This window comes from Dendrobates tinctorius, unplaced genomic scaffold (genome assembly GCF_039654945.1).
Source record: "Dendrobates tinctorius isolate UK_male_01 unplaced genomic scaffold, ASM3965494v1 ptg000259l, whole genome shotgun sequence".
Lineage (NCBI taxonomy): Eukaryota > Metazoa > Chordata > Amphibia > Anura > Dendrobatidae > Dendrobates > Dendrobates tinctorius.
In genome coordinates, this window is record NW_027361926.1 from 743,305 (window position 1) to 887,483 (window position 144,179).

Sequence of the window (144,179 nt, forward strand, 5' to 3'; positions counted from 1 at the left end):
CGGTAGGGCATCATCTCTAACGAGATTAGTTTGGCAAACCCAGTGTACGCGGATGAGAGGATGAGTACTTTCTTGTCCTACTCAGTCTCTGGTAGGGTGAGCTGGACTTGAGAGCTGCATATGGTGGAACTAGCGGTGGACATGGCGGACTGAGAGAGGGTTGATGATGGTGATGGAGCTGGTGTTCTTTCTGATGGCCTAGATTCAGCCTTTCATTGCAATAATATTTTGATTCCCTGACTGCTTTGGCCATGCGACGACACCTCAACATTTGCTGCTGGTGGTGTGCTAACTGGTGGGCTTACAGTGGGGGAAACAATGTAGCATTGCTGACTACCTTCTTTGGGAGCAGTTGCACATGTGGTACGTGAGTTTTGGTAGTCCGTCCACGCTTGCAAGTGCATAGTGGTTAAATGTCTAAGCATGCAACTGGTATTCAAATTTCTCAGATTTTTCCCTCGGCTAAAGGTCTTTGCGCACTTCTTACAGATAATCTTTGCCTGATCATTAGGATTTTGTTCAAAAAAGTGCCACACTGCACTCTTCCTACTATGGAAGACATTTTGAGGCCTTGCACGCTGTGCTATTTTGACCATCTGGCCAAGCTGTCCTGCAACTCTTTTGTTTTTTGGATCCCGTTTTTGGACTGCTCCAGGCCTGCCAGATAACAGCTGCTGCGATGTCGATGCCTGCTGCGGATGCTCCTCCTCTTCTGAGCTATTGGCAGTGGCACCCTCTTCCCCCAATGGATGCCAATCTGGGTCAACAACTGGGTCATCCATCACCTCCTCTTCAATGTCCTGTGCACCTTCCTCTGTGTCACAGTGTATGGTGGTATAGTATGCGGGAAGGGGCACCTGAGTTTCATCAGGGTCAGATTCTGGCTCAGTACACTGCAAGGACAATGTAGTGCTCTGAGTGAATGTACCAGCAGAAAAATCTAGCAGTGGCTGTGCATCAGTGCACTCCATGTCAGATTCATCTTGGCCTGGGTAATTCACAATTTGACTTGATAACCCAGGCATGGTATGAGAAAAGAGCTCCATGGAGTAATCTGTAGTGTGGACTGCCGCATCCTTCACTTTTGGTAGGGGTGAAGGACACAAGGAAAGGTGTTGTTCCTGACCAGGAGCCTCCACTGACGACGCAGTGCTTTTATTTTTTGAAACTTCAGAAGAGGAGGTGATAGAGCTGGAGGCTGTGTCAGCAATGTAAGCCAAAACTTGTTCCTGAAGCTCCGGCTTTAAAAGCGGTTAACCTACTCCCAGAAAAGGGAGCCTACGAGGCCTTGTGGAGCCAGACAATGATGCAGGCTCACCACCTCCTGCCTTAGGTGCTATTGTGCTTTTGCCACTACCAGCAGAAGCACCACCACCAACACCACAATCAAGACCAGCTGGCAACCCCCGCCCTCTTCCACGGCCTCTTCCACGATACTTCCTCATTTTTTTGAAAAAGTACCCAAAATAACAACAGCTATATGGTACTGTAAAACAAGGTAGAGGGTGTATAGAGTATTGGTGAGAATTTGAAGCTCACTGTAGATTGGAGGAGGCTGAACTATTGTCTCAAGCCCAGGAGAGATTACACCGCAATGTAACAGGCTGAAATTGGATGCTGTATGACAAGCTGGATGGTGTATAGAGTATTGGTGAGAATTTGAATCTCACTGTAGATTGGAGGAGGCTGAACTCTTGTCTCAGGCCCAGGAGAGATTACAGCGCAATGTAACATGCTGAAATTGGATGCTGTATGACAAGGTGGACGGTGTATAGAGTATTGGTGAGAATTTGAAGCTCACTGTAGATTGGAGGACGCTGAACTATTGTCTCAGGCCCAGGAGAGATTACAGCGCAATGTAACAAGCTGAAATTGGATGCTGTATGACACGGTGGACGGTGTATAGAGTATTGGTGAGAATTTGAAGCTCACTGTAGATTGGAGGTTGCTGAACTATTGTCTCAAGGACCAGGAGAGATTACACCGCAATGTAACAGGCAGAAATTGCCTAGTGTATGACAAACTACAAGGTGTATATAGAATTGGGCAGAATTGGATTCTCCCTAGAGTGTAGGTCTGTAAGAACGGACAAACTTCTCAGTTTTTTCTTACAGTCACACCCAGATAGCTTCAATTTGGCCGTGATACCAGCCGGTACACGGTACTGTGTGAGGAGCGTACACCGCTGTACGGTGTGTGTATGTAAAATTGTCAAGCTCCGTGTTTTTGTATACGGACCGACATGCTGTCTCTGTCTAGTTTTGAATGTAATCAAACAGCAGATATATGAAACTGTTTGAAAAACGGACAAAACTCTAAGGTGTAGGTCTGTAAGAATGGACAAACTCCTCGGCTTTTTCTTACAGAGTCACACCCAGATAGCTTCAATTTGGCCGTGATAACAGCCGGTACACGGTACTGTGTGAGGACCGTACACGTACACCGCTGTACAGTGTGTGTATGTAAAATTGTCAAGCCCCGTGTTTTTGTATACGGACTGACACACGCTGTCTCTCTCTAGTTTTGAATGTAATCAAACAGCAGATATATGAAACTGTTTGAAAAACGGACAAAACTCTAAGGTGTAGGTGTGTAAGAACGGACAAACTCCTCAGCTTTTTCTTACAGAGTCACACACAGATAGCTTCAATTTGGCCGTGATAACAGCCAGTACACGGTACTGTGTGAGGAGCGAACACCGCTGTACGGTGTGTGAAAAAATGAACCCTCAGTAACTTACCAGGACAAAACAATAACATTTGGATTGCTTTGAAAAAAGCAGTTTGAACACCAGTGTGCACACAGCAATGCAGCTAGCCTTAAAAGGCAGCCTAATCACCACCAGCGCTGCTGCACAAAAGCAAAAATCATCACCTTTCACTGCACACTAACTACAGTGAAAAGCGCTATCAGCAGAAGCAGTTTTTTTTTTCTTTTGGCCTTCCTAACGCTCTCCCTACAGAATCAGCAGCAGCTCTCCCTATTCTAAGATCAGCATAAGTAAGATGGCGTTCGGCGTGCACGCCCTTTTACACCCCCTGTGATGCCACGCAAAGCAAGCCAATCACTTGCATGCCCTTCTCAAAGATGGTGGTGACCGCTGCCTATGTCATCACGCTGCCCGCTGCCTATGTCATCACGCTGCCCACAGTGTCCGTTCTTCCTGATTGGCTGAAAAAGGGCGCTAAAGCATCTTTTGAAACGCGACTTTGGTGCGATGGTCGCCGACCTCGTTGCCGACCTCATGCTATGGTCGGGTTTCGTTTCATGAAACCCGACTTTGGCGAAAGTCGGCGACTTTTGAATTTGTTCGACCCATTTCGCTCAACTCTTCTGATCTGTCATGTTGGGGGTTGTAGTATTCTATTTATGAATATTATTATTATTTATTTTTAGAGCAGCACTGATTCCATGGTGCTGTATGGTTAACAAACCAATAGTGACAGACTGGTACAAACGGAACAGGATCCTGCTCTCTGAGGCTTACACACTACAAGATAATGGGGAAGGAAACAGCAGGTTGGGGGTTGTGGCAGAAATGGTGGTGGTGAGGTAGCGGCCCTACTGCTGGGTTTTTGCCTTCCTATGGCCCCCTCCATGTCTTCTGGTATCTGCTCCATGCTTTGGACACTGTGCTGACAAACACAGCTTCCCTTCTTCCCACAGCTCCCATTGATGTGCCATCCTAGATGAGCTGCATTACCTGAGCAACTTGTGTGGGTTGTAGACACCGCCTCATGCTACTGTACAGTACCTCTAGGGGCGAGAGCAAATACAAAATGCAAAAGTGACCAAAACAGCCAAAAAGGAAGAGAACAGAGAAATGGTCTGTGGGTTGTCTTGCTATTTGTCTATCATTTCTACCTGTTGTCTGTTCCATTTGCAGAACAGCAGGAGAAATTCAAAATGTGACTGACTTGGAGTTAAACAACACAATGCAAGTGTTGCCTTTATTTTTTAAGCAGTGTAGGATTAGTAGGGGGAATGGGAGACAATGAAGGGATTTGCAGAGGGGAGAAGCAAAGAAGTATCGAGTAGAGAGTTGGATTAGTCAGGCAGCAGAGTTAAGGATGGAATTGCGAGGTGTCAGAGTGTTAGCAGGGAGGTCACAGAGGAGGATGCTGCAGCCTCTGGAGATGATTCAGGGTTGAGGAAAGGATGCATTCTGGAAATATTTTTGAGTTGGAGGCGGCAGGAGGTGGCGAGAGGGTTACTCTGAGGCAGTGGACTTGTGTTATAGATGAAAGCATGATGTAATTTATTATGATAGATTAGGTAGGGGATTAGGTGAGATGCAGGAAAGATGATAAGTTCTGTTTTGTCCACAATGAGACTTAGGTAGTGAGAGAAGAAGGAGGATATGGCTGATGGATGCTCTGGCTGATGGATGCTCTGGGATTCTGGACAGCAGAGAGGTGATGTCTGGGCCGGAGAAGTAGCTCTGAGTGTCATCAGTGTAAAGATGGTACTGGAAGCAGGGTCGGACACCTGCTGGCATACTGGCCAGCATCTGCCTATGGCCCCCATTGCTCAAGGGGCCCCCCAGCCAGTGACGTGTCGCTAGTAGAAGCAGACCCAGCTGCTATGGGGCCCCTGAGTAAGGGGGTCCCTCCTGGTGCCAGCAGAGTAGCAGCTGGAGACAAGAGCCTGTCCCCGCTGCTAAAGATAAATTAATATTCACGTTTCTCCAAACCCCCATGGGCGTGGAGAGGAGTGAATACCATTTCACTTTTATAGCGGGCAGTGTTAGCCGCAGGCTGAGGCTATCACTGCCCGCAGGAGCGGACATACCGCATGTGATATACCCCGGAGGTGGACCACTGCAGAGCGGCTAACCTTGAGGACAATGGCTGGGCAGGGAGTGATCCCTTCAGCTAGGCAGCAGAGTGGAGCTGCAGGGATCCGATGCCATCCTGCTTCCTGCCTGACACTTCCTGTCTGACACAGCGCAGCTGAATGACGTCATCATTCAGAGCAGCTGTTTAAGAGAGAAAGCTGCCGGGATGTGCTGCGGCTGCAGGGAATGTGTGGAGAGGTGAGTGGTGCTGTGTGCGTGTCTATCTGGCTGCGTGCAGTGCGGTGCTTTGTGTCTGTGTGTGTGAGAGTGGTGTGCTGCTGTGTGTGTGGTGCTGTGTGTGTGAGAGAGTTGCTGAACGTGTGTATTGGAGATTGGCAATGATGTGGGTGATGGAAAGAGCAGTAATGGGGTGGTGGGGGAGAAGGCAATGTTGGTGATGGAAAGGATGATAGGGTCGTTGGGGAGGAAGCAATAATGGAGGTGGTAGAATGGGCAATGATGGGGTGATGGGAAGAAGTCAATGATGGTTGTGGTGGAAAGGACAACAATGGTGGTGGGGGGGAGCCAATGATGAGGTGTTGGAATGGGAAATGATTGGAGTGGTGAGGGAGATAGCAATGATGGTTGTGGTGGAAAGGACAATGGTGGTGGGGAAGGAGGCAATGATGGAGATGGTAGAATGAGCAATGATGGAGGTAGTGGAAAAGGCAATGATAGGGGGGAGGGTGAGAAAGCAACGATGGAGGTGGTGATGAGGACAATGATGGGGTGGAAGGGGAGAACAATTATGGAGGTGGAGGGGGACTGCATTATACCCTATGAGGAGGGCTGCATTATACCCTATGAGGGGGCTGTGTTAAACTTTATGAGGGGGCTACATTATATTTTGTGGGGGGCTGCATTATATTCTGTATGGGGGCTGCATTATTCTCTCAGTGGGCTACATATTATATGAAGTAGGCTGCATTATGCCATATGAGAGGGCTACAGTATATTCTATGGGGGGCAACCTTATGAGGGGGTTGAATTATACTCTGAGGGGGCTACATTACACTCTGTGAAGTGGCTGTATTATACCCTATGAGGGTGCTACATTATATTCCATGGGGGCTACATTATACATTATGAGGGGTTTTCATTATATTTTGTGGGATGCTGCATTATACCCCATGAGGGGGGCTGCATTATATTCTATGAGGGGGGGCTGCATTATTTTCAATGAGGGAGGCAACATTACATTCTATGAAGAGACTACCCCAACCCCTGCTATATAATTAAGACATGATATTAGTGCGTTTTAGCACACAATTGGTGGTCAGGTATTTATTTCTATGTAGATACATAGTGGGCCCCAAAAATGCTTTTCTCTGGTGGGCCAAAGGTGCTCCAGTCCAACGCTGACTGAAAGCCATGGAAGTTTTTAAGTGGTCCCAGGCCAAAGGTATAGATGAGGAAGAGTAGGGGGCTCATGACATAACCTGGAAAGGACAACCATAAAGGAAGCATGGGATGGGGTAGTAGTGTGGAAGTAGGAGACGTTAAATGTGAGATATGAGGAGATCCAGAAGAAGGCAATGTCTTTGATGCCAAGGGAAGAGAGGATCTGCAGTAGCAGGGAGTGGTCGACTGTGTCGAAGGCAGAGGAGGGGTCTAAAAAAGCATAAATTGTTTGCTAGCTTTGGCAGTTAGTTAGTAATTTGGGTCAGGGCAGTTTAAGTGGGGCAGAAGCCGGATTGTGGGTTGTCAAATAGTGAGTTAAATGAAAGGTGGGAGGAAAGTTCAGCATGGAAACTGTCATGGGTTTACCACAACAGAGAGAAGCCAGAAGACCACAGTGTCTGATTTCTCCTACTCCTCAACTGATTAGAAGCACTTCACCTTCATATGAAATGGTGTAAATTTATTTTAGCAGTGCAAAGGTTAATCTGCTCAGCTGAGAGCTCCTGAAAACTTTCCTGCATTAAGGCTCTCAACTGTGCACTACTAGCCACTCCCATCTCCTATATAATCTGGGTCAGGCTAGCACACATTGTCAGGGATAGCTTATGCTGTATGGCTGGTGGTTGCTGGTGGTTATTACTGAAGAAGGCATTTGGTGGATTTATCTGTTACTGTTGCTCGGTTTTGAGTGTGTGATAATTCCCTTTCTTCTACTTTGACTTAATCCCATCAACCACTCCCCGTTGCATTCTTCTGTTATATAGTACACACACATGCAAAAATATAAATTTTATACAAGAAATATAATGGCCCATATATGAGCTTACACTCTACAGGGGAGAGAGAGGACCCCACTGATCATAAGAGCTTACCCTCTACAGGAGAGAGAGGACCCCAATGACCATAAGAGCTTACATGGCACCAGAATCATCACTGGCAAATAACTATGTCACTAGAGCCACTATCAGTACATGAATACAGCACAATAACCAGCATCAGGAGATAAATGCATCACCAGAATCATCATCAGTACATGAATACATCACGAGAACCACAGCCAGTAAATAAATACACCATCAGCATCATCATCAATATATGTGTACACCACCAAAACTAACCACCATCAGTACTGTTGGGGTGATCTCGTAATGTGAGATCTTAATGACTGCCTGCCTCTGACCTGATAAATATGAGCCGAATGCATGCATAGAAGAAGGACATCAGACACAAGGTCAGGTGTGCTCCTCTCTTGGCCAGTGCTGTCACAGAACTGACTTTATTAGTATAAACAAAAGACCATTGCTCAGCTTCTCCGGAGCCATTGTTCCAGTCTGTATAAGGTCCGTGCTAAGTCTATTCCACATATGGTCTTCAGTGTATCCTCATCACATTCCAAGGATTCCAGGGCATAGTTCCAGCAAATAGACGCCATCTTGCCACACCACGTCTGAACTAGCTTATGTTAGGTTAATAATTGATTTCATTAGCCATTCTCTCCTTCACAGTACAGCAATAAGTTGTATTGTCAAGTCAGGCCCATATACATTTGCATCTCATGAACCAACAACTCCCAGTATGTATCAAACAATGATAAGGAGATGCTGGGAGTGGTTGTTATCAGTCATTATCAGACTGCGGACCATGCAGGAACCACAATACTGATGAAACGCAGGCATATGTAAATGTTTACACCCAGGTACCTAATAGGGGACATCTTCTCTGATTGAGTGGTTTCTTCTTATTTCCATCTTGACCAGATGCCATGATGACTTTTCACATCCACAGCTGTTCTCTGCAGACTTCTCTCTTCTCCAATCTTCTGGAGCACATCCCCTCATGGTGACCTTAAAAGTCAGTGTTACTAGATTGCCTTCTGCACAAAAAATATCTGTCCATACTATGCCCTAAATAAGCCTCCTATGGTGTATGGCCTCTACACTGTCTGCCTTACTAATCCACAACCACATTACTGTGTGCCATTATCAGCTATAACTGCTACAATGTCATTTTTTCTTCTCCAGCAAGATGGCGTCGCCGCCACCTGCGCAACAGCAGCTATTGGATCTCTATACAAACCGATATCTGCTGCTGTGCAGGCTCCCCGGCGCCATTCTCAAAATGACTTTCTTTTTTTTCCCTCGCTCAAGTAAATCTGCAAAAGGGCATTCAGTGCACAGTAACCATGCGATTATGATGAAGCGCATTTATCATGCAAACTGCGGGGCAGGGCAGTGAGAGATCAGTGGGGGGTCAGTAGTCTGCATTATGAATATCTCATCGGAGCACCACATACATGAACCCCGTCCTAGGGCACGAGAATCTCATTAATATCAAACTGAAAATAAAGATTTAGAAACAGCCACAAGACGGCTTTCATCAACCAAGGCATCATTTTATTCAGTATAACAGCACCGACCTGACATTGTGTGTAGGTCACTATGCACAATCCTGCTGACAGGTTCCCTTTAAGTAGGCGGCTTTATATCACAAGAGTGGATTTCGTTAGGAAATGGATAAGGCAAAAATGGAGCATTACAGAACAGAAGAAATTACTAAAGAGAGTTATAAAATATGACGGTGTGGTTTTGCTCCTCTCAGAATTTTGAAAATTGTGTGAACAATTGGAAAAAAAATGTGGAGAGCATTAAACCTCGGGGGAGAGATAATCAACAGCTTAAACATCAGTGAGTTTTTTATTTTTAAATATTTGCTTATGTGGGTTTTTCATTATTATTTTTTTCTGAACAATTAGAAAAAGGTTGTGAGTGAAGGAATTAGGCCGGGGTCTCACTCGCGAGTGCAATGCAAGAAAAGTGTGCGAGTCTCTCGCCTCAATCCCCGGCACTGCCACCGGTGGCTCGGAGCAGAGCGTTCAGCTGCAAAGAAATACATGCAGCCGCACACTCCGGTCCCGAGTGCCAGCGGTAGTGCCAAGTATTGAGGCCAGAGACTCTCGTGAGTTTCTCGCATTGCACTCGCAAGTGTGACCCCGGCCTTAGGAAGATTGTTGTTTTTATCGGATTTCCTCTTTTTGTATCTCTACAGTATGTTTTGTACAATAAAGTTGTAAAATTCAAAAAATGAGCAATCAATTGCAGCATTCTAATGATGTCACAATGGGCTGGAGGCTATAGAATGCCCCGTCACCCAGGGTTCCGTTGAGGGTTTTAGTAGGCGTTTGTGGAGAGAGGAGTGTTGTGAGCGACTTGTGCAAATATGATGCCAAGAAAGCGATTTAAGAGTATTATAGTTCTCTGTGATACCGAGGACAGCAGCGATGATGACGATTTACATCAGGTGAGTATCATTTTATATTCTTAAATAAATAAAAAATATTTGGGATAAAAGTTCAAGAAAAGATGGTGGGACAGAAAATAGCGCTCCAAGTAGATGAGGCGATAACTCGGATCATGATTGCAGAGTAAAGACTGTGTCACTTGTAATATTTGTGACAATATGTCCATGTACTGGATACATAACATTGCATGAAGACACATAAATGTCACCACCGCCCCTATCCATAGCCTAACCATAAGTGTCCCATACCCCCGCTATACTCTGTACGTGGAATAAGCACAGTGGAGACCACACTCATATCGCTGCCCACCTGTAATCAGTGGAATATGGGGTAAGATTATAGATTGGAGATGTTCATGGTTATAGATTCTATCTGACATGTTTGCCATTTTTTCAGTCTCATCGAAGAAAGAGGCCAATACCGAGGTCTCCAGGCCAAGATAACACCACTGGCTTCAATTTGAGCCCGACTCCGAGTTTACCAGGTACTGTAACCCTAATCTAGTGAAGTCTCTGATGTATTAATAAGCCATTGTAGTCACCGGGTGCAGATCACGTGCACATTGTGGTCAGGGCTTGGATTTATCGTTATTAGTCGTCTATGGTAGAGTTTATAGCAAACATTTCTGTTCAGCATTTGGTCAGGAATATTCATGCAGGCGTTATAAAGTCAGGCAGAAATGGGATTTGGGGATTGCTTCTCATGGTGGCCATGTACAGGGCAGATTACTGTAGCTGAAGGTGATTGTTTTGCCCCATGTACCTATAGGGAAACACTGGATAATTTATTAGGATTTATTTCTTTTGATATTGAGCCTCGGTCGTTGCTATTACAATATTCTAATAAGAGAGTTATATTGTGTTTCCCCCACAGATCTGAGTTTACCACCAACAGATCATGGTCCGGACAGTACCACCTGGTAAGACACGTTTCCACCATTACTAAGTACAAGATGGGGATTAATGATTAATGGTGGCTCATTACCTGTTACATTTATTCCACAGCTCCGATGACATCATTATTGATGATGATGACGATTCCAATAGAGCAGCAACTTCCATGTATAATAGTAAGTTATCATTTCTAGACACAATCCAGGTTTATGTTATTGTAGAGGTAACAATTACTTTTCTGTACTGTCACAGGTCAGTTTCCAAATCTAACAATTACAAGGGCGCTGATCAGGAGTTGGAACAGCGAGCCACCTGGGAAATGTGCTGTAAATTCCAGTGTCAGAGAATGACAGCAGCATTTAACAGGTTAACAGAAGCAGGCAGAGCTCCAATCCACTCTCGGCTGTCAGAGGCAGATGATGGCTGAATGACACAACCATCATCTGCCATGAAAGAGGCGGGCTCAACTCCTTAGCCCTCTCCATTCATTCTCTACTGATGAGCGTCGTACATGGTTGTTAAGGGGTTAAATTACAGATACCTTACAGAGGTAATTCTATTTTACACATGCTTGATTGGTGTGGATCCAGTGTCTCGGATATTTCCATATTGGGAGAGCAAGTCACCGCCATGTTGACTTATGGCCATTGTTATCCTTAGAGAATTTATTACAGATGTGCAGTACATTTACTTGTGTCTTTTTGGAAACCCAATAGACATCAATGGAGAAATCCCTGCACCAAGGAATCCCACATCTCCATTAAAACCATGGAGGCTACCATGAATCAGCAAATGAGGTGAAAATGGACCCCTACCATTTGAGGGTCCACCCTCCGGCCATTGAGGACATGTTCACTTCTGATCTTGTACTGAGCACATGCAACATTACTAAGGATATATTACCTGAGTAACAGGTGGGATAGACATCTGAGAAAGTTTATGGACCCTGATGTTGCTGAACCCCATTATTATATCAGATCCTGATCTGAAGGGAAGATCCTGTGGATTTCTGGTGGTCTGGTCAGCTACGTGTTCTGCTCTGGTCGGATCCCATATTCATAGTCTTATTAGTCCTCTACACTGTATATTTATAGACCCCTCTCTAGTACGGGCTGCATACTAACATGTCTGATTTGAGCCTTATAAAAAGTATTTTCACTCTTCCATATTTCTGTACAGATCATTTACCATCTGACAGCGAGGAGAGCTCCGCTACAGAGGAGAGGTAAGTTAGATCCATCTACCTCTATATAAAGCCATGAACTAGGCGAGATGTTTCCTGTGGATTTATATATGATTCTTATCTTTGCCAGGACACCACGATGTAACATCCCCGGCTGTTTCCTGGAAGAAATTATTTCTCCTACTTCCATCTATGTTACCCACTTCCAGGAAAATAAGGAGGAGCTGGTGGAGCGACTGTACAACTTGTACAACCGGACAGTCTTCGATAATAAGGTATCACATCTTGTCATGAGTTTCTGGGTGATACATGACTTCTCTATTATCTCCCCCTTTAGACAATCAATTCCAAGAAAAATGGCTCTAACTTTCTGAAAGGCAGATTCCTAACCCCATTGTCATGTTTCTGTAATATAGTTATTGAATATCTCAGGTAAATCTCACTTAGTTTGGTGAATGCCGTCATCCTCTTCCTATCTGTGGGATGAGAGGAAACCTTAGATGATCCACCATGCAGAGACAAAAAGATTAGCATTTTTTAGCTTGAAGTTCAAAGGATTTTTACATTTATTTATAAGAAACATTTAGTTGATATTTGGACATTTTAGAATAAGGTTATTTTTATTTTTGTTCTCACATCTTGGACTTCTCGGTAGATCCCGCGCCCCATACAAGTAGACCAGTGCTGTAAATCACATATGAGAGTTGGGGATTTTGCAAGATTGGGGGTCAAAGAGTTTACAGATGTAATGGAATTTGTTTTCTTTATTTTAGCTCCCTTTGAAAATGGACATTTTGTGGAGCAAGAGGCTGACAGCATCCGCCGGCCAATGCTGTAATAGGCTGCAGAACAACCGCCGCTTCTCATATATTGAGCTTTCCGAAAAAGTCTGCGATTCTGCCGGTAGGTTTCACATCACATCCATCCTACAGCTTCATAAGACAACCTGTATACAGGGCAAAAAAACTGCTACTTGTTATGCAGAACATCTTAGAAACTCATTGTACACACTGTCATAAGAAAAACTAAGTACACCCTCTTTGAATTCTAGTATTTTACATATCAGGAGAAAATAAAAAAAAAGTATCAGCTCCATAGAAAGTCCTAAAAGTAGGGAAATACAATCTCAAAAACCAACGTGAAAAAAAAATATATTGCATCATTATTTATTTAGCAAAAAGTAGGCCAAAAGGCAACAACGGTGTGTGATAAAGTACACCGTCGATGCAACTTCAAGTTACTGCTGCTAAAGATGATTCTAAAAGCTATTGATTGATGGGGTGTACTTATTTTTCACTCTCTGCTTCTGCATTTTGAAGTAGGTTTCGGTAAATAAATAACGGCATGGTTGACTTGTCATGTGTTGTTCATCTCATGATGTATTTTGTATTTTGTCCTGCTATGTAAAACCAAATAGTTCAATCAGGGTGTACTCAGACTTTGTCATAACTGTATAACCTCTTGTTTTAGAGCGAGTACGATCCACACTTGCGCATGAGATGTGCCATGCCGCCTCTTGGATAATCAACGGTGAACGCAAAGACCACCATGGCTTGTTATGGCAGGCTTTCACAAGAAGGGTAAACCTTATCCATCCCGAGCTGCCAAAAGTGACGGAATATCACAATTATACCATCAACTACACCTACAAGTACAAATGCCACCGGTGTGATAAAGAGTAAGTGGATTTTATGACCCATCTCCTCCGGACACACAATCACTGCGGAGAGACGTCCGTGCGGTTCTGTTGGTGGAATGCTTTCATACTTTACTACTATCAGAGCGGACTGACGTCTGGGGGGCTGTAGGGTTTAGGATGCTACGTGTTATATTTTCTGTGCTGGGCCAGTTCTTAATATATTGATTTCAATTTGTTCTTTTTAATATAATCCATGGTGTTAATGAACGTTCATTCCAGTCCAGTAACCAATATTCCTCTTATCTTTGCAGAATTGGGCGATTTAGACCAATACCTGGCAATAAACGTAAATGCCGCCGGTGCGGAGGACGAATGCGACAACTACCCAGCAGCTAAACATGTAACTATTCTTCAGAATATTTAGTCTCTAATTTGATTTCTTTAAAATGTAAAGTTGAGACACTTTTATATATTTTCCCCTGAGTAGCGAGACAATGAATATCTGTGTTCATCACCAGCAATTAGCGGTAAAGATCCAGAATCCGTCCTCATAGGTTCCAGATAAGCCCCGGTTACATTTCCCATAACTTGCTGGCTATGGAATGATTGACCATTCCCAGCAATTATCTACAATGCTCTGGAAAACCTTCTATGAGTTTACGCTTTGTTGGATGTAATTATTTTCTTTCTATTTTCAGGTTCATTATTGGAACAGTGAGATTCCTCTAAATATTGTCATCTCATCCACCTGTGATGGAGGTAAGAACGAATCTTCCATTATTGTCAGCAATCAATAATAAAAGTGAATTTTACAATATTGAGAATCTGGAGTCTCTAATTTAGTCTTTTATTGAGTTTTATCATTTAAAGATTAAATACTTTTATATATTTTGCCTTTTTCCACCACCGTGTAGGGAGACAATCAGTTTACGTCTTCATCACAAGCAGCGAACAGCAAACATTCAGAATCCACCTCTTCTGATGGACACAAAGCTTCTGACGGGCGTTTTCCAGGTAAATATTTCGGTGGTTTTCCTCCAATCATTCTTGTTTTCAAGAAGTGCAACAGCGAGGACAGTGTAAGCAAGGTGTCATAACAGAAGAAATGCAATATCGGTTTTATTACTGCATTTATTTCTTCTAATTATTATTTTTTCTTGCTGCACAATTTTTAAATTCTGTCTGAGAAAGAAAGTTATCAGCCTACTGCTGCGGAGGAATCTCCAACACACAGTCTGACGGGCGAGATGAGCCCCTCTGACATGGCATGCCGTATGGATCTATTGTGAGTGCTCTCACCATAGCCGTATGGCTCATGTCGCATTTATCTCACATTACACTATTATTGGCAGCTTCCTATTTCCAATCTCCACATTGGCCTTCTTTGTAGACAATATATAATGCAATATTTCAGGTCTATTTCACCTTCAGCTGATGACCAGGAATACAATGCTGAAGTTCCTTCTCGGAGTTTGTTTCTTTTGATCACCAGTACCTTTTGTCAAGTTTTTTATAAACATCTTTTAATTGTTTTCAGGTTAATGAGAAAGGCGACTTATCGCTTCTACACAGGCATGACACATCGTGGAAGAAAACGGTGAATTCCGGCACCGACCTGCGCTGAGAACAGTTTCCAAGACCTGGAGAATCTCTACAAGTGCTTTATAATCAGAGCTGCCCAGCAATGGATATGGCGCTGGACATTTGAACTTCAATAGTCATCAATTGCTTTTTTTTTCTAATTTTTCTGAGTTAGATATAAATACCATTAAAAAATGAATATATTAATTCTTTCTAGTTTGGGATTTTTGTTCTGCAAAACGATGGCTGTTGATAAACATATTACAATCAATGTTGTCTACTTGTGATATTCAGCCATAATCCGCCTCGCACAATCGAGAGGAGCGGAGCTTTGTCTGCTGCTGTTAAACTGATAAATGCAGCTGTCAATCTGTGAGAGTTGCATTTCACCCCTTAACGTCTAATGACGGACACAGTCCATCATGGCTGGGTGTCAGTTTCCGCACCAGGACGGACAGTGTCCGTCATGCATGTAAAGTGTCACTAAAACTTGCAGACACCCAGTGATAGTTCACCGCCGGCACATGTGTATGACAGCTGAGAGGCACGGAAAGAGGTGCAGACACCACTAGCGTAGTTACGAGGGGGGCAGAGGGTGTTGTTGCCTCGGGCCCCTTGCTTTGAGGGGGCCCACCCAGAGCTACTGCCACTGAGTATACCACCTGAGTTGTAATCAGGGTTACCGGTTAGGGGCCCACTCAGATTTTCCCCCCCCCGAGCTGAACCCCTAGCTCCGCCTCTGGCAGGGACCCATGCTGTCAGTCCCCGCACCCAGATCGCTGTAATCGGGCAGTCAATCTGACTGACCGCTCACAGCATGACTGCGCAGGAGATGCTGAAATATCAGCCCTTCCTGCCCGATCAGAGGAGAAGCTCGGTGCTGACAGTTACTGAAAGGGCAGCAGCCACGGGACAAATGGAGGAGTACGAGGAAGAAGAGTTAATGGGCATGCAACAGTCAGGAGATGAAGTGGATAATGATCCTCTCTCGGTTGTCTGTAATTTGGGGAAGGGGACTGAGGAAGCAAGCTTGAGTGTTAACTCGCCACCCACACAGCATGGATATGGACCTCATGGAAGAACCTGACACAGGAGCGCCTTCTTGCTGTACTATCTGCATCATCATGCCCTTATATTTAGGATTAGAAGTAGCACTGACTACTGGGTTGTCATTCTGTCAGATTCACAGTACAAGAGTAAATTTTGCCAGAGGCGTTCCCCCCTTGTAAGGGATGCGCGCATGCTGGAGTATTATATAAATACGCTTGTAGACAATCTTAAGAGTGGTTTTTCCCAAGACAGCAGTGAGGTACACAGTGTGCATCGCACTTATAGACTTCCAACCCCGGGAATGTTGAGTTGTCAAATAGGAAACAAAATAAAACAAAAGACAAGAAAACAGCTAATTACAAAAAGTACACACCTACTCCAGAAAAGGGGCAAAATTTAAATTTTCGTTCAACCCATGAGGATGCACAGTTTTAAGTGTCCAGATCGATCTGGACTCGAGGCACGCCAATCTGGAGGACATTTTTTGCCCCTTTTCTGGAGTAGGTGTGTACTTTTTGTAATTAGCTGTTTTCTTGTCTTTTGTTTTTAACCTTCCTTTTGTTTTATCTTTTTTAGTATATACAGTGCTTAATATTGTGGATTCCGAAAGGTTTTTGTGGATACATGATGAAGTGGACCATATTCCATCATTTGGATCTTCACATTGAATAACGCCATGTGACGAATTTTACACTATGGACAATGGAGTTGGGGTTGTTATTATATGAATCCTACCGCTCATACGTCTTGGTATATTGTAGATATACCGTGAGACATGATGTTTACTAAAGTGTATTTCAACTCTATCTGGGCAATCTAATGTTCTGTATATACAGTTATACTTATATATCCATACTTATGATGGCATAAATTTTTATGTTATATTTTCTATGATTGCTCCAGGTATACCTTTGGTATTTGGATGTATATTAGGGTTATATGTGCGGGTTTGGCTTTGAGGGCATCTCTTATTTCTATTTAGCAATAACACTGGTGCTGCGGGCAAAAAATAGGAAGAGGTTATTTATTTTTATATATTTTTTATATATATATGGTTACATCAATATGCTCATTATATTTGGCTTTTGCTATTTATTTACCTTTTCCATTGCATGCAGCACCAGTGTTTTATCTATTATCTATTATTTTTTACTATTCTTGATAATATACTGGCGATCTCATCCCTCAGACCGGCTATTGCTGCCTTTTGGATATGCTGGATCTTTTGCCCCTAACTAATATGGCGCCTATCCATACATGTTTGTTATGCGCATGCCCAATCTACATTGTGTGACTTGTTGGTCCCTCCTCCCGGCCGGCGCATGGCGGCTTTGGGCGTCCGGTCATGTGGGGCCCCACGTCATCCGGACGTCACAGCTGTCCATCTACCGAGCGTGGGGGCGGGTCCACGGTTACCCGGGTAGCGCTGAATGACTTCCGTCCAATACATGGACTGGCCCTTCCGGTCTCTGCACTATAAGAAGCACTGAGGTTCATTGTCTTATAGCGCCCCCTGACGAAGACTCCCGAAACGCGCGTCGGGGCGGGTACCTGGTCCTTTCACTTGTCGCTGTGCACGGGCACTTGAACTGGTAATGTAGGACAGATTTATATTTCCTTGTCATGACCCTGTGTAATCCACTTTGAGGTTATTATTGTTATATATAGTGGGCCATCTTCCCACACTACTCTTTGTGTGTTATGACCGTGTGCCATATTACATGATGATATCACTGCTACACTGAGTGGGGTTTGTTCCCACTTCACACTTTGAGTGGTTGTTATAACATCTCTGTGTTTCTTCCTTTTGTCCTTTCCATTTGGGTTATGTTTGATTGACATGTGAGGACTTCTGGTACCTTTTTTATGACAAGTTACCAACTGTTGCAATTTTTAATGGTATAGTCCCTTGCCCTGTATCCTAAATAAAGCAATTTTATTTATTGACCTGTTTGTTGTCAGGAAGTTTGTTCCTTTCTTCCTTCCCCTTGTAACTTTCATCAAGAAGAACAAGTCATGGATTTCCAATGACTTTTGCATTCCAGTCGCAGACATGGCAGACTAGGCATGGTGTCATTTTTAGTGTCATGCATTGATTTTGCTCTATTGCAGTCTGTGACACGTTTATTGTGGCTTCTGTGCCTACTGTTCCTACTGCTGCAGATGTTACAAACATTTTTTTTAAATGTGGAGACTCCAAGTTTGGTCTCCATATGGTGTGTTGCCTGTAGTGGAAGGGGTGTCACAGCACAATTATACTATTTCCACTCTGGGGAAATTGATGCCACTTTAGTGGTGTGTGACAATAATTTTTTGAAATGTGGAGACACTAAGTTGGGTCTTTATCTGGTGGGTTGCCTGTAGTGAAAGGGAGTCAGGGCCCATTATACTGTTTCTACTCTGGGAAATATAATGCAACTTTAGTGGTGTCAGAGGCGCATTATACTATTTCTAATATGGGGAAACTGATGCCATTTTAGTGGTGTGTGAGAATATTTTTTATAAATGTGGAGACTCCAAGCTGGGTCTCCCTCTGGCGTGTTGCCTGTAGTGGAATAGTTGTCAGAAGCCCATTGTACTGGTTCTACTCTGGGGAAATTGATGCCACTTTATTCGTGTGTGACAATAATTTCTTGAATGTTTGCACTCAAAGTTGGGTCTCCATCTCGTGGGTTACTTGTAGTGGAAAGGCTGTCAGAGGCCCATTGCTCTATTTCTATTTTGGGGAAATTGATACCACTTTATTGGTGTGTAGCAATTTTTTTTAAATGTTTGCACTACAAGTTGGAATTAGAGATGGTCTATTTCACCATGGATGGAAGACACCCCTTGTCAGAAAAGGAAAAGAGAAAACTAACAAAGGACACAGGCAGAGGCGCACATGAATGACAGTGGTTAGAGAGGTGTTAGTATTTTGATATTCAGGCTAAATATTGGTGAATAAACGTGAATTGTCAGCTCTGCTCATGGACCTTAAGGAAGAAGTTGTTCTTCATTTGCATTGGATCCTCAGTGAAATGTAACAAATGTTTACAGATCTCTGAAGTCAACACTTACTTTCTGACCAGAATGGTTTTCTACATTTGCATAACATGAAGCTCACGGACCCACCATTTAAAAGCTCCAATGGGGTTCTATACCAGGGACAGGAAATTATTCATTTGAGGAAAGCGTTTGCAAATATCCAATTAGGAGAAGGAGCCACCACTCCTTCTGGGCATGAAATTCCACAAAGGCTTAGAACACGGTGGAGCAGGAGTTCCTATGTAGGGTAATGAAGTAGTTTGGGTTTGGTGAGAATTTTACTAGGTGGATCCAAGGCCGGAACAAGGTATTTTGGTGCCGTAGGCAGATGAAGCCGATGGTGCCCCCCCTCGATGAACTTTCAGTCCCTAAGTAAAGGAATGGGTCAGAGACTAAAGCGACAGGTCCCCTAACGCCCCTCTCCTTTCCTTCTGATGGGTTAAGTAGCAAGCTGTTAAGACTACTATCAATAGAATTTCTACCTTTTTCACTCAAAAATACCAGCAAAAGTATAAAGAGTGATGTGATGTACTTTAGAGAAGTGGCTCAACAGGGAGTATTTTTTTTAAAGATAGGTATAGAATCATTCATTGTTTAAGGACCATTAAGAGAATACAAATCGCTCTATTCATCCCTGACAGACTATATTGTAAATCTCAGACCCAGTGATGGTCATGGAAACTAATATAGCTTAACTATAATGGGGGCTGTTTGGTTTCAGTTAAGATGTCCAGCATTTGGAAGATATCATAATAGAAACTAAACAGACCCTATTATAGATATAGGGATACATATGATGATTTTACTCCCATCAGGGTAGTTCTGGTGCCGTATTTCTGTATTGATGGTGCTTCTGCTGATGTATTCATGTATGGATGGTGGTTCTAACAATGTATTTATGTAGTAATGAATGTTCTGGTGACTGATTCATAACCAGGACCATCATCAATATAAAACCAAAATCATCCTCACTACATAAATTGAACACCAGAGCTATCACTAGTACATACATACGGCACCAGAACCATCATTAGTAAATAACTATGTCATTAGAACTTCCATCAGTATATGAAAATGGCACCAGAACCACCATCAGTAGATAAATGCATCACTAGAAAGCTCATCAGTACAGGACTACATCACCAGAACCACTATCAGTACATTAATGTGTCACCAGAACCACAGCCAGTGAAATAAGTACATCAGCACCATTATCTACATAATTACGGCACCAGAACTGTAAGGAAAACACACGAGAGGAGAGATGGGGGATACGGAGCTTACACAGCCACAGCTCTCTGGCGCCCCCTTACCCTCAGGTCAGTCAGGGAACTCCACCTAGGTTATGGAGTCGCCGGAGAGGCTGCCCTGTCATTTACTGGTTATCAGGGCACTCTGCAGTGATTGCTGTATATATATCAACAGTCCCAGTCCGGGAATATATATATACAGTATATATAAAAACCTCCGGTCAGTCACTGCCAGCATCCCCCAATAACATCAGAACAGTATGCTGCCACCAGTTCCTCATTAGATATAAGCCCAGTCCGTTTAAAAGCTTATATAGGGTCAGAAACCAAACCCAGGAAGCGTATAAGTACTAGCCGAACTCACGGATGTGGGAAATCGGGTTTCCAGATAAAAGAGCAGCCCAGGATTAATTGATAGTTTAATTGCCGAAATACAGAGTAATATACAGATATTACAGCCAAAAGTACAGATAAAAGTAGGGTACAGGTATGGGGAGTGCAGTCAGCTGTATGTGTCACGTTCCTTACCACTTGTGGATAAGGGAAGTTCTGTTATCCACAGGCACCTTGTTAGCTCCTAGTCCGTCTCCACACGTGACGTGACGTGGCTTCCATGGCAGAACCAAGACAAAGGCTAAATGTGTGCAGCTAGCTTTTTAACCCCTAGCTCGCCCCTCCAATATTTGCCATTGTCCCTCTGGGTTGGACTGAATTCTGCTCCCTTGAACTCTAGCTAAAATAAATCCCAAAATCTAGGCTGAGTCATAACTTCCTAGCGGGAGGTTCAAATCAACGACTGCCATCTCAGTGCGTTCGTTGGGTCTGGAAAGATATTGAGAGTCCAAACTTGGGTGGGCTAAGTGGTTCTGGAGAGCCAGTCTCGATGCTTAGTATCTGGGGCAACTAGAAATATATGAGACAATGGTACTCTCATAATTCATCTCTAGGTGTCGGTGACGCTCAGTCTAGATCTTCCTTTGGTGTTGGCCACCTTGCACAAAAGATAGCAGGCGGTTCTAGCTCTTGCCGTCATTAACACGTGGCCTCTAATTCTCTGACCAAATGGTGAAGTTCTGTTCTTTTGGGGATTTGTGTACTTATCCCAAGAGTGGGGGGCCACTTCAGAAGTGGAGGAAGATCTCTGGACAATATATTGGGCCTGAATAGTACATCCAAAATGGAGTCTCCCTCATCCCTCACTTGGGGCTGTTTGGTTTCAGTTAATATGTCCAGCATTTGGAAGACATCATAATAGAAGCTAAACAGACCCTATTATAGATATAGGGATACATATGATGATTTTACTCCCATCATGTTAGTTCTGGTGCCATATACCTTGTGAGAATCAGGGAGGAATAGTGGATGAGGGCAGGTATATCTCGCCCAGATACCTTTCCTATATGGCCTGGTCCGGTCAGTATCTCACCTGGTGACTAATGAATAATGGGAAGCAGATATAAAAGGAGGCCAGGTGGTGTGTTAGTAGCTCAGCCTGGGGAACACAGAGAGCCTGTCTGTGTGAGCGACACTTGTGAGTGAAAGCTGTGCTTACGGTAACGCTGGTTTGGGTGGCTGGGAGAAGCCCTCCAGTTGGTAGTTAGTACGGACCCTGTTTAGTTAGTGCCGGACAGGCAAGGAATTGTTTTATGTTTATTTTCCTGTATGTTTTGCTTTCACCTGAAATAATCCTGACCCAGCGTCAGTTATGTCCAAAACCCGGCTGTGCACCTGAGTTTCATGCTAAACCCACGTGACCTTTGACCCCAGCAAAGGTGATCCCGGAGTGTTTTATCACACCCTGTATTGATGGTGCCTCTGGTGATATATTCATGTATGGATGAAGGTTCGTATAATGTAGTGATGAATGTTCTGGAGATTGATTCGTAACCAGAACCATCATCAATATGAAACCAAAATCATCATAAGTACATAAATTGAACACTAGAGCTTTCACTAGTACATACATACGGCACCAGAACCATCATTAGTAAATAACTATGTCACTACAGCTTCTATCAGTATATGAATATGGCACCAGAAGCACCATCAGTAGATAAATGTATCACCAGAAAGATCATCAGTACAGGACTACATCACCAGAACCACTATCAGTACATTAATGCGTCACCAGAACCACAGCCAGTAAATAAATACACCAGCATCATTATCTACATAAATACGGCACCAGAATCATCACTGGTAAATAACTATGTCACTAGAGCCACTATCAGTACATGAATACAGCCCAATAGCCAGCATCAGGAGATAAAGGCATCACCAGAAACATCATCAGTACATGAATACATCACGAGAACCACAGCCAGTAAATAAATACAACATCATCATCATCATCAGTGTATGTGGACACCACCAAAACTATCACTAGTACATGAATACATCACCAGAACCACCATCAGTACTGTTGGGGTGATCTCGTAATGTGAGATCTTAGTGACTGCCTGCCCCTGACCTGATAAATATGAGCCGAATGCATGCATAGAAGACGGACATCAGACACAAGGTCAGGTGTGCTCCTCTCTTGGCCAGTGCTGTCACAGAACTGACTTTATTAGTATAAACAAAAGACCATGTAATAGGCAGGAAAAGGGCGTTGCTCAGCTTCTCCGGAGCCATTGTACCAGTCTGTATAAGGTCCGTGCTAAGTCTATTCCACATATGGTCTTCAGTGTATCCTCATCACATTCCAAGGATTCCAGGGCATAGTTCCAGCATATAGACACCACCTTGCCACACCACGTCTGAACTAGCTTATGTTAGATTAATAATTGATTTCATTAGCCGTTCTCTCCTTCACAGTACAGCAATAGGTTGTATTGTCAAGTCAGGCCCATATACCTTATATACTCGCGTATAAGCCGAGATTTTCAGACCATTTTTTTGGCTGAAAGTCCCCCTCTCGGCTTATACGCGAGTCATATATGTCAGGGGGTCGTGGGGTGGGGCGGGGGTGTCAGATCACACTGAGCCCCTCTGGCACGGTCTCTGCAGCCCCCTGCTTGTCCCACTGTCTCAGGCTCCTTCCTTCAGCGGTCATGTGGTACTGCTCATTAAAGTCATGAATATGCGCATATTTATGACTTTAATGAGCGGTACCACGTGACCGCTGAAGGAAGGAAAGGAAACCTTCAGAGAATGGGGCAGCAGAGACCACGCCAGGAGGGGGTAAGTATACCAGATATTCACCTGTCCCCATTCCAACGCTGCTCACCGCTGTCTGCCGCGTCCTCTGTTAGTGACATTCAGGCAGCAGAGGGCGTGATGACATGGTTACTGCGCGCTGTGCCCTCTGCTGCCTGAACATCACTGACGGAGGACACGGCAGACACCGGCACCTGTTCCTCAGTGAAGGAGAGGTGAGTATGTCTTTTTTTTATTTGCAGCAGCATATGGGGTATAATCTATGGAGCAGCATATGGGGGCATAATCTGGGGGCATAATCTATGGAGAATTTTATGTAGCAGCATATGGGGCATAATCTATGGAGCACCTTATGGGGCAGCATATGGGGGCATAACCTATGGAGCATCTTATGGGGCAGCATATGGCGGCATAATCTTTGGAGCAGCATATGGGGCCTATTCTATGGAGCAACTTATAGGGCAGCATATGGGGGCATAATCTATGGAGCATCTTATGGGGGCATAATCTATGGAGCATCTTATGGGGCCTATTCTATGGAGCATCTTATGGGGCCATTCTTAACCTTTGTGCAGCATTATATGGGGTGTATTTTGTATGGAGCATTTTATGGGGCCATCATAAACTGTATGGATCATTATATGGGGCTCCTGATTCAATATGGATGTTCAAAAACATTTAATCTACTGATGTCTCAATTACAGTAATTTTACTTTTATTGGTATCTATGTTTATTTTTGAAATTTACCAGTAGCTGCTGCATTTTCCACCCTAGGCTTATACACGAGTCAATAAGTTTTCCCAGTTTTTTGTGGAAAGAATAGGGGGGTCAGCTTATACACGGGTCGGCTTATACACAAGTATATACGGTGCATTTGGTATTCAATTAAATTAAATGATTATTAAGAAAAAATCAAGACAATTAATGCAGGGGTGAGAATAAATTACCAAAAAGAAGGGGCAACACAAGCAGTCTATTGCACAGATATTATGCACTTCAATGTACTATGGCTACATAGGATGTAATATGGTTGTAAAAAGAATTAATAAGCCACAAAAAATAAGAAAATTGATATACTGATATTATACATAATCATAAAGTGCAAATAGTGAAAAAATAATTCATAAAAAGCACAAATCTGTAAAGACCAATCTATATATAAAAAGTGCAATGTCCAGAAATTCATAGACAGTGGGCTTAGGCACAAGTTTGTAAAGACCAATACATATATAGAGTGCAATATGCACGAATTCATAGACAGTGGGCTTAGGCCCACAACCGCATAAATGTATATCACTAATTCAACAAATGACTAGTGTAGATAGCCATGTGGGCAGAGATAAATATATGTCACAACAGATATCCATTTAAATAAAAATGCTCAGTGGCAGGTTCTAAATAGAGGTGCCAATGACAATTAGTCATATATGCGGCTGCAAGTAAACTGTATTGAAAAGAACATATACATGTGCCAAAAAATTGCACTCAATCAATATCTTATGCCAATGTGCAATAGATCCCCAGGATGCGCCAGTCCCCGACGCGCGTTTCGGAGTCTGTCTTCGTCAGTTTTTTTTTCGTTGTGATATGATTTGATATCCGATTTGTCCTTATTTGTCTTATATTGTCCATTTGTGCTTTGATAAGGCTAATTATATAATTTTTAACACCATTTATAATTTTCCTTAAACATACAACTTTGACCTTGGTATTTTGTTGAACCATATACATTTGGATCTCATGAACCAACAACTCCCAATATGTATTAAACAATGATAAGGAGATGCTGGGAGTGGTTGTTATCAGTCATTATCAGACTGCGGACCATGCAGGAACCACAATACTGATGAAACGCAGGCATATGTAAATGTTTACATCCAGGTACCTAATAGGTGACATCTTCTCTGATTGAGTGGTTTCTTCTTATTTCCATCTTGACCAGATGCCATGATGACTTTTCACATCCACAGCTGTTCTCTGCAGACTTCTCTCTTCTCCAATCTTCTGGAGCACATCCCCACATGGTGACCTTAAAAGTCAAAGTGTTACTAGATTGCCTTCTGCACAAAGATATCTGTCCATACTATGCCCTAAATAAGCCTCCTATGGTGTATGGCCTCTACACTGTCTGCCTTACTAATCCACTACCACTTTACTGTGTGCCATTATCAGCTATAACTGCTACAATGTCATTTTTTCTTCTCCAGCCAGATGGCGTCGCCGTCAGGATATGTGCACACGATGCATATTTGCTGCGGATCCGCCGCGGATTTTTCCGCGCAGAAACGCTGGAGATCCGCACTGTGATTGACAGTACAATGTAAATCAATGGGGAAAAAAAATTCTGTGCAGATGGTGCAGAAAAATCAGTGCGAATTTGCATGTCACTTCTTTTCTGCGGTTTTGCTGCAGTTTTCCACCTGCTCCATTCTACAAAACCGCAGGTGGAAAACCGCAGTGGAAAACCGCGCAAAAACCGCAAAAAAAAGGAAGAAATCCGCAGGAAAAATGCAGGTCATTAAATCCGCGGGAGGATCCGCACCGTGTGCACATGGCCTCACCTGCACAACAGCAGCTATTGGATCTCTATACAAACCGATATCTGCTGCTGTGCAGGCTCCCCGGCGCCATTCTCAAAATGACTTTCTTTTTTTTCCCTCGCTCAAGTAAATCTGCAAAAGGCATTCAGTGCACAGTAACCATGCGACTATGATGAAGCGCATTTATCATGCAAACTGCAGGGCAGGGCAGTGATAGATCAGTGGGGGGTCAGTAGTCTGCATTATGAATATCTCATCGGAGCACCACATACATGAACCCCGTCCTAGGGCACGAGAATCTCATTAATATGAAGCTGAAAATAAAGATTAAGAAACAGCCACAAGACGGCTTTCATCAACCAAGGCATCATTTTATTCAGTATAACAGCACCGACCTGACATTGTGTGTAGGTCACTATGCACAATCCTGCTGACAGGTTCCCTTTAAGTAGGCGGCTTTATATCACAAGAGTGGATTTCGTTAGGAAATGGATAAGGCAAAAATGGAGCATTACAGAACAGAAGAAATTACTAGAGTGATAAAATATGACGGTGTGGTTTTGCTCCTCTCAGAATTTTGAAAATTGTGTGAACAATTGGAAAAAAAATGTGGAGAGCATTAAACCTCGGGGGAGAGATAATCAACAGCTTAAACATCAGTGAGTTTTTTATTTTTATATATTTGCTTATGTGGGTTTTTTTATTATTTTTTTCTGGACAATTAGAAAAAGGTTGGGAGTGAAGGAATTAGGCCGGGGTCTCACTCGCGAGTGCAATGCAAGAAAAGTGTGCGAGTCTCTCGCCTCAATCCCCGGCACTGCCACCGGTGGCTCGGAGCAGAGCGTTCAACTGCAAAGAAATACATGCAGCCGCACACTCCGGTCCCGAGTGCCAGCGGTAGTGCCAAGTATTGAGGCCAGAGACTCTCGTGAGTTTCTCGCATTGCACTCACAAGTGTGACCCGGCCTTAGGAAGATTGTTGTTTTTATCTGATTTCCTCTTTTTGTATCTGTACAGTATGTTTTGTACAATAAAGTTGTAAAATTCAAAAAAATGAGCAAACAATTGCAGGGTTCTAATGATGTCACAATGGGCTGGAGGCTATAGAATGCCCCGTCACCCAGGGTTCCATTGAGGGTTTTAGTAGGCGTTTGTGGAGAGAGGAGTGTTGTGAGCGACTTGTGCAAATATGATGCCAAGAAAGCGATTTAAGAGTATTATAGTTCTCTGTGATACCGAGGACAGCAGCGATGATGACGATTTACATCAGGTGAGTATCATTTTATATTCTTAAATAAAAAATATTTGGGATAAAAGTTCAAGAAAAGATGGTGGGACAGAAAATAGCGCTCCAAGTAGATGAGGCGATAACTCGGATCATGATTGCATAGTAAAGACTGTGTCACTTGTAATATTTGTGACAATATGTCCATGTACTGGATACATAACATTGCATGAAGACACATAAATGTCACCACCGCCCCTATCCATAGCCTAACCATAAGTGTCCCATACCCCCGCTATACTCTGTACGTGGAATAAGCACAGTGGAGACCACACTCATATCGCTGCCCACCTGTAATCAGTGGAATATGGGGTAAGATTATAGATTGGAGATGTTCATGGTTATAGATTCTATCTGACATGTTTGCCATTTTTTCAGTCTCATCGAAGAAAGAGGCCAATACCGAGGTCTCCAGGCCAAGATAACACCACTGGCTTCAATTCGGGCCCGACTCCGAGTTTACCAGGTACTGTAACCCTAATCTAGTGAAGTCTCTGATGTATTAATAAGCCATTGTAGTCACCGGGTGCAGATCACCTGCACATTGTGGTCAGGGCTTGGATTTATCGTTATTAGTCGTATATGGTAGAGTTTATAGCAAACATTTCTGTTCAGCATTTGGTCAGGAATATTCATGCAGGCGTTATAAAGTCAGGCAGAAATGGGATTTGGGGATTGCTTCTCATGGTGGCCATGTACAGGGCAGATTACTGGAGCTGAAGGTAATTGTTTTGCCCCATGTACCTCTAGGGAAACACTGGATAATTTATTAGGATTTATTTCTTTTGATATTGAGCCTCGGTCGTTGCTATTACAATATTCTAATAAGAGAGTTATATTGTGTTTCCCCCACAGATCTGAGTTTACCACCAACAGATCATGGTCCGGACAGTACCACCTGGTGAGACACGTTTCCTCCATTACTAAGTACAAGATGGGGATTAATGATTAATGGTGGCTCATTAACTGTTACATTTATTCCACAGCTCCGATGACATCATTATTGATGATGATGATGATTCCAATAGAGCAGCAACTTCCATGTATAATAGTAAGTTATCATTTCTAGACACAATCCAGGGTTATGTTATTGTAGAGGTAACAATTACTTTTCTGTACTGTCACAGGTCAGTTTCCAAATCTAACAATTACAAGGGCGCTGATCAGGAGTTGGAACAGCGAGCCACCTGGGAAATGTGTTGTAAATGCCAGTGTCAGAGAATGACAGCAGCATTTAACAGGTTAACAGAAGCAGTCAGAGCTCCAATCCACTCTTGGCTGTCAGAGGCAGATGATGGTTGAATGACACAACCATCATCTGCCATGAAAGAGGCGGGCTCAACTCCTTAGCCCTCTCCATTCATTCTCTACTGATGAGCGTCGTACATGGTTGTTAAGGGGTTAAATTACAGATACCTTACAGAGGTAATCCTATTTTACGCATGCTTGATTGGTATGGATCCTGTGTCTCGGATATTTCCATATTGGGAGAGCAAGTCCCTGCCATGTTGACTTATGGCCATTGTTATCCTTAGAGAATTTATTACAGATGTGCAGTACATTTACTTGTGTCTTTTTGGAAACCCAATAGACATCAATGGAGAAATCCCTGCACCAAGGAATCCCACATCTCCATTAAAACCATGGAGGCTACCATGAATCAGCAAATGAGGTGAAAATGGGCCCCTACCATTTGAGGGTCCACCCTCCGGCCATTGAGGACATGTTCACTTCTGATCTTGTACTGAGCACATACAACATTACTAAGGATATATTACCTGAGTAACAGGTGGGATAGACATCTGAGAAAGTTTATGGGCCCTGATGTTGCTGAACCCCATTATAATTTCAGATCCTGATCTGAAGGGAAGATCCTGTGGATTTCTGGTGGTCTGGTCAGCTACGTGTTCTGCTCTGGTCGGATCCCATATTCATAGTCTTATTAGTCCTCTACACTCTATATTTATAGACCCCTCTCTAGTACGGGCCTGCATACTAACATGTCTGATTTGAGCCTTATAAAAAGTATTTTCACTCTTCCATATTTCTGTACAGATCATTTACCATCTGACAGCGAGGAGAGCTCCGCTACAGAGGAGAGGTAAGTTAGGCCAGATCCATCTACCTCTATATAAAGCCATGAACTAGGCGAGATGTTTCCTGTGGATTTATATATGATTATCTTTGCCAGGACACCACGATGTAACATCCCCGGCTGTTTCCTGGAAGAAATTATTTCTCCTACTTCCATCTATGTTACCCACTTCCAGGAAAATAAGGAGGAGCTGGTGGAGCGACTGTACAACTTGTACAACCGGACAGTCTTCGATAATAAGGTATCACATCTTGTCATGGGTTTCTGGGTGATACATAACTTCTCTATTATCTCCCCATTTAAACAATCAATTCCAAGAAAAATGGCTCTAACTTTCTGAAAGGCAGATTCCTAACCACATTGTCATGTTTCTGTAATATAGTTATTGAATATCTCAGGTAAATCTCACTTAGTTTGGTGAATGCCGTCACCCTCTTCCTATCTGTGGGACGAGAGGAAACCTTAGATGATCCACCATGCAGAGACAAAAAGATTAGTATTTTTTGGCTTGAAGTTCAAAGGATTTTTACATTTATTTATAAAAAACATTTAGTTGATATTTGGACATTTTAGAATAAGGTTATTTTTATTTTTGTTCTCACATCTTGGACTTCTCGGTAGACCCCGCGCCCCATACAAGTAGACCAGTGCTGTAAATGACATATGAGAGTTGGGGACTTTGTAAGATTGGGGGTCAAAGAGTTTACAGATGTAATGGAATTTGTTTTCTTTATTTTAGCTCCCTTTGAAAATGGACATTTTGTGGAGCAAGAGGCTGACAGCATCCGCCGGCCAATGCTGTAATAGGCTGCAGAACAACCGCCGCTTCTCATATATTGAGCTTTCTGAAAAAGTCTGCGATTCTGCCGGTAGGTTTCACATCACATCCATCCTACAGCTTCATAAGACAACCTGTATACAGGGCAAAAAAACTGCTACTTGTTATGCAGAACATCTTAGAAACTCATTTTACATACTGTCATAAGAAAAACTAAGTACACCCTCTTTGAATTCTAGTATTTTACATATCAGGAGAAAATAAAAAAAGTATTAGCTCCATAGAAAGTCCTAAAAGTAGGGAAATACAATCTCAGAAAACAACGTGAAAAAAAATATATTGCATCATTATTTATTTAGCAAAAAGTAGGCCAAAAGGCAACAACGGCGTATGATAAAGTACACCGTCGATGCAACTTCAAGTTATTGCTGCTAAAGATGATTCTAAAAGCTATTGATTGATGGGGTGTACTCATTTTTCACTCTCTGCTTCTGCATTTTGAAGTAGGTTTTGGTAAATAAATAACGGCACGGTTGACTTGTCACGTGTTGTTCATCTCATGATGTATTTTGTATTTTGTCCTGCTATGTAAAACCAAATAGTTCAATCAGGGTGTACTCAGACTTTGTCATAACTGTATAACCTCTTGTTTTAGAGCGAGTACGATCCACACTTGCGCATGAGATGTGCCATGCCGCCACTTGGATAATCAACGGTGAACGCAAAGACCACCATGGCTTGATATGGCAGGCTTTCACAAGAAGGGTAAACCTTATCCATCCCGAGCTGCCAAAAGTGACGGAATATCACAATTATACCATCAACTACACCTACAAGTACAAATGCCACCGGTGTGATAAAGAGTAAGTGGATTTTATGACCCATCTCCTCCGGACACACAATCACTGCGGAGAGACGTCCGTGCGGTTCTGTTGGTGGAATGCTTTCATACTTTACTACTATCAGAGCGGACTGACGTCTGGGGGGCTGTAGGGTTTAGGATGCTACGTGTTATATTTTCTGTGCTGGGCCAGTTCTTAATATATTGATTTCAATTTGTTCTTTTGAATATAATCCATGGTATTAATGAACGTTCATTCCAGTCCAGTAACCAATATTCCTCTTATCTTTGCAGAATTGGACGATTTAGACCAATACCTGGCAATAAACGTAAATGCCGCCGGTGCGGAGGACGAATGCGACAACTACCCAGCAGCTAAACATGTAACTATTCTTCAGAATATTTAGTCTCTAATTTGGTTTCTTTAAAATGTAAAGTTGAGACACTTTTATATATTTTCCCCTGAGTAGCGAGACAATGAATATCTGTGTTCATCACCAGCAATTAGCGGTAAAGATCCAGAATCCGTCCTCATAGGTTCCAGATAAACCCCGGTTACATTTCCCATAACTTGCTGGCTATGGAATGATTGACCATTCCCAGCAATTATCTACAAAGCTCTGGAAAACCTTCTATGAGTTTACGCTTTGTTGGATGTAATTATTTTCTTTCTATTTTCAGGTTCATTATTGGAACAGTGAGATTCCTCTAAATATTGTCATCTCATCCACCTGTGATGGAGGTAAGAACGAATCTTCCATTATTGTCAGCAATCAATAATAAAAGTGAATTTTACAATATTGAGAATCTGGAGTCTCTAATTTAGTCTTTTATTGAGTTTTATCATTTAAAGATTAAATACTTTTATATATTTTTCCTTTTTCCACCACCGTGTAGGGAGACAATCAGTTTACGTCTTCATCACAAGCAGCGAACAGCAAACATTCAGAATCCACCTCTTCTGATGGACACAAAGCTTCTGACGGGCGTTTTCCAGGTAAATATTTCGGTGCTTTTCCTCCAATCATTCTTGTTTTCAAGAAGTGCAACAGCGAGGACAGTGTGAGCAAGGTGTCATAACAGAAGAAATGCAATATCGGTTTTATTACTGCATTATTTGTTCTAATTATTATTTTTTCTTGCTGCACAATTTTTAAATTCTGTCTGAGAAAGGAAGGAAATGATGAAAGTTATCAGCCTACTGCTGCGGAGGAATCTCCAACACCCAGTCTGACGGGCGAGATGAGCCCCTCTGACATGACATGCCGTATAGATCTATTGTGAGTGCTCTCACCACAGCCGTATGGCTCATGTCGCATTTATCTCACATTACACTATTATTGGCAGCTTCCTATTTCCAATCTCCACATTGGCCTTCTTTGTAGACAATATATAATGCAATATTTCAGGTCTATTTCAGCTTCAGCTGATGACCAGGAATACAATGCTGAAGTTCCTTCTCTGAGTTTGATTCTTTTGATCACCAGTACCTTTTGTCAAGTTTTTTAAAAACATCTTTTAATTGTTTTCAGGTTAATGAGAAAGGCGACTTATCGCTTCTACACAGGCATGACACATCGTGGAAGAAAACGGTGAATTCCGGCACCGACCTGCGCTGAGAACAGTTTCCAAGACCTGGAGAATCTCTACAAGTGCTTTATAATCAGAGCTGCCCAGCAATGGATATGGCGCTGGACATTTGAACTTCAATAGTCATCAATTGCTTTTTTTTTCTAATTTTTCTGAGTTAGATATAAATACCATTAAAAAATGAATATATTAATTCTTTCTAGTTTGGGATTTTTGTTCTGCAAAACGATGGCTGTTGATAAACATATTACAATCAATGTTGTCTACTTGTGATATTCAGCCATAATCCGCCTCGCACAATCGAGAGGAGCGGAGCTTTGTCTGCTGCTGTTAAACTGTTAAATGCAGCTGTCAATCTGTGAGAGTTGCATTTCACCCCTTAACGTCTAATGACGGACACAGTCCATCATGGCTGGGTGTCAGTTTCCGCACCAGGACGGACAGTGTCCATCATGCATGTAAAGTGTCACTAAAACTTGCAAACACCCAGTGATAGTTCAGCGCCGGCAGATGTGTATGACAGCTGAGAGGCACGGAAAGAGGTGCAGACACCAGTAGCGTAGTTACCAGGGGGGCAGAGGGTGTTGTTGCCTCGGGCCCCTTCCTTTGAGGGGGCCCACCCAGAGCTACTGCCACTGAGTATACCACCTGAGTTGTAATCAGGGTTACCGGTTAGGGGCCCACTCAGATTTTTCTCCCACCCCCGAGTTGAACCCCTAGGTACGCCTCTGGCAGGGACCCATGCTGTCGGTCCCCACACCCAGATCGCTGTAATCGGGCAGTCAATCTGACAGACCGCTCACAGCATGACTGCGCAGGAGATGCTGAAATATCAGCCCTTCCTGCCCGATCAGAGGAGAAGCTCGGCGCTGACAGTGCCAGAGCTGCTGCTGTTAGAAACTTGTGTGAAATCTAGAATCAATTTTTATCCCACTCCCAGTGGCACCCCAGTCTTCCTGTCCGTCCTCCCATCTCCTCTGTTATATATATATATATGAAAGAGATTGAGATGGCTGCACATTTCTCTTCGGCAGATGAGGCTTACGCCATGATCTGTTCGGATACAGACAGTGCCAGTGAAATGGCCGAGCAGTTTTTGCTGATGTCGTCCTCGCCCACACTCAGATCATAGTGGTCAACTGATGTCCTGTACGACACCCCTATGTTCAAAGAGGTAATGGCCTGGCGACGATTTGAGAGCATTCTTCAATTTCTACATTTTGCAGAAAACGCAAATTGCCCCCCTTCCAATGACCCCAGCTCTTTACAAAATCAGGCCCCTAATAAAATATTTTAACAATAAATTTTCTCAGACATTTACCACAGAAAAAATATTTCTGTGTGGACGAGTCCCTGGTCTTTTTCAAGGGCAGGCTGCATTTCAAGCAGTACTTGCCGAATTAAAGGTCCAGATTCGGACTGAAAATATATAAGTTGCGTGAAGGCGACTCTGGCTACATACATAAATTCCGGGTCAGGGCCGGCTCCAGGTTTTCATGGGCCCCGGGCGAAAGAGTCTCAGTGGGCCCCTTTAACACATACCACAATTCATGATGCACAGATACGGCAGAGAAATATAGGTATCGTACAATGCCAAAGATTTCACTTCTTACATTACATGACTGATATCTATTGTAGCTCAGAAACCAGACAGTATAGTCCTCCATACAGTATTATGGGCACCACATAGTGCTCTGTACAGAATAATGAGCCACATATACTGCTCCATACAGAATAATGGACCCCATATAATGCTTAATACAGTATAATGAACCTCATATATTGCTCCATAGAGAATAATGAGCCCCATATATTGCTTCATACAATATAATGAGCCTCATATAATGCTCCAAACAGTATAATGAGCCCACATATTGCTTCAAACAGAACAGTGGGCCCCATATATTGTACTATACATAATGGGCCCCATATAATGCTCCATACAGTATATTATGGGCACCATATAATGCTCCATACAATATATGATGGGTCACACATATAATGCTCCATACAGTATATAACGAGCCCAATGTATTACTCCATATTTGATGGGCCCAATATAATGCTTCAATATATGATGGGCCACATATATTACTCCATATATAATGGGTGCACACTAGTCATCACGTCCTCTGATCTGAAACATCACAGTCAGAAGACACGGAAGTCGCTGCAGAGGAGGAACGGGGAGAGGTAAGTATTGCAAGTATCATGGCCCTGAGCAAGCGACGGGGGCTCACTTGTGGGGGCTGGCACTTGACCTTAATAGCTCGCCGGTGTCCCCGACAGCGAATGAGCCCCCCGACCTGCTCAAGCACTTGCCCAGGTGCTGATACCGTCCCTGATTACGACTATTTTTATATCTATATCTATATACACTGCTCAAAAAAATAAAAGGAACACTTAAACAACAACTTAAATAACTCCAAGTCAATCACACTTCTGTGAAATCAAACTGTCTACTTAGGAAGCAACACTGATTGACAATTTCACATGCTGTTGTGCAAATGGAATAGACAACAGATGGAAATTATTGGCAATTATCAAGACACCCTCAATAAAGGAGTGATTCTGCAGGTGGGGACCACAGACCACATCTCAGTACCAATGCTTTCTGGCTGATGTTTTGGTCACTTTTGAATGTTGGTTGTGCTTTCACACTCATGGGAGCATGAGACAGACTCTACAACCCACACAAGTGGCTCAGGGAGTACAGCTCATCCAGGATGGCTCATCAATGCGAGCTGTGGCAAGGTTTGCTGAGTCTGTCAGCGTAGTGTCCAGAGGCTGGAGGGGCTACCAGGAGACATGGAGGGGGCCGTAGGAGAGCAACAACCCAGCAGCACGACCGCTACCTCTGCCTTTGTGCAAGGAGGAACAGGAGGAGCACTGCCAGAGTTCTGCAAAATGACTCCCAGCAAGCCAAAAATGTGCATGTGTCTGCAAAAATGGTTAGAAACTGACTCCATGAGGATGGTCTGAGTGCTCGACGTCCACAGATGGAGGTTGTGCTCACAGCCCAACACCCTGCGGCCCTCCAAAGAAATGCCACCCCACACCATTACTGACCCACTATCAAACCGGTCATGCAGAAGGATGTTGCAGGCAGAAGATCGCTCTCCACAGCGTCTCCAGACTCTGTCACGTCTGTCACATTTGCTCAGTGAGGGTGGAGGGTGGACTTATGCAGTTTTGAAATGGCCACTTTTCTGGTTATCTACATGCTGGAGCACACTTTGAATAGACAACGAGAGGAGGTGGTGGTCCCATAGGATGAGGTGGAAGCAGAAGATCATAATAATAATAATTTTATTTATATAGTGCCAACATATTCTGTAGCACTTTACATTTTAGAGGGGACTTCTACAGACAATAGATTTTACAGAATACCAAGAGGAATGAGGGCCCTGCTCGCAAGCTTACAATCTATGAGGAAATAGGGGAGACACGAAAGGTGGATGGTAACAATTGCTTTCATTGTTCTGACCAGACATAATGTAAGAAATCAGGTGTTCATTTAACGCTGCATGAACCAGATATCAGTCAGAATATGTAAAAGGACAGAGGGCTATTAAATTCATAAAGTGTGTGAGAACATGATGAGAGGAACCTGGTTATGAAGAAAACTTTGAATGGGCAACACAGGGATAGTTAAATAAATGTTTTGAGGCGGTAGGCCAGTCTGAAGAAATGCGTTTTAGGGCATGCTTTAAACTGTGGGTATTGGAGATTAATCAAATTTCTAGGTAGTGCATTCCAAAGAATTGGTGCAGTACATTAGAAGTCTTGGAGAGGTTCTGATTATTGAGGATGTTATCTTCACATCATTATGAGAATAGAGGGCACAGATAGGGTGGTAGACTGAGAAGAGGGAGGAGATGTAGTGTGGTGCTGAACCGTGGAGTGCTTTGTGGGTGAGAGTGATAAGTTTATATTGAACTCTGGAGTGGATGGGTAACCAGTGTAATGACTGGCTCAAGGTAGAGGCATCGGTGTCACAGTTGGTGAAGTCAAGGGATAACAATATCTCTAGGATCCGGACAGTCATTACACAGGCAGGTGCCATGGAAGGGGTTCATGGTTCCATACAAACTGTTACTGAACGGGCAGCAGCCACGGGACAAATGGAGGAGTATGAGGAAGAAGAGTTAATGGGCATGCAACAGTCAGGAGATGAAGTGGATAATAATCCCCTCTGTGTTGTCTCTAATTTGAGGAAGGGGACGGAGGAAGCAAGCTTGAGTGTTAACTCGCCACCAACACAGCATGGACCTCATGGAAGAACCTGACACAGGAGCGCCTTCTTGCTGTACTATCTGCATCATCATGCCCTTATATTTAGGATTAGAAGTAGTACTGACTACTGGGTTGTCATTCTGTCAGATCCACAGTACAAGAGTAAATTTTGCCAGAGGCGTTCCCCCCTTGTAAGGGATGCGCGCATGCTGGAGTATTATATAAACACGCTTGTAGACAATCTTAAGAGTGGTTTTTCCCAAGACAGCAGTGAGGTACACAGTGTGCATTGCAGTTATAGACTTCCAACCCCGGGAATGTTGAGTAGTCAAAGGAAAAATATTAGCAGCTTCAGTGTACGTGGCATAAGCAAATTCTGTGTGTCATTTCACATATTTTTTAGACCAGCTCATGCACCAGCAGAAGAGAATACAGGTCTGACATGATGTAAACGACTAACGGAGAGGAAGGTGCAGGAGTATCTCGAGCTCAATATCAAGTCCATCAGGTGGAATTTGGACCCATTTGCATTTTGGTAGTCAAAAATGGAAGAGTGGCCTGAGCTCGCCTGTCATGCCTTGGAGGTTTTGTCATGCTTGGTAGCCAGCATTCTCTCAAAACGTGTCTTCAGTGCTGCTGGTGGTCTCCTGAAATTGTAGACTTCCTAACTTTCATCAAGAAGAACAAGTCATGGATTTCCAATGACTTTTGCATTCCAGTCGCAGACATGGCAGACTAGGCATGGTGTCATTTTTAGTGTCATGCATTGATTTTGCGCTATTGCAGTCTGTGACACGTTTATTGTGGCTTCTGTGCCTACTGTTGCTACTGCTGCTGATGTTACAAACATTTTTTTTTTAATGTGGAGACTCCAAGTTTGGTCTCCATATGGTGTGTTGCCTGTAGTGGAAGGGGTGTCACAGCACAATTATACTATTTCTACTCTGGGAAAATTGATGCCACTTTAGTGGTGTGTGACAATAATTTTTTGAAATGTGGAGACACCAAGTTGGGACTCCATCTGGTGGGTTGCCTGTAGTGGAAGGGATGTCAGAGGCCCATTATACTGTTTCTACTCTGGAAAATATAATGTAACTTTAGTGGTGTGTGACAACAATTTTTTGAAATGTTTGTACTCCAAGTTGGGTCTTTATCTGTTGGGTTGACTGTAGTGGCACGGGCATCAGAGGGTCGTTATACTATTTCTACTCTGGGGAAATTGATGCCACTTTAGTCGTGTAGGACAATTATTTTGTGAAATGTGGAGATTCCAAGTAACGTCTCCATCTGGTGGGTTGCCTGTAGTGGAAGTGGTGTCAGAGGCGCATTATACTATTTCTAATATGGGGAAACTGATGCCATTTTAGTGGTGTGTGAGAATATTTTTTATAAATGTGCAGACTCCAAGCTGGGTCTCCCTCTGGCGTGTTGCCTGTAGTGGAATAGTTGTCAGAAGCCCATTGTACTGGTTCTACTCTGGGGAAATTGATGCCACTTTATTCGTGTGCGACAAAATTTTTTTGAATGTTTGCACTCAAAGTTGGGTCTCCATCTCGTGGGTTACTTGTAGTGGAAAGGCTGTCAGAGGCCCATTGCTCTATTTCTATTTTGGGGAAATTGATACCACTTTATTGGTGTGTAGCAATTTTTTAAAAATGTTTGCACTACAAGTTGGAATTAGAGATGGTGTATTTCACCATGGATGGAAGACACCCCTTGTCAGAAAGGAAAAGAGAAGACTAACAAAGGACACAGGCAGAGGCGCACATGAATGACAGTGGTTAGAGAGGTGTTAGTATTTTGATATTCAGGCTAAATATTGGTGAATAAATGTGAATTGTCAGCTCTGCTCATGGACCTTAAGGAAGAAGTTGTTCTTCATTTGCATTGGATCCTCAGTGAAATGTAACAAATGTTTACAGATCTCTGAAGTCAACACTTACTTTCTGACCAGAATGGTTTTCTACATTTGCATAACTTGAAGCTCACGGACCCACCATTTAAAAGCTCCAATGGGGTTCTATACCAGGGACAGGAAATTATTCATTTGAGGAAAGCGTTTGCAAATATCCAATTAGGAGAAGGAGCCACCACTCCTTCTGGGCATGAAATTCCACAAAGGCTTAGAACACGGTGGAGCAGGAGTTCCTATGTAGGGTAATGAAGTAGTTTGGGCTTGGTGAGAATTTTACTAGGTGGATCCAAGGCCGGAACAAGGTATTTTTGTGCCGTAGGCAGATGAAGCCGATGGTGCCCCCCCTCCGCTGAACTTTCAGTCCCTAAGTAAAGGAATGGGTCAGAGACTAAAGCGACAGGTCCCCTAACGCCCCTGTCCTTTCCTTCTGATGGGTTAAGTAATAAGCTGTTAAGACTACTGTCAATAGAATTGCTACCTTTTTTACTCAAAAATACCAGCAAAAGTAAAAAGAGTGATGTGATGTACTTTAGAGAAGTGGCTCAACAGGGAGTATTTTTTTTAAGATAGATATAGAATCATTCATTGTTTAAGAACCATTAAGAGAATACAAATCGCTCTATTCATCCCTGACAGCCTATATTTCAAATCTCAGACCTAGTGATGGTCATGGAAACTAATATAGCTTAACTATAATGGGGGCTGTTTGGTTTCAGTTAAGATGTCCAGCATTTGGAAGACATCATAATAGAAACTAAACAGACCCTATTATAGATATAGGGATACATATGATGATTTTACTCCCATCAGGGTAGTTCTGGTGCCGTATTTCTGTATTGATGGTGCTTCTGCTGATGTATTCATGTATGGATGGTGGTTCTAACAATGTATTTATGTAGTAATGAATGTTCTGGTGACTGATTCATAACCAGAACCATCATCAATATAAAACCAAAATCATCCTCACTACATAAATTGAACACCAGAGCTATCACTAGTACATACATACGGCACCAGAACCATCATTAGTAAATAACTATGTCGTTAGAACTTCCATCAGTATATGAAAATGGCACCAGAACCACCATCAGTAGATAAATGCATCACCAGAAAGCTCATCAGTACAGGACTACATCACCAGAACCACTATCAGTACATTAATGTGTCACCAGAACCACAGCCAGTGAAATAAGTACAACATCAGCACCATTATCTACATAATTACGGCACCAGAACTGTAAGGAAAACACACGAGCGGAGAGATGGGGGATACGGAGCTTACACAGCCACAGCTCTCTGGCGCCCCCTTACCCTCAGGTCAGTCAGGGAACTCCACCTAGGTTATGGAGTCGCCGGAGAGGCTGCCCTGTCATTTACTGGTTATCAGGGCACTCTGCAGTGATTGCTGTATATATATCACCAGTCCCAGTCCGGGAATATATATATACAGTATATATAAAAACTTCCGGTCAGTCACTGCCAGCATCCCCCAATAACATCAGAACAGTATGCTGCCACCAGTTCCTCATTAGATATAAGCCCAGTCCGTTTAAAAGCTTATATCGGGTCAGAAACCAAACCCAGGAAGCGTATAAGTACTAGCCGAACTCACGGATGTGGGAAATCGGGTTTCCAGATAAAAGAGCAGCCCAGGATTAATTGATAGTTTAATTGCCGAAAGGCTCATTAGATAATACAATTATATACAGAGTAATATACAGATATTACAGCCAAAAGTACAGATAAAAGTAGGGTACAGGTATGGGGAGTGCAGTCAGCTGTATGTGCCACGTTTCTTACCACTTGTGGATAAGGGAAGTTCTGGTATCCACAGGCACCTTGTTAGCTCCTGGTCCGTCTCCACACGTGACGTGACGTGGCTTCCATGGCAGAACCAAGACAAAGGCTAAATGTGTGCAGCTAGCTTTTTAACCCCTAGCTCGCCCCTCCAATATTTGCCATTGTCCCTCTGGGTTGGACTGAATTCTGCTCCCTTGAACTCTAGCTAAAATAAATCCCAATATTTAGGCTGAGTCATAACTTCCTAGCGGGAGGTTCAAATCAACGACTGCCATCTCAGTGCGTTCGTTGGGTCTGGAAAGATATTGAGAGTCCAAACTTGGGTCGGCTAAGTGGTTCTGGAGAGCCAGTCTCGATGCTTAGTATCTGGGGCAACTAGAAATATATGAGACAATGGTACTCTCATAATTCATCTCTAGGTGTCGGTGACGCTCAGTCTAGATCTTCCTTTGGTGTTGGCCACCTTGCACAAAAGATAGCAGGCGGTTCTAGCTCTTGCCGTCATTAACACGTGGCCTCTAATTCTCTGACCAAATGGTGAAGTTCTGTTCTTTTGGGGATTTGTGTACTTATCCCAAGAGTGGGGGGCCACTTCAGGAGTGGAGGAAGATCTCTGGACAATATATTGGGCCTGAATAGTACATCCAAAATGGAGTCTCCCTCATCCCTCACTTGGGGCTGTTTGGTTTCAGTTAATATGTCCAGCATTTGGAAGACATCATAATAGAAGCTAAACAGACCCTATTATAGATATAGGGATACATATGATGATTTTACTCCCATCATGTTAGTTCTGGTGCCATATACCTTGTGAGAATCAGGGAGGAATAGTGGATGAGGGCAGGTATATCTCGCCCAGATACCTTTCCTATGTGGCCTGGTCCGGTCAGTATCTCACCTGGTGACTAATGAATAATGGGAAGCGGATATAAAAGGAGGCCAGGTGGTGTGTTAGTAGCTCAGCCTGGGGAACACAGAGAGCCTGTCTGTGTGAGCGACACTTGTGAGTGAAAGCTGTGCTTACGGTAACGCTGGTTTGGGTGGCTGGGAGAAGCCCTCCAGTTGGTAGTTAGTACGGACCCTGTTTAGTTAGTGCCGGACAGGCAAGGAATTGTTTTATGTTTATTTTCCTGTATGTTTTGCTTTCACCTGAAATAATCCTGACCCAGCGTCAGTTATGTCCAAAACCCGGCTGTGCACCTGAGTTTCATGCTAAACCCACGTGACCTTTGACCCCAGCAAAGGTGATCCCGGAGTGTTTTATCACACCCTGTATTGATGGTGCCTCTGGTGATATATTCATGTATGGATGAAGGTTCGTATAATGTAGTGATGAATGTTCTGGAGATTGATTCGTAACCAGAACCATCATCAATATGAAACCAAAATAATCATAAGTACATAAATTGAACACTAGAGCTTTCACTAGTACATACATACGGCACCAGAACCATCATTAGTAAATAACTATGTCACTACAGCCTCTATCAGTATATGAATATGGCACCAGAAGCACCATCAGTAGATAAATGTATCACCAGAAAGCTCATCAGTACAGGACTACATCACCAGAACCACTATCAGTACATTAATGCGTCACCAGAACCACAGCCAGTAAATAAATACACCAGCATCATTATCTACATAAATACGGCACCAGGATCATCACTGGTAAATAACTATGTCACTAGAGCCACTATCAGTACATGAATACAGCCCAATAGCCAGCATCAGGAGATAAAGGCATCACCAGAATCATCATCAGTACATGAATACATCACGAGAACCACAGCCAGTAAATAAATACAACATCATCATCAGTGTATGTGGACACCACCAAAACTATCACTAGTACATGAATACATCACCAGAACCACCATCAGTACTGTTGGGGTGACCTCGTAATGTGAGATCTTAGTGACTGCCTGCCCCTGACCTGATAAATATGAGCCGAATGCATGCATAGAAGACGGACATCAGACACAAGGTCAGGTGTGCTCCTCTCTTGGCCAGTGCTGTCACAGAACTGACTTTATTTGTATAAACGAAAGACCATGTAATAGGCAGGAAAAGGGCATTGCTCAGCTTCTCCGGAGCCATTGTACCAGTCTGTATAAGGTCCGTGCTAAGTCTATTCCACATATGGTCTTCAGTGTATCCTCATCACATTCCAAGGATTCTAGGGCATAGTTCCAGCATATAGACACCACCTTGCCACACCACGTCTGAACTAGCTTATGTTAGATTAATAATTGATTTCATTAGCCGTTCTCTCCTTCACAGTACAGCAATAAGTTGTATTGTCAAGTCAGGCCCATATACCGTATATAATCGCGTATAAGCCGAAATTTTCAGCCCATTTTTTTGGCTGAAAGTCCCCCCTCTCGGCTTATACGCGAGTCATATATGCCAGGGGGTCGTGGGGTGGGGCGGGGGTGTCAGATCACACTGAGCCCCTCTGGCACGGTCTCTGCAGCCCCCTGCTTGTCCCACTGTCTCAGGCTCCTTCCTTCAGCGGTTATGTGGTACTGCTCATTAAAGTCATGAATATGCGCATATTTATGACTTTAATGAGCGGTACCACGTGACCGCTGAAGGAAGGGAAACCTTCGGAGAATGGGGCTGCAGAGACCACACCAGGAGGGGGTAAGTATACCCGATATTCACCTGTCCCCATTCCAACGCTGCTCTCCGCTGTCTGCCGCGTCCTCTGTTAGTGACATTCAGGCAGCAGAGGGCGCGATGACATGGTTACTGCGCGCTGTTCCCTCTGCTGCCTGAACATCACTGACGGAGGACACGGCAGACACCGGCACCTGTTCCCCAGTGAAGGAGAGGTATGTCTTTTTTTTATTTGCAGCAGCATATGGGGTATAATCTATGGAGCAGCATATGGGGGCATAATCTGGGGGCAGCATATGGGGCATAATCTATGGAGAATTTTATGTAGCAGCATATGGGGCATAATCTATGGAGCACCTTATGGGGCAGCATATGGGGGCATAATCTATGGAGCATCTTATGGGGCAGCATATGGCGGCATAATCTTTGGAGCAGCATATGGGGCCTATTCTATGGAGCAACTTATGGGGCAGCATATGGGGGCATAATCTATGGAGCATCTTATGGGGGCATAATCTATGGAGCATCTTATGGGTCCTATTCTATGGAGCATCTTATGGGGCCATTATTAACCTTTGTGCAGCATTATATGGTGTGTATTTTGTATGGAGCATTATATGGGGCTCCTGATTCAATATGGATGTTCAAAAACATTTAATCTACTGATGTCTCAATTACAGTAATTTTACTTTTATTGGTATCTATTTTTATTTTTGAATTTTACCAGTAGCTGCTGCATTTTCCACCCTAGGCTTATACGCGAGTCAATAAGTTTTCCCAGTTTTTTGTGGAAAGAGTAGGGGGGTCAGCTTATACACAAGTATATACGGTACATTTGGTATTCAATTAAATTAAATGATTATTAAGAAAAAATCAAGACAATTAATGCAGGGGTGAGAATAAATTACCAAAAAGAAGGGGCTGTTACACCGCTCCACCATACTCACCCGGCCTCCGCTCCCACGCCGCAGTCGCCCTCCACTCCCACGCCACAGCCTCTCTCCACCCGACGGCCGCGGCGGTCACCTGAGACAGGCCCGCGACCGATGCCTTCCCTGCATGCTATGCACATGCGCCATAAGCCGCGCCTCCTTCCTGCTTCTTATGCTCCGGCTGTGCCCTGACCCGGAAGCACCTTTGGACCAATGGCTGACCAGACGGAGCCATATCAGGCCGCTTCCCCCTGAGGGAGGCGCCTGATCGTTGTGTTTCCTGACACTCTGGCCTCGCTCCATCGTGCACACTCTGCTCCTGCAGTTCCTGTCTCGGCTGCTCTTCACAGCAGCTTCTCAGTCCTGCTACCCGTGTTCCTGGTGTTCCCCTTCCGACGCCCCACCTCGTTTCACCGGGGATCCCAAGCTCTGTAGGGGGTTCTTAAATAAGTGTAGTCTCCACTTTGAATGGCTGCCGCAGCAATATCCCTCGGACCGGGCCAAAGTGGCCTTCATCATGTCCCATCTGGAGGGAGAGGCCCTGTCTTGGGTAAACCCGCCCTGGGAACGTGACGACCCGGTCGTTTCGAATCTCCCGGTTTTCCTGGATACATTTCGTAAGGTTTTCGATGAGCCGGGCCGGTTAGCCTCTCTCACTGAGTCACTCTTTAACTTACACCAGGGTTCTCTCACGGTCGGACAGTACGCTATTCGCTTTCGCACTATTTCCTCCGAGCTCGGCTGGAATAACGCAGCTTTGGTGGGGGCATTCTGGCGCGGTCTTTCTAGTAAAATAAAGGATGAACTCTCAGGTCGAGATACCACGTCCACCTTAGAGGACCTTATCTCGCTGTCTACCCGCATTGACCTGCGCTTCCTGGAGCGCGCTCGGGAGTCAGCGAGAGACAGGCGCTCCTCCAGGTCAGTTTCTCCTTTCACTTAGTCTGCCAGCTCCCGTTCAGTCAAATCTTCTTCCCTCTCTTTGGGTGAGCCCATGCAGATAGATCATCTCAGGTTGGCCGAGTTACGTCAGAGAGAGAGACGGGCACAGGGTCTGTGCCTCTATTGCGGTCATTTGTCACACTATATCCGCACCTGTCCTAAGAGACAGGGAAACTGTTAGGCATCGGATTCCTGGCACTGCACAGCGGGAATCCAGAGCCAGACATCGTGCGGTCTCCCATTACTCTCCGACCGCTCGGACTCCTGCTCAGCAATCTCGGCTGGCCAGGTATCTCCCTCTGACTCGTTCTGTGAGCCTGGATGTTGCTACCACCTCTGGTGCAGCAATGGTGACGCAACCTGCTTTGCAGGGAACTGCTCCCGAGGCTAAGTCCTCATGCCGTGCTACTAGGCATGCCCACAACTTGTCCTCTCAGTGGAGAGCAGGGGTCACATGTGCAGGTCCTATGTCGGATCTGATTGGTCCTTCCTATAGTACTGGAAGGTCCCGGAAGCGCATGGCTATAAAAAGCCCGCATGGCGGCTCGGCCATGCGCTAGTGTAGCATATTATGCTGTGTGTGTATGGTGATGGATGCATGGACTGGTGACTGACTCATTTGAAACCCCTTCCCTCGGTTATTACGAATGGTGACAGATTGTTGGGTCGTCAGCTCCAGGTTGTGGCCAGCTACACGCCACTGTGCCTCCTGCACGACACACTAGCGTCCGACGGTGCTCGGTCGTTTCGGCGCCGTCGCTCAGCAGCGATAGTTATTGCCGCGCTGCGGTTGCAGTGTTCTTGGCGTCTGCGGTTGCAGCGTCATTCGCTGGGTATCCTGTGAAGTAAACAGGGCCAGCGTCCTCATACAACTCTGTTGTCTTAGCGACTCTGTGTGTGAACAGAGCCGTACTTAGCGTTCGGGTGATGTTAACCCGAGCGCAGTACCTCACCTTTCGGTGCATACGCCATTACTTAGCAGCGGTCTTGTTACCTACCGCACGGTGGACCCCGGGAGGCGAACGCACCTCCTATTATTTATATCTGGTGCGTTCCGCCGACCCTAACATTACACTAGCGCCAGGGTCTGGCTAGTAATGGCGGATGAACAGCGACTGCTGCAGCACATCCGGCAGCTGCAGGGCAGGTTGGCGGCTCTCGAGCGTTCAGCCTCAGCTGCGGATGTTACTGCAGTCGCTGTTCAGGCAGCCACAGAGGCTGTTTCCCGTGTGACCACTGCCATCCCTGTCCCGACTTTGTCCCACCTCCCGCTGCCCGAAAAGTTCTCGGGTGATAGTGCAGCTTGTAGGGGTTTCGTAAGCCAGTGCTCTATACAGCTGGAGCTGCTGGCCGCCCGATTCCCCTCCGAGCGGGCTAAAGTGGGATTTATTATTTCCCTTCTGTCGGGCAGGGCTTTGGAGTGGGCCACACCGCTGTGGGATCGTGGTGATCATGTGGTGCAGGGTGCTTTGCGGTTCTTAGACACTCTGAAACAGGTCTTCCTGGGACCACGAGTCACCCATGACACCGCGCTCCGGCTGCTGGCACTGTCACAGGGCTCGTCCATGGTCAGTCACTTCGCCATCCAGTTCCGGACGCTGGCCTCAGAATTAGAGTGGCCAGATAAGGTCCTCATTCCGGCGTTCTGGAGAGGTTTGGCTGGCCATGTGAGGGACGCTCTGGCCACCAGGGAGATTCCCGCTACACTGGAGGAGCTTATCTCTGTCTCCACCCGAATTGATCTTCGCTTCATCGAGCGAAGGTTGGAACGGGACCAGTGTAGGCAGAGGTTTAGGTTGGCACCTTGTTTTTCTACACCTCTGGAATCCCCCGATCGGGCGTCCGAGCGTCAGGGGGCTTCCCGTGAGGGATCTAGACTCCGGTCCGCTCGAGCTCCTGTGAGCTGTCATATTTGTAGGCAGGCCAGTCACCTCGCCAACCGGTGCCCACAGCAGCAGGGAGAACGCTCGCGCCTAGTGGCCGTAGGAGGCGGCGCACTAAAGCCAGCGACGTTTTCCTCCAAGCTGTCCTTTAAGGGGACTCTTGGGTTTAATTCTTCCACTCTGGCGGTGGAGGTTTGCGTGGATTCCGGGGCGGAGGGCAATTTTATGTCGTCAGCCTTCGCCCAACGGTACGCTATACCTCTGGTTATGATGTCTACACCAGTCACCGTCAGAGTGGTAAACGGCACCACTCTACCCTCGCAGATAACTCACCAGACCGTCCCCTTGGTACTCTCTGTGGCTCCGTCTCATCAGGAGACGATATCCCTCCTCGTCATGCCCGAGGGTATTGACCAGGTACTTCTAGGGGTTCCCTGGCTGCGGTATCACTCCCCCCCATATAGAGTGGTCCTCAGGGAGGATTATTGGGTGGAGTAAGTCATGTGAGGGTAGAGGTCTGAGGGAGTGCGTTCAGGTTGCCTCCATCGAGGTTCCCGCTGATCTCTCCTCGCTCCCCAAACACTATCGGCAGTATGCAGACGTGTTCTCCAAAAAGGCGGCGGAGACCCTTCCACCGCATCGCCCCTATGACTGTCCTATTGACCTCTTGCCTGGTGCTGAGCCTCCCCGGGGTCGAGTCTATCCCCTATCTCTCCCGGAGACTGAGGTCATGTCTCAGTACATCAGGGAGAATCTGGCAAGAGGATTCATTAGGAAGTCAGTGTCACCAGCGGGGGCGGGATTCTTCTTCGTCCAGAAGAAGAGTGGGGAATTACGTCCTTGCATTGATTACACGGGTCTTAACACCAACACCGTTAAGAATAAATATCCACTGCCCCTGATATCAGAACTGTTTGATAGGCTACGAGGAGCGAGGGTATTTTCCAAACTTGATCTGCGGGGGGGCTTACAACCTGATTCGCATCCGTGATGGGGATGAATGGAAGACGGCATTTAACACCAGGGACGGGCACTATGAATACCTGGTGATGCCCTTCGGGCTCTGTAATGCCCCGGCCGTCTTCCAGGACTTTGTGAACGATATCTTCCGGGATATGCTTACCACCTCGGTTGTAGTCTATCTGGATGATATCCTCATCTACTCTCCAGATATTGACTAACACCGGAGAGAAGTTTGCAAAGTTTTCGATCGCCTGCGGGCGAACTCCCTCTATGCCAAGTTGGAGAAGTGTGTGTTTGAGCAGGAGTCCTTGCCTTTCCTGGACTATATATATCAGCCCAGGGATTGGCCATGGATCCTGCCAAGCTACAGGCGGTGATGGATTGGCAGGAACCTCATTCTCTCAAAGCGGTGCAGCGCTTTATGGGGTTCATAAATTATTATCGCCAATTCATCCCCCACTTCTCGACTTTGGTAGCACCCTTGGTAGCCCTCACCAAGAAGGGTGCAAATCCCAAGTTGTGGTCGGAACCGGTCTCCAAGGCCTTCTCCACCATTAAGTCCCATTTCGCTAGCGCTCCCATTCTACATCGCCCCGATGTAGACAAGCCCTTCATTCTGGAAGTGGATGCCTCTTCCGTCGGTGCTGGAGCAGTCCTGTTCCAGAAGGACACGCAAGGTCGGAAGCATCCATGCTTCTTTTTCTCCAAGACCTTCACACCGGCGGAGAGGAATTATGCCATCGGGGACAGGGAGTTGCTAGCGATGAAGTTGGCCTTCTCGGAGTGGAGACACCTCCTGGAGGGGGCTCGTCACCCTTTCCAGGTGTTCACCGACCACAAAAACTTGGTGTATTTACAAACAGCCCAGCGGCTAAACTCTCGCCAGGCTAGATGATCCTTGTTCTTTTCCCGGTTCCATTTCACCCTCCACTTTCTCTCCGGGGAGAAGAACGTCCGGGCCGATGCTCTCTCCCGCTCCGTGGTGTCATCGGAGGAAGAGGAGGAGGAGCCTCGGCTGATCGTCCCATCCGAAAGCCTGAGGACTGTGGCTCCGGTTGCCCTTGAGTCTGTGCCTCCGGGCAAGACATTTGTCCCTGCACGTCTGCGACCGGAGGTCCTCTCTTGGGCTCACTCGTCCAGAGTGGGTGGACATTTTGGGACAAAACGGACCTCCGACCTTTTGGCGAGGACGTACTGGTGGCCACATATGGAACGTGACGTCAAGGACTATATTGAGGCATGCGTCTCTTGCGCCCGGAATAGGTCCTCTCGGCAGCGGCCCGCTGGGCTTCTTTTCCCTCTGCCGATAGCAGACAGGCCCTGGGAGATGGTCGGTATGGACTTTGTGGTGGGGCTACCCAGGTCCAGCGGCAGCACGGTCATTTTGGTTGTCACCGACCATTTCTCTAAGATGGTGCACCTGGTACCTCTCTCCCGGTTACCATCAGCGCGGGGCCTGGCAGTCTTGTTCATCAAGCACGTTTTCCGCCTGCACGGCATGCCGGACAAGATTGTCAGTGACCGAGGTCCTCAGTTTGCGTCCCGGTTTTGGAGAGAGCTCTGTTCTCTACTCAGCATTGAGCTGAATCTCTCCTCGGCCTATCATCCCGAGACGAATGGGTTGATAGAGAGAGCCAACCAGACCTTGATAACATATCTTTGACATTTTGTCTCAGACAGGCAGGACGACTGGGCATCCTTGCTGCCGTGGGCAGAGTTCGCGTTGAACAATGCTGTGGCCGACTCTACCGGTCAAACCCCATTCCTCCTAAATTACGGTCAGCATCCGCGCTTTCCTGTGCCCATGCCCGCACACCGGCGTCCTGCTCCAAGCTTCTCCCCTGGCGACATGGTATGGCTCTCTACCCGAAACATTAAACTGCGGGTTGAGTCGCCCAAGTTCGCGCCACGATACATTGGCCCATTCAAGGTCCTTGACCGACTTAGCTCGGTGGTCTACCGTCTGGCTCTTCCTCCACATTTGGCCATCTCGGACGTGTTCCATGTGTCCCTCCTCAAACCAGTTCACATGGCCCAGTTTTCCGAGCCATCTGCCGGGTCATCAGACTTATCGTCTGACGAGTTTGAGGTTAATGCCATCGTGGGGCGCAAGTTTGTCCGTGGCAAAAAATTTTATTTGGTAAACTGGAAGGGTCATGGTCCCGAGGCTCGTACCTGGGAGCCGGTGGAAAACATTCACGCACCGCTCCTGATCACGGCTTTTGAGCGCAGTGAGGCTCAGAGGGGAGGGGGCCCTAGGGGGGGGGGTAATGTTAGGCGTCGGATTCCTGGCACTGCACAGCGGGAGTCCAGAGCCAGACATCCTGCAGTCTCCCATTCCTCTCCGACCGCTCGGACTCCTGCTCAGCAATCTCGGCTGGCCAGGTATCTCCCTCTGACTCGTTCTGTGAGCCTGGATGTTGCTGCCACCTCTGGTGCAGCAATGGTGACGCAACCTGCTTTGCAGGGAACTGCTCCCGAGGCTAAGTCCTCATGCCGTGCTACTAGGCATGCCCACAACTTGTCCTCTCAGTGGAGAGCAGGGGTCACATGTGCAGGTCCTATTTCGAATCTGATTGGTCCTTCCTATAGTACTGGAAGGTCCCGGAAGCGCATGGCTATAAAAAGCCCGCATGGCGGCTCGGCCATGCGCTAGTGTAGCATATTATGCTGTGTGTGTATGGTGATGGATGCATGGACTGGTGACTGACTCATTTGAAACCCCTTCCCTCGGTTATTACGAATGGTGACAGATTGTTGGGTCGTCAGCTCCAGGTTGTGGCCAGCTACACGCCACTGTGCCTCCTGCACGACACACTAGCGTCCGACGGTGCTCGGTCGTTCCGGCGCCGTCGCTCAGCAGCGATAGTTATTGCCGCACTGCGGTTGCAGCGTTCTTGGCGTCTGCGGTTGCAGCGTCATTCGCTGGGTATCCTGTGAAGTAAACAGGGCCAGCGTCCTCATACAACTCTGTTGTCTTATCGACTATGTGTGTGAACAGAGCCGTACTTAGCGTTCGGGTGACGTTAACCCGAGCGCAGTACCTCACCTTTCGGTGCATCCGCCATTACTTAGCAGCGGTCTTGTCACCTACCGCACGGTGGACCCCGGGCGGCGAACGCACCTCCTATTATTTATATCTGGTGCGTTCCGCCGACCCTAACAGAAACGACTCCACCTAGGTCAGGCAAGAGAGGCCTTCCTAGGTGATGATGATTCCTCTCAACCCCTTACGATTTCTGTGCTTTTGGTTTCAGGGGGGAGGCGTGGTTCCGAGGTGGCCTACGTGGATTCGGGCTCAGCGGGTAACTTCATTCGGCCGGAAGAGGTAGACAAATACCAAATTCCTGTGGTCACTCTATCTAACCCAATTCAGATTGCCACCGTGGATGGCAAACCGCTACAGGTTTGGAGTTGCAAATCAGAGCCTTACATCGAGAGAAAATAGCCTTTTACGTTTTACCTAAGCTCTCTCACGTCATTCTACTCGGTCTTCCATGGTTAAGGACTCATCAGCCTGTTCTCGACTGGTCTTCTGGGGAGATACTCCGCTGGGGGCACCCGTGCCAAGCTCTCTGTCTGACTCCTGTCCGCCTGGCGGCCGCTCCACGGTCGCCTCCAGGCCTCCCGGGTCTTCCTCCAGCTTACAGCTCCTACGCCGATGTTTTTGATAAGAAGGAAGCGGAGGTCCTCCCTCCACACCGGCCGTTTGACTGCCCAATTGAACTTGTTTCCGGTTCAACCCCCCCAAGGGGCAGAATCTACCCTCTGTCTCCCGCAGAGACCACCGCCATGCCCGAGTACGTCCGAGAGAACCTCGCCAAAGGCTTTATACGGAAATCCTCTTCGCCCGCGGGAGCCGGGTTCTTCTTCGTCAAAAAGAAGGACGGAACTCTACGGCCATGCATTGACTATAGGGGCTTGAATGAGATTACCATCAAGAACAGGTACCCTCTTCCACTCATTCCGGAACTGTTTGACCGTCTCAGAGGGGCTCGGGTCTTTACCAAGCTGGACCTCAGAGGAGCCTACAATCTGGTCCGTATCCGTGCAGGTGACGAGTGGAAGACCGCTTTCAACACTCGAGATGGCCATTACGAGTACCTGGTCATGCCCTTCGGTCTTTGCAATGCTCCTGCAGTCTTTCAAGAGTTCGTCAATGAGATCTTCCGGGATCTCTTGTACTCCTGTGTGGTCGTGTACTTAGACGACATCCTCGTCTTCTCGCCGGACCTCTCCTCCCACAGAAAGTGTGTCCGCCTGGTGCTTCAGCGCCTTCGGGAGAACCGTCTGTATGCGAAGATCGAGAAATGTCTCTTCGAACAGACCTCTCTGCCATTCCTGGGTTACATTATCTCCGACGCTGGTCTAAGGATGGATCCCGAGAAGTTGTCTGCTATCCTCAAATGGCCTCGCCCCGTCGGATTGAAGGCGATGCAACGATTCCTCGGGTTCGCCAACTATTACCGGCAATTTGTCTCCCACTTCTCCGCGATCACAAGACCCATTTTCTGTGCTCACCCGTAAAGGATCTACTTCCAAGGATTGGTCTCCTGAGGCAGAGGAGGCCTTTCTGAACCTAAAACGGGCTTTCTCCACGGCTCCGGTCCTTCATCGCCCTGAGAGCGATCGACCTTTTGTACTCGAGGTGGACGCTTCCTCGACTGGTGCCGGGGCGGTGCTGTCCCAGAGAACCGCCTCCGGTCGCCTGCATCCTTGTGGCTTCTTCTCGAAGGCCTTTTCTCCATCCGAGTGCAACTGCTCGATCGGTGACCGGGAAATTTTGGCCATCAAGTTGGCCTTGGAGGAATGGCGCCACCTCCTGGAAGGAGCCGTCCATCCTTTTGTCATCTTCTCGGACCACAAGAATCTGGCCTATCTCCAGTCTGCCCAGAGACTAAACCCTCGCCAGGCCAGATGGTCTTTATTTTTTGCCCGATTTGATTTCGAGCTCCGATTCCGTCCTGGCAACAAGAATTCCAAAGCCGACGCCCTGTCCAGGGTCTTCCAACCACACGAATCCACGGAGGAACTGTCGCATATCATTGATCCCACTAGAATCATCACCGTGGCTCCAGTGAACTGGCTTACTCCTCCACCTGGCAGGACGCTTGTGCCAGAGAATCTCAAGCAAAAGGTTCTTCTATGGGGGCACTCCTCCAAACTGGCCGGCCATGCTGGAACTAAGAAGACCCTTGACCTTATCAAACGTCACTACTGGTGGCCCTCACTTCGCCAAGATGTACTCGACTTTGTGGCTTCTTGTCCATCCTGTGCAAAAAACAAGGTGCCACGGAGATCTCCGTCCGGCTTGTTGCTTCCGTTGCCTGTCCCTACGGTTCCTTGGGAGAACATTGCCATGGATTTCATCACCGACCTACCCTGCTCTGTGGGCTGCTCAGTCATTCTGGTGGTGGTGGATCGTTTTTCCAAGATGGCTCACTTCATCCCTCTGCCCGGTCTTCCCTCAGCGCCAGAGCTGGCCGAAATCTTCATTCATCAAGTCTTCAGGCTTCATGGACTACCTCGACGCATTCTGTCTGACCGAGGGGTTCAGTTTACCTCCAAGTTCTGGCGTTCGCTTTGTAAGCTCATGAACGCTTCCCTCGACTTCTCCTCGGCCTACCATCCACAGTCCAACGGACAAGTAGAGCGTACCAACCAGACGCTTACTGGATACTTACGTCACTTCTCTAACGCCCACCAGAACGATTGGGTCAACTTATTCCCCGGGGCAGAGTTCGCTTATAACAACCATGCTGGTGAGTCTTCGTTTTTCATTGTTTTTGGCAGACATCCCGATGTTACTGTCGTCCTACTCCAGTCCTGCCTTGTGTTCCTGCTGTCCTACTCCAGTCCTGCCTTCGGTGTTCCTGTTGTCCTACTCCAGTCCTGCCTTGTGTTCCTGCCGTCCTACTCCAGTCCTGCCTTCAGTGTTCCTGCCGTCCTACTCCAGTCCTGCCTTCAGTGTTCCTGCCGTCCTACTCCAGTCCTGCCTTCAGTGCTCCTGCCGTCCTACTCCAGTCCTGCCTTCAGTGCTCCTGCCGTCCTACTCCAGTCTCAGTCTTACTCCGGTCCATCCAGAGCCGCCCCTCTCGGTACCGGCTACCGTGGTACTCGAACCCCTGGGCCTGCTCCTAACGGTCCCTGTATAGGGGTCGGTTCCACCTGGCAGCTCGCCCGGGGTCCCTCGGTGCCACGGTCCAGAGGGTCCACTCTCGGAGTTTCCCGCTCCAGACCACCCGCGCTAACAGGGGCAACACAAGGAGTCTATTGCACAGATATTATGCACTTCAATGTACTATGGCTATATAGGATGCAATATGGTTGTAAAAAGAATTAATAAGCCACAAAAAATAAGAAAATTGATATACTGATATTATACATAATCATAAAGTGCAAATAGTGAAAAAATCATTCATAAAAAGCACAAATTTGTAAAGACCAATCTATATATGAAAAGTGCAATGTCCAGAAATTCACAGACAGTGGGCTTAGGCACAAGTTTGTAAAGACCAATACATATATAGAGTGCAATATGCACGAATTCATAGACAGTGGGCTTAGGCCCACAACCGCATAAATGTATATCACTAATTCAACAAATGACTAGTGTAGATAGCCATGTGGGCAGAGATAAATATATGTCACAACAGATATCCATTTAAATAAAAATGCTCAGTGGCAGGTTCTAAATAGAGGTGCCAATGACAATTAGTCATATATGCGGCTGCAAGTAAACTGTTTTGAAAAGAACATATACATGTGCCAAAAAATTGCACTCAATCAATATCTTATGCCAATGTGCGATAGATCCCCAGGATGCGCCCGTCCCCGACGCGCGTTTCGACGTCTGCCTTCGTCAGTTTTTTTTTCGTTGTGATGATTTGATATCCGATTTTTCCTTATTTGTCTTATATTGTCCATTTGTGCTTTGATAAGGCTTATTATATAATTTTTAACACCATTTATAATTTTCCTTAAACATGCAACTTTGACCTTGGTATTTTGTTGAACCATATACATTTGGATCTCATGAACCAACAACTCCCAATATGTATTAAACAATGATAAGGAGATGCTGGGAGTGGTTGTTATCAGTCATTATCAGACTGCGGACCATGCAAGAACCACAATACTGATGAAACGCAGGCATATGTAAATGTTTACATCCAGGTACCTAATAGGTGACATCTTCTCTGATTGAGTGGTTTCCTTCTTCTTATTTCCATCTTGACCAGATGCCATGATGACTTTTCACATCCACAGCTGTTCTCTGCAGACTTCTCTCTTCTCCAATCTTCTGGAGCACATCCCCACATGGTGACGTTAAAAGTCAAAGTGTTACTAGATTGCCTTCTGCACAAAGATATCTGTCCATACTATGCCCTAAATAAGCCTCCTATGGTGTATGGCCTCTACACTGTCTGCCTTACTAATCCACAACCACATTACTGTGTGCCATTTTCAGCTATAACTGCTACAATGTCATTTTTTCTTCTCCAGCCAGATGGCGTCGCCGTCAGGATATGTGCACACGATGCATATTTGCTGCGGATCCGCCGCGGATTTTTCCGCGTAGAAACGCTGCAGATCCGCACTGTGATTTACAGTACAATGTAAATCAATGGGGAAAAAAAATCCTGTGCAGAAAAATCAGTGCGAATTTGCTGCGGGTTTAAAAGAAGTGCATGTCACTTCTTTTCTGCGGTTTTGCTGCAGTTTTCCACTTGCTCCATTCTACAAAAGCGCAGGTGGAAAACCGCAGTGGAAAACCGCACAAAAACCGCAAAAAAAAGGAAGAAATCCACAGGAAAAATGCAGGTCATTAAATCCGCGGGAGGATCCGCACCGTGTGCACATGGCCTCACCTGCACAACAGCAGCTATTGGATCTCTATACAAACCGATATCTGCTGCTGCGCAGGCTCCCCGGCGCCATTCTCAAAATGACTTTCTTTTTTTTCCCTCGCTCAAGTAAATCTGCAAAAGGCATTCAGTGCACAGTAACCATGCGATTATGATGAAGCGCATTTATCATGCAAACTGCGGGGCAGGCAGTCAGCGATCAGTGGGGGGGTCAGTAGTCTGCATTATGAATATCTCATCGGAGCACCACATACATGAACCCCGTCCTAGGGCACGAGAATCTCATTAATATGAAACTGAAAATAAAGATTAAGAAACAGCCACAAGACGGCTTTCATCAACCAAGGCATCATTTTATTCAGTATAACAGCACCGACCTGACATTGTGTGTAGGTCACTATGCACAATCCTGCTGACAGGTTCCCTTTAAGTAGGCGGCTTTATATCACAAGAGTGGATTTCGTTAGGAAATGGATAAGGCAAAAATGGAGCATTACAGAACAGAAGAAATTAGTAAAGAGAGTTATAAAATATGACGGTGTGGTTTTGCTCCTCTCAGAATTTTGAAAATTGTGTGAACAATTGGAAAAAAAATGTGGAGAGCATTAAACCTCGGGGGAGAGATAATCAACAGCTTAAACATCAGTGAGTTTTTTATTTTTATATATTTGCTTATGTGGGTTTTTCATTATTATTTTTTTCTGAACAATTAGAAAAAGGTTGTGAGTGAAGGAATTAGGCCGGGGTCTCACTCACGAGTGCAATGCAAGAAAAGTGTGCGAGTCTCTCGCCTCAATCCCCGGCACTGCCACCGGTGGCTCGGAGCAGAGCGTTCAACTGCAAAGAAATACATGCAGCCGCACACTCCGGTCCCGAGTGCCAGCGGTAGCGCCAAGTATTGAGGCCAGAGACTCTCGTGAGTGTCTCGCATTGCACTCACAAGTGTGACCCGGCCTTAGGAAGATTGTTGTTTTTATCGGATTTCCTCTTTTTGTATCTGTACAGTATGTTTTGTACAATAAAGTTGTAAAATTCAAAAAATGAGCAAACAATTGCAGGGTTCTAATGATGTCACAATGGGCTGGAGGCTATAGAATGCCCCGTCACCCAGGGTTCCGTTGAGGGTTTTAGTAGGCGTTTGTGGAGAGAGGAGTGTTGTGAGCGACTTGTGCAAATATGATGCCAAGAAAGCGATTTAAGAGTATTATAGTTCTCTGTGATACCGAGGACAGCAGCGATGATGACGATTTACATCAGGTGAGTATCATTTTATATTCTTAAATAAATAAAAAATATTTGGGATAAAAGTTCAAGAAAAGATGGTGGGACAGAAAATAGCGCTCCAAGTAGATGAGGCGATAACTCGGATCATGATTGCAGAGTAAAGACTGCGTCACTTGTAATATTTGTGACAATATGTCCATGTACTGGATACATAACATTGCATGAAGACACATAAATGTCACCACCGCCCCTATCCATAGCCTAACCATAAGTGTCCCATACCCCCGCTATACTCTGTACGTGGAATAAGCACAGTGGAGACCACACTCATATCGCTGCCCACCTGTAATCAGTGGAATATGGGGTAAGATTATAGATTGGAGATGTTCATGGTTATAGATTCTATCTGACATGTTTGCCATTTTTTCAGTCTCATCGAAGAAAGAGGCCAATACCGAGGTCTCCAGGCCAAGATAACACCACTGACTTCAATTCGGGCCCGACTCCGAGTTTACCAGGTACTGTAACCCTAATCTAGTGAAGTCTCTGATGTATTAATAAGCCATTGTAGTCACCGGGTGCAGATCACGTGCACATTGTGGTCAGGGCTTGGATTTATCGTTATTAGTCGTCTATGGTAGAGTTTATAGCAAACATTTCTGTTCAGCATTTGGTCAGGAATATTCATGCAGGCGTTATAAAGTCAGGCAGAAATGGGATTTGTGGATTGCTTCTCATGGTGGCCATGTACAGGGCGGATTACTGGAGCTGAAGGTGATTGTTCTGCCCCATGTACTTATAGGGAAACACTGGATAATTTATTAGGATTTATTTCTTTTGATATTGAGCCTCGGTCGTTGCTATTACAATATTCTAATAAGAGAGTTATATTGTGTTTCCCCCACAGATCTGAGTTTACCACCAACAGATCATGGTCCGGACAGTACCACCTGGTGAGACACGTTTCCTCCATTACTAAGTACAAGATGGGGATTAATGATTAATGATGGCTCATTACCTGTTACATTTATTCCACAGCTCCGATGACATCATTATTGATGATGATGATGATTCCAATAGAGCAGCAACTTCCATGTATAATAGTAAGTTATCATTTCTAGACACAATCCAGGGTTATGTTATTGTAGAGGTAACAATGACTTTTCTGTACTGTCACAGGTCAGTTTCCAAATCTAACAATTACAAGGGCGCTGATCAGGAGTTGGAACAGCGAGCCACCTGGGAAATGTGTTGTAAATGCCAGTGTCAGAGAATGACAGCAGCATTTAACAGGTTAACAGAAGCAGTCAGAGCTCCAATCCACTCTCGGCTGTCAGAGGCAGATGATGGCTGAATGACACAACCATCATCTGCCATGAAAGAGGCGGGCTCAACTCCTTAGCCCTCTCCATTCATTCTCTACTGATGAGCGTCGTACATGGTTGTTAAGGGGTTAAATTACAGATACCTTACAGAGGTAATCCTATTTTACGCATGCTTGATTGGTGTGGATCCTGTGTCTCGGATATTTCCATATTGGGAGAGCAAGTCACCGCCATGTTGACTTATGGCCATTGTTATCCTTAGAGAATTTATTACAGATGTGCAGTACATTTACTTGTGTCTTTTTGGAAACCCAATAGACATCAATGGAGAAATCCCTGCACCAAGGAATCCCACATCTCCATTAAAACCATGGAGGCTACCATGAATCAGCAAATGAGGTGAAAATGGACCCCTACCATTTGAGGGTCCACCCTCCGGCCATTGAGGACATGTTCACTTCTGATCTTGTACTGAGCACATACAACATTACTAAGGATATATTACCTGAGTAACAGGTGGGATAGACATCTGAGAAAGTTTATGGACCCTGATGTTGCTGAACCCCATTATAATGTCAGATCCTGATCTGAAGGGAAGATCCTGTGGATTTCTGGTGGTCTGGTCAGCTATGTGTTCTGCTCTGGTCGGATCCCATATTCATAGTCTTATTAGTCCTCTACACTCTATATTTATAGACCCCTCTCTAGTACGGGCTGCATACTAACATGTCTGATTTGAGCCTTATAAAAAGTATTTTCACTCTTCCATATTTCTGTACAGATCATTTACCATCTGACAGCGAGGAGAGCTCCGCTACAGAGGAGAGGTAAGTTAGATCCATCTACCTCTATATAAAGCCATGAACTAGGCGAGATGTTTCCTGTGGATTTATATATGATTCTTATCTTTGCCAGGACACCACGATGTAACATCCCCGGCTGTTTCCTGGAAGAAATTATTTCTCCTACTTCCATCTATGTTACCCACTTCCAGGAAAATAAGGAGGAGCTGGTGGAGCGACTGTACAACTTGTACAACCGGACAGTCTTCGATAATAAGGTATCACATCTTGTCATGGGTTTCTGGGTGATACATAACTTCTCTATTATCTCCCCATTTAAACAATCAATTCCAAGAAAAATGGCTCTAACTTTCTGAAAGGCAGATTCCTAACCCCATTGTCATGTTTCTGTAATATAGTTATTGAATATCTCAGGTAAATCTCACTTAGTTTGGTGAATGCCGTCACCCTCTTCCTATCTGTGGGACGAGAGGAAACCTTAGATGATCCACCATGCAGAGACAAAAAGATTAGTATTTTTTGGCTTGACGTTCAAAGGATTTTTACATTTATTTATAAGAAACATTTAGTTGATATTTGGACATTTTAGAATAAGGTCATTTTTATTTTTGTTCTCACATCTTGGACTTCTCGGTAGACCCCGCGCCCCATACAAGTAGACCAGTGCTGTAAATGACATATGAGAGTTGGGGACTTTGCAAGATTGGGGGTCAAAGAGTTTACAGATGTAATGGAATTTGTTTTCTTTATTTTAGCTCCCTTTGAAAATGGACATTTTGTGGAGCAAGAGGCTGAGAGCAGCAGCCGGCCAATGCTGTAATAGGCTGCAGAACAACCGCCGCTTCTCATATATTGAGCTTTCCGAAAAAGTCTGCGATTCTTCCGGTAGGTTTCACATCACATCCATCCTACAGCTTCATAAGACAACCTGTATACAGGGCAAAAAAACTGCTACTTGTTATGCAGAACATCTTAGAAACTCATTGTACACACTGTCATAAGAAAAACTAAGTACACCCTCTTTGAATTCTAGTATTTTACATATCAGGAGAAAATAAAAAAAAGTATCAGCTCCATAGAAAGTCCTAAAAGTAGGGAAATACAATCTCAAAAACCAACGTGAAAAAAATATATTGCATCATTATTTAACAAAAAGTAGGCCAAAAGGCAACAACGGTGTGTGATAAAGTACACCGTCGATGCAACTTCAAGTTATTGCTGCTAAAGATGATTCTAAAAGCTATTGATTGATGGGGTGTACTTATTTTTCACTCTCTGCTTCTGCATTTTGAAGTAGGTTTCGGTAAATAAATAACGGCACGGTTGACTTGTCACGTGTTGTTCATCTCATGATGTATTTTGTATTTTGTCCTGCTATGTAAAACCAAATAGTTCAATCAGGGTGTACTCAGATTTTTGTCATAACTGTATAACCTCTTGTTTTAGAGCGAGTACGATCCACACTTGCGCATGAGATGTGCCATGCCGCCACTTGGATAATCAACGGTGAACGCAAAGACCACCATGGCTTGTTATGGCAGGCTTTCACAAGAAGGGTAAACCTTATCCATCCCGAGCTGCCAAAAGTGACGGAATATCACAATTATACCATCAACTACACCTACAAGTACAAATGCCACCGGTGTGATAAAGAGTAAGTGGATTTTATGACCCATCTCCTCCGGACACACAATCACTGCGGAGAGACGTCCGTGCGGTTCTGTTGGTGGAATGCTTTCATACTTTACTACTATCAGAGCGGACTGACGTCTGGGGGGCGGTAGGGTTTAGGATGCTACGTGTTATATTTTCTGTGCTGGGCCAGTTCTTAATATATTGATTTCAATTTGTTCTTTTGAATATAATCCATGGTATTAATGAGCGTTCATTCCAGTCCAGTAACCAATATTCCTCTTATCTTTGCAGAATTGGACGATTTAGACCAATACCTGGCAATAAACGTAAATGCCGCCGGTGCGGAGGACGAATGCGACAACTACCCAGCAGCTAAACATGTAACTATTCTTCAGAATATTTAGTCTCTAATTTGGTTTCTTTAAAATGTAAAGTTGAGACACTTTTATATATTTTCCCCTGAGTAGCGAGACAATGAATATCTGTGTTCATCACCAGCAATTAGCGGTAAAGATCCAGAATCCGTCCTCATAGGTTCCAGATAAGCCCCGGTTACATTTCCCATAACTTGCTGGCTATGGAATGATTGACCATTCCCAGCAATTATCTACAATGCTCTGGAAAACCTTCTATGAGTTTACGCTTTGTTGGATGTAATTATTTTCTTTCTATTTTCAGGTTCATTATTGGAACAGTGAGATTCCTCTAAATATTGTCATCTCATCCACCTGTGATGGAAGTAAGAACGAATCTTCCATTATTGTCAGCAATCAATAATAAAAGTGAATTTTACAATATTGAGAATCTGGAGTCTCTAATTTAGTCTTTTATTGAGTTTTATCATTTAAAGATTAAATACTTTTATATATTTTGCCTTTTTCCACCACCGTGTAGGGAGACAATCAGTTTACGTCTTCATCACAAGCAGCGAACAGCAAACATTCAGAATCCACCTCTTCTGATGGACACAAAGCTTCTGACGGGCGTTTTCCAGGTAAATATTTCGGTGCTTTTCCTCCAATCATTCTTGTTTTCAAGAAGTGCAACAGCGAGGACAGTGTAAGCAAGGTGTCATAACAGAAGAAATGCAAAATCGGTTTTATTACTGCATTTATTTGTTCTAATTATTATTTTTTCTTGCTGCACAATTTTTAAATTCTGTCTGAGAAAGGAAGGAAATGATGAAAGTTATCAGCCTACTGCTGCGGAGGAATCTCCAACACCCAGTCTGACGGGCGAGATGAGCCCCTCTGACATGGCATGCCGTATAGATCTATTGTGAGTGCTCTCACCATAGCCGTATGGCTCATGTCGCATTTATCTCACATTACACTATTATTGGCAGCTTCCTATTTCCAATCTCCACATTGGCCTTCTTTGTAGACAATATATAATGCAATATTTCAGGTCTATTTCACCCTCAGCTGATGACCAGAAATACAATGCTGAAGTTCCTTCTCGGAGTTTGTTTCTTTTGATCACCAGTACCTTTTGTCAAGATTTTTATAAACATCTTTTAATTGTTTTCAGGTTAATGAGAAAGGCGACTTATCGCTTCTACACAGGCATGACACATCATGGAAGAAAACGGTGAATTCCGGCTCCGACCTGCGCTGAGAACAGTTTCCAAGACCTGGAGAATCTCTACAAGTGCTTTATAATCAGAGCTGCCCAGCAATGGATATGGCGCTGGACATTTGAACTTCAATAGTCATCAATTGCTTTTTTTTTCTAATTTTTCTGAGTTAGATATAAATACCATTAAAAAATGAATATATTAATTCTTTCTAGTTTGGGATTTTTGTTCTGCAAAACGATGGCTGTTGATAAACATATTACAATCAATGTTGTCTACTTGTGATATTCAGCCATAATCTGCCTCGAACAATCGAGAGGAGCGGAGCTTTGTCTGCTGCTGTTAAACTGTTAAATGCAGCTGTCAATCTGTGAGAGTTGCATTTCACCCCTTAACGTCTAATGACGGACACAGTCCATCATGGCTGGGTGTCAGTTTCCGCACCAGGACGGACAGTGTCCATCATGCATGTAAAGTGTCACTAAAACTTGCAAACACCCAGTGATAGTTCAGCGCCGGCAGATGTGTATGACAGCTGAGAGGTACAGAAAGAGGTGCAGACACCAGTAGTGTAGTTACCAGGGGGGCAGAGGGTGTTGTTGCCTCGAGCCCCTTGCTTTGAGGGGGCCCACCCAGAGCTACTGCCACTGAGTATACCAACTGAGTTGTAATCAGGGTTACCGGTTAGAGGCCCACTCAGATTTTTCTCCCACCCCCGAGTTGAACCCCTAGGTACGCCTCTGCCAGGGACCCATGCTGTCGGTCCCCACACCCAGATCGCTGTAATCGGGCAGTCAATCTGACTGACCGCTCACAGCATGACTGCGCAGGAGATGCTGAAATATCAGCCCTTCCTGCCCGATCAGAGGAGAAGCTCGGTGCTGACAGTTACTGAAAGGGCAGCAGCCACGGGACAAATGGAGGAGTACGAGGAAGAAGAGTTAATGGGCATGCAACAGTCAGGAGATGAAGTGGATAATGATCCTCTCTCGGTTGTCTGTAATTTGGGGAAGGGGACTGAGGAAGCAAGCTTGAGTGTTAACTCGCCACCCACACAGCATGGATATGGACCTCATGGAAGAACCTGACACAGGAGCGCCTTCTTGCTGTACTATCTGCATCATCATGCCCTTATATTTAGGATTAGAAGTAGCACTGACTACTGGGTTGTCATTCTGTCAGATCCACAGTACAAGAGTAAATTTTGCCAGAGGCGTTCCCCCCTTGTAAGGGATGCGCGCATGCTGGAGTATTATATAAACACGCTTGTAGACAATCTTAAGAGTGGTTTTTCCCAAGACAGCAGTGAGGTACACAGTGTGCATCGCAGTTATAGACTTCCAACCCCGGGAATGTTGAGTAGTCAAAGGAAAAATATTAGCAGCTTCAGTGTACGTGGCATAAGCAAATTCTGTGTGTCATTTCACATATTTTTTAGACCAGCTCATGCACCAGCAGAAGAGAATACAGGTCTGACATGATGTAAACGACTAACGGAGAGGAAGGTGCAGGAGTATCTCGAGCTCAATATCAAGGCCATCAGGTGGAATTTGGACCCATTTGCATTTTGGTAGTCAAAAATGGAAGAGTGGCCTGAGCTCGCCTGTCATGCCTTGGAGTTTTTGTCATGCTTGGTAGCCAGCATTCTCTCAAAACGTGTCTTCAGTGCTGCTGGTGGTCTCCTGAAATTGTAGACTTCCTAACTTTCATCAAGAAAGGTTTTTTTTTTTTTTAGTTTGGCGGGACGTTCTTATTGATACCATTTTGGCGCGGATACCATGTTTTGATCACCTCTTATTTCATTTCACTGCAATGTTGCGGCGACCAAAAAATACGTAATTATGGCATTTCAATTTTTTCTCTCATTAAGGCCTGTTTCACACTTCAGTTGTTTGTCGTCAGTTGCAAACCGCCAAAGTGTGAAAAAACTGATCCGTTTTCCGTTTTGCAACAAACGTATGCCACCGGATCCGTTTCTTGGACGGATCCGCTGCAGCCGCTAAGTGCATGAAATTTAAAGGAACCGATCGAGAGAGACAGAAAAAAACGTTACATTGTCCGTCTACTCCAGCCGGCGGATGCTAAAATTCAAACGGATCCGTCAAAAAAACGGATGTGACGGACGACCATCAGTCAAAATCCACCACTAATGCAAGTCTATGGGGAAAAAATGGCAGATCCGTTTTTTTATAAAACTAGATCTAGCAGGCTAAAAGACCAGGTCCTTCTGCCAACATGGATTTAGCCGGCTCTCTGTGAGAAAGCTAAATCCCAATCGGCTAAAGGTCCAGGTCATTCTGCCAACTTGGATTTAGCCTGCTCTCTGTGAGAAAGCTAAGTGCCAGTCGGCTAAAGCAGGGGTCCCCAACCGCCGGTCCGCGGCCCAGCACCGGGCCGCTGCAGTGCCCTTGCCGGTCCGCGGACACAAGGGGAGCCAGGGGCGGTCAGTGGCGTAGCGGGGGCTGGGGCGGCGCGCAGCAGTTCTAGCGGCGGCCAGGGAGCGATCCAAGCAGCTCCGCTGCCTGCAAGGGCTAATAGCAGGAGCGGAGCTGCAAGGACCCGTCCAGCTTCCTGCCCGCCGCCCGCGCTTCCTGTCTCTGACTGACACAGAGAGGAGTGCGGCCGCTGTGTCAGAGCGAGGAAGCGCGGGCGGCGGGCAGGTGAGAGGAGAGAGGTGGTGTCTGTGTGTATGTATAATGTGTGTGTGTGTGTTGTGTATGTCTGTCTGCGTGTATGTATGTGTGTGTTGGTCTGTGTTTGTGTAGCCTGGCCCTGGAGGAGATGGGGACATGAGGAGAAGACCATGAGGGGAGTGATGGAGAGACAGCAGTGATGGGGAGAGGGGAGTGATGGGGTGAAGGCAATGATGGAGAGATGGCAGTGATGGGTTGAAGGGAGTGATGGGGTGAAGGCAATGATGGGGAGAGGGAAGTGATGGGGTGAAGGCAATGATGGGGAGAAGGGAGTGATGGGGTGAAGGCAATGATGGAGAGATGGCAGTGATGGGGTGAAGGCAATGATGGGGAGAAGGGAGTGATGGGGTGAAGGCAATGATGGGGAGAAGGGAGTGATGGGGTGAAGGCAATGATGGAGAGATGGCAGTGATGGGGTGAAGGCAATGATGGGGAGAAGGGAGTGATGGGGTGAAGGCAATGATGGGGAGAAGGGAGTGATGGGGTGAAGGAAATGATGGGGAGAAGGGAGTGATGGGGTGAAGGCAATGATGGGGAGAGGGGAGTGATGGGGTGAAGGCAATGATGGGGAGAAGGGAGTGATGGGGTGAAGGCAATGATGGAGAGAAGGGAGTGATGTGGTGAAGGCAATGATGGAGAGAAGGGAGTGATGTGGTGAAGGCAATGATGGGGAGAGGGGAGTGATGGGGTGAAGGCAATGATGGGGAGAAGGGAGTGATGGGGTGAAGGCAATGATGGAGAGATGGCAGTGATGGGGAGAAGGGAGTGATGGGGTGAAGGCAATGATGGGGAGAAGGGGGTGAAGGCAATGATGGAGAGATGGCAGTGATGGGGTGAAGGCAATGATGGGGAGAAGGGAGTGATGGGGTGAAGGCGATGATGGGGAGAAGGGAGTGATGGGGTGAAGGCAATGATGGGGAGAAGGGAGTGATGGGGTGAAGGCAATGATGGGGAGAAGGCAGTGATGGGGTGAAGGCAATGATGGGGAGAAGGGAGTGATGGGGTCAAGGCAATGATGGGGAGAAGGGAGTGATGGGGTCAAGGCAATGATGGGGAGAAGGGAGGGATGGGGTGAAGGCAATGATGGGGAGAAGGGAGTGATGGGGTGAAGGCAATGATGGGGAGAAGGGAGTGATGGGGTGAAGGGAGTGATGGGGAGAAGGGAGTGATGGGGAGAAGGGAGTGATGGGGAGAAGGGAGTGATGGGGAGAAGGGAGTGATGGGGAGAAGGGAGTGATGGGGTGAAGGCAATGATGGGGAGAAGGGGGTGATGGAGCACTTATTCAAAACCTATGGTGAGTTGAGTCACATTATAAATGTTATTTAATTATAAGTATGCACTGCTACACTACAACCGTGTCCATAGCCCCGCCCCCTTATGACCAAAGCCCCGCCCCTGCCACACCTCCATCCCCGCCCTGCCGGGCCATGGAAGAATGGTCTTGCTTGAAACCGGTCCCTGGTGCAAAAAAGGTTGGGGACCACTGGGCTAAAGGACCAGATCCCTGTGGTTGTTTTAGTACTAGACCTAGCAGGCTAAAGAACCAGGTCATTCTGCCAACTTGGATTTAGCCTGCTCTCTGTGAGAAAGCTAAGTGCCAGCCTGTAATACTATTGTAGGAACTCGAGGATTCTGATAGCGTGGGGCAATGATCAGACAGAAGCGGGTTACTTTAGTGCAAATAGTGTATTTTTATAACAGCAGTGACACCCAAAAACAATATGCTGATAACCTGAAATGAGACAAGTCCTAAAGCTATATAGCAATTCAGTAAAGTTCCTAAGACAGAGTCCTCATAAAAATGTGATCCAAAGTTGAGTGTAACACTCAGGTGACGTGGCACAGTTCACAACGTAGTGATGCAGAGAGAGTCCAATCCCGGTATGTAGCAAGCACAGGGAAGTCCAGAACAAGTCTATAGGTAAATCCCAGACGAGCAAAAGCACAGGACAGTCCAAAAGCTGATTTACAAGTTGATCCCAGGAGCGGCGTGAACACAGGTGAGTCCAGGAACAGGTTCACATTAAAGCATACGGTTGGTGACAGTTCCGACTGCTCTCATTGGGGAGAGTGAAGGGTTAAGAACAACACATAGTTCAGGAACACAGTTCTTAACAGATAAAGTGAACCAAGGGTTAAGTTCCAAAGATGAGTACAGCTTTCCTACAGAGAACAGGGAATGTCCAGAGCCACAGCAGAAGCACACTAAGAAACAAGCAGCACAGCTGAAGGAAGCAGAATACTCCAGCAAGGAAGGCAGCACCTGAGCCGGGTTTTATACAAATGAACAGGAAGTAGAGCACACAAGAACAGCAACCTCCATCTTGACAAAGGGCAAATTCATTCACAAGGTGATTTAGAAAACCCGGAATACTGACACAGTCGGCTAAAGGACCCAGATCCCTGTGATTGTTTTAGTATTAGACCTAGCAGGCTAAAGGTCCAGGTCCTTCTGCTAACTTTGATTTAGCCTGCTCTCTGTGAGAAAGCTACGTGCAAGTCAGCTAAAGGACCCAGATCCCTGTGATTGTTTTAGTACTAGACCTAGCAGGCTAAAGGTCCAGGTCCTTCTGCTAACTTTGATTTAGCCTGCTCTCTGTGAGAAAGCTAAATCACAGTTGGCTAAAGGAACAAGTCCCTGTGAGGGTTTTAATACTAGATCAAGCAGGCTAAAGGACTAAGTCCCTGTGAGTGTTTAATACTAGATCTAGCAGGCTAAAGGACCAGGTCCTTCTGCCAACTTGGATTTAGCCGTCTCTCTGTGAGAAAGTTAAATCCCAGTTGGCTAAAGGAACAAGTCCCTGTGAGTGTTTTAATACTAGATCAAGCAGGCTAAATTTTCACACTGATTTCAGGGTGTAGAATACATTGCACCCGTTACATCCATGACCAGCTCCTTCTGTCAACTTAGATTTAGCCTGCTCTTTGTGAGAAATCTAAATCCCAGTTGGCTAAAGGACCAGGTCTCTGAGTGTTTTAATACTAGATCTAGCAGGCTAAATAACCGTGGTAAAACAAACCTTGAGGCGGTCAAAGGCTTCCTGGGCTTGCGAAGACCATACAAACTTCTTCCCCTTCTTAGTAAGGAGAGTGATGGGACGGACAATTTCCGAAAAATTCCGGATAAAACGTCTATAAAAATTAGCAAAACCAATAAATCGTTGTACCTCTTTGATGTTTCCTGGTACCGGCCAGTCTATGATCGCCTGGATCTTGCTGGATCCCATGTTCAATCCCTGGGGAGAAATAATATAGCCCAGAAATTGAATTTCGGAGCAATGAAACTTACATTTTTCGAGTTTAATGTATAAATGATTATCTCTTAAGCGTCTGAGCACGGTCTTGACATGTTCCTGTAGAGAATCAGAGAAAATTAAGATGTCATCAAGGTAAATTACCACATAATGGTCCAATAAATCCCTGAAGATATCATTGGCTAAGTGTTGAAAAGCAGCAGGAGCGTTACAGAGTCCGAATGGCATCACTAAATATTCAAAATGTCCATACCGGCATCTAAAAGCTGTCTTCCATTCGTCTCCGGGACGTATATGGAGTAAATTATATGCCCCACGAAGGTCTAATTTCGTAAACACCTTGGCTTGACGAACTCTTTCCAACATTTCAGGAATTAGCGGCAACGGGTACCTGTTACGAATGGTTACCTTATTTAGCTCCCGGTAGTCAATGCAAGGTCTTAGAGTCCAATCTTTCTTCTTTACAAAGAATATGGGGGCTCCCACTGGTGAAGAGGATGGTCGGATAAACCACTTGGCTAGGTTCTCATCTATATACTCTCGTAATGTTTTTAGTTCTGGAGCTGCCTGCGGGTAAACATGGCCGAAAGGGATCGCTGCCCCTGGAAGCAATTCTATGGGGCAGTCATATGGTCTATGTGGTGGGAGTTGGTCTGCCTTCTTTTTGTCACAAACATCCACGAATTCCTGGAAAACCAGAGGGAGAGTAGGTACCTGTATTGCCTCTTCCACGTCCCGGGTAACTGGAACCGTGACCGTTGGACAGATGGTAGGACTACCCTTCGAGGGGAAGGATATCTCCTTGGTTTCCCAATTGATGTTTGGATTTTGCGACCGTAGCCAGGGAATTCCTAAAATTATAGGAAAATGAGGAGGATATTAGCATAAATGAAAGGGTTTCCTGATTGTCTGGTTCCATCTCACACTCCAGGAGCACCGTTTCCCGGTCTACTGGTCCAGAAGTTAATGGGGAACCATCCACCGATTCCATGGTGACTGGCAAAGCTCTGTTTTGATCTCAGTGCAGACTTTTACCTGCACACCTGGGACTTATTATGGTGGCCTCTCATTGGTTCTGGGAAAGCTTCTTATAGCCTCAGGAAGCTCCCATCCCTGTCAGTTATACTTTCGCCCTTGGCATAGTGTGGTGACCCCTGAGTGTGTTTGTGCTGTGTTCTGGTTGCTTGATACTCTGTGTACGACTCGGTCTGTTCTCTGGATATTGCTTGTTGGCTTCTGCTTGGTACCTTCTTTGTCTGTTTGGTTTTGACCCCTGCTTGGCCCCGACTCTCCGTTCTGTCTCATCCCTGGTACTTTACTGCTATCTCTGTGTATGACCTCGGTTTTGCCTGACTGAGTATTTCTGTTTAGTGTCCTGCCATCTCTGGAAGCAGGACGCTAAGCCCTGCCCCTTGCAGTCACATGACCGTAGGTCCTTCACTGCTTGCTTAACTTCAGCGTCCCCAGGTCCTGTTTGTACTTTCCAGCTGTACCTGACCCCAGGCCCCCCTACAGTGCGGGTGAGTCCCTGCTCAGCGGAGGCTGCACGCCGGTGCTGACATGACCCTGACATTATAACTGACCATTAAGTTTTTTGGGGGGTTTTTATGCAGAGTTATGGATCCCATACAGTCTCTGGCTGACCAGATGAAAAGTCTGAGTCAGATGTTTCAGGGTTTATCTCTGGAGCAGCAAGCTCTGGCTCGTTCTCAGCAGCAGGTTTCTGAGACAGTGCGAGAGGCTTTATCTTCTGGGTCTCCGGGGTCTGGGGCGAGGGATGTTGTTCTGGTGTCCCCGGAACCACCTGTTAAACTGCCTGACTTCTTTACTGAGAACAAAAAGGAGTTCAGGATCTTCATTTAGGGTTGCAAAACTTCTTTTTAGTTTGAGGCCACGCTCCTCTGGGGACGAAAGTCAGAAGGTTGGGGTCATTATGTCCTTATTAACAGGGTCCCCACAAGGTTGGGCTTTCTCCCTTCCTCCCACTGCCCCTGAGAGTGTCTGTGAATGCATTCTTTGAGGCCCTCGGGCACATTTATGATGAGCCTGACCGAGTGCGATTGGCATAGGACATGGTGATGAGCGTCTGTCAGGGGAAACACTTGGCTGAGTGGTTTTGTACTGAATTCCGCCGCTGGGCTGCAGAGATCTCTTGGGGCGACGCTGCGCTTCGAGGTCTCTTTCGCAGAGGCTTGTCCGAGCGGCTGCAGGATGCCTTGGCGTTACATCCCCCACCTAACTCTCTCGAGGACGCCATGACCCAGGCCGTCCGGATGGACCTCAGGCTGTGGGCAAGAGGGGTGATGCAGGTGGAGACTCCATTGTTCCCCAGTGGAAAAGAGACTGCCCCTGAGCTCATGGATGTAGGCGTCCTCTCCCTGAAGGATACGGAGAGGAAACGCCGGAAGGACAAGCAGTTATGCTTTTACTGCGGTAAAACGGGACATTGGAAAAGGGAGTGTCCTGATTGCCCGTCTTCGACCCAGTCGGCGGGAAATGACTAGGTCTGGGTAGTCAGCGGGGAGACTACTCAGACCCTCAGGTACCCTTTTCCTCGTTTTCTAAGGTTTTACTTCATGTGGAACGGTTTGTGGATGGTAGTTCTTTTCCCTCTACAGCCTTTGTGGACTGCGGATCATCGATTAATCTCATTGACTCCCAATGGGTCACACGCTGCAAGATAGGGACAGTTAGGCTCAAGGTTCCGATCAAGGTGGTGGCCATTGACTCCTCTCCCCTCACTAAGGAGGGAATTCTCTTTGTGTCTGACTTGTTTTCGCTCAGAGTGGGCGCTACTCATGGGGAAAACCTAAGTTGTTTGGTTCTGGACAATCTACCTGCAGGGTTGGTATTGGGCATGCCCTGGTTACAACGCCATAACCCAGTTATTAACTGGAAAACGGGGGAGATTGTTCAATGGGGGTTTAATGATTTTAAGTTGTGTGATAAATCTGCACTACTGGTTGAACCTGTTAAATCTGTGTCTGTATCATCTGTCGAGCTGGAAGGTATTCCGGAATGCCTGAAGGACTTCGAAGATGTATTCTCTGAAAGCGAGGCCGAGACATTACTGCCACATAGACCCTTTGACTGCGCTATCGAGCTGGTCCTGGGGGCTAAATTACCTAAAGCCCGTCTGTTTAATTTATCCGGTCCTGAGCGCTTGGCTATGAAGGACTACATTGCTGAAAGTCTGTGCAAGGGACACATACATCCTTCAGTCTCACCTGTGGCGGCAGGTTTCTTTTTTGTAAAGAAAAAAGATGGCGGGTTATGTCCCTGTCTCGATTTTCGGGAGCTTAATCAGATTACTGTACTGAATACGTACCCCCTTCCGTTGATTCCCGACTTGTGCAACCAACTATCAGGGGCAAAATGGTTCTCCAAACTGGATCTTCGGGGGCCATATAATTTGATAAGGGTCCGAGAGGGGGATGAATGGAAAACTGCGCTCCTCACGTCCGAGGGACTGTTAGAAAATTTAGTCATGCCGTTTGGTCTTACCAATGCCCCTGCCATATTTCAGAATTTCATCAACATGGAATTCTCAGATCTCACTGGTCGTTTTGTTGTTATCTACTTAGATGATATTTTGATATACTCCTCTGACAGGCAGTCTCATCTGGAACGAACTGTTCTCCAAAGACTGAGAGAAAATCATCTGTTTGCCAAAATGGAGAAATGTGTATTTTGTGTTCAAGAATTGTCTTTTTTGGGATTAATTGTATCCTCTGAGGGTTTTCGCATGGACCCCAAGAAGGTGCAGGCCATTGCGGATTGGGTGCAACCCAGAGATCTTAAGGGTCTTCAGTGCTTCTTGGGGTTCGCCAATTATTACCGCAAATTTATCCGGGGGTTTTCGCAGGTGGTCAAACCACTCACGGACCTAACATGCAAAGGTGCGGATGTGAGAAATTGGTCCTCGCTCGCAAAAGAGGCCTTTGCGACTCTGAAAAAATGTTTTATGTCTGCTCCTGTGTTGGTACAGCCAGATCCGTCCAAACCATTTGAGGTGGAGGTGGATGCCTCCGAGGTGGGGGCAGTGTTGTCCCAAGGGCCTGCCACTCTTACCAACCTCAGGCCATGTGCTTTCTTTTCCAGGAAGTTCTCTGCTGCTGAAAGAAATTATGATGTAGGCAATAGAGAGCTTCTTGCGGTCAAGTTGGCGTTTGAGGAGTGGAGGCACTTTTTGGAGGGGGCCAGTCACCCGGTTACTGTGATCACTGATCACAAAAATTTGTCATGCATTGAGTCTGCTAAAAAACTAACGCCCAGACAGGCCCGTTGGTCGCTTTTTTTTTTTCTTGTTTCCAGTTTACTATTACATTCCGTCCATGGTCAAAGAAAGTCAAGGCTGACGCCTTATCTCGCAGTTTTCATCCTGTGTCTGCCCCTGAGCCACCGTCCTCCATTCTGCACCCTGGGGTGGTGTTAGCAGGGATCTCGTCTGAATTGGAACGGGAAATTGAGGGGGCCCAGTCGCTGGCTCCTGCGGCCAAGCCAGGGGGCAAGTTGTTTGTCCCAGAGCAACTTCGCCTTAAACTCTTACAAGAGTTCCATGAATCCAAGCTGTGTGCTCACCCTGGCATATCAGCCACACGACTGGCGGTGGCTAGGATCTTCTGGTGGCCTACCCTTGGTTCTGATATAAAGAAATTCATTTCTGGTTGTGGGGTCTGCGCTCGTTCTAAATGCTCTCATAGCCGTCCGGCTGGAGAGCTGATGCCCTTGGCAGTTCCCGAAAGACCATGGACCCACCTGTCCATGGATTTTATTACCAATCTTCCCTCTTCCAGGGGTAATGCGGTGGTATGGGTAGTGGTGGACAGATTTTCAAAGCAGGCTCATTTTGTACCCCTGTCCGCATTACCTTCTGCTGAGACCTTATCCAGGTTGTTTGTGCAGCATGTGGTCCGCTTGCATGGGGTACCCCTGAATGTGGTGTCTGATCGTGGTGTGCAGTTTGTGGCTAAGTTTTGGCGTGCTTTCTGCAAAAAATTAGGGATATCTCTGTCCTTTTCGTCTGCGTATCATCCCGAGAGTAATGGTCAGACGGAACGCACTAATCGGTCTCTGGAACAGATCTTCAGATGTCTGACTTCTGCTAGACAGAATCACTGGTGTGATATACTGCCATTGGCTGAATTTGCCTTCAATAGTCGGGTGAGTCAATCCACTGGTATGTCCCCTTTCTTGATCAACTATGGGTTCAGTCCTCATTTTGGTGAGTTTTCTCGTCTAGATTTGGGGTGTTTCCAGCAGAAGTCCAGCGGCGTATATCTAGGTCTCAAGGCAGGTATAAGTTTTTCGCGGACAGGAAATGATTACCTGGTCCCATGTTTCAGGTTGGAGAGAAAGTTTGGCTCTCCATGCGAAACATTAAGTTAAAGATTCCGTCAGCCAAGTTGGGCCCCAAATTCATTGGCCCGTACAAGATTGTAGAAAAAAAATCAACCCAGTAGCGTACAGGCTGTGCCTTCCACCCTCTTTCAAGATCCCTATCGTCTTCCATAGATCTCTACTGAAACCTTTTGAAGCAGTCCAGGGAGAATCCGAGTCCGCTGCTCCTCCGGTTTCGGTTGAGGGACATGTGGAATATGAGATTGGTCACATCATAGATTCCAGGTTGGTACAGCGGTCAGTACAGTACCTAGTTCATTGGAAGGGGTATGGGGCCGGAGGACAGGTCCTGGGTGCTGGCCCGGTTGATGCATGCGGATTGCCTGGTTCAGGCTTTCCATGCTAGGTACCCGGGCAAGCCTGGTGGTCCAGAGGCCCCCCATTGAGAGGGAGGTACTGTCATGATACCAGTGCTGGTGGACCTGCACTTCTGGGGTTAATGTTTTGGACTTATTATGGTGGCCTCTCATTGGTTGTGGGAAAGCTTCTTATAGCGTCACGAAGCTCCCATCCCTGTCAGTTATACTTTCGCCCTTGGCATAGTGTGGTGATCCCTGAGTGTGTTTGTGCTGTGTTCTGGTTGCTTGATACTCTGTGTACGACTCGGTCTGTTCTCTGGATATTGCTAGTTGGATTCTGCTTGGTACCTTCTTTGTCTGTTTGGTTTTGACCCCTGCTTGGCCCCAACTCTGTGTTCTGTCTCATCCCTGGTACTTTACTGCTATCTCTGTGTATGACCTCCGTTTTGCCTGACTGAGTATTTCTGTTTAGTGTCCTGCCAGCTCTGGAAGCAGGACGCTAAGCCCTGCCCCTTGCAGTCACATGACCGTAGGTCCTTCACTTCTTGCTAAACTTCAGCGTCCCCAGGTCCTGATTGTACTTTCCGGCTGTACCTGACAACGGGCCCCCTACAGTGCGGGCGAGTCCCTGCTCAGCGGAGGCTGCACGCCGGCGCTGACAGGACCCTGACATTTTTTACTTACAGTATTCATTGGGGTGTTTCATAGACACCTCTATTACTAACCCTGATGTCAGCCGTGATTTTTTACAAACAACAGATTACCCCAATTGCCACTGCACAAAAGCAATCAGGAAGAGCTGAGGCAAAGTGCAAGAATCAGCACACCTAATAGATGCTGGTGAGAGCTTACAATCTACAATGAGGTGGGGGAGACAGAGTACAGGGGTGTATTTACAATGGTGTATTTACAATGAAGGTCCAGCCATCTTGAAGGAGTGAGGGATGGATGGAGATAGTGAATGGGCTACACACACACACACTTACACATAGAATGACTGATTAGTGAACGTGATAGGCAGCTCTGAACAAATGTGTTTTGAGGGAGCACCTGAAACTATGCAAATTGTGGATAGTCCTGATTTCTTGGGGTAGAGCATTCCAGAGGCTTGGCGCTGCGCGGGAGAAGTCTTGGAGTCGGGAGTGAGAGGTACGGATTAGTGCAGAGGTTAGTCGAAAGTCGTCTGCAGAGCGCAGCAGTCGGTTAGGCCGATAGAAATGAGGGAGGAGATGTAGGGGGTGCCGCACGGTGGAGAGCTTTGTGGGTGAGAACAAGTACTTTGAATTGGATCCTATAATGAATGGGCAGCCAATGGAAGGACTGGTGAAGAGCGGACGCGTCCGAGTACCGATTAGTCAGATAGATGACCCTGGCTGCTGCATTAAGTATGGACTGGAGAGGGGATAGTCGAGTGACGGGGAGGCCAATTAATAGAGTGTTGCAGTAATCCAGGCGCGAGTGGATCAATGCTACAGTGAGGGTTTTTTTTTTTTCCATCGTGAGAAAAGGGCAGATTCTAGAGATATTATTTAGGTGTAAGCGACAAGAGCGGGCAAGAGATTGTATATGGGATGTGAAGGAGAGATTGGTGTCAAACATAACACCCAGACAGTGTGCCTGCTGCCGGGGTATTATTGTGGTACCACCCATGGAGAGGGAAATGCCAGATTTAGGGAGGTTAGGAGACGGCGGGAGCAGAAAAAGTGCAGTTTTGGAGAGGTTGAGTTTCAGATAGAGAACGGACAAGATGTTGGAGACTGCGGACAGTCACTGGCGTTCTGTAGTACAGCGGGGGTAAGGTCAGGGGAAGACGTATATAGTCTCGTGTCATCAGCATAAAGATGGTACCGAAAGCCAAATCTGCTGATGGTCTGTCCAATTGGGGCTGTGTAGAGAGAGAAGAGGAGGGGGCCAAGGAGTGAGCCCTGAGGTACCCCGACTGCAAGAGGAAGAGAAGATGACGTGGAGCCAGAGAACAAAACACTGAAGGAGTGGTCAGAGAGATAGGAAGAGAACCAGGAGAGAGGAGTGTTCTTAATGCCTAGTGACTGGAGCCTAGAGAGTAGAAGGTGGTGGTCAACAGTATCGAAAGCTGCAGATACGTCAAGAAGAATGAGCGGAGAGTGGTCACCGTTAAGTTTTGCTGTCAGAAGGTCATTGGTCACTTTGATGAGTGCAGTTTCAGTCGAATGTAAGGGGCGGAAGCCGGACTGTGAAGGGTCTAGAAGGGAGTGAGTGGAGAGGAAACGGGTAAGGGGGGAGTAAACTAGGCGCTCCAAAAGTTTAGAGATGAAGGGGAGATTGGAGACTGGTCTGTAGTTGTTTGTGCAGGATGGGTCGAGATAGGGTTTCTTTAGTAATCGTGAAACGATGGCGTGTTTGAAGGAGGATGGGAAAATGCCCGAGGAGAGGTAGAGATTAAAGATTGTAGTTAGGTGGGTTGTGACGACTGGAGGAGATGTGAGGGAATGGGGTCGGTAGTGCATGTAGTCAGACGAGAGGAGTCTGAAGACTTCTTCTTCTGTGATGGGATCAAATGTGGAAAGTGAGCCAGGGGAGATGCAGGAAGGGATGGGAGTCACAGGACTTGGTGGTTGGGAGCAGATTTCCTTACGGATATTATCTATTTTTTCTGTAAAGTGGGAGGCCAGGTCATCAGCACACATGTCTGTGATAGGGGCTTGTGCTTTTGGCCTGAGGAGGGAGTGAAAAGTGTCAAAAAGTTTTTTGGGGTTGTTGGCTAGTGAGGAGATCAGTGTGGTGAAGTAGGTCTGTTTGGCGAGGTGAAGGGCAGCGTTATAGGTTCTTAACATAAATTTGAAGTGAATGAAGTCTTCTGGTGTGCGGGTTTTTCTCCATAGGCGTTCAGCACTCCTAGAGCATCGCTGGAGAAGTTGAGTTTGCGATGTGAGCCAGGGCTGTTTTACTCTGTGCTTGGAGGTTCTGAGGGTGAGGAGAGCTTGTTATGAATGAGTCACCGTAGGAGGCAAAAGCAGAAATACAAGCTAAGTCCAGAAAACCAGAGAAGTTGGCAACTATCAGATTGCAGACCCCTGAACCTATCAACACAACTAGCAGTAGCCATGGGGGGTTCTTACGATGCCCTAGACCCCTCGATCACAGCCGGAGAAATACATAGGCCTAAAGAAAGAAAGGGGAAATCTAAACTGCCCCAGAGCAGACCCCAAAGCAATAGGCAGCCCCCAACATATAATGACGGTGAAGCAAGATGAAAATACTAACACAGACAGAAAGATAGACTGAGCAAAGACGGGGCCCCAAAACTACCTAGACAGGAAAGGACAGGAAGGCTGCTGTCTGCAATCTGCCAAAACCCTATCAAAGACATAAGCCAACCAACTGATATGAAAAAGGCCCTGAAGCAGCTAGGCTTCAAAAACTGAATCAGCACTCAGGTATTTTCAGAAGACAGAGCTAAATGAATTCAGCACACCCCAGCAGGGAATGGCAGAAATCCAGAAAAACAAAGCAAAAATAAAGTCAACGCACAAAAGCAAAAGGCCGAGCAGCAAACTTAGCTTTGGAGGAGCAGGAATTCAGACTGGTCTCCAAGGATCCCACAGAGAAATCACCCGCAGGGCAGAAGGGCGTCGGCAGCATTATATCCAGTCCGTAACTCCACTCAGCCAGTCACAATCATCAGCCTCGGTGTTTGACAATCAGGCTCACTACCTTTCTTTACCAGAAGAGGGAGTTCCTCGGGCCTCAGTAATGAAGGGGAAAATGAACTCGCAACAGTACCTCCCCCTTGAGGAGGGGTCACCGAACCCTCAACTCTGCCACCAGGGCGATCAGGGTGAGCCCGATGAAAGGCACGCACCAATCGTTTGGCATGAATATCAGAGGCGGAGACCCAGGAATTATCCTCCTGACCATAACCCTTCCACTTAACCAAATACTGGAGTCTCCGTCTAGCCAGACGGGAATCCAGTACTTTCTCTACCTCATACTCCATGTTACCTTCAACCAATACAGGGTCTGGAGGTGCCACCCCCGGAACAACAGGTTCAACAAACCTCTTCAACAAAGATTTATGGAACACATTATGGATTTTAAATGTGACAGGAAGAGCCAAACGAAAAGAGACCGGATTAATAATCTCCACAATCTTGTAAGGTCCAATAAATCTAGGCTTAAACTTAGGAGAAGCCACCTTCATAGCAATATTTTTTGATGATAACCACACCATATCACCAACCTTAAACTGGAGACCAATGGTCCTATGTCGGTTGGAAAACCGCTGGGCCTTCTCCTGGGAGAGAGATAACTTATCCACCACTTGGTCCCAGATCTGGTGCATTCTCTCCACCACAGTGTCAACACCTGGGCAGGCAGAGGGCTCCACCTGCCCTGAAGAAAATCGAGGATGAAACCCAAAGTTACAAAAAAAAGGTGACATCAAAGTGGCAGAACTAGCTCTATTATTCAAAGCAAATTTGGCCAAGGGCAAAAATGAAACCCAATCATCCTGATCAGCAGAAATAAAACATCTCAAATATGACTCCAAGGTCTGGTTTGTTCTCTCTGTCTGCCCATTGGTCTGAGGGTGAAAAGCAGAGGAGAAGGACAACTGAATTCCCAGCCTGGAACAGAAAGTTCTCCAAAATCTAGACACAAACTGCACTCCTCTGTCTGATACAATGTTCTCAGGAATCCCGTGCAAACGAACCACCTGTTGTAAAAACAGGGGCACCAACTCAGAGGAAGACGGCAACTTAGGGAGTGGTACAAGATGAACCATCTTAGAGAACCTATCACAAATCACCCAAATAACAGTCATCCTCTGAGAGACAGGCATATCAGAGATGAAATCCATTGAAATATGGGTCCATGGCCTCTTGGGGACAGGCAAAGGCATCAACAACCCACTAGAGCGAGAACACGATTTAGACCGGGAGCACGTCCCACAGGACTGCACAAAATTCCTGACATCACGAGACAAGGAGGGCCACCAAAAAAACCGACTCACCAGATCTCTAGTACCAAAAATACCTGGATGACCAGCCAAAGCAGAGCAATGAACTTCAGACATCACTCTCTTCTTCCACTGGTCAGGAACATACAACTTTCCACTGGGACAACGCTCAGGTTTGTCCTCCTGGAACTCTTCCAGAGCACGTCTCAAATCGGGCGAGATGGCAGAAAGAACTACCCCTTCGCCTAAGATGGTAGCAGGCTTGGTCACCACAGGAGAATCAGCAAAGAAACTCCTAGAGAGGGCGTCTGCCTTGACATTCTTTGTTCCAGGAAGAAAAGAAACCACAAAATCAAAACGTGTCAAAAACAAGGCCCACCTAGCCTGTCTAGGGTTCAAGCGCTTAGCCGACTCTAGGTAAATCAAATTCTTGTGGTCAGTGAGGACCACGACTTGATGCTTAGCTCCCTCCAACCAATGTCTCCACTCCTCAAATGCCCATTTCATGACCAACAGTTCCCTATTCCCCACATCATAGTTACGTTCAGATGGAGAGAACTTTCGGGAAAAGAAAGCACAGGGATTCATTTTAGATGTTACAGGATCCTTTTGGGACAAAACAGCTCCTGCACCAATCTCAGAAGCATTCACCTCTACCTGGAATGGAAGTGAGACATCAGGTTGCCGCAAAACCAGGGCGGAGGTGAATCTTCGCTTCAACTCCTGAAAGGAAGAAACAGCCTCCGGAGACCAATTTAACACATCAGCACCCTTTTTAGTCAAATCAGTCAATGGCTTGGCAATACTAGAAAATTTTGCTATAAATTTCCGATAAAAATTAGCAAAACCCAAAAACTTCTGGAGGGCCTTCAAAGAAGTGGGCTGAACCCAATCGTGAATGGCTTGTAGCTTGGCAGGGTCCATTTCAATAGTTCACGGGGACAAAATAAATCCCAAAAAAGAAATCCTCTGTACTCCAAAAAGGCATTTAGATCCCTTGACATACAGGGAATTCTCCCTCAAGATCCGGAACACAGTCCGAATATGTTCCACATGAGAATCCCAATCCTTGGAGAAGATCAAAATATCATCCAGATAGATAATCAAAAATTTATCGACAAAATCTCGGAAAATATCGTTCATGAAGCACTGGAAGACAGAAGGGGCATTAGTGAGCCCAAAAGGCATCACCAGGTATTCAAAATGTCCCTCCGGAGTATTAAACGCTGTCTTCCATTCATCCCCATGCTTAATGCGAATAAGATTATACGCCCCCCTGAGGTCAAGCTTGGTAAACCAGCAAGCTCCTTTAACTCTGGAGAATAGATCAGAAATCAGGGGTAACGGATACTGATATTTAACAGTAATTTTGTTGAGGGCACGATAATCAATGATCCATCCTTTTTGGCTACAAAAAAAAAACCCGGCACCCAAGGGTGACGAGGATGGTCTAATATGACCCTTCTCTAACGCCTCCTTAATATAGGATCGCATAGCCTCGTGCTCGGGTACAGATAAATTGAAGAGCCGACCCTTGGGAAATTTACACCCCGGGCTCAGTTCAATTGCACAGTCATAACTCCTATGAGGAGGCAGAGACTCAGACTCATTCTCACTAAATACATCATAAAAGTCCGCCAAATAATCAGGAACATCATGCGACTGAGGAGAGGTGGAAAACACCGGAGCCTCACTAAAGGCACACCGACAACCCCAACTCACCACAGACACAGATTTCCAATCCAAAACTGGATTATGACTCTGTAACCAGGGAAACCCCAGAACAACAGTATCATGCAGATTATGCAACACCAGAAATCTGCAATTTTCTTGATGGTCTGGGGCGACCCGCATTACCACCTGGGTCCAAAACTGGGGTTTATTTTTAGCCAAAGGAGTAGCATCAATTCCCCTCAAAGGGATAGGCGTCTGCAGAGGTGTCATCGGAAATCCACAACGTTTAGCAAAATCCAAGTCCATTAGGTTTAGGGCTGCTCCCGAATCCACAAACGCCTTGGCGGAAAATGTGGACAGGGAGCAGATCAGAGTAATAGCCAGAAGAAACTTAGGTTGAACACCCCCAACAGAAAACGTGTGTGCAAAGCGTTTCTCTCGTTTGGGACAGACAGAAATAATATGCGAGGCATCTCCACAGAAAAAACACAACTTATTACGCCTTCTGAACTCCTGACGCTGCTCTCTGGAAAAAACTATCACATTGCATAGGTTCAGACATTTGTTCAACAGGTGGCAACACCTCTCGTGCTGCTTTGCGTTCGCGCAAACGCCGATCAACCTGAATGGCTAATGACATAGAATCGTCAAGACCAGAGGGAACAGGAAATCCCACCATAGTATCTTTTACGGCTTCTGACAACCCCTTCTGAAAGAGAGCAGCCAATGCATTATCATCCAGGTAGTAAGTACTGCCCACTTTCGGAATTTTTGACAGTACAATTCTGCAGAATCACGACCCTGGCTCAATGCCAGCAGGGTCTTTTCAGCCTGATCAATAGCATTAGGTTCGTCATACAACAACCCCAAAGCTTGAAAGAATGCGATCACATTAGTCAGAATAGGATCATCTGGTTTCAAAGAAAACGCCCAATCCTGGGGATCGCCACGCAGCAAAGAGATGACAATTTTAACCTGCTGCGCGGAGCTCCCTAACGAGTTAGGCTTCAAGGCAAAAAATAATTTACAATTATTTTTGAAATTCAAAAATTTAGACCGATCCCCAAAAAATACATCAGGTGTAGGAATCTTTGGTTCAGCAGCATGTGAATGAGCAAAGTAGGCGGAAATTCCCCGCACTTCCGCAGCGAGCTGCTCCACACGATCAGACAATTGCTACGGCCTCACAGATATAGAGGAAAAAATATACACACTTTCTTTTTTTTTTTACAATTCTTTCCTGCTATTGAGTACCCTAGAATCTGCGGTATGGTGGGTGATTCTGTTATGAATGAGTCACCGTAGGAGGCAAAAGCAGAAATAAAAGCTAAGTCCAGAAAACCAGAGAAGTTGGCAACTATCAGATTGCAGACCCCTGAACCTATCAACACAACTAGCAGTAGCCGTGGGGGGTTCCTACGATGCCCTAGACCCCTCGATCACAGCCGGAGAAATACATAGGCCTAAAGAAAGAAAGGGGAAATCTAAACTGCCCCAGAGCAGACCCCAAAGCAATAGGCAGCCCCCAACATATGACGGTGAAGCAAGATGAAAATACTAACACAGACAGAAAGATAGACTGAGCAAAGACTGGGCCCCAAAACTACCTAGATAGGAAAGGACAGGAAGGCTGCTGACTGCAATCTGCCAAAACCCTATCAAAGACATAAGCCAACCAGCTGATATGAAAAAGGCCCTGAAGCAGCTAGGCTTCAAAAACTGAATCAGCACTCAGGTATTTTCAGAAGACAGAGCTAAATGAATTCAGCACACCCCAGCAGGGAATGGCAGAAATCCAGAAAAACAAAGCAAAAACAAAGTCAAAGCACAAAAGCAAAAGGCCGAGCAGCAAACTTAGCTTTGGAGGAGCAGGAATTCAGACTGGTCTCCAAGGATCCCACAGAGAAATCACCCGCAGGGCAGAAGGGCGTCGGCAGCATTATATCCAGTCCGTAACTCCACTCAGCCAGTCACAATCATCAGCCTCAGGTGTTTGACAATCAGGCTCACTACCTTTCTTTACCAGAAGAGGGAGTTCCTCGGGCCTCAGTAATGAAGGGGAAAATGAACTCACAACAGGAGCTACTTGGTCAAGGGTGCTTCTAACAGTGTCGTTGTAGTGATGAACAGCCAGATTAGGAGAGGAAAAAGAGGAGATTGGGGACAGTGATGAGTGTAGGGAATCTGAAAAAGTGTCCGAGGGTTAATGGCTTGTAGATTTCTGAATGTGTGGTAGGTAGGAGTGGGCTGGGGTGGGTGAGGATTTGTGAGCGTGAAGGAGAGAATGTTGTGGTCAGAGAGTGGAAGCGGTGAGTTATTTAGGTGGGAGATTGAACAGAGCCGGACGAAGACCAGATCAAGGGTGTTACCGTCCTTGTGTGTCTCAGAGGTTGAAAGCTGTGAAAGGCCTAGAGAGGTGGCTAGTGATAGAAGCTGGGATGCAGATGTGGAAATAGGGTTATTAATGGGGATGTTGAAGTCTCCCAGGATAAGGGTTGGAAGTTCTGAGGACATCATGAAGTGCGGCAGCCAGGCTGAAAAGTGGTCAAGGAAGTGGGTGGGTGAGTGAGCCTGGGGGCCGGTATATGACCGCTACTCTGAAGGAGAGGGGACGGAACAACCTGATGGTGTGGACCTCAAAAGAAGGGAATGAGAGTGATGGAACTGGGGGAATGACCTGGAAAGTGCATTGTGGGGACAGGAGTATGCCGACTCCACCACCATGTCTGTTTGTGGGTCTCGGGGAATGAGAGAATTGTAAGCCACCATAGGAAATGGCAGCAGGAGAGACAGTGTCAGAATCCTGAATCCAGGATTCAGTGAGGCCAACAGATTGAGAGTTGTTCAGAAAGCAGTTGTGTAGGAAAAATGATAATTACTTAGCGGTAATTTGATTTTCCAGAGCCATGACAGCACCGCACATGAGAAGGTACCCGCCCCCAGGAAACCTGTAGCAGAGACATAAGAAGGGGGGCGGCACCTCTCCCCTCAGTTTGTTTCAGAGTATGCAAGGTAACCGCCTTATTAGTTTACATACATTTTATATGACAGCGCTACTAATATTCCCCTTTCCCTTTAAATACATGTCTATATATACACATATATTTACACATCCAGATATAATTTTTAAAAACCTCTGGTGCACCACACAACCATCACCAAGATTGTTCCCGCCCTATGCGGTGCTGTCATGGCTCTGGAAAATCAAATTACCGGTAAGTAATTATCATTTTTTCCCTTCCTCATGACAGCACCGCACATGAGAGGAAAGATAGAATAGACTCCTAGGGTGGGACAACAGCAGACAACACTTTTCTCCCAAAGGCCAGATTTGAGGGCCCTAGGTCTAGTCTATAGTGTCGGAAGAAAGTGGATGGTGATGACCATACTGCTGCCTTACAGATCTGCTCAACTGAAGCATTTGCCCTTGCAGCCCAGGACGTGGCTATGGCTCTTGTAGAGTGAGCCGTTACACCCAGTGGGGGAGTCTGGTTTGAAGAAGAGTAAGCTAGTGCAATACCCATACGAAGCCATCGTGCAATCGTTGACTTTGAAGCTTTTTTACCCCTGTTTGTCCCCTGAAAGGAGACAAAAAGGGCTGAAGACTGTCGCCATGGTTTTGAGGCTTCTATATATTGAAGCAGGCAACGTCTGACATCTAAACAATGGAAGGTTTCCTCTTCCTGGGATTTGGGTTTCGAACAAAACGAGGGCAAAATTATCTCCTGCTCCCTGTGGAATTTGGAATTTACCTTTGGTAGGAAGGCTGGATCAGTTTTTATGATCACTATCATCCAAAAAGGTGGTATATGGTGGATTTACAGATATCGCCTGCAGCTCGCAAACACGACGAGCTGAGGTTAGGGCCACCAGGAGTACTGTGTTAAGTGTCAGCGCCTTTATTGGGATGGAAGCAATCGGTTCGAATGGAGATGCTGTTAGTGCCCTTAATACTAAATTTAGATCCCAGGGAGCTACCTTAGGTGTTAATTTTGTGGGCCTGGATGTGAAGGAGGCCCGAATGAATCTATAGATCCATGGGTGATCTGCCAGTTTTTGATCAAACAATGCACCCAGGGCCGATACCTGCACTTTTAAGGTGCTTGTGGATAGTCCTTTTTCCAGCCCTTTCTGGAGGAACTCCAGGATCTCCTTTATTGGTATTTTCTGGGCTGTTCTAGTCAATTGTCGGCCCGTGAACTGTAAGAATTTTTCCCAAATTATTTGGTATTTTCATGAAGTTACCTCCTTCCTGCTAGCGAGCAGGCTGGTTACTAACGGGACTGAGAACCCTTTTGCTAGAAGGAGTCCCCTCTCAAGTTCCACGCAGTGAGGTGCAGCCCGTGAACCCTGGGTTGTTCCACTTGGCCCTGGTATAGCGGATTCGGGGTATCTAGGAGGATCCATAGGTCCGAGATAGACATGCGTCTGAGCCATGTGAACCATGCCCTTTTTGGCCAGAAGGGCGCAATCAGGATTATTCGAGCTTTTTCCTGCCGGATCTTTTTTAAGACTACTGGAATCAATGCCAACGGGGGGGGAACGCATATGCCAGGTGAAATTTCCACCGGTGTAGTAGCGAATCCACCCCCTCTGGCCGCTCTCTTGGATTTAGGGAGTAGAACCTGTCCACTTTCCGATTTTCCCTGGTGGCAAACAAGTCTACTTCTGGTGTGCCCCAGGCAGCGCAGATTTCCCAATATTTTTTGACTTACGGACCATTCTCCCTGGTGTAGTACATGACGGCTTAAATAATCGGCCAGATAATTGTCTGCCCCCTTTAAATGTGTACCCGATAAGGATAGAATATTGTTTTCTGCCCAAGCGAGTAATTCCCTGGCCTCTGCCATAAGGGTTGCCGACCTTGTACCCCCTTGTCTGTTTATGTATGCTATGACCGTGCTGTTGTCGGATAATATGGTGACATGTTTCACTTGTACTTTTTGCTTTATTCTTGTGACTGTACGGGAGTTAATTTGGATTTTTTCAGATTGATCATCCAGCCTAACCTGGTTAATATCTCCAGGACCCTTGTAACTGCATCTTCGCAATTTTCCCTGCTGTTTGCTATAACCAGGAAATCATCTAGATAAGGTACTGACAGGATATTTTCCCTTCTTATAAAGGACGCTACTTCCCCGATGATTTTCGTAAATATACGCGGGGCTACTGATACCCCGAAGGGTAGGCACCGGTACTGTAGATAAGTGGGGATTTGAGCAATCTCTACTTCCAGTCTCAGATATTGTTGGTGTTCTTCCCATATTGGGACATGGTAATAGGCATCGGTAAGATCTATTACTGCCATGTAGCAACCTGGGTCGAGTAGCTTTACTGCTGACCCCAAGGTCTCCATTTTGAATTTTTCTGTTCTGATATATTGGTTCAGGGCTTTGAGATTGAATATTGTTCTTAGTGACCCATCTGGTTTTGGCGTGAGGAACAGAGTACTGTAAAACCCTTTCCCTTTCTGATGACATGGTACTTTTATAAGTACCTCTTTTTGAATGAGGAGCTGGATCTCCTTTTCTAATGTAGCCTGATTCTTCTTGGCTACCCGGGTCACTTTTAGTCTTTGAGGAGGAAGGGTTAGAAAACTGAGTCGTAGGCCCTCGGCCAACAGGTTGGTTACCCACTTTGAGGTGGGCAATGCTACCCACTGATGGACAAAGAATCGAAGCCTTCCCCCAACCGCCCTGGCGTCATTGCTTGGTATCGGGTCTCGGGGTGGTTCTACTAAAGAGGAAACCTCTCTTCTTCCCCTCCAGGGCCTACCCCGCGAGGTTCTATCGTCTGGCCGTCCTCGGCTCCCTCTATTCCCTGTTCCACGAAAGGACGAGTGAGCCTCAGTCCACCGACGCCCAGGGAAGGGGGTTGGAAACCGTTTTTTCTTATCTGATGCTTTTTCCAAAATTTCGTCCAGTGCTTTTCCAAATAAGTATTGGCCCTCACAGGGGACGGCACAGAGTTTAACCTTTGACTGGAAATCTGCCGACCAGTTTTTTAACCAAAGTGCTCTGCGGCCTGAATTAGAAAGGGCGCATGCACGGGCGGCACCTCGGACGGAATCTACTGCGGCGTCAGCCAGGAATCCTGCTGCTTTCTGTAGGAAAGGTATTGCCTCCAGCAGTGTCTCCCTTGGGCATTTATTCTTAATTTGGTCACCTAATTCGTCTAACCACCTGACCATAGCACGTGCCGTAAAAGTGGCAGCCACCCCTGGTTTAAACGACCAAGCTGATGCTTCCCAAGCAGCTTTTAGAAAAGCGTCTGCTTTCTTGTCAAGGGGGTCTTTTAGGGCGCCCATATCTTCAAATGGCAATGCTATCCCTTTGGATGTACTAGCAATGGCGGCATCTAGTCTGGGTGCCTTTTCCCATTTATCGCATACCTCCTCATCAAACGGGTATTTTCGTTTGAGCGCCTGCGGTATGGACATTTTTTTGTTGGGTTTTTTCCACTCTCTCTTGATTAAATTTAGCAGGTTATCATGGAAGGGAAAAACCCTTCGCTTTTCCCCCTCAAGATTGCTAAACATAGCATCTTGAATTGATTTAGGCTCTTTTGGTGTCTCAAGTCCCATTGTGGACCTTACAAGTTTTAGCAATTTCCCAATGCCCTCTGATAGAAAATATGGACGCCCCTTTTCCTCGTCCGAGGAGTCTAGGTCTGAATCCGAGGCCCCTATCTCCCCTTGCTCTTCCTCAGACTCAACATCAGTAGTTATCTCTGTGGGAGGCAGTGGGGGCGGGGGTGAGGCAGGCGTTATATCGGTGCTATGTGTGGCCTGCTCTTTTATTTCCTCTTTCCCCGTTGACTTTACTTGATCCCGGATCATAGCTTTAATGCTTTGGAGCAGGGATGGTGACTCTTCGGCCACTGTCTTTTTAATGCACGAGCGACAGAGTCGCTTGTCATACGTTTTATCTAGGGCCTTTTTACATAACGCACATTCTTTGTTCTTTTGTTTGGATGTGGCCTTTCCCTACAGAAAACATACACAGGGCCTTTGTTAATATATTGTGCTGCCTTACAAAGGCACTCACCCGGCCCTCTGGGTACCCCGGCAGCTGGTGGCTTTTCCTCCTGGACTTGCTCTCCAACTTCAGGATCCATTCCGTTCTGCTGCTGGCTATACGTGGAGCCTGTGTGCAGCCTCTCTGGGACCAGTGACATCTGCCACGACTCCCTTCTTATGGAGGAGCGGTGCGCGCCTCTGGGACTGCTCCCGCCCGGAAGTGCCCAGTACACCTCTCCCCCGGCGTGCGACGTCACTTCCGGTGCGACCCCGGAAGCCGTCGCCACTCAATCGGCGCCAGCGTCATGGTGGCCACGCCTCCCCCGGCCCTGCCTCCCACTGGAGCGGCCGCCGGGGAGTCACAGGAGGAGGACGCCATTTGCAGCGCCCACAAGCTGAGCTGACAGGCGCGCGCGACCACGCCCCCTGACGCTCTCTCCCCCCGGACCTCGGCCTCCCGACCGGATCATCAGAGAGGGATACCTCCAAGGTACCACTCTGCCCCAGGCACCCGCCTACAAGAAACAGGAAACCAAACTGAGGGGAGAGGTGCCGCCCCCCTTCTTATGTCTCTGCTACAGGTTTCCTGTTTCCTGGGGGCGGGTACCTTCTCTCATCTGCGGTGCTGTCATGGGGAAGGGAAAAGGAAGCTTGTTACAAACAGACCATGGATTCCAGAGGGCACAATTAAAAGATGGAGATGAGGGAGTGCAAGTAATATTAATTAATTATTATGGTTTCGATACGAGGTAGGGTAGGGGTTGGGGGATGGTGGACCAGGGTTGGGGGGAGATGTCCCCTGAAATCAGTTGGAGTAGGAAGATAAAGAGCAAATAGTTGTTGGAATTGTAAGTAGTTTATTTCTGCGATGTGTTTGGGCAAGATGGGATGAGGTTTCTCAGGAAGTTGAGGAGTGCATACACATCAGACTCATACACATCAGCCCCTCTATACTTCCCTCTCCCATGTACAGATCTGTACATGGGAGAGGGAAGTATAGAGGGGCTGGTGTGTATGAGTCGTGATGGAGGGGGGATGGGGTGGTGAATGTGGATGGCAAGGGAACACAGGAGGATAGAAATAAAGCACATGGTTAAAGGGGAAAGCAAAGTGTGAGTTACCTGATTCCTGCCCTGATTAACTGCCATGGATAACTGCTGTTTTCTTGATGCTTTGCTTATGGGATGCTTGCGTGCTGCACCCCACACTGCATGCTTCCCCTTAGGAACTACTACATATATAGGCCACACTGCAGGGTCAGGAGAGAGGGATTGTGGGAGCTGGTTGGGTATAATTTGGCAGCTGGGGCAAGCACACTAGGGGGTGGTTAGATGATCAAAGGCACTAGACCAGGCTGTGTCATATGCTATAGCACCTTCCACCTGATAAGCTCTAGAGAGGCCCCAGTCATGGATCTAAAGCAGTAAGTATTACATACATACACCAAACAGATCAAGGAAGCATAATGCCATAAAATACAAATTGCTTTATTGAAATACATACAGCAGACATGAACATACTAAAAAGAGATAGATATATCGATGGATATCACAAATACAAGTGTGCTAATCGTGTAAAAGTATACACAAAAAATGATACACCAAAAATGAAATATAGTATATTATTATAGGCAGCATATTTATAAATACTTAGTATTTTGGCCATACTATATGTTACGCTTCTTGACTATGCATGTTTGTTTAGCGTTACTGGTATGATAATGGGTCAAAATATATACCTCTTTAAGACTTGGTTTCTTGTCTAAGCTATTATAGCAGTGTCGTGCATTGAATTTGACCATATCCTACATTATCTGCTGAGGGCTTTCCTCCTCATGTAGGGCATACATTTTGGTAATGTCTATCACATTGTCATGTAATATTGGATGCTTTCAGTATTTTTGCCTGTTAGTATCACTATTGCAGTAGACCACAGTCTATCTGCTTATGAATGTACATGTTTTGCATACCCCTTATGACTTATACTGATGCACTTTGTTGTGATTTTTTGATATTTCATTTTGGTGTATCATTTTTTGTGTATACTTTTACACGATTAGCACACTTGTATTTGTGATATCCATCGATATATCTATCTCTTTTTAGTATGTTCATGTCTGCTGTATGTATTTCAATAAAGCAATTTGTATTTTATGGCATTATGCTTCCTTGATCTGTTTGGTGTATACATTAGTTGGGAAGTGCCATGTTTTTTCAGGCCCTAGTTGTGGAAATAAGTATTACATACAGTGCAACAAATGAATTATAGCAAAGCTTTAGCAAGCACATTAAAATATGCAGCAAAATGGTAAAGCAGCAGAAGACAGACAGCAAGCAGAAGTATGGAGTTGTACCATTTGGATATATTGCATCAGAAAATAGAGGCAGCAGAGGTGGGAAGTTGTACCATTCAGGCTGCTTGCTAGCAGTGAATGGAGTAAATACATGCAGGGTGGATCAGTTGATGAACATTTGGATATATTGCTAACATTTCCCATATATTTACTTTACATCAGCACAATTTTGGAACCAAATTTTTTTTTTCTTAAGAAGTTATAAGGGTTAAAAGTTGACCAGCGATTTCTCATTTTTACAATACCATTTTATTTTTAGGGACCACATCACATTTGAAGTCACTTTGAGGGGTCATATGATAGAAAATACCCAAAAGTGACACCATTCTAAAAACTGCACCCCTCAAGGTACTCAAAACCACATTCAAGAAGTTTATTAACCCTTCAGGTGCTTCACAGGAATTTTTTGAATGTTTACAAAAAAAAAAAAAAAAAAAATGAACAAATTTTTTTCCCCAAAAAATTTAATTCAGGTCCAATTTTTTTTACCAAGGGTAACAGGAGAAATTGGACTACAAAAGGTATTTTGCAATTTGTCCTGAGTACGCTGATATCTGATATGTGTGGGGGGGACCACTGTTTGGGCACATGGCAGAGCTCGGAAGGGAATGAGCGCCGTTTGACTTTTTCAACGCAAAATTGGCTGGAATTGAGATCGGGCGCCATGTCACATTTGGAGAGCCCCTGATGTGCCTAAACAGTGGAAACCCCCCCATAAGTGACACTATTTTGGAAACTAGACCCCCTAAGGAACTTATCTAGATGTGTGGTGAGCACTTTGAACGCCCAGGGCTTCACAGAAGTTTATAACGCCCAGTCGTGAAAATAAAAAGAAAAAATCATTTTTTCCACAAACATGACCTTTTAGCTCCCAATTTTTTTATTTTCCCAAGGGTAACAGGATAAATTGGACCCCAAGAGATGTTCTCCAATTTGTCCTCAGTACGCCGATACCCCATATGTGGGAGAAAACTACTGTATGGGCACACGTTTGGGCTCAGAACGGAAGTAGTGACATTTTGGAATGCAGACTTTGATGGAATGATCTGCGGGTGACATGTCGCATTTGGAGAGTCCCTGATGTGCCTAAACTGTGGAAACCCCACACAAATGACCCCATTTTGGAAATCAGTTGTTGTCCAATTTGTCCTGAGTACGCTGGTACCCCATATGTGGGGGGGGGGGACCACTGTTTGGGCGCATGGCAGAGCTTGGAAGGGAAGGAGCACTGTTTGACTTTTTCAGCACAGAATTGGCTGGAATTGAGATCAGACGCCATGTTGCATTTGGAGAGCCCCTGATGTGCCCAAACAGTGGAAACCCCCAATTCTAACACCAACCCTAACGCCAACACACCCCTAACCCTAATCTCAGCCATAGCCCTAACCCTAATGGGAAAATGGAAATAAATACATTTTTTTAATTTTATTATTTTTCCCTAACTAAGGGGGTGATAACGGGGGGTTTGATTTACTATGTATGGCGGTTTTTATGTTTGGCGGCTGTCATACGCTAAAAGACGCTTTTTAATGTAAAAATAGTTTTTGCAGCACCACATTTTGAGAGCTATAATTTTTCCATATTTTAGCCCACAGAGTCATGTGAGGTCTTATTTTTGCGGGATGAGTTGACGTTTTTATTGGTACCATTTTCGGGCATGTGACATTTTTTGATCGCTTTTTATTCCGATTTTTGGGACGCAGAATGAACAAAAACCAGCGTTTCATGAATTTCTTTTGGGGGGTGCGTTTACACCGTTCCATGTGCGGAAAAATTGATAAAGCACCTTTATTCTTCGGGTCAGTACGGTTACAGCGATACCTCATTTATGTCGTTTTTTTATGTTTTGGCGCTTCTATGCAATAAAAACAATTTTATATAAAAAATAATTATTTTTGCATCGCTTTATTCTGCGAGCTATAACTTTTAAGTTTTTTCGTTGATGATGCTGTGTGGCGGCTCGTTTTTTTGCCGGACAAGATGATGTTTTCAGCGGTTCCATGTTTATTCATATCTGTTTTTTTTATCGCGCATTATTGCACTTTTTGTTCGGTGGTATGATGATAAAACATTGTTTTTTTGCTTTGTTTTTTTATTTTTTTTTAATGGGTTCACTAAAGGGGTTAACTAGAGGAACAGTTTTATAGGGCGGGTCGTTACGGACGTGCTCATACTAAATATGTGTACTTTTATTTTTTTTTTCCAAAAAATGAAATTATCAGGCAATATTTTTTTTTTTAATTTAGCGATTTTTTAAATATATTTTACACTTTTTCTTTTTTTAACTTTATTACATTGTCCCAGGGGGGGACATCACTGTCATGTGTCAGATCGCTGATCTAATAGGTTGCACAACACTCTGACAGATCAGCGACCTGACAGGCGCTGCTGCAGGCTTCATCCGTGACTGCACTCTGCAGGCACTGAGGAAGCCACCTCCCTGAAGGCCCCCACGGCCATATCGGATCCGGGGGCCTGCAGGGAGGAGGACCCTCGGAGCGACGCAGCACATCGCGTCGCTCCGGGGGTCTCAGGGAAGCACGGAGGGAGGCCGCTCCCTACACATTTCTCTCCTATGCCCCATGTTTGATCGCAGTGTGCCAGGGGTTAATGTGCCGGGGGTGGTCCGTGACCGCCCCGACACATAGTGCCGGGTGTCAGCTGTGATAATCAGCTGACACCCGGCCACGATCAGCGGCGCTCCCCCCGTGAGTGCCGCTGATCGTGTTAGATGTACTACTCCGTCCTTGGGACTTAGGTCCCAGGTCACATGGACGGGATAGTACGTCTAATGTAGGAAAGGGGTTAAGGCACATTAGAGATTAATGACAAAATAAAATAACACACATTTTGTACCAAAGTCCCCTGTTCTTTAGCTGCACAAACTGTATTGCGGTACTTAACACAAGATTCATTTCTCATTGAATCCACTATAGGACACAAGCGTGGGTAAAGGGAAGGAGACCTAGGTGGGCCCTGCGCCACAGATAACACGTCCCAGGGTGACCCAAAAAACAAAGCCCCGAAAAAAAGACAGAGAGAAGCATGACAGTACAGATAGTATGTAAGGCAAATACGGTAAAGGTGAGAAATATTGGACAAAGGAAATGAAAAGGTGGCAGACCCCCACAGGACCCACCCTAGCAAGCCATGAGAAGTGGAGAGAGGGGAATATCGGAGATCTTAGACTCATCTGACATCGGAGGGGCGCTGGGTCACAGCTATCTTGGCAGAACACGGATGGTGGAGGCTCCAACACTCCACTTGGCGGAAAGAGGACACATGATGAATTGGCATCCAATGAGGGCACTACTGAAAAGATGGAGGAAACCCACATCACCTAGAAGAAAACAAAGACATTTATTAAAGAAAAATCCTGCCTAAGTTGTACAAAAAGCCACGGCCGCCCCTCCCAATATTCACACCGTGATCAAATGCCCATCAGCAACAATGTACAAACAGAACATGAGGCTATTACTTTACATTCTGATCAGACTATGAAGCCCACTACCACATCACAGTGACAAAACCGGGGGTCCCTGGCCTTAAAGGGAATCTGTCACCCCATTTTTGGCCTATAAGCTGCGGCCACCGCCATCAGGGGCTTATCTACAGCATTCTGCAATGCATTCTGTAATGCTGTAGATAAGCCCCCGATGTAACATGAAAGAGAAGAGAAATGAGTCAGATTATACTCACCCTGGGATCCGGTCCAATGGGTGTTGCGGTCCGGCGCCTCCCATCTCCATACGATGCCATCCGCCTTCTTACTTCTGCAGTGGCTCCTGCGCAGGCGCACTGCTCTGCCCTGTTGACAGCAGAGTAAAGTACTGCAGCACGCAGTCCCATGTGTGCAACATCACCCTCTTCTCCCCAGGCAGACTCCCAGCACGCAGTCCCATGCAAGCAACATCACCCCTTCTCCCCAGGCACACCCTCCCTCCAGCATGCACATGCAGCCCCATGCAAGCAACATCACCCCCTTCTCCCCAGGCAGACCCCCTTCCAGCATGCAGATGCAACCCCATGCAAGCAACATCACCCTCTTCTCCCCAGGCAGACTCCCAGCACGCAGTCCCATGCAAGCAACATCACCCATGTCTGACAGGATATCAGGACTCTTCAGACCTACAGATTCCCATCCCATTTCTGCTACTACATGTGGGGACAAATGACACCGCAAGAAACGACCTGGAAACCATCTGCAGAGACTTTGAAGACTTAGGCAAGAAAGTGAAAGAACTGGGAGCGCAGGTGGTCTTCTCTTCCATCCTCCCAGTGGGTGGCCATGGAACAAGGAGGTGGAATAAGATTCTGCAGGTGAACAACTGGCTACGTCGATGGTGCCGTCAGCAACGATTTGGATTTCTGGATCACGGAGTGAATTACTTATACGATGGACTGCTTGCTAGAGATGGGATGCACCTTACGAAGACTGGAAAGCATGTATTTGGAAGTCGCCTTGCTACACTTGTAAGGAGAGCTTTAAAATAGAACAACATGGGAAGGGAAGCAAAAGACCAGAAAAAGCCATACACCTGACAAATGCTACTGAGAACTCTGCTATTAGAAGTGGAAAGGAAGAACAAAGACGAAAGAATCTAATTAATAAAAATATTGGAGAAAGAGAAACCAATCACAAACTAAAATGTTTCTATACTAATGCACAAAGCATGGGCAACAAACAAGGAGAATTGGAACTACTAACACAGGAAAAGAAATATGATGTCATTGGAATCACTGAAACTTGGTGGGACAATACACATGATTGGAATACAAGACTAGAAGGATACAACTTATTTACAAGAAACAGACTTGATAAACGAGGAGGAGGTGTCGCATTGTATGTTAGAAACGCGTATATCTGCACAGAGATTGAAGCTTCAGAGACTGGGAGTTCTGTGGAAACTGTTTGGGTAAGAATACAAGGACAGAACAATGGAAAGGACACCATTGTAGGCATTTACTACAGGCCGCCTGTGCAAGCTGAAGATATGGATGAATTCTTTATGCATCAAATGGCCAAGTTCTCCAAAAAATATGACATAGTTGTCATGGGGGATTTCAACTATCCAGACATTTGTTGGGAATCTCTCTCAGGCAAAACTAACAGGTCAAGGAAATTCTTATCCTCTCTTGCTGACAACTTTATCTTCCAAAAGGTAAGGGAGAAAACAAGGGGAACTGCTACCTTAGATCTAATCCTTATAAACAGGGAGGAAATGGTTGAGGAGGTAAAAGTGGCTGGGACCCTAGGAGGTAGCGACCATGCTATTTTAGAATTTTGGATAACTAGAGGAGGAAGACCTGTGAAGACTCAGACGTCAAGGTTAGATTTCAGAAAGGCAGATTTTAAGGGATTCAGAAAGAGAATTGGAGGGATCCAATGGCTGGATATCCTTAAAGACAAAAATGTCCAGGAAGGATGGGAAATCTTGAAAAATGAAATTCTCAAAGCACAATTGTTAACAATTCCAAAAAGAGGGAAGAATAGGAAGCATTTAAGGAAGCCAGGATGGATGAACACAGAACTTAAGCACATGCTAAAAAGGAAGACAAAAATGTTTATAAAATGGAAAGAGGGAGGCATATCTAAAGACGAATATAATTCTGTCTGCAGAACCTGCAGGGCACAAATCAGATTAGCTAAAGCTGACAATGAATTGAGGTTTGCAAGAGATGTCAAAAGCAATAATAAATGATTTTGGTGATATGTCAAAAGTAAAAGTAAAGTCGAAGATGTTACAGGATTTTTACAGGATGAAAATGATGAAATGGTAAGACAGGATGTTGAGAAGGCCAAACTTTTAAATTCCTATTTTGCATCTGTTTTCTCTCAGAAAGGAAATGTAACATCAACTGTTCATCACTGTCCTTAGGGGAATAGAAGAATCCAGGATATCTATAAACAGAAAGATAGTGAGGAAACACTTAGCTAACCTAAATGAATTCAAGTCTCCAGGTCCAGATGAATTACACCCCAGAGTACTGAAGGAGATAGCAGAAGAAATTTTTGAACCCCTCTCCATAATCTTTGAAAATTCTTGGAGAACAGGAGAAGTCCCAGAAGACTGGAGAAGAGCAAATGTTGTTCCTATCTTCAAAAAGGGGAAGAAGGTGGACCCAGGCAACTATAGGCCGGTGAGTCTGACTTCTATACCAGGAAAGATCTTTGAACAAATTATTAAACAACATGTATGTCAGTACCTGGATAAGAATGAAGTGATTAAACAGAGTCAGCATGGGTTTGTAACTAATAAGTCATGTCAGACTAACTTAATTTCCTTCTATGACGGAATCACTGATTGGGTGGATCAAGGAAATGCTGTAGATATAGTATATCTTGACTTCAGCAAAGCATTTGACAAAATATCTCATACAATCCTTATTGAAAGTCTTAGTTACTCACCGGTTAACGGTATTTTTCGGAGTCCATGACAGCACCACCTGAGAGAGGGGATCCGCCCTTTAGGAACAGGAAACCTACAGATACAAAAAGGGTGGCACCTCTCCCACGCATCAGTTGGATTACAGAGCACAAGAGGACTTCCAAGGTTAATGCATGATTTATGTACAGTATTCTTTACAATTATAAACTTTTATCACCAGTGAGCATATACAAGAAATATAGACGTGCACACCCAAGTTAAACTAAAGGGAGGGAATATACGGGTGCTGTCATGGACTCCGAAAAATACCGATAACCGGTGAGTAACTAAGACTTTATTCGGTCGTCCATGACAGCACCACCTGAGAGAATTACAGAGAGTAATCACTACTTTAGGGGGGGGGGCTACAGCCTGCAGAACCCTGATACCGAAGGAGAGGTCTGCAGAAGCACCCAAGTCTAGCCTATAATGACTATAAAAAGTGCTCAGAGAGGACCAAGTGGCCGCCTTACAAATCTGGTCGATGGAGACTTCTGATCTCTCGGCCCACGAGGTCGCCACGGCTCTGGTGGAATGCGCCTTCAATTTCTCCGGAGCCACTCTACCTTTTGAGGTATAAGCTAACGAGATTGCTTCTCTAATCCATCTGACTAGTGTACTTTTGGACACCCTAAGACCTTTCCTAGGGCCCTGGTAGGAGACAAAGAGGGCATTGTCCTTCTTCCAAGGATCGGTAGCTGCTAGATACTCTAAGAGGCATCTCCTAACATCTAAAGTGTGTAACTTCTCCTCTTTCTCATTAGTTGGCTTAGGGAGGAATGATGGAAGGACTATTTCCTGCGACCTATGAAAGCTGGAGGCTACTTTTGATAAATACGCTGGGTCAGGTCTAAGTATTACCCTATCCTCTTTTACCTGAAGAAAAGGTGGGCGCCTAGACAATGCCTGAATGTTGCTTACCCTACGGGCTGACGTTATGGCTATCAGAAAAGCTATCTTGAGGGACAGGCTCCTAATAGAGGCTGACGAGATGGGTTCAAATGGCACTTCTGTCATAGCTGTGAGGACTAGGTTCAAATCCCATGGCGTGAGTCTATTCTTTACTATTGGTCTGGACCTACTCGCTGCTTTGATAAACCTATTGACCCAGTAATTAGCCGCGATGTTGCAGCTAAAGAGGGCCCCTAAGGCAGATACCTGTACTTTAAGGGTACTGGTGGGGAGACCCAGGTCCAGCCCTTTTTGTAAAAATTCCAAGATCTGGCCTATAGGGACGGAATCATCAGTATTTATATTTGAGCTTTGGAGGAATCTTTTCCAAATTCTGACGTAAATCTTAGTTGTCACCACTTTCCTACTTTTTAGTAGAGTGTCAATTAGGTCTGGGGAGAAACCTTTACTTCTTAGCAGTGACCGCTCAAATTCCACGCCGTGAGATGTAGGCCAGCCACCTGAGGGTGGAAGACCGGGCCCTGGGACAGAAGGTCCGGGATGTCCGGGAGAACCCAAGGAACGTCTATCGACATGATCCTGAGGTTCGAGAACCATGCTCTTCTGGGCCAGAACGGGGCGATGACTATGACTCTTGCCTTGTCCTTCCTGATCTTCCTCAACACCAGAGGAAGTAGAGATAGGGGAGGAAAGGCATAGGCTAGCCTGAAGTCCCATTTTATCAGTAGCGCATCTACTGCCAGAGGAGTCTCCCTGGGATTTAGGGAGCAAAACTGTCTCGTTTTCGAGTTCTCTTTGGTGGCGAATAGATCCACCTCTGGTTGACCCCATCTCTGTACGATCTGAACAAAAATGGAGGTGTTTAAGGCCCACTCTCCTTGTTTTAACAGATTGCGGCTTAGGAAATCTGCCGCGACGTTTTCTTTCCCTCTTATGTGAAGAGCCGTGAGAGATAAAAAATGCCGCTCTGCTAGCTGGAATAACTGTCCTGCCACATTCATCAGAGTTTTGGATCGAGTTCCGCCTTGGTGGTTGATATAGGCCACGGCCACTCGATTGTCCGAGAGAACTCGTACGTGATGGCCCTGTAGATACATAAGGAGCTCTTTAGCTGCGTGTACTACCGCTGTCAATTCTTTCAAATTAGAAGACATTTGTATTTGATCCCGTTCCCATAGGCCCTGGACCAGAATTCCCTCCATATGCGCCCCCCAACCGGAAGGACTTGCATCCGTGGTGACCACGCGGGTAATGTTATACTCCCAAGGGACCCCTTTAGATAAGTTATTTATTTCTAGCCACCATTCCAGGGACTCTATTGTGTTTCTGGATAAGGTCAGTCGACCTTCTAAGTTACCCCCAAGAATCCTCTGATACCACAAAACTTCGCCCTGTAGAGTTCTCGTATGAACTTGGGCCCACTGGACCGCGGGAATGCAGGACGAGAAGGAACCCAACAGGGACATGGCTTTCCTGAGGGACATGGAGGGGTTGTTGGAAGCGTTCAGGACCCGGCCATGCAGGTGCAGCAGCTTCTCTGGGGGCAGACGGCATTTCTGTTTTTTAGAATCTAGGGTTAGGCCTAAAAATTGTTGAATTTTTAATGGCTGCAAACGGGATTTTTTGATATTAAGTAACCATCCCAACCGCTCTAGAGCCGCCGTTGTTTTCTGTAACTGATCTAAACATTGCTCGGCTGAACTGCCTATTATAAGGAGGTCATCTAGATAGGGAACGACTAGAATATTTAGCTCGCGCAGATGGGCCATCACCTCTGCCATCACTTTGGTGAATACTCGGGGTGCAACTGCCACCCCGAAGGGTAAGGCCGCGTACTGGAAGTGCTGGATTGACCCCTCCAACTGAACCGCCAGTCTGAGGAAAGGTTGGTGAGCTAGACATATGGGTATATGGTAGTACGCGTCTTTCAGATCTAGGACCACCATGAAGCAGTTTTGAAACAGCATTTTTATTGCGGTGTTAATTGTTTCCATTTTAAACGGTCGAACGACCAGACATTTATTGAGGGCTTTGAGATTAAATATAGCCCTAAATGAGTCGTCCGGTTTACGGACCAAGAACAGGGGGGAATAGAAGCCTTTCCCCCTCTCTTCCTCTGGAACTCTCGTCAGGACTTTTTTGTCCAGTAGCTCGAGGACCTCGGTCTCCAGGGCAGCTTGTTCTAGCGGGGAAGATTTCAGCGGAGTTACCTTGAACCGGTCTTGGGGAACGCAGGAGAACTCTAGGTGCAGTCCTGTAGCTATCACCCCCAGTATCCAGCTGCTATTTGAGATTCTGGCCCAGGCCGGGTAGAAGGCAGATAATCTTCCTCCTACCGGAGCCACTAGTCATTGGGGCGGTTTCTTATTATCCCGAGATGGACCTTCTTGGCGCCCCCCTCCTCCGAACATGAAGCCCGTACCTCTGGTTTTCTTGTTGTCCCATCTGTTCTGATCTCTGGCCTGCCTCCTGCGGGAATACCCTTTCCTAGAAAAGGGACGTCTCCAGGATGTATTCGGCAGACTCGGAAATTTCTTTTTCTCATCCCCGGCTTTCTCTAACAGTTCGTCTAGGACGGGGCCGAACAAGTATTCACCCTCACAGGGGATAGAACAGAGACGGGACCTGGCTTGGATATCTCCCGGCCAGCATTTCAACCAGAGGGCTCTTCGGGCCGAATTAGACAAACTTGCAGACCTGGCCGCCATTCTTACAGAGTCTGCCGAGGCATCTGCCAGAAAGGCAGCAGCATTCTGGATAATTGGAAGAGACTTACGAATGGAAGCTCGCGAGGTCCCATCCTTTAGCTGGGAGTCCAATTGATCCAGCCAAACCATCATGGATCTGGCTGCGCACGTGGCTGCTATTGCTGGCCTTAGGGCGCCTGCTGACATCTCCCAAGTGCCCCTTAAAAAGGAATCTGCCTTTTTATCTAGGGGATCTTTAAGGGAGGCCATATCGTCGAATGGTATAGATGATTTTTTGGAGGCCTTAGCTACCGCTGCATCCAGCTTGGGGGCCTTATCCCATCGACTTACTATTGGGTCCTCAAAGGGGTACCTTCGCTTGAAAGCAGGCGGCATAGAACCCCTTTTTTCCACTCCCTGTCTATCAGGTTCTGGACTTTTTCGTTTAATGGAAAAGTCCTTTGCTTTCTGGGGTCTAGACCCCCGAACATAATGTCCTGAGCAGACAGTTCTGTCTTTTTTTCCTCTACCCCCATGGTTGACCTTATGGTTTTAATTAATTTATCCATACGGTCCAAGGGAAAACAAAACCGGCTGGAATCCTCTTCGGAGGAAGAAGAGGAGGCCGAGGACTCTGAGGAGATATCTTCCCTCCTAGGGCCGACTGAAGATTCTGAGCCTGAAACACTAGCCCGTCTTCTTTTAGAAGAATCTTCTTTTGATAGAGCTTTTATTTCAGTCCTGATTAATTGCCTCAGGTCCGTAGCGAAGCTTGGAGCTTCTTCCGCTACCTGCATAAATAGGGAAGAGTGTAAGAGTCTGATACTCCACTCACGTTCTAACCCTCATCTCCGTCCCTACCGTCTGTCTCACGCAAGACTGACATAATCTCTTAGGGTGACCATCTGGTAAGGGGCAACTACAGAGGGCACATTCCTTGTGCTTCTGTTTCCCTGTGGCCTTCTTTCCCTGAGAATCAAAAAATATAAAGGGACACTACATCAGGGTACATTCTCGCAGATCTCTTACCCTTGCAGACGAGGATAGGTACGGGGGGCTGCAGGAGGATCCTTTGGCCTAGAGGAACTACTGTGGCTCTGTCCACTTCCCTCCTTCCGCCTCTTAGGCTGGTCACTGGGGTGCTTTGCCACGGGCTGCACCTCCTGTGGGTCCATGGGGGCTTCTGTTGTGTCCATCGCTGGGCCTCCAGAAGCACCTCAGCAGCAATGCCTTCTGTCTTAAGCAGGCTTCCCCTCCGGATCAGCAGGAACTCCGTCCGGTGTTCGGGTCCCCCATTGGACCGCTCTGCGATCCTCCCCCTCTCCTTCAGGCCCGCCAGGCGGCGGGCGCGCATCTCCACAACAACCGGAAGTCGACCGGCATCCGACTTCCGGTTTCGGCGCTAGGCCCCGCCCCCTCCGCCGCGTCACTTCCGCCGCGCGAGGGGACGCGCGGCAAGGGGCTAGCACTGCGCCGCCGGCTCGGAACCGTCGCTCCCTTTGTGGGACACCGCCGGCGGCGTCCGCCCGAACGGACCGCTCCGGGGAAAGGAGACACAGGGGGACCCCACTTACCTCACCGGTCCCATGGAGAAGGCATCCGCCGGACCCTGTCTCCGCCTGCTCTTACCACTGCCGTGGAAATCCTACCCGGACCCACCGTGGCGCATCCAGGGCTCCCAGCAAGACTGAGGTAGGAGAACCCCCCGCTACCTGAGTCGGTCCGCTGGCCTGGGACTTCAGTTATCCATGACGGACGATCTGTAGGGAGTTCTGTCCTTGTTAGGAACAGGAAACCAACTGATGCGTGGGAGAGGTGCCACCCTTTTTGTATCTGTAGGTTTCCTGTTCCTAAAGGGCGGATCCCCTCTTTCAGGTGGTGCTGTCATGGACGACTGAATAAAAAATGACTAAGTATGGAATGGACAAGGCAACTGTTAGGTGGATTCATAACTGGCTTAGTGATCGGACCCAGAGAGTGGTCGTAAATGGCTGCACATCCAGTTGGAAGAATGTCTCAAGTGGGGTACCACAGGGCTCTGTCCTGGGCCCTGTATTGTTCAACATCTTTATCAACGATTTAGATGAAGGAATTGAGGGTAAACTGATTAAATTTGCTGATGACACAAAGCTAGGAGGGATAGCTAATACTAGAGAAGAGAGAGAGAGGATTCAAAAAGATATAAATAAACTGTAGCAGTGGGCAGCAACTAACAGAATGGTTTTTAACAGGGAAAAATGCAAAGTACTACATCTGGGCAATAAAAATGAAAAAAGCATATACAGAATGGGAGGAATAGGCCTAAGCAACAGCACATGTGAAAAAGACTTGGGCATACTAATAGATCACAGACTGAATATGAGTCAACAGTGTGATGCAGCAGCAAAAAAGGCAAATGCAATTCTAGGATGTATTAACAGAAGCATACAGTCTAGATCACGTGAAGTCATTATTTCCCTCTACTCCTCTTTGGTCAGACCTCATCTGGAATATTGTGTCCAGTTTTGGGCACCACATTTTAAAAAAAGACATCAACAAACTGGAGCAAGTTCAGAAAAGAGCAACCAGAATGGTGACCGGTCTGCAAACCCTGTCTTATGAGGAAAGGTTGCAGGATTTGGGACTTAATAGCTGTCTACAAATATCTAAAGGGCTGTCACATTGTAGAAGGATCATCTTTATTCTCATTTGCACAAGGAAAGACTAGAAGCAATGGGATGAAACTGAATGGGAGGAGACAGATTAGATATTAGAAAAAACTTTTTGACAGTTAGAGTGATCAATGAGTGGAACAAGCTGCCACGAGAAGTGGTGAGTTCTCCTTCAATGGAAGTCTTCAAACAGAGGCTGGACAGACATCTGACTGGGATGATTAAGCGAATCCTGCTTTGAGCAGGGGGTTGGACCAGATGGCCCAGGAGGTCCCTTCCAACTCTACGATTCTATGATTCTACCCCTTCTCCCCAGGCACACCCTCCCTCCAGCATGCACATGCAGCCCCATGCAAACAACATCACCCCCTTCTCCCCTTGCAGACCCCCCCAGCATGCACATGCAGCCCCATGCAAGCAACATCACCTCCTTCTCCCCAGGCAGACCCCCCTCCAGCATGCAGATGCAACCCCATGCAGCATCACCCCTTCTCACCAGGCAGACCCCCTTCCAGCATGCACATGCAGCCCCATGCAAGCATCATCACCTCCTTCTCCCCAGGCAGACCTCGTTCCAGCATGCAGCCCCATGCAAGCAACATCACCCATGCAAGCAACATCACCTCCTTCTCCCCAGGCAGACCCCCCTCCAGCATGCAGATGCAGCCCCATGCAAGCAACATCACCTCCTTCTCCCCAGGCAGACCCCCCTCCAGCATGCAGATGCAGCCCCATGCAAGCAACATCACCTCCTTCTCCCCAGGCAGACCTCCTTCCAGCATGCACATGCAGCCCAATGCAAGCAACATCACCTCCTTCTCACCAGGCAGACTCCCTTCCAGCATGCAGATGCAACCCCATGCAGCATCACCCCCTTCTCACCAGGCAGACCCCCTTCCAGCATGCAAATGCAGCCCCATGCAAACAACATCACCCCCTTCTCACCAGGCAGACTCCCTTCCAGCATGCAGATGCAACCCCATGCAGCATCACCCCCTTCTCACCAGGCAGACCCCCTTCCAGCATGCACATGCAGCCACATGCAAGCAACATCACCCCCTTCTCCCCTTGCAGACCCCCCAGCATGCACATGCAGCCCCATGCAAGCAACATCACCTCCTTCTCCCCAGGCAGACCCCCCTCCAGCATGCAGATGCAACCCCATGCAGCATCACCCCTTCTCACCAGGCAGACCCCCTTCCAGCATGCACATGCAGCCCCATGCAAGCAACATCACCTCCTTCTCCCCAGGCAGACCTCGTTCCAGCATGCAGCCCCATGCAAGCAACATCACCTCCTTCTCCCCAGGCAGACCCCCCAGCATGCACATGCAGCCCCATGCAAGCAACATCACCTCCTTCTCCCCAGGCAGACCCCCCCAGCATGCACATGCAGCCCCATGCAAGCAACATCACCTCCTCCCCAGGGAGACCCCCCCAGCATGCACATGCAGCCCCATGCAGCATCACCCCTTCTCACCAGGCAGACCCCCCCCCAGCATGCACATGCAGCCCCATCAGCTCCTTCTCCACAGACAGACCCCCCTCCAGCATGCAGATGCAGCCCCATGCAAGCAACATCGCCTTCTCCCCAGACAGACCCCCCCAACATGCACATGCAGCCCCATGCAAGCAACATCACCTCCTTCTTCCCAGGAAGACCCCACTCCAGCATGCAGATGCAGCCCCATGCAAGCAGCATCACCTCCTTCTCCCCAGGCAGACCCCCCTCCAGCATGCAGATGCAGCCCCATGCAAGCAACACCACCTCCTTCTCCCCAGGCAGACCCCCCCCAGCATGCACATGCAGCCCCATGCAAGCAACATCACCTCCTTCTCCCCAGGCAGACCCCCCCCCAGCATGCACATGCAGCCCCATGCAAGCAACATCACCTCCTTCTCCCCAGGCAGACCTCCCTCCAGCATGCAGATGCAGCCCCATGCAAGCAACATCACATCCTTCTCCCCAGGCAGACCCCACTCCAGCATGCAGATGCAGCCCCATGCAAGGAGCATCACCTCCTTCTCCCCAGGCAGACCCCCCAGCATGCACATGCAGCCCCATGCAAGCAACATCACCTCCTTCTCCCCAGGCAGACCCCCCAGCATGCACATGCAGCCCCATGCAAGCAACATCACCCCCTTCTCCCCTTGCAGACCCCCCTCCAGCATGCAGATGCAGCCCCATGCAAGCAACATCACCTCCTTCTCCCCAGGCAGACGCCCCCCCAGCATGCACATGCAGCCCCATGCAGCATCACCTCCTTCTCCCCAGGCAGACTCGCAGCTCGTGCAGGAACATCCACTTAGCTGATCTGTGACTTCACATCCCTCCATGACAGCTGCAGCTTCCTCCTGTCTGCTCTACGGAGGAAGAGGCGCCGCCCCTTCTGATCACATGGGCATGACGTCACCACAGGTCCTTTAGCCTCTACAGATATCAGCGCTGTGTAAGGAGGAATCCGCGCCCACTGCTGACATCACAGTCATGTGACCGGCGCGTAGTGACGTCACGAGACCACGCGAGCGCCAGCGTCCCCCTCTGACCGCTAGTGTACCACGTGATCTGAATGGGGTATATATACCCCCTGCGTAGCGCGCTAACCGCTATTTCCTCGGGGCAGCACAAGGGAAGGGAGGGAAAGGGGAGCAGCGGACGTGTAACCGCGTAATGGCGCCGAAGTGACAGGAAATTGAGGCACGAAATCTAATAGCACTCAATGACCGTGGCCTTTTAGTGAGACGCTGCGCCCATTGCACAAGGGAAGGGAGGGAAAGGGGAGCAGCGGGCGTGTAACCGCGTAATGACACCGAGGTGACAGGAAATTGAGGCACGAAATCTAATAGCACTCAATGACCGTGGCCTTTTAGTGAGACGCTGCGCCCATTGCACAAGAGAAGGGAGGGAAAGGGGAGCAGCGGGCGTGTAACCGCGTAATGGCACCGAGGTGACAGGAAATTGAGGCACGAAATCTAATAGCACTCAATGACCGCGGCCTTTTAGGGAGACGCTGCGCCCATTGCACAAGGGAAGGGAGGGAAAGGGGAGCAGCGGGCGTGTAACCGCGTAATGGCACCGAGGTGACAGGAAATTGAGGCACGAAATCTAATAGCACTCAATGACCGCGGCCTTTTAGTGAGACGCTGCGCCCATTGCACAAGGGAAGGGAGGGAAAGGGGAGCAGCGGGCGTGTAACCGCGTAATGGCACCGAGGTGACAGGAAATTGAGGCACGAAATCTAATAGCACTCAATGACCGCGGCCTTTTAGGGAGACGCTGCGCCCATTGCACAAGGGAAGGGAGGGAAAGGGGAGCAGCGGGCGTGTAACCGCGTAATGACACCGAGGTGACAGGAAATTGAGGCATGAAATCTAATAGCACTCAATGACCGCGGCCTTTTAGGGAGACGCTGCGCCCATTGCACAAGGGAAGGGAGGGAAAGGGGAGCAGCGGGCGTGTAACCGCGTAATGGCACCGAGGTGACAGGAAATTGAGGCACGAAATCTAATAGCACTCAATGACCGCGGCCTTTTAGGGAGACGCTGCGCCCATTGCACAAGGGAAGGGAGGGAAAGGGGAGCAGCGGGCGTGTAACCGCGTAATGGCACCGAGGTGACAGGAAATTGAGGCACGAAATCTAATAGCACTCAATGACCGCGGCCTTTTAGGGAGACGCTGCGCCCATTGCACAAGGGAAGGGAGGGAAAGGGGAGCAGCGGGCGTGTAACCGCGTAATGACACCGAGGTGACAGGAAATTGAGGCATGAAATCTAATAGCACTCAATGACCGCGGCCTTTTAGTGAGACGCTGCGCCCATTGCACAAGGGAAGGGAGGGAAAGGGGAGCAGCGGGCGTGTAACCGCGCAATGACACCGAAGTGACAGGAAATTGAGGCACGAAATCTAATAGCACTCAATGACCGTGGCCTTTTAGTGAGACGCTGCGCCCATTGCACAAGGGAAGGGAGGGAAAGGGGAGCTGCGGGTGTGTAACCGCGCAATGACACCGAAGTGACAGGAAATTGAGGCACGAAATCTAATAGCACTCAATGACCATGGCCTTTTAGGGAGACGCTGCGCCCATTGCACAAGGGAAGGGAGGGAAAGGGGAGCAGCGGGCGTGTAACCGCGCAATGACGCCGAAGTGACAGGAAATTGAGGCATGAAATCTAATAGCACTCAATGACCGCGGCCTTTTAGGGAGACGCTGCGCCCATTGCACAAGGGAAGGGAGGGAAAGGGGAGCAGCGGGCGTGTAACCGCGCAATGACGCCGAAGTGACAGGAAATTGAGGCACGAAATCTAATAGCACTCAATGACCGCGGCCTTTTAGTGAGACGCTGCGCCCATTGCACAAGGGGAGGGAAAGGGGAGCAGCGGACGTGTAACCGCGTAATGACGCCGAAGTGACAGGAAATTGAGGCACGAAATCTAATAGCACTCAATGACCGCGGCCTTTTAGTGAGACGCTGCGCCCATTGCACAAGGGGAGGGAAAGGGGAGCAGCGGACGTGTAACCGCGCAATGACGCCGAAGTGACAGGAAATTGAGGCACGAAATCTAATAGCACTCAATGACCGCGGCCTTTTAGTGAGACGCTGCGCCCATTGCACAAGGGGAGGGAAAGGGGAGCAGCGGGCGTGTAACCGCGCAATGACGCCGAAGTGACAGGAAATTGAGGCACGAAATCTAATAGCACTCAATGACCGCGGCCTTTTAGTGAGACGCTGCGCCCATTGCACAAGGGGAGGGAAAGGGGAGCAGCGGACGTGTAACCGCGCAATGACGCCGAAGTGACAGGAAATTGAGGCACGAAATCTAATAGCACTCAATGACCGCGGCCTTTTAGTGAGACGCTGCGCCCATTGCACAAGGGGAGGGAAAGGGGAGCAGCGGGCGTGTAACCGCGTAATGACGCCGAAGTGACAAGAAATTGAGGCACGAAATCTAATAGCACTCAATGACCGTGGCCTTTTAGTGAGACGCTGCGCCCATTGCACAAGGGAAGGGAGGGAAAGGGGAGCTGCGGGCGTGTGGCCACGTAACGGCACCGAAGTGACAGGAAATTGAGGCACGAAATCTAATAGCACTCAATGACCGTGGCCTTTTAGTGAGACGCTGCGCCCATTACACAAGGGAAGGGAGGGAAAGGGGAGCAGCGGGCGTGTAACCGCGTAATGGCGCCGAAGTGACAGGAAATTGAGGCACGAAATCTAATAGCACTCAATGACCGTGGCCTTTTAGTGAGACGCTGCGCCCATTGCACAAGGGAAGGGAGGGAAAGGAGAGCAGCGGACGTGTGGCCTCGTAATGACGCCGAAGTGACAGGAACACGAGTCCCCAGCTATCGTAGCAATCACTGCATGTGGCCTATTAGTGAGACGCTGCACTCCAGGGCGCCTGGTTTTCGGAGAGGGCCTGGTTTGGGGCCTCAGGCTCTCTCGCCATCTTCCTCTCCTTCTTGGGTAATTAGTGAACTAGCTCCGCACTACTTTGATTTTGTTGCTGTTTTCTCTTGATCTTGGTGTAGAGACAGTAGATGTGACCAGAGGGCAGGGTGGGTGCTTGTGGCTTTTACACACCTTTTTTTTTTTATTGATTTTCCCCCGATTCAGTCATAAAACGCAATTAAGAAAGAAATTAGGAAGTAATTGATGGAGGACAGAGGGGTCTGAAGCGCAAGTGCACATAAAGGCGAATACTGCTGAGAAGTGGCTATATAAACTTGTGTTAGGGTAGGGGTGATCGGGGCCCTGTCTGCCCTTTATGGCCTTTGATACCATTCTTCGTGTGCACTAATAGTTTTTCACCATTTTATGTTCCGGTGCATTTTGCTTATAATTTTGCACTATAAATAGACACCGTAGAAAGGGAATATTAGAGAGAGAGCAGGGACCGGGGCTGAGAGACAAATGCAGATAAAGGAATAATGCTCATCAGGGGCAATATACCGCACGCTAGTATAGACCATATGGAGTGAGCGTTGTTTGCACATACGAATGTCTCTGGTGACTGACTCATTATGAAACCCCGACCCTTGGTACGCATGTGTTGTGCAGCCTTGCCAGGTAGTGCCTTGGCTGATAGTGCAGGTAGGAGGCAGAGTCAGGGCCGAGCTTCAGCGCCTAGTGGTGGCTGCCTGTACACCACTGTGCACTTGGTCTGCACTCCACAGTAGCCAGCGTCTATTAGTGGCGTTTGCAGGTGCGACGCCATGCGCCTAGTGGGTCTAGAGAGGCTCTTACCCCGCGTCCTTGGGGCAGAGTCTTGTGACCGTACACTAGCGCTGACTCAGCTGTGCCCTGTGACAGTAAACGGTACGGCATCTGTGTTATACGGTACTGTGGCTCTGTGAAGTGCAACAGAGCCCGTCGCTACTACATACTGGATGGCGTTTAACCCACGTGTGTCCAATGCGATACCGCCATTTAGTGTCCGCCATTACCGAGCCGCAGTTAACATCTCTGCACGGTGGACCCCGGGCTGTGAGCGCACCTTATTACCATCTTTATATTATTTGGTGCGTTCCACCAACCCTAACATACACATATATCCAGCAAAATGGAACATAGCGCTGAAATTCTTCTTCCCCTCCAACAAAGATGTCAGAATGTACACAGACGTGTGCGGCTAATTCATGATGTTAGAGAGCAATTACAATAATACCCAGTACAAACAGTACTGAGAGCTGTAATAAAGGGAATATAACCCTTTATCAGAAAGCCAAGGCGTGTAAAGGTGCAATTAATCACAGAAATACTCCGTACAAACAAAGTTAGTACTGGACATTAAATGATGGTGGACGTCCAGTGCCGCACAGGCGCTTATCTTTGGAGCGTGACTCAATGCTTTATGCGCATAAAGTATGAGGATCTCCATCTCCTGCTTTTTATAACAATGGCTTTATATTTTTTAAGGTGCCTTTTGTTTCTCATTTTTTTGGGATTAGCTCCAGTTTATCTCAGTCTTGTGCCACCATGACTGAATTTTCTTTGCTCCTTTGTGTGTTCTGCTTTTGATTTTGTCTTAAAAACAGACACCTTAGAAAGGAAATATAAGATGGAAAAGCGTGTACGGGACAGGGTCAGAAGCTAAAAAATAAGGGACCTAGAGCACATAAATGTCGCTGTACATAAACGTGTAGCAGGATAAGAGGTGATTGCACTTTCTGAGCAAACTAGTTTTGCGCCATTTTACGTTTAGGTGCGTTTTGCTAATAATTTTGAATTAACACCCGGTGGAAAGGAAATATTGAAAATAGTGCACTGACAGGCTGAAAGGCAAATTAACAAAATGAGGAATAATAATGCTGATAAGTGTCGCTATACATACATCTTGCAAGACAGGACATGGTGTTAAAATACAGCTGCCCCTCCAACAAAGACGTTAGAATGTGCACAGACGTGTGCGGCTAATTCATGGCGTTAAACTAGAAGGCAATCCCAAAAGTATCCAGTGCAAGCAATGTTAGCAATTCTAATAACATGATAGATTCCAGCCCTGCGCGTGCGCTTGTATTTTGGAGAGGGTGTTATTTGATTGCTTGCGCGTACACTAAGGTGTCTGTGTCTCCCACTTTTTTTTATTTGGGTTTAAGTACCGAGAATAAACTAATTTCTCATTTTTGTTTTGGTGCATTTTGCTCTTCATTTTTCAGTTTGTCTCAGGCTTGGGCATTATTAATATTTTACTTTTGCACTATGACTTAGTATTTTGTATTTTTTTTGCCCCTTTTATCTTCATTGGTGTATTTTGCTCTTGTTTTTTGGGATTAATATTTTTCCCCTTTATGTATTCTGATTTTGGCCAAAAAAACACCGTAGAAAGGAAATATATATAAAAAAATACATGTAGATGGACTGGGCCTGAAGCTAAAAAATCAAATGCAGAAAATGTGCAAAACAGTATATGGTGCTGTAATACAGCTGCCCCAATAAAATACTTGTACTTGTGCAGACAGGCGTTGGTTTATCACATGTAGCAATTTAGTTGCAATATAGCAACAACTTGTAAATGAGATTAGAAAAGTTCTTGTTGCTTTCTGAGGACGCGTACATGGTACCTCCCAATCTTGTACATGTCTCAGTGGAGGACACCAGTCAGGCTCTGGACAGCAGATGATCCTTTAAAAAAATCAGCAGTATGTCATATTTTCTCCTAATTTAATCAAAACTGCATCAATTTCACAACCCATCTATCTACATTTCGTGCAGATAATGTATGCATGTAATGTATGTTAGACATCGTTATCTTGCCACTGAACAGGGGGAATCTTGAGCCATGTCCTCTGTGGTGTCTCATTTTTTTTCAGCCACAGAGGATCCTGCGCAGCAGAGATGTCAGTCCCAGCATCTTGCTCAGGATAATGCTATGCATTTGGTTGCTGTTGCCACCCCAGGTTCAGCTATAGCATCCAGCATTAGTCAGCGGTGAGCAGACACTCCTGGGACTAAGGCTGGTTTCACATTTGCGTTTTTTAGCGCTGGAAAAAAACGCATACCTGCGCATGCGTTTTTTCCCCTATATTTAACATGGGTGCGCATACCTGCGCGCTGGCATGCGCACGTATGCGATTTTCATGCGCTGCGTTTTTTTGGGGTGTGCGTTGGTATTTTCCAGACGCAGCATGTTGCATTTTTTGGCCCTGCAAAAAAGCGCATGCGCACATATGCGCACGTTTTGCGCTAAAAATGGCCATTATAGCCTATGGGTGCGCATTGGCATGCTTATGTATGCGTTTTTTTGCACAAGCGTTTTTTTTTTTAACCATGGAATTTAGGGGTTTGGGTTAGAGTTAGGGTTAGTTAAAGGGGTTTAGGGTTAGGGTCAGGGTTAGGGTTGGGGTTAGGGTCAGGGTTAGGGTTAAGTATGGTTTGGTTAAGGGTTAGGGTCAGGGTTAGGGTTAAGTATGGTTTGGTTAAGGGTTAGGGTTAGGGTTAGTTAGGGTTTGGGTTAGGGTTAAGTATGGTTGGGTTAAGGGTTAGGGTCAGGGCTAGGGTTAGTTAGGGTTTAGGGTTTGGGTTAGTTAGGGTTAGGGTCAGGGTTAGGGTTAGTTAGGGTTAGGGTTAGGGTTAGTTAGGGTTTGGGTTAGGGTTAAGTATGGTTTGGTTAGGGTCAGGGTTAGGGTTAGGATTAGTTAGGGTTAGGGTCAGGGTTAGGGTTAGTAAAGTCATGGTTTGGGTTAGTGTGAGGGGCCACCTAATGTTGGAAAAAAACGCAAACGCGGTAAAAACGCACTAAAAACGCATACAAACGCATAAAAACGCTGCGTTGTTTTCATGCATGCTCATAAAAATGCTTGAAAAAAACGCAGCAGTTGTATGCTTTTGTATGCGTTTTTTTAATGCGTTTTTTTGCGGGAAAAACGCGCTGCAAAAAAAAGCAAGTGTGAAACTAGCCTAAGTCCTGCTTTTCTTCATCTGAACATGCCCGTGAATCGATCGCTCATTGGTGGTCACCTGCTCAGGTCCTCCAGCAGCTCGGATTGGGCCATCAGCAAGGTCCCGGAAGGCTGCGGTTATAAAAGGATCGCACAGCCGTGCACTAGTATAGACCATGTGGAGTGAGTGTTCTATGCATGTATGAATGTCTCTGGTGAAAGACTCATTATGAAACCCCTACCCTTGGTATGCATGTGTTGTTCAGCCCTGCCAGCTAGTGCCTAGGCTGATAGTACAGGTAGGAGGCAGAGTCAGCGCCAAGTAGTGGCGTTTGCCAGCACGACGCCATGCGCAATCAGTACGCTAGAATCCCTAATAAGGGTGGTTAGTGGCGTTTGCCAGTGCAATGCTGTGTGCACTCAGTGCGCTAAATTTATTAGTCAGGATTCGTCCAGGCATCGCAGGTGCGACGTCGTGCGCTTCGTGGGTCTAGAGAGGCTCTTACCCCACGTCCTTGGGGCTGAGTCTTGAGACCGAACACTAGCGCTGATTCAGCTGTGCCCTGTGACAGTTAACAGGGTGCGGTATCTGTGCTCTGCAGTTCCGCGACTCTGAAGTAACAGCTCGTTGCAACTACACACCAGGTGGCGTTAAGCCCACGTGTGTCCAGTGCGATACCGCCATTTTGTGTCCGACATTACCGAGCAGCAGTTAACATCTCTGCACAGTAAACCCCGGGCTTCGAACGCACCTTATCACCATCTTAATATTATTTGGTGTGTTCCGCCAGCCCTAACAATGTAAAACTCACATGTACAAGTACCCTAATGAAGAATTACATTGGGCCATAGCTTAAAATCAATTTTAGTGCTGGCTGTGTCTATATGTAGCTCCTCTTCAATGTCAAGGACTAGTGATGGGCGAGCACTAAAATGCCCGTGGAAGCATTTCTGACTCTTAGTTCACAGCTTTAATCAATTGTTTCATAGTTTCATGCCATTTTTACCGGTGCACCAAAAAACTTACTAAAACAAAACCAAAATGGATTTTGCTGGGAAATATCTTAAGGTACATCCTGTTCAGGTTAATGACTTGTATATAAGGCAAAATAAATAACCCCAGACCAAAATGTTCCTCCCCCACTTGGGCTATGTTCAGATGCAGCGTTTTTGAAGCGTTTTTCCACTTTAACATTGCTTTCATCCAAAACATGCATTCACTGGGAAATGTCATTGTAACATTTACCAACCCTAGCTGGCCATGTGGTGTGTGACACATAAGCAGACACATCTTGTTTCATTTATGAAGGAGGGACTCTTAAAGTCACAGAGCCTATTTTTACAGGGACATTAGGTAGCATTAATCTGCTTAAAGGGCCATTATTAAACAGTGGGTCTCCTAAACTGTTGCAGCCAATGCAGTGAGTGGATGGGCTGCCAAGAATTACAACGCACCCCAATATCCCTTTCAAGAGATGTCCAGGAGGGCCTCCATAAAAAATGTTGCATTGAATGCACGGCCTGCCCTGATGCCAAGTCCTCTGTACCCCACTATGCCTTGGAACCCACATACTGGATGGGCCCAGGAAATTTCACCTCACATTATGCATTTTGTACTCCCGTACTCTTTCTTTATGCATTGACCGCAAGGCCTGCCCTGCTGCCAAGTCATATGCACTCCAATACGCCTTGGAACCCACATAGTGGAAGGGCCCAGGAAAATCCACCTCACATTAAGCATTTTGTACTCCCGTACTCTTTCTTTATGCATTGACAGGCCTGCCCTGCTGCCAAGTCATATGCACTCCTGTTATGAGTCACCGGAGGAGGAATAAACAAAAAGACATGCTAAGTCCAGAAAACCGGAGAGGTTTGTAGTTAGCGGATTGCAAACCCCTGATCCTATTCACAACAACTAACAGTAGCCGTAGGGTGTTCCTACGGTGGTCCTAGACACCTTGTTCACAGCCGGAGAACTAAATAAACCTAAAGAAAGAAAGGGGAAATCTAAACTCCCCCAGAGCAGACCCCAAAGCAATAAACAGCCCCCAACATGTATTGACGGTGAAAACAGATGAAAACACAAACACAGACAGAAAGACAGGCTGAGCAAACGATGGGGCTCAACTAACTAGATAGGGCAGGACAGAAAAGCAACTGTCTGCAATCACGCAAAAACCCTGCCAAAAATAATGTCCAACACGTCTGATAGAAAAGGCCCTGAAGTCACTAGACTTCAAAATCACTATATAAGCACTCAGGTATGTTCTGAAAACAGAGCAAAGAGATCAACTGATCAGAGACAAAAATGGAATTCAGCCAGTCCCAGCCAGGGCTGGCTGAACACATACACTAAGTAAACCAGAGAAAATCTCATGGAACAATAGCAGAGCAAAAACTTAGCTTTAGTAGACAGGACTAAACTGGAGGCCAGAGCTCAGAGCAGAGAGGATCACCAGCAACTCTGCAGGGCGTCGGCAGCCTTATATCCACTCAGAGATTCCGGATGTCCAATCACACTCCACCTGCTCAGATGACAGGTTTTTCCCATCCAAATCAGTTTCACTACCTCCTTTCACCAGCAGAGGGAGTTCATCGGACCTCAAAGGTGAACGAGAAAATGAGCTCATAACACACTCCAATACGCCTTGGAACCCACATACTGGAAGGGCCCAGGAAAATCCACCTCACATTATGCATTTTGTACTCCCATACTCTTTCTTTATGCATTGACAGACCTGCCGTGCTGCCAAGTCATATGCACTCCAATATGCCTTGGACCCCACATACTGGATGGGCCAAGGAAAATCCACCTCACATTAAGCATTTTGTACTCCCGTACTCTTTCTGTATGCATTGACAGGCCTGCTCTGCTGCCCAGTCATATGCACCCCAATCAGCTTGTGAACAGACATACTAGAAGGCCACATGATAACCCACTTCACAGTCTTCAGTTGGTCCTGCCATACAGTTTCCTTATGCCTTGAATGCAAGGGCCGCCTTGACCCAAATGTCCACACACCACAATCCCCCCCTCTTGGACGAAACATGGATGAGGGCCTCCAAAAAAATAAAGGCCCCTTACAAAGGAGCAGGTCTCCTATACTCGTAATGTCCATACACGCAGTGCATGGGCCGAAAAAAATTACCTTATGGGGGGCACTTTTTTTTTATAATCTATTATGGGCATCATAGACACCCTTGCAAAAAATTAAACTGCCTGTAGCAGGCCAGAACGCCTTAACCATGGTGATCTAGTGATGTATAATGAGGAGATATAATGAGAAATCATACTGAAATCAAGCAAATAAAATAATGTTGTGAATCCACCTATGAAAGACACTAAAAAAAGGAAGGGGCGAACACAGGTGCATAAATATGAAGCCAGAATGTGTTCAGCGAGATGTTTGTCCCTAGCAACAGCTCAGAGACAGGGATATAAATAAAAACAGTGACTTTTGCATCATGGAATACTTTGACCCTGGTCTTCTAATGGTTGTGGAGGATGAGGAGGATAACACTATACAGACCCAATCAGGAAGTGGATAACCATGTGTGATGGTGAAGAGGTGCATGAGAATACACCTCCCCAACCAAACAAAAAATTACTTTGAGTTTTTCTTTCGTTGTTTTCATTTGCTGGTGTACAGAAGTCTGGGCCCATCCAGCCCTTGTTCATTTTGATAAGAGTAAGCCTGTCAGCATTGTCAGTGAGGGCTACTGACCTGGACGAGGTGGAGGAAGAAGAGGAGGAGGAGGATGAGGGGATGATTATTTTGGGGAGGAGGATGCTTCTCAGGGGGCAAGAGAAAATGTGGGCGTGCCAAGGTCAGGTACAGGGTTTGTGTGTGACTGGAGGGATGTGGATTTGCCAGAAAGTACTCCTCCACCCACCACTGGCAGTGCAGCATTGACACCTGGAACATTGTCCCACATGTGCGATTATGCCTTGCGGATCCTAAAAAGGGACCCCCGCATTGCCAAAATGATGAGGGATGACGACTACTGGTTGGCCAGCATCCTCGATCCACGCTATAAAGGCAAATTACACAACATCATGCCACAGGAGAACCTAGAGCTAATATTGACTAACAAACAAGCAACTCTGGTAAACCGTTTGTTTGAGGCATTCCCAGCACACAGCACCGGAGCTGATTCTCCCACGAGCCGTAGTGGGCACAATGCAAGAGGTGTTCGTGGTGCACACAGCCGAAGTGGCGTTGGAGACGGGTTTAATGACCATGTTGTGGTCTGATTTCTCAAGTACCGCTCACTCGACTGGTAATACAGAATTGATTGCAAGTGACAGGAGACAGCAGTTGTCAACTATGGTTACAAACTACTCCTCCCTCACAGGTCATTTCCCTTTGACTATTGGGCCCCTAAACTGGACACCTGGCCTGAATTGGCACACTATGCCTTACAGGAGCTCGCTTGCCCTGCTGGTAGTGTGCTATCTGAAAGAGTCTTCTGTGCTGCTTGCTCAATCCTGACAGAAAAAAGGACCCGTCTGTCAACCCAAAATGTTGATGATCTAACCTTCATTAAAATGAACCATGCATGGGTTTCAAAGCATTTTGTCCCGCCTACCCCTGATGACACATAGGTTGCCAGAAAAATGGCTCGCTTTTGTCCTCCTCTTCCTCGGACATCTCCAATTCCTCCATTTGCAGCTGCTGAAAGTGCAGCCTACTCATCAACATATGCCATTTTTTCAACCTCCCTCACTGGGCTGTCAGGGTCACCACCTAGCACACCCGAGCAAGTGCTGTTGCCCTGAACAGGTGTGTGGGCCCACTCTTGGGCGACGGCACTGGCACAGGACCTCTCATAGTACAATAAAGTGTCTCTGACGGTGGGGGGCCCACTCGGCGTTAGACACACCGGCGTACTATGAGGGGCCCTGTGCCAGTGCCGTCGCCCACGAGTTTTTCATTGTACTATACCTATATTTCTGTGCCGTATCGGAGCATCATGAATTGTGGTATGTGTTAAAGGGGCGCACTGACATTCTTTGGCCCAGGGCACACGAAAACCTGGAGCCAGCCCTATCCCTGCACAACTTTAGCCAAATAACCCCCAGTTTTCAATGCGTAACTATTATTCTAAAGTAAATTAAGGTTGACAAGCTTCAGTAATAAGAACTGATGTTGTTGGCATTGAAATGGGCACTGTAGGTGTGTTTACTGTCCTCCACTCCCTGCCGACTTTGCTTCCCCATTCACTTGCAGGGCACTGTAGGTGTGTTTACTGTCCTCCACTCCCTGCCGACTTTGCTTCCCCATTGACTTGCATTGGGTTTTGTGTTTCAGTCGGACCTCCGACTTTTCCCTATAGTCGGCCGATTTCGTTAGACCCGACTTTTGAGAAAGCTGGGTTTCATGAAACCCGACTCGACCCTAAAATAGGCAAAGTCACTCATCTCTACTTACCACCCATGGATACACTGAAGGTAGAACTGTCGATTGAAAGAAAAATAATTATGACCCATCAGAAAATGAATAGCTTGCATAATAACATTGCATAGATCCATAGTATATTCACTATATTTGATTAAGTGAAATTCTACTGCCTTCATGACTAGGTGCTGAGGTATAGATGTGTATAGAGCAACAACATCACATCCAATCCACTGATAGTTGTCGCTCCACACAATGTGCGACAATTGTTGTAAGACATCCTTAGAGTCTCTAAGAAACCCTAGGACTCGTGTGACAAGTGGCTGCAATAAAGAGTCAACCCACTGACTAAGGTGTTCAGTGACGGATCCAATGCCTGACAAAATAGGGCGCATTGGTGAGGGTGACAGTCCCTTGTGGACCTTAGGCAGACCATACATGGTGGGAACAATAGGGTGATTTACCTTTAAATATTCCATCTGAACTTTAGTAAACATACCCAGGGAAAATCCCTCATCAATCAGCTGAAACAATTCATTTTTAAAGTGCATAGTTGGATCAGCAGGCAATTTTTTATATGTAGCTACAGTGCCTTGCGAAAGTATTCGGCTCCCTGGAACTTTTCAACCATTTCCCACAAATCATGCTTCAAACATAAAGATTCCAAATGTACATTTTTGGTGAAGAATCAACAAGTGGGACACAATTGTGAAGTTGAACGAAATTTATTGGTTATTTTAAATTTTTGTGGAAATTCAAAAACTGAAAAGTGGGGCGTGCAATATTATTCGGCCCCTGTAACTTAATACTTTGTTGCGCCACCTTTTGCTGCGATTATAGCTGCAGTCTCTTGGGGTATGACTCTATCAGTTTTGTACATCGAGAGACTGAAATTCTCGCCCATTCTTCCTTGGCAATCAGCTCGAGCTCAGTGAGGTTTGATGGAGATCATTGGTGAACAGCAGTTTTCAGCTCTTTCCACAGATTCTCGATTGGATTCAGGTCTGGACTGTGACTTGGCCATTCTAACACCTGGATACGTTTATTTGTGAACCATTCCATAGTAGATTTTGCTTTATGTTTGGGATCATTGTCTTGTTGGAAGACAAATCTCCTTCCCAGACTCAGGTCTTTTGCAGACTCCAACAGGTTTTTTTCAAGAATGGTTCTGTATTTGGCTCCATCCATCTTCCCATCAATTTTAACTATCTTCCCTGTCCCTGCTGAAGAAAAGCAGGCCCAAACCATGATGCTGCCACCACCATGTTTGACAGTGGGGATGGTGTGTTCACGGTGATGAGCTGTGTTGCCTTTACGCCAAGCATATCGTTTGGCATTGTTGCCAAAAAGTTTGATTTTGGTCCAGAGCACCTTCTTCCACATATTTGGTGTGTCTCCCAGGTAGCTTGCTGGAAACTTTAAACAACACTTTTTATGGATATCTTTGAAAAATGGCTTTTTTCTTGCCACTTTTCCATAAAGGCCAAATTTGTGCAGTGTACGACTGATTGTTGTCCTATGGACAGACTGTCCCACCTCAGCTGTAGATCTCTGCAGTTCATCCAGAGTGATCATGGGCCTCTTGGCTGCATCTCTGATCAGTCTTCTCCTTGCTTGAGATGAAAGTTTAGAGGGACGGCCGGGTCTTGGTAGATTTGCAGTGGTATGATACTCCTTCCATTTCAATATGATCACTTGCACAGTGCTCCTTGGGATGTTTAAAGTTTTGGAAATCATTTTGTATCCAAATCCGGCTTTAAACTTCTCCACAACAGTATCACGGACCTGCCTGCTGTGTTCCTTAGTCTTCATGATGCTCTCTGTGCTTCAAACAGAACCCTGAGACTATCACAGAGCAGGTGCATTTATACGGAGACTTGATTACACACAGGTGGATTTATCATCATTAGTCATTTAGGACAACATTGGATCATTCAGAGATCCACAATGAACTTCTGGAGTGAGTTTGCTGCGCTGAAAGTAAAGGGGCCGAATAATATTGCATGTCCCACTTTTTGAATTTCCACAAAAAATTAAAATAACTAATAAATTTCGTTCAGCTTCACAATTGTGTCCCACTTGTTGATTCTTCACCAAAAATTTACATTTGGTATCTTTATGTTTGAAGCATGATATGTGGGAAAAGGTTGAAAAGTTCCAGGGGGCCGAATACTTTCGCAAGGCACTGTACATCACTGAGCAGCTCATCAATTTGACCCTTATATACAATTGTATCCATTATTATTATCAAGCCACCCTTATCTTCTTTTTTAATAGTTATATCATGCATATTTTTAATTTCTTCAATAGCTGCCCGCTGTTTGGGATTTAAGTTACCTTTAACCCTTTGAGGTCTAACAGAGGTATCCAATGCTCTCAATTCACGCTCTATGACAGTTTGAAATCTATCCATGCAATCGACTCTTGACTGAATAGGATAAACATAGGATTTTTTCTGCACAAATGTTTAGCTTGGATCAACTTCTCTTTTAAGGTCCATGAGCAGAGCTGACAATTCAAATTTATTCACCAATATTTAGCCTGAATATCAAAATACTAACACCTCTCTAACCACTGTCATTCATGTGCGCCTCTGCCTGTGTCCTTTGTTAGTTTTCTCTTTTCCTTTTCTGACAAGGGGTGTCTTCCATCCATGGTGAAATAGACCACCTCTAATTCCAACTTGTAGTGCAAACATTTAAAAAAATATTGCCACACACCAATAGCGTGGTATCAATTTCCCCAAAATAGAAATAGAGTAATGGGCCTCTGACATCCTTTCCACTACAAGTAACCCATTATTGTCACACACGAATAATGTGGCATCAATTTCCCCAGAGTAGAACCAGTACAATGGGCTTCTGACAACTATTCCACTACAGGCAACACGCCAGAGGGAGACCCAGCTTGGAGTCTCCACATTTATACAAAATATTCTCACACACCACTAAAATGGCATCAGTTTCCCCATATTAGAAATAGTATAATGCGCCTCTGACACCACTTCCACTACAGGCAACCCACCAGATGGAGACGCTACTTGGAATCTTCACATTTCACAAAATAATTGTCCTACACCACTAATGTGGTGATGCCCCTGCCACTACAGTCAACCCAACAGATAAAGACACAACTTGTTTTTTGAAATGTGGAGATTCCAAGTTGGGTCTCCATCTGGTGGGTTGCCTGTAGTGGAAGGGGTGTCAGAGGCGCATTATACTGTTTCTACTCTGGGAAATATAATGCAACTTTAGTGGTGTGTGACAACAATTTTTTGAAATGTTTGTACTCCAAGTTGTGTCTTTATCTGTTGTTTATCTGTAGTGGCAGGGGCATCAGAGGGTCGTTATACTATTTCTGCTCTGGGGAATTTGATGCCACTTTAGTCGTGTAGGACAATTATTTTGTGAAATGTGGAGATTCCAAATAGCGTCTCCATCTCGTGGGTTACTTGTAGTGGAAGTGGTGTCAGAGGCCCATTGCTCTATTTCTATTTTGGGGAAATTGATACCACTTTATTGGTGTGTGGCAAAAGTTTTTTTTAAATGTTTGCACTACAAGTTGGAATTAGAGATGGTCTATTTCACCATGGATGGAAGACACCCCTTGTCAGAAAAGGAAAAGAGAAAACTAACAAAGGACACAGGCAGAGGTGCTGTAAAATAATGCATATCCTGTAAAATACTCAGGACTAGTTACCAGATAAAAATATAGTGGTTTATTTGGATTCTTCCATCAAAGAAAGGTTATTACAGAAAAACAGGTGAATAAAAATAAGTGAAAGAGAGATTGTCCATTGTTCATAGCAAAGCAACATGTATTCTTCTTCTCTCCGAGATCTCACATGGCAAATGGCGTCTGTCTCTCAGTTCGGCTTCTTCGTAGTAAAGTAACATACCAGCTGTTATGTCATGTCATGGCCCAGAACAGATGACATCTTCGTGTCTGTCTCTCATGATGGTGAGGGAAGAAGAGCGACCTCTACAGTTAGCCATGAATTATATACGTCTCCTAAAGCACGTGGTCTCTACATATATGGAGCTGTCTTTCTACCATGAGCCAAGCTTAAAATAGCCTATGTCGTGTAAGCTAAAGCAATGTACAGAACTGAGTCTTATAAGAAATTAACGGATTATTAATATTTAACAGGTGCACATGAATGACAGTGGTTAGAGAGGTGTTAGTATTTTGATATTCAGGCTAAATATTGGTGAATAAATGTGAATTGTCAGCTCTGCTCATGGACCTTAAGGAAGACGTTGTTCTTCATTTGTATCTGGATCCTCAGTGAAATGTAACAAATGTTTACAGATCTCTGAAGTCAACACTTACTTTCTGACCAGAATGGTTTTCTATATTTGCATAACATGAAGCTCACGGACCCCCCATTTAAAAGCTCCAATGGGGTTCTATACCAGGGACAGGAAATTATTCATTTGAGGAAAGCGTTTGCAAATATCCAATTAGAGGAGCCACCACTCCTTCTGGGCATGAAATTCCACAAAGGCTTAGAACACGGTGGAGCAGGAGTTCTTATGTAGGGTAATGAAGTAGTTTGGGATTGGTGAGAATTTTACTAGGTGGATCCAAGGCCGGAACAAGGTATTTTAGTGCCGTAGGCAGATGAAGCCGATGGTGCCCCCCCCGATGAACTTTCAGTCCTTAAGTAAAGGAATGGGTCAGAGACTAAAGTGACAGGTCCCCTAACTCCCCTCTCCTTTCCTTAATAATAATATTAATAATAATAATAATAATAATAATAATAATAGATTTTATTTCTATAGCGCCGACATATTCCGCAGCACTTTACATTTCAGAGGGGATTTGTACAGACAATAGACATTACAACATAACAATAATCACATAGATTATCACAAATACCAAGAGGAATGAGGGCCCTGCTCGCAAGCTTACAATCTATGAGGAAAAAGGGAGACACGAAAGGTGGCCCTGATTGTTTGGACCAGCCATAATGTTAAGTCTGTAACAGTACAGACACAGAGGGCTAATGGATGCATAAAGCATGTGGGAACATGATGCGGGGAACCTGGTTATGGTAAAAACTTTTGACTGTGCCACCCAGGGATAGATTAGGTTAATGTGTTGAGGTGGTAGGCCAGTCTGAATAAATGCGTTTTCAGGAAACGCTTAAAATTGTGGGGATTGGGGACTAATCGTATTGACCTGGGAAGTGCATTCTAAAGAATTGGCGCAGCACGTGTAAAGTCTTGGAGATGGGAGTGGGAGGTTCTGATTATTGAGGATGCTAACCTCAGGTCATCAGCAGAACGGAGGGAGCGGGTAGGGTGGTAGACTGAAACGAGGGAGGAGATGTAGGGTGGTGCTGAGCCATGGAGGGCTTTGTGGGTGAGGGTAATAAGTTTATACTGAATTCTGGTTAAGTAGCAAGCTGTTAAGACTACTATCAATAGAATTTCTACCTTTTTCACTCCAAAATACCAGCAAAAGTAAAAAGAGTGATGTGATGTACTTTAGAGAAGTGACTCAACAGGGAGGATTTATTTTTAAAGATAGATATAGAATCATTCATTGTTTAAGGACCATTAAGAGAATACAAATAGCTATATTCATCCCTGACAGCCTATATTTTAAATCTCAGACCCAGTGATGGTCATGGAAACTAATATAGCTTAACTATAATGGGGGCTGTTTGGTTTCAGTTAAGATGTCCAGCATTTGGAAGATATCATAATAGAAGCTAAACAGACCCTATTATAGATATAGGGATACATATGATGATTTTACTCCCATCAGGGTAGTTCTGGTGCCGTATTTCTGTATTGATGGTGCGTCTGCTGACGTATTTATGTATGGATGGTGGTTCTAACAATGTATTTATGTAGTAATGAATGTTCTGGTGACTGATTCATAACCAGAACCATCATCAATATAAAACCAAAATCATCCTCAGTACATAAATTGAACACCAGAGCTATCACTAGTACATACATACGGCACCAGAACCATCATTAGTAAATAACTATGTCACTAGAACTTCCATCAGTATATGAATATGGCACCAGAGCCACCATCAGCAGATAAATGGATCACCAGAAAGATCATCAGTCATGACTACATCACCAGAACCACTATCAGTACATTAATGTGTCACCAGAACCACAGCCAGTGAAATAAGTACAACACCAGCACCATTATCTATATAAATACGGCACCAGAACTGTAAGGAAAACACACGAGAGGAGAGATGGGGAATACGGAGCTTACACAGTCACATCCCTCTGGCGCCCCCTTACCCTCAGGTCAGTCAGGGAACTCCACCTAGGATAAGTAGAGGCTGCCCTGTCATGTACTGGTTATCAGGGCACTCTGCAGTGATTGCTGTATATATATCACCAGTCCGGGAATATATATATACAGTATATATAAAAACCTCCGGTCAGTCACTGCCAGCATCCCCCAATAACATCAGAACAGTATGCTGCCACCAGTTCCTCATTAGATATAAGCCCAGTCCGTTTAAAAGCTTATATCGGGTCAGAAACCAAACCCAGGAAGCATATAAGTACTAGCCGAACTCACAGATGTGGGAAATCGGGTTTCAAGATAAAAGAGCAGCCCAAGATTATTTGATATTTTAATTGCCGAAAGGCTCATTAGATAATACAATTATATACAGAGTAATATACAGATATTACAACCAAAAGTACAGATAAAAGTAGGGTACAGGTATGGGGAGTGCAGTCAGCTGTATGCGTCACGTTACCGTTTCTTACCATTTGTGGATAAGGGAAGTTCTGGTATCCACAGGCATCTTGTTAGCTCCTGGTCCGTCTCCACACGTGACGTGACGTGGCTTCCATGGCAGAACTAAGACAAAGGCTAAATGTGTGCAGCTAGCTTTTCAACCCCTAGCTCACCCCTCCAATATTTGCCATTGCCCTTCTGGGTTGGTCTGAATTCTGCTCCCTTGAACTCAAGCTAAAATAAATCCCAATATCTAGTCTGGGTCGTAACTTACTAGCGGGAGGTTCAAATCAACGACTGCCATCTCAGCGCGTTCATTGGGTCTGGAAAGATATTGAGAGTCCAAACTTGGGTCGGCTAAGTGGTTCTGGAGAGCCAGTCTCGATGCTCAGTATCTGGGGCAACTAGAAATATATGAGACACTGGTACTCTCATAGTTCATCTCTAGGTGTTGGTGACGCTCTGTCTAGATCTTCCTTTGATATTGGCCACCTTGCGCCAAAGATAGCAGGCGCTTCTAGCTCTTGCCGTCATTAACATGTGGCCTCTAATTCTCTGACAAAATGGCGAAATTCTGTTCTTTTGGGGATTTGTGTACTTATCCCAAGGGTGGGGGGGCCACTTTAGGAGTGGAGGAAGATCTCTGGACAATATATTGGGCCTGAATTAGTACATCCAAAATGGAGTCTCCCTCATCCCTCACTTGGAGCTGTTTGGTTTCAGTTAATATGTCCAGCATTTGGAAGATATCATAGAAACTAAACAGACCCTATTATAGATATAGGGATACATATGATGATTTTACTTCCATCATGTTAGTTCTAGTGCCATATCCCTGTATTGATAGTGCCTCTGGTGATATATTCATGTATGGATGGAGGTTTGTATAATGTAGTGATGAATGTATTGGAGATTGATTCGTAACCAGAATCATCATCAATATGAAACCAAAAGCATCATAAGTAGAGTTGAGCGAAACGGGTCGAAAAAAATTCAAAAGTCGACCTGGACCCGGTGGATTTCCTGATCTTCATGTGGGACCTCCGGTGTAGATGAGCAGCGGGAATAACACAGCAGTAATAAACAGCGGCAAAGCATTTCTTGTGTGTGGTGATTATATATTGTGTGAGATCTGATATATGTGGGGGCTGTGCTGTAATAATGGAGACCCCTCACATGCACCGTGTACCCCTGTGCACTCTGTAGTCACTGCTACAATATGGGATCTACAATGTGGCAACTTCAAAAAGAACTTGAAGACCTACCTCTTCCGACAAGCCTACAACTTGCAGTAACCACAGATCCACCAAACCGCTGCACGACTAGCTCTACCTTCGCCAACTGTATTCTCACCCATCCCTTGTAGATTGTGAGCCCACGCAGGCAGGGTCCTCTCTACCCCTGTGGGCTCCCTCATGACTCATTTTGCAGATTTCTTCCTCCAGTATGTCTGGTAATCAGCACTTAGTTACTGGAAGCGTGACCTCAGCACCAGTCCCCTGTGACTTCCTGACCAATGATTTCATGTATCAACCTCTGAACTTCATTAACATTTTCATCCTTTTCCAACAAGATGAAGAAGATGGAGAAGAATATGAAGAAGATGGAGAAGAAGATGGAGAAGAAGATGAAGAAGGAGAAGAAGAAGATGATGAAGAAGATGGAAAAGATGATGAAGAAGAAGATGAAGAAGGAGAAGAAGATGATGGAGAAGATGAAGAAGGAGAAGATGGAGAAGAAGATGGAGAAGGAGAAGAAGAAGAAGAAGATGATGATGGAGAAGATGAAGAAGGAGAAGATGATGGAGAAGATGAAGATGAAGACTTCATTTTCCTCTTCTTCTTATTCATCTTATCCATCTTCTTCTCCATCTTCTTCTTCATCTTCTCCATGTTCTTCTTCTTCATCATCATCATCTTCTCCATTTTCTTCTCCTTCTTCATCATCACCTTCTCCATCTTCTCCATCTTTTTCTTCATCTTCTCCATCTTTTTCTTCATCTTCTCCATCTTTTTCTTCATCTTCATCATCTTCTTCTTCTTCATCTTCTCCATCTTCTTCTTCTTCATCTTCTCCATCTTTTTCATCATCTTCTTCATCTTCTCCATCTTCTTCATCATCTTCTTCATCTTCTCCATCTTCTTCATCATCTTCTTCTTCTTCAAGAAGGGTTAAAAGTCATGCCAGTTGTGTTTACAGTCCTGCCGACTTTTCTTCTCCATTGACTTGCATTGGGTTTCGTGTTTCACGACTTGTTTCGCCCATTTTCATGAAAGTCGGCCGATTTTGGTCAACCAGACTTTTGAGAAAGTCGGGTTTCTTGAAACCCGACTCGACCCTAAAAAGGCAAAAGTCGCTCATCTCTAATCATAAGTACATAAATTGAACACTAGAGCTTTCACTAGAACAAATATACGGCACCAGAACCATCATTAGTAAATAACTATGTCACTACAGCTTCTATCAGTATATGAATATGGCACCAGAACCACTATCAGTACATTAATGCGTCACCAGAACCACAGCCAGTAAATAAATACACCAGCATCATTATATACATAAATATATACAGTATGATGAGTCTTATACGGCCGCCTCTTGTCTACAGGTAACTATTCTCAATGTATCTGGCATTAGTCATTATCACGTCATCATGTGTCACTTATACATAGGACTGCAAGGAAGACTACGGCCTTATCACATATTCAGCTCTGCTACACCTCTCACTGGACTTTGTCTTATTTTTTGCAGGGAGGAGGCGTTTCTACTATTACTACAGAGTGCTGGGATAGATGCACAGAACCCGCTGCTGACAATCATTAGTCGCTGATGGACACTGGTGAAGACCTGCACCAGAAAACTGGACCCGGTGGATTTCCTGATCTTCATGTGGGACCTCCGGTGTAGATGAGCAGCAGGAATAACACAGCAGTAATAAACAGCGGCAAAGCATTTCTTGTGTGTGGTGATTATATATTGTGTGAGATCTGATATATGTGGGGGCTGTGCTGTAATAATGGAGACCCCTCACCGGCACCATGTACCCCTGTGCGCTCTGTAGTCACTGCTACAATATGGGATCTACAATGTTGCAACTTGTGGCTGCAATTTCCATGACAATGCGTCTCCCATTCGCACACCACCTCCTCACCGCCCCCCTATCCATCGGAGTCCCGCAAGGTTCAGTCCCAGGGCCCCTGCTCTTCTCCGTTTACACCTTCGGCCTCGGACAGCTCATAGAATCTCATGGCTTTCAGTATCATCTCTATGCTGATGACACACAGATCAACATCTCTGGACCAGATATCACCTCCCTACTAAACAGAATCCCTCAATGTCTGTCTGCTATTTCATCCATCTTCTCCACTAGATTTCTAAAAGTTAATATGGACAAAACAGAATTAATCATCTTTCGCCCATCTCACGTGACCCCCCCAACAGACCTATCCATTAAAGTAAATGGCTTCCCACTCTCTCCAGTCCCACAAGCTCGCTGCCTTGGGGTTATCGTTGACACTGATCTCTCTTTCAACTCACATATCCAAGCCCTTTCCACTTCCTGCCGACTTCAACTCAAAAATATTTCACGGATCCGTACATTCCTCAACTAAGAATCTGCAAAAACACTAGTCCATACCCTCATCATCTCCCGCCTTGACTACAGCAACCTCCTGCACTGTGGCCTCCCTTCTAACACTCTCGCACCCCTCCAATCTATTCTTAACTCTGCTGCCCGACTAATCCACCTGTCCCCCCGCTGTTCCCTGGCCTCTCCCCTTTGTCAATCCCTGCACTGGCTCCCCACTACCCAAAGACTCCAGTTCAAAATCCTGACCATGACATACAAAGCCATCCACAACCTGAGTCCTACATACAGCTGCGACCTCGTCTTCCGGTACTTACCTGCACGAAACCTCCGATCCTCACAAGATCTCCTTCTGTACTCCCCTCTTATCTCCTCTTCTCACAATCGCATACAAGATTTCTCCCGCCCATCCCCCGTACTCTGGAACTCTCTACCACAACATATCAGACTCTCGCCTACCATGGAAACCTTCAAAAAGAACTTGAAGACCTACCTCTTCCGACAAGCCTAGAACTTGCAGTAACCACTGATCCACCAAACCGCTGCATGACCAGCTCTACCTTCGTCTACTGTATTCTCACCCATCCCTTGTAGATTGTGAGCCCTCGTGGGCAGGGTCCTATCTCATCCTGTACCAGTCGTGACTTGTATTGTTTAAGATTACTGTACTTGTATGTATTATGTATACCCCTCCTCACTTGTAAAGCGCCATGGAATGAATGGCGCTGTAATAATAAATAATAATAATAACAACTCTGCAAAGAGCAAGGAAACAATGCTGCCAAAATGCTATGTGAGAACAAGCCCCAGCAATGTTTAAGGGCTAGGAGTGGGTCTCCAGGGCTCTCCTATAGCTCGCTGTGTGGTTTCTGGGGCTCCAGACTTGATTTCCTCCCCCTGTGGGCTCCCTCATGACTCATTTTGCAGATTTCTTCCCCCAGTATGTCTGGTAATCAGCACTTAGTTGCTGGAAGCGTGACCTCAGCACCAGTCCCCTGTGACTTCCTGACCACTGATTTCATGTATCAACCTCTGACCTTCATTAACATTTTCATCCTTTTCCGACAAGATGAAGAAGATGGAGAAGAATATGAAGAAGATGGAGAATAAGATGAAGAAGATGGAAAAGATGGAGAAGAAGAAGAAGATGAAGAAGATGATGAAGAAGATGCTGAAGAAGATGGAGAAGATGATGAAGAACAAGAAGATGAAAAAGGAGAAGAAGAAGAAGAAGGAGAAGATGATGGAGAAGATGACGAAGAAGGAGAAGACTTCATCTTCTTTATTCATCTTCTCCATCTTCTTCTTCATCATCTTCTTCTCCATCTTCTTCTCCTTCATCATCAGCTTCTCCATCTTCAAATTTTTCTTCATCTTCTCCATCTTCTTCATCATCTCCATCTTCTTCTTCATCTTCTTCTTATTCATCTTCTCGATCTTCTTCTCCTTCTTCTTCATCTTCTTCATCATCTTCTCCATCTTCTTCTCCTTCATCATCATCTTCTCCATCTTTTTCTTCATCTTCTCCATCTTCTTCATCATCTCCATCTTCTTCTTCATCTTCTCCATCTTCTTCTTCATCTTCTCCATCTTCATCTTCTCCATCTTCTCCATCATCTTCTTCATCTTCTCCATCTTCTTCATCATCTTTTTCATCTTCTGCTCCTTCTTCATCTTCTTCTTCTTTAAGAAGGGTTAAAAGTCATGCCAGTTGTGTTTACAGTCCTGCCGACTTTTCTTCTCCATTGACTTGCATTGGGTTTCGTGTTTCACGACTTGATTCGCCCACTTTTCATGAAAGTCGGCCGATTTTGGTCAACCCGACTTTTGAGAAAGTCGGGTTTCATGAAACCTGACTCGACCCTAAAAAGGCAAAAGTCGCTAATCTCTAATCATAAGTACATAAATTGAACACTAGAGCTTTCACTAGTACAAACATACGGCACTATTACCATCATTAGTAAATAACTATGTCACTACAGCTTCTATCAGTATATGAATATGGCACCAGAACCACTATCAGTACATTAATGCGTCACCAGAACCACAGCCAGTAAATAAATACACCAGCATCATTATATACATAAATATATACAGTATGATATGAGTCTTATACGGCCGCCTCTTGTCTACAGGTAACTATTCTCAATGTATCTGGCGTTAGTCATTATCACGTCATCATGTGTCACTTATACATAGGACTGCAAGGAACCCTATGGCCTTATCACATATTCAGCTCTGCTACACCTCTCACTGGACTTTGTCTTATTTTTTGCAGGGAGGAGGCGTTTCTACTCTTACTACAGAGTGCTGGGATAGATGCACAGAACCCACTGCTGACAATCATTAGTCGCTGATGGACACCGGTGAAGACCTGCACCAGAAAACTGGACCCGGTGGATTTCCTGATCTTCATGTGGGACCTCTGGTGTAGATGAGCAGCGGGAATAACACAGCAGTAATAAACAGCAGCAAAGCATTTCTTGTGTGTGGTGATTATATATTGTGTGAGATCTGATATATGTGGGGGCTGTGCTGTAATAATGGAGACCCCTCAACGGCACCGTATACCCCTGTGCGCTCTGTAGTCACTGCTACAATATGGGATCTACAATGTGGCAACTTGTGGCTGCAATGTCCATTACAATGCATCTCCCATTCGCACACCACCTCCTCACCGCGCCCCCTATCCATCGGAGTCCCGCAAGGTTCAGTCCTAGGCCCCCTGCTCTTCTCCGCTTACACCTTCGGTCTCGGACAGCTCATAGAATCTCATGGCTTTCAGTATCATCTCCATGCTGATGACACACAGATCAACATCTCTGGATCAGATATCACCTCTCTACTAAACAGAATCCCTCAATGTCTGTCTGCTATTTCATCCTTCTTCTCCACTAGATTTCTAAAACTTAATATGGACAAAACAGAATTAATCATCTTTCGCCCATCTCATGTAACCCCCCCAACGGACCTATCCATTAAAGTAAGTGGCTGCCCACTCTCTCCAGTCCCACAAGCTCGCTGCCTTGGAGTTATCCTTGACACTGATCTCTCTTTCAAACCACATATCCAAGCCCTTTCCACTTCCTGCCGACTTCAACTCAAAAATATTTCACGGATCCGTACATTCCTCAACCAAGAATCTGCAAAAACCCTAGTCCATGCCCTCATCATCTCCCGCCTTGACTACTGCAACCTCCTGCTCTGTGGCCTCCCCTCTAACACTCTCGCACCCCTCCAATCTATTGTTAACTCTGCTGCCCGACTAATCCACCTGTCCCCCCGCTATTCCCCGGCCTCTCTCCTTTGTCAATCCCTGCACTGGCTCCCCATTACTCAAAGACTCCAGTTCAAAACCCTAACCATGACATACAAAGCCATCCACAACCTGAGTCATCCGTACATCTGTGACCTCGTCTCCCTGTACTTACCATCACGAACCCTCCGATCCTCACAAGATCTCCTTCTGTACTCCCCTCTTATCTCCTCTTCCCACAATCGCATACAAGATTTCTCGCGCCCATCCCCCCTACTCTGGAACTCTCTACCACAACAAATCAGACTCTCGCCTACCATGGAAACCTTCAAAAAGAACTTGAAGACCTACCTCTTCCGACAAGCCTACAACTTGCAGTAACCACAGATCCACCAAACCGCTGCACGACCAGCTCTACCTTCGCCTACTGTATTCTCACCCATACCTTGTAGATTGTGAGCCCTCGCGGGCAGGATCCTCTCTCCCCCTGTGGGCTCCCTCATGACTCATTTTGCAGATTTCTTCCCCCAGTATGTCTGGTAATCAGCACTTAGTTACTGGAAGCCTGACCTCAGCACCAGTCCCCTGTGACTTCCTGACCAATGATTTCATGTATCAACCTCTGACCTTCATTAACATTTTCATCCTTTTCCAACAAGATGAAGAAGATGGAGAAGAAGATGGAGAATAAGATGAAGATGGAGAAGATGATGAAGAATATGATGAAGAAGAAGATGAAGAAGAAGAAGGAGAAGATGATGGAGAAGATGAAGGAGAAGATGATGGAGAAGATGAAGAAGGAGAAGACTTCATCTTCCTCTTCTTATTCATCTTCTCCATCTTCTTCTCCATCTTCTCCATCTTCTTCTCCTTTTTCTTCTTCTTCTTCATCATCATCTTCTCCATCTTCTTTTCCTTCTTCTTCTTCATCGTCTTCTCCATCTTTTTCTTCTTCATCTACTTCTTCATCTTCATCTTCTTCTTCATCTTCTCCATCTTCTTCATCATCTTCTCCATCTTCTTCTCCATCTTTTTCTTCTTCATCATCTCCATGTTCTTCTTCATCTTCTTCATCTTCTCCATCTTCTTCATCTTCTCCATCTTCTTCTTTTTCATCTTCTCCATCTTCTCCATCTTCTTCATCATCTTCTTCATTTTCTCCATATTTTTTTCATCATCTTCATCTTCTTCTTCTCCTTCTTCATTTTCTTCATCATCATCATCATCATCATCATCATCATCTTCTTCTTCTTCTTCTTCAAGAGGGGTAAAAATTAATGCCAGTTGTGTTTACAGTCCTGCCGACTTTTCTTCTCCATTGACTTGCATTGGGTTTCGTGTTTCATGACTTGTTTCGCCCACTTTTCATGAAAGTCGGCCGATTTTGGTCGACCCGACTTTTGAGAAAGTCGGGTTTCATGAAACCCGACTCGACCCTAAAAAGGCAAAAGTCACTCATCTCTAATCATAAGTACATAAAATGAACACTAGAGCTTTCACTAGAACAAACATACGGCACCAGAACCATCATTAGTAAATAACTATGTCACTACAGCTTCTATCAGTATATGAATATGGCACCAGAACCACTATCAGTACATTAATGCGTCACAAGAACCACAGCCAGTAAATAAATACACCAGCATCATTATATACATAAATATACAGTATACAGTATGATGAGTCTTATACGGCCGCCTCTTGTCTACAGGTAACTATTCTCAATGTATCTGGCATTAGTCATTATCAAGTCATCATGTGTCACTTATACAAAGGACGGCGAAGAAGACTACGGCCTTATCACATATTCAGCTCTGCTACACCTCTCACTGGACTTTGTCTTATTTTTTGCAGGGAGGAGGCGTTTCTACTATTACTACAGAGTGCTGGGATAGATGCACAGAACCCGCTGCTGACAATCATTAGTCGCTGATGGACACTGGTGAAGACCTGCACCAGAAAAATGGACCCGGTGGATTTCCTGATCTTCATGTGGGACCTCCGGTGTAGATGAGCAGCAGGAATAACACAGCAGTAATAAACAGCGGCAAAGCATTTCTTGTGTGTGGTGATTATATATTGTGTGAGATCTGATATATGTGGGGGCTGTGCTGTAATAATGGAGACCCCTCACCGGCACCGTGTACCCCTGTGCGCTCTGTAGTCACTGCTACAATATGGGATCTACAATGTGGCAACTTGTGGCTGCAATATCCATGACAATGCGTCTCCCATTCGCACACCACCTCCTCACCGCCCCCCTATCCATCGGAGTCCCGCAAGGTTCAGTCCTAGGGCCCCTGCTCTTCTCCGTTTACACCTTCGGCCTCGGACAGCTCATAGAATCTCATGGCTTTCAGTATCATCTCTATGCTGATGACACACAGATCAACATCTCTGGACCAGATATCACCTCTCTACTAAACAGAATCCCTCAATGTCTGTCTGCTATTTCATCCATCTTCTCCACTAGATTTCTAAAAGTTAATATGGACAAAACAGAATTAATCATCTTTCGTCCATCTCACGTGACCCCCCCAACAGACCTATGCATTAAAGTAAATGGCTTCCCACTCTCTCCAGTCCCACAAGCTCACTGCCTTGGGGTTATCCTTGACACTGATCTCTCTTTCAACTCACATATCCAAGCCCTTTCCACTTCCTGCCGACTTCAACTCAAAAATATTTCACGGATCCGTACATTCCTCAACTAAGAATCTGCAAAAACAGTAGTCCATACCCTCATCATCTCCCGCCTTGACTACAGCAACCTCCTGCTCTGTGGCCTCCCCTCTAACACTCTCGCACCCCTCCAATCTATTCTTAACTCTGCTGCCCGACTAATCCACCTGTCCCCCCGCTGTTCCCTGGCCTCTCCCCTTTGTCAATCCCTGCACTGGCTCCCCACTACCCAAAGACTCCAGTTCAAAATCCTGACCATGACGTACAAAGCCATCCACAACCTGAGTCCTACATACAGCTGCGACCTCGTCTTCCGGTACTTACCTGCACGAAACCTCCGATCCTCACAAGATCTCCTTCTGTACTCCCCTCTTATCTCCTCTTCCCACAATTGCATACAAGATTTCTCCCGCCCATCCCCCGTACTCTGGAACTCTCTACCACAACATATCAGACTCTCGCCTACCATGGAAACCTTCAAAAAGAACTTGAAGACCTACCTCTTCCGACAAGCCTAGAACTTGCAGTAACCACTGATCCACCAAACCGCTGCATGACCAGCTCTACCTTCGTCTACTGTATTCTCACCCATCCCTTGTAGATTGTGAACCCTCGCGGGCAGGGTCCTATCTCATCCTGTACCAGTCGTGACTTGTATTGTTTAAGATTACTGTACTTGTATGTATTATGTATACCCCTCCTCACTTGTAAAGCGCCATGGAATGAATGGCGCTGTAATAATAAATAATAATAATAACAACTCTGCAAAGAGCAAGGAAACAATGCTGCCAAAATGCTACGTGAGAACAAGCCACAGCAATGTTTAAGGGCTAGGAGTGGGTCTCCAGGGCTCTCCTATAGCTCGCTGTGTGGTTTCTGGGGCTCCAGACTTGATTTCCTCCCCCTGTGGGCTCCATCATGACTCATTTTGCAGATTTCTTCCCCCAGTATGTCTGGTAATCAGCACTTAGTTGCTGGAAGCGTGACCTCAGCACCAGTCCCCTGTGACTTCCTGACCACTGATTTCATGTATCAACCTCTGACCTTCATTAACATTTTCATCCTTTTCCGACAAGATGAAGAAGATGGAGAAGAATATGAAGAAGATGGAGAATAAGATGAAGAAGATGGAAAAGATGGAGAAGAAGGAGAAAAAGAAGAAGATGAAGAAGATGATGAAGAAGATGCTGAAGAAGATGGAGAAGATGATGAAGAACAAGAAGATGAAAAAGTAGAAGAAGAAGAAGGAGAAGATGATGGAGAAGATGAAGAAGATGAAGAAGGAGAAGATGATGGAGAAGATGAAGAAGAAGAAGACTTCATCTTCTTTATTCATCTTCTCCATCTTCTTCTTCATCATCATCTTCTCCATCTTCTTCTCCTTCTTCATCATCAGCTTCTCAATCTTCTCCATCTTTTTCTTCATCTTCTCCATCTTCTTCATCATCTCCATCTTCTTCTTCATCTTCTTATTCATCTTCTCCATCTTCTTCTCCATCTTCTTCATCTTCTCGATCTTCTTCTCCTTCTTCTTCATCTTCTTCATCATCTTCTCCATCTTCTTCTCCTTCTCCTTCATCATTATCTTCTCCATCTTTTTCTTCATCTTCTCCATCTTCTTCATCATCTCCATCTTCTTCTTCATCTTCTTCTTCATCTTCTCCATCTTCTTCTTCATCTTCTCCATCTTCATCTTCTTCATCATCTTCTTCATCTTCTCCATCTTCTTCATCATCTTCTTCATCTTCTTCTCCTTCTTCATCTTCTTCTTCTTCTTCTTCTTCTTCTTCTTCAAGAAGGGTTAAAAGTCATGCCAGTTGTGTTTACAGTCCTGCCGACTTTTCTTCTCCATTGACTTGCATTGGGTTTCGTGTTTCACGACTTGTTTCGCCCACTTTTCATGAAAGTCGGCCGATTTTGGTTAACCAGACTTTTGAGAAAGTTGGGCTTCATGAAACCTGACTCGACCTTAAAAAGGCAAAAGTCACTAATCTCTAATCATAAGTACATAAATTGAACACTAGAGCTTTCACTAGTACAAACATACGGCACTAGAACCATCATTAGTAAATAACTATGTCACTACAGCTTCTATCAGTATATGAATATGGCACCAGAACCACTATCAGTACATTAATGCTTCACCAGAACCACAGCCAGTAAATAAATACACCAGCATCATTATATATATAAATATATACAGTATGATGAGTCTTATACGGCCGCCTCTTGTCTACAGGTAACTATTCTCAATGTATCTGGCGTTAGTCATTATCACGTCATCATGTGTCACTTATACATAGGACTGCAAGGAAGCCTACGTCCTTATCACATATTCAGCTCTGCTACACCTCTCACTGGACTTTGTCTTATTTTTTGCAGGGAGGAGGCGTTTCTACTCTTACTACAGAGTGCTGGGATAGATGCACAGAACCCGCTGCTGACAATCATTAGTCGCTGATGGACACCGGTGAAGACCTGCACCAGAAAACTGGACCCGGTGGATTTCCTGATCTTCATGTGGGACCTCTGGTGTAGATGAGCAGCGGGAATAACACAGCAGTAATAAACAGCGGCAAAGCATTTCTTGTGTGTGGTGATTATATATTGTGTGAGATCTGATATATGTGGGGGCTGTGCTGTAATAATGGAGACCCCTCACCTGCACCGTGTACCCCTGTGCACTCTGTAGTCACTGCTACAATATGGGATCTACAATGTGGCAACTTGTGGCTGCAATGTCCATGACAATGCGTCTCCCATTCGCACACCATCTCCTCACCGCGCCCCCTATCCATCGGAGTCCCGCAAGGTTCAGTCTTAGGGCCCCTGCTCTTCTCCGCTTACACCTTCGGCCTCGGACAGCTCATAGAATCTCATGGCTTTCAGTATCATCTCTACGCTGATGACACACAGATCAACATCTCTGGACCAGATATCACCTCCCTACTAAACAGAATCCCTCAATCTCTGTCTGCTATTTCATCCTTCTTCTCCACTAGATTTCTAAAACTTAATATGGACAAAGCAGAATTAATCATCTTTCGCCCATCTCACGTGACCCCCCCAACGGACCTATCCATTAAAGTAAATGGCTGTCCTCTCTCTCCAGTCCCACAAGCTCGCTGCCTTGGGGTTATCCTTGACACTGATCTCTCTTTCAAACCACATATCCAAGCCCTTGCTACTTCCTGCCGACTTCAACTCAAAAATATTTCACGGATCCGTACATTCCTCAACCAAGAATCTGCAAAAACCCCAGTCCATGCCCTCATCATCTCCTGCCTTAACTACTGCAACTTCCTGCTCTGTGGCCTCCCCTCTAACACTCTCGCATCCCTCCAATCTATTCTTAACTCTGCTGTCCCCCCGCTATTCCCCGGCCTCTCCCCTTTGTCAATCCCTGCACTGGCTCCCCATTACCCAAAGACTCCAGTTCAAAACCCTAACCATGACATACAAAGCCATCCACAACCTGAGTCCTCCGTACATCTGTGACCTCGTCTCCCGGTACTTACCTGCACGAAACCTCCAATCCTCACAAGATCTCCTTCTGTACTCCCCTCTTATCTCCTCTTCCCACAATCACATACAAGATTTCTCCCACGCATCCCCCCTACTCTGGAACTCTCTACTACAACATATCAGACTCTCGCCTACCATGGAAACCTTCAAAAAGAACTTGAAGACCGACCTCTTCCGACAAGCCTAGAACTTGCAGTAACAACCGATCCACCAAACCAATGCACGAACAGCTCTACCTTCGCCTACTGTATTCTCACCCATCCCTTGTAGATTGTGAGCCCTCGCGGTCAGGGTCCTCTCTCATCCTGTACCAGTCGTGACTTATATTGTTTAAGATTACTGTGCTTGTATGTATTATGTATACCCCTCCTCACTTGGAATAAATGGCGCTGTAATAATAAATAATAATAACAACTCTGCAAAGAGCAAGGAAAAAATGCTGCCAAAATGCTACGCGAAAACAAGCCCCAGCAATGTGTAAGGGCTAGGAGTGGTGTTGTGAGTTCATTTTCCCCTTCTTCACTGAGTTCTGGGGAACTCCCTATTCTGGTAAAGGAAGGTAATGAGCCTGATTATCAGGCACCTGAGTCTAATGAGGATGACTGGCTGAGTGGAGTCACTGACTGGATATAAGGCTGCCGACACCCTCCTGCCCTGCGGGTGATTTCTCTGTGGACTTCTAGGACACCAGTCTGATTCCTGCTTCCCTAAAGCTAAGTTTCTGCTTTGCCTGTTTGCATTTATGTTTGGTGTTTGTTTTCCTTGCTTTTCTGGATTCTGCCATTCCCTGCTGGGATGAGCTGAATCTCCTTTTGCCGGTTGCTCTGTCTTCAGAATATTCCTGAGTACTGACATAGCTTTTTTGAAGCCTAGCGTCTTCAGGGCCTTTTTCACTGTCAGTCTGTTGACTCTTATTTTCATAGGGTATTTCACAGATTGCAGACAGCAGTCTTCCTGTCCTTTCCTATCTAGGTAGTTTTGGGCCCCGTCTTTGCTCAGTCTATCTTTCTGTCTGTGTTAGTGTTTTCATCTTGCTTCACCGTCATTATATGTTGGGGGCTGCCTATTGCTTTGGGGTCTGCTCTGGGGCAGTTTAGATTTCCCCTTTCTTTCTTTAGGCCTATTTAATTCTCTGGCTGTGATCGAGGGGTCTAGGGCATCGTAGGAACCCCCCACGGCTACTGTTAGTTGTTGTGATAGGATCAGGGGTCTGCAATCCGATAGCTGCCAACCTCTCTGGTTTTCTGGACTTAGCTAGCATTTTTGTTTTTGCCTCCTACGGTGACTCAGTCATAACAGAATCACCCGACCTACCGCAGATCCTAGGGTACTCAATAGCAGGAAAGAATTGTGTTTAAAAAAAAAAAAAAGTGTGTGTATATTCTTTCCTCTATATCTCTGAGGCCGTAGGGGGAATTTTTTTTTCTCTCAATGGAGATAAAGCAATTGTCTGATCGTGTGGAGCAGCTCGCTGCGGAAGTGCTGGGAATTTCCGCCTACCTTGCTCGTTTGCATGCTGTTGAACCAAAGATCCCTACACCTGATGTATTTTTTGGGGATCGATCTAAGTTTTTGAGTTTCAAAAATAATTGTAAATTATTTTTTGCCTTGAAGCCTAACTCGTCAGGGAGCTCCGCGCAGCAGGTTAAAATTGTCATCTCTTTGCTGCGTGGCGATCCCCAGGATTGGGCGTTTTCTTTGAAACCAGATGATCCTATTCTGACTAATGTGAACGCATTCTTTCAAGCTTTGGGGTTGTTGTATGACGAACCTAATGCTATTGATCAGGCTGAAAAGACCCTGTTGGCATTAAACCAGGGTCGAGATTCTGCAGAGTTGTACTGTCAAAAGTTCCGAAAGTGGGCGGTCCTTACTACCTGGAATGATAATGACTTGGCTGCTCTCTTTCGGAAGGGTTTGTCAGAAGCCGTAAAAGATACTATGGTGGGATTTCCTGTTCCCTCTGGTCTGGACGATTCTATGTCATTAGCCATTCAGGTTGATCGGCGTTTACGTGAATGCAGGATTGCACGAGAGGTGTTGCCACCGGTTGAACAGACGTCTGAACCTATGCAATGTGATAGAGTTTTGTCTAAGGCGCAAAGTCAGGAGTTCAGAAGGCGTAATAAGCTGTGTTTTTTCTGTGGAGATGCCTCGCATATTATTTCTGTTTGTCCTAAACGAGAGAAACGCTTTGCACACACGTTTTCTGTTGGTGGTGTTCAACCTAAGTTTCTTTTGGCAATTACTCTGATCTGCTCCCTGTCCACATTTTCCGTCAAGGCTTTTGTGGATTCGGGAGCAGCGCTAAACCTAATGGACTTGGATTTTGCTAAACGTTGTGGATTTTGTATGACACCTCTGCAGACGCCTTTCCCTTTGAGGGGGATTGATGCTACTCCTTTGGCTAAAAATAAACCTCAGTTTTGGACCCAGGTGGTCATGCGGGTCGCCCCAGACCATCAAGAAAATTGCAGATTTTTGGTGTTGCATGGTCTGCATGATGCCATTGTTCTGGGGTTTCCCTGGTTGCAAATTCATAATCCAGTTTTGGATTGGAAGTCTGTGTCTGTAGTGAGTTGGGGTTGTCAGTGTGCCTTTAGTGAGGTTCCGGTTTTTTCCACCTCTCCTCAGTCGCATGATGTTCCTGACTATTTGGCGGACTTTTATGATGTATTTAGTGAGAATGCGTCTGCGTCCTTGCCTCCTCATAGGAGTTATGACTGTGCAATTGAACTAAGCCCGGGGTGTAAATTTCCCAAAGGTCAGCTCTTCAATTTATCTGTACCCGAGCACGAGGCTATGCGGTCCTATATTAAGGAGGCGTTGGAGAAGGGTCATATTAGACCATCCTCTTCACCCTTAGGTGCCGGATTTTTTTTTGTGGCCAAAAAGGATGGTTCTTTAAGGCCTTGTATTGATTATCGTGCCCTCAATAAAATTACTATTAAATATCAGTATCCGTTACCCCTGATTTCGGATCTATTCTCTAGAGCTAGATGTGCTTGCTGGTTCACCAAGCTTGACCTCAGGGGGGCGTATAATCTTATCCGCATTAAGCAGGGGGATGAATGGAAGACGGCGTTTAATACTCAGGAGGGACATTTTGAGTACCTGGTGGTGCCTTTTGGGCTCACTAATGCCCCTTCTGTCTTCCAGTGCTTCATGAACGATATTTTCCGAGACTTTGTCGATAAATTTTTGATTATCTGGATGATATTTTGATCTTCTCCAAGGATTGGGATTCTCATGTGGAACATATTCGGACTGTGTTCCGGATCTTGAGGGAGAATTCCCTGTATGTCAAAGGATTGAAATGCCTTTTTGGAGTACAGAGGATTTCATTTTTGGGATTTATTTTGTCTCCGTCAACTATTGAAATGGACCCGGCCAAGGTACAGGCCATTTATGATTGGGTTCAGCCCACTTCTTTGAAGGCCCTCCAGAAGTTTTTGGGGTTTGCTAATTTTTATCGGAAATTTATAGCAAAATTTTCTAGTATTGCCAAGCCATTGACTGATCTGACTAAGAAGGGTGCTGATGTGTTGAATTGGTCTCCGGAGGCTGTTGCTTCCTTTCAGGAGCTGAAGCGAAGATTTACCTCCGCCCCGGTTTTGCGGCAACCGGATGTCTCACTCCCGTTCCAGGTAGAGGTGGATGCTTCTGAGATTGGTGCAGGAGCTGTTTTGTCCCAAAAGGATCCTGTAACATCTAAAATGAATCCCTGTGCTTTCTTTTCCCGAAAGTTCTCTCCATCTGAACGTAACTATGATGTGGGGAATCGGGAACTGTTGGCCATGAAATGGGCATTTGAGGAGTGGAGACATTGGTTGGAGGGAGCTAAACATCAAGTTGTGGTCCTCACTGACCACAAGAATTTGATGTACCTAGAGTCGGCTAAACGCTTGAACCCTAGACAGGCTAGGTGGGCCTTGTTTTTTACACGTTTTGATTTTGTGGTTTCTTTTCTTCCTGGAACTAAGAATGTCAAGGCAGACGCCCTCTCTAGGAGTTTCTTTGCTGATTCTCCTGTGGTGACCAAGCCTGCTACCATCTTAGGCGAAGGAGTAGTTCTTTCTGCCATCTCGCCCGATTTGAGACTTGCTCTGCAAGAGTTCCAGGAGGACAAACCTGAGCGTTGTCCCAGTGGAAAATTGTATGTTCCTGACCAGTGGAAGAAGAGAGTGATGTCTGAAGTTCATTGCTCTGCATTGGCTGGTCATCCAGGTATTTTTGGTACTAGAGATCTGGTGAGTTGCTCTTTTTGGTGGCCCACCTTGTCTCATGATGTCAGGAATTTTGTGCAGTCCTGTGGGACGTGCTCCCGGTCTAAATCTTGTTGTCACTCTAGTGGGTTGTTGATGCCTTTGCCGGTCCCCAGGAGGCCATGGACCCATATTTCAATGGATTTCATCTCTGATATGCCAGTCTCTCAAAGAATGACTGTTATTTGGGTGATTTGTGATAGGTTCTCTAAGATGGTTCATCTTGTACCACTCCCTAAGTTGCCATCTTCCTCTGAGTTGGTGCCCCTGTTTTTGCAACAGGTGGTTCGCTTGCACGGGATTCCTGAGAACATTGTATCTGACAGAGGAGTTCAGTTTGTGTCTAGATTTTGGAGGACTTTCTGTTCCAAGCTGGGAATTCAGTTGTCCTTCTCCTCTGCTTTTCACCCTCAGACCAATAGGCAGACAGAGAGAACAAACCAGACCTTGGAGTCGTATTTGAGATGTTTTATTTCCGCTGATCAGGATGATTGGGTTTCATTTTTGCCCTTGGCCGAATTTGCTTTAAATAATAGAGCTAGTTCTGCCACTTTGATGTCACCTTTTTTTTGTAACTTTGGGTTTCATCCTCGATTTTCTTCAGGGCAGGTGGAGCCTTCTGCCTGCCCAGGTGTTGACACTGTGGTGGAGAGAATGCACCAGATCTGGGACCAAGTGGTGGATAAGTTATCGCTCTCCCAGGAAAAGGCCCAGCGGTTTTCCAATCGACATAGGACCATTGGTCCCCAGTTTAAGATTGGTGATATGGTGTGGTTATCTTCAAAAAATATTGCTATGAAGGTGGCTTCTCCTAAGTTTAAGCCTAGATTTATTGGACCTCACAAGATTTTGGAGATTATTAATCCGGTCTCTTTTCGTTTGGCTCTCCCTGTCACATTTAAAATCCATGTGTTCCATAAGTCCTTGTTGAAGAGGTTTGTTGAACCAGTTGTTCCTGGGGTGGCACCTCCAGACCCTGTATTGGTTGAAGGTAACATGGAATATGAGGTAGAGAAAATACTGGATTCCCGTCTGGCTAGACGGAGACTCCAGTGTTTGGTTAAATGGAATGGTTATGGTCAGGAGGATAATTCCTGGGTCTCTGCCTCTGATATTCATGCCAAAAGATTGGTGCGTGCCTTTCATCGGGCTCACCCTGATGGCGTGGTTGAGGGTTCGGTGACCCCTCCTCAAGGGGGAGGTACTGTTGTGAGTTCATGGGGGAACTCCCTATTCTGGTAAAGGAAGGTAATGAGCCTGATTATGAGGCACCTGAGTCTAATGAGGATGACTGGCTGAGTGGAGTCACTGACTGGATATAAGGCTGCCGACGCCCTCCTGACCTGCGGGTGATTTATCTGTGGACTTCTAGGACACCAGTCTGATTCCTGCTTCCCTAAAGCTAAGTTTCTGCTTTGCCTGTTTGCATTTATGTTTGGTGTTTGTTTTCCTTGCTTTTCTGGATTCTGCCATTCCCTGCTGGGATGAGCTGAATCTCCTTTTGCCGGTTGCTCTGTCTTCAGAATATTCCTGAGTACTGACATAGCTTTTTTGAAGCCTAGCGTCTTCAGGGCCTTTTTCACTGTCAGTCTGTTGGCTCTTATTTTCATAGGGTTTTTCACGGATTGCAGACAGCAGCCTTCCTCTCCTTTCCTATCTAGGTAGTTTTGGGCCCCCGTCTTTGCTCTGTCTATCTTTCTGTCTGTGTTAGTGTTTTCATCTTGCTTCACCGTCATTATATGTTGGGGGCTGCCTATTGCTTTGGGGTATGCTCTGGGGCAGTTTAGATTTCCCCTTTCTTTCTTTAGGCCTATCTAATTCTCCGGCTGTGATCGAGGGGTCTAGGGCATCGTAGGAACCCCCCACGGCTACTGTTAGTTGTTGTGATAGGATCAGGGGTCTGCAATCCGATAGCTGCCAACCTCTCTGGTTTTCTGGACTTAGCTAGCATTTTTGTTTTTGCCTCCTACGGTGACTCAATCATAACAGAGTGGGTCTCCAGGGCTCTCCTATAGCTCGCTGTGTGGTTTCTGGGGCTCCAGACTTGATTTCCTCCCACTGTGGGCTCCCTCATGACTCATTTTGCAGATTTCTTCCCCCAGTATGTCTGGTAATCAGCACTTAATTACTGGAAGCGTGACCTCAGCAACAGTCCCCTGTGACTTCCTGACCAATGATTTCATGTATCAACCTCTGACCTTCATTAACATTTTCATCCTTTTCCGACAAGATGAAGAAGATAGAGAAGATGGAGAAGAATATGAAGAATAAGATGAAGAAGATGGAGAAGATGGAGAAGATGGAGAAGAAGATGGAGAAGATGGAGAAGAAGAAGATGATGAAGAAGATGAAGGAGAAGAAGATTATGGAGAAGATGAAGAAGGAGAAGATGATGGAGAAGATGAAGAAGGAGAAGACTTCATCTTCGTCTTCTTCTTATTCATCTTCTCCATCTTCTTCTTCATCTTCTCCATCTTCTTCTCCTTCTTCTTAATCATCTTCTCCTTCTCCTTCTTCATCATCATCTTCTTCTTCCTTTTCATCTTCTTCATCTTCTCCATCTTCTTCATCATCTTTTTCATCTTTTCCATCTTCTTCATCATCTTCTCCTTCTTCTTCATCTTCTTCTTCTTCAAGAAGGGTTAAAAGTCATGCCAGTTGTGTTTACAGTCGTGCCGACTTTTCTTCTCCATTGACTTGCATTGGGTTTCGTGTTTCACGACTTGTTTCGCCCACTTTCCATGAAAGTTGGCCGATTTTGGTCGACCCGACTTTTGAGAAAGTCGGGTTTCATGAAACCTGACTCGACCCTAAAAGGCAAAAGTCGCTCATCTCTAATGATAAGTACATAAATTGAACACTAGAGCTTTCACTAGTACAAACATA